The following is a 130690-nucleotide window of genomic DNA, read 5'->3' on the forward strand; positions in this document are numbered from 1 at the left end:
TTTGGTGTTGGTCCCCCCTTTGCTGCTATAACAGCCTCCACTCTTCTGGGAAGGCTTTACTCTAGATGTTGGAACATTGCTGCGGGGACTTGCTTCCCTTCAGCCACAAGAGCATTAGTGAGGTCAGGGCACTGATGTTGGGTGATTAGGCCTGGCTCGCAGTCGGCATTCCAAATCATCCCAAAGGTGTTCGATGGGGTTGAGGTCAGGGCTCTGTGCAGGCCAGTCAAGTTCTTTCACACCGATCTCAACAAACCCTTGCTCTATGGACCTCGCTTTGTGCAGGGCCGTTGTCATGCTGAAACTGGAAAGGGCTTTCCCCAAACTGTTGCCACAAAGTTGGAAGCACAGAATCATCTAGAATGTCATTGTATTGCTGTAGCATACAATGTTTGGGCCTAGCCCGAACCATGGACAAACAGCCCCAGACTATTATTCCACCTCCACCAAACTGTACATTTGGCATCCACCAAACCCAGATTAATCCGTCGGACTGCCAGATGGTGAAGCGTGAGGCGCACAATACTACATCGAGCCATGACTACATGGAGCTCTATTCCACATCAAGTAACTCAGGCTAGCAGTAAAATTAGATTTAAAAAACAGATAAAAGTACACCTTATGGAACAGCGGGGACTGTGAAGCAACACAAACATAGACACAGACACATGCATACAAACACACGATAACATACGCACTATACACACACGTACACATTGATTTTGTGGTGTGGATATGTGGTAGTAGGGTAGGGGCCTGAGGGCACACACTTAATATGTCGTGAATGTATTGTAATCTTTAAAAAAAATTATAACTGCCTTAATTGTGCTGGACCCCAGGAAGAGTGGGTATCCATAATTAATACAAATACTCCAGAGAGTGCGTATCCACTGCTCCAATGGCGGTGAGCTTTACACCAGTCCAGCCGGCGCTTGGCATTGCGCATGGTGATCTTAGGCTTATGTGCGGCTGTTCGGCCATGCAAACCCATTTCATGAAACTCCCGATGTTGCATCCAAGGACCGACGATTTTTACGTGCTACACACTTCAGCACTCGACAGTCCCGTTCTATGAGCTTGTGTGGCCTACCACTTCGCGGCTGAGCCGTTGTTGCTCCTAGACGTTTCCACTTCACAATAAGAGCACTTACAGTTGACTAGGGCAGCTCTAGCAGGGCAGAAAATTGACAAACTGACTTGTTGGAAAGGTGGCATCCTATGACGGTGCCATGTTGAAAGTCACTGAGCTCTTCAGTAAGGCCATTCTACTTCCAATGATTGTCTATGGAGATCCATGGCTGTGTGCTCGATTTTATACACCTGTCAGGAACAGGTATGGCTGAAATAGCCGAATCCACTCATTTGAATGGGTTTCCACATACTTTTGTACAGTACCACTCAAAAGTTTGGACACACCTACTGATTCAAGCTTTTTTTATTTTGACTATTTTCTACATTGTAGAGGAATAGCTAAGACATCAAAACTATATGGAATCATGTAGTAAACTAAAAAAGTGTTAAACAAATCAAAATGTATTTTAAATTCTTCAAAGTAGCCACTCTTTGCCCTGATGACAGATTTGTACACTCTTGGCATTCTCTCAACCAGCTTCACCTGGAATGCTTTCCAACACTCTAGAAGAAGTTCCCACATATGCTGAGCACTTGTTGGCTGTTTTTCCTTCACTCTGTGGTCCAACTCATCCCAAACCATCTCAATTGGGTTGAGGTTGGTTGATTGTGGAGGCCAGGTCATCTGATGCAGCACTCCATCACTCTCCTTCTTGGTCAAATAGCCCTTACACAGCCTGGAGGTGTGTTGGGTCATTGTTCTGTTGAAAAACTAAGCGCAAACCAGATGGGCTGACGTATCGCTGCAGAATGCTGTTGTAGCCCAGCTGGTTAAGTGTGCCTTGAATTCTAAATAAATCACAGACAGTGTCACCAGTAAAGCACCATCACACCTCCTCCTCCATGCTTCATGGTGGGAACCACACATACGGAGATCATCCGTTCACCTACTCGGCGTCTCACAAAGACACAGCGGATGGAACAAAAAATCTCAAATTTGGACTCACCTGACCAAATGACAGATTTCCACTGATCCAAAGTCCATTTATCGTGTTTCTTGGCCCATGCCAATCTCTTCTTCTTATTGGTGTCCTTTGGTAGTGGTTTCTTTGCAGCATTTCGACCATGAAGGCCTGATTCACGCAGTCACCTCTGAACAGTTGATGTTGATGTGTCTGTTACTTGAACTCTGTGAAACATTTATTTGGGCTGCAATTTCTGATGCTGGTAAGTCTAATGAACGTATCCTCTGCAGCAGAGGTAACTATGGGTCTTCCTTTCCTGTGGCGGTCCTCATGAGAGCCAGTTTCGTCCAACCGCTTGATGGTTTTTGCGACTGCACTTGAAGAAACTTCCAAAGTTCTTGACATTTTCCATATTGACTGACCTTCATGTCTTGAAGTAATTATAGACTGTCCTTTCTCTTTGCTTATTTGAGCTGTTCTTTCCACAATATCAATCAAATGTATTTATAAAGCCCTTCTTACATCAGCTGATGTCACAAAGTGCTGTACAGAAACCCAGCCCAAAACCCCAAACAGCAAGCAATGCAGGTGTAGAAGCAGGGTGGCTAGGAAAAACTCCCTAGAAAGGCCAGAACCTAGGAAGAAACCTAGAGAGGAGCCAGGCTAGGAGGGGTGGCCAGTCCTCTTCTGGCTGTGCCGGGTGGAGATCCTGAGACAATGCTGAGTATAGCCCACGAAGATCTCCCCCATGGCACAAACCCAAGGACAGGAAGATCACGTCAGTGACTCAACCCACTCAAGTGACGCACCACTCCTAGGGACGGCATGGAAGAGCACCAGTCAGCCAATGACTCAGCCCATGTAATAGGGTTAGAGGCAGAGAATCCCAGTGGAGAGAGGGGAACTGGCCAGGCAGAGACAGCAAGGGCGGTTCGTTGCTCCAGTGCCTTGCCGTTCACCTTCACACTCCTGGGCCAGACTACACTCAGTCATAGGACCTAATGAAGAGATGGGTCTTCAATAAAGCCTTAAAGGTCAAGACAAAGTCTGCGTCTCTCACATGGATAGGCAGACCATTCCATATGAATGGAGCTTTATAGGAGAAAGCCCTGCCTCCAGCTGTTTGCTTAGAAATTCTAGGGACAGTAAGGAGGCCTGCGTCTTGTGACTGTAGCGTAGGTGTAGGTATGTACGGCAGGACCAAATCGGAAAGATAGGTAGGAGCAAGTCCATGTAATGCTTTGTAGATTAGCAGTAAAACCTTCAAATCAGCCCTTGCCTTAACAGGAAGCCAGTGTAGAGAGGCTAACACTGGAGTAATATGATCAAATGTTTGGGTTCTAGTCAAGATTCTAGCAGCCGTGTTTAGCACTAACTGAAGTTTATTTAGTGCTTTATCCAGGTATCTGGAAATTAGAGCATTGTTGTAGTCTAACCTAGAAGTGACAAAAGCATGGATACATTTTTCTGCATAATTTTTGGACAGAAAGTTTCAGATTTTTGCAATGTTACATACAGTAGATAGAAAAAAGCTGTCCTTGAAACAGTCTTGATATGTTTGTCAAAAGAGAGATCAGGGTCCAGAGTAACGCAGAGGTCCTTCACAGTTTTATTTGAGACGACTGTACAACCATCAAGATTCATTGTCAGATTCAACAGAAGATCTCTTTGTTTCTTGGGACCTAGAACAAGCATCTCTGTTTTGTCCGAGTTTAAAAGTAGAACATTTGCCGCCGTCCACTTCCTTATGTCTGAAACACATGTTCCCAGGGAGGGCAATTTTGGGGCTTCACCATCGAAATGTACAGCTGTGTGACGTCCGTATAGCAGGGAAAGTTTACATTATTCTTCCAAATGACATCACCAAGAGGTAAAATATATAGTGAAAACAATAGTGGTCCTAAAACAGAGCCTTGAGGAACACCGACATTTACAGTTGATTTGTCATTGGACAAACCCTCCACAGAGACAACCTGATATCTTTCCGACAGATAAGATCTTAACCAGGTTAGAACTTGTATGTGTAGACCAATTTGGGTTTCCAATCTCTCCAAAAGGATGTGGTGATCGATGGTATCAACAGCAGCACTAAGATCTAGGAGCACGAGGACAGATGCAGAGCCTCGGTCTGACGCCATTAAAAGGTAATTTACCACCTTCACTAGTGCAGTCTCAGTGCTATGATGGGGTCTAAAACCAGACTGAAGCGTTTCGTATACATTGTTTGTCTTCAGGAAGGCAGTGAGTTGCCTTGCAACAGCTTTTCTACAATTTTTGAGCGGAATGGGAGATGTGATATAGGCCGATAGTTTTTAAAATATTTTCTGGGTCAAGGTTTGGTTTTTCCAAGAGAGGCTTTATTACTGCCACTTTTAGTGAGTTTGGTACACATCTGGGGGATAGAGAGACATTCATTGATGGATTTGGTCTTTTACCAAATAGGGCTATCTTCTGTATACCAACCCTACCTTGTCATAATGCATTAAGAAGGAAAGAAATTCCACAACTTAACTTTTAACAAGGCACACCTGTTAATTGAAATGCACTCCAGGTGACTACCTCATGAAGCTGGTTGAGAGAATGCCAAGAGTATGCAAAGCTGTCATCAAGGCAAAGGGTGGCTACTTTGAAGAATGTCAAATATATTTTGATTTGTTTAACACCTTTTTGGTTACTACATGATTCCATATGTGTTATTTCATAGTTTTGAAGTCTTCACTATTATTCTACAATGTAGAAAATAGCAAACATACAGAAAAACCCTTGAATGAGTAGGTGTGTCTAAACTTTTGACTGGTACTGTATATATAGTGTATATACTTTGTCATGAGGTTACAAACGGATGGATGTGTTCTAGACCAGAATGCCTATACCATCTATTGGTTGATTTGGCGATCTGGAGTGCAAGTAATTGTTCATAAAAAGCATTATGAAATATGATAATGTGTTATCCCCTTTCTCCAGTGACAGAAATGATGTAGCTAGGATGTGTTCCAACATGATTTCCTGATTTTGAGACGGACCACTTAGAAGTTCAATCATGGGCAAATGTTTTGTTTTACCCACTGTTCTATAAGCTTTCACCAAATTGACAAGACTTTCATAAAACAAATTCTGAAGGTGGATTATCCCTTTAAAGATTTACTTTGAAGAAATCGATCAGCCATTTCCTGGTTGCAAAAATTCAAATAGTTTGTGCAATTTCAGTTTATGTGTCAAAACAAGCAAGTATATTGTAGAGAATCATTGTACCATCTAAACCGCTGTGAAATATATTTTCCACCACCAAGTCAGCTTGTGTAACTGATGATTTGAGACCGTGTCTTGGCCAAGTAGGTTTTTCTTCAGCTCAGTAAAACTATAATTTTACATAACGAGAACTCCGCTCTCATTTCACCCATTGAGAACTGAGCCGGATATCGCTAACAGATTTTTTCATTTTTTTTTCTCACAATTCCAGTGGGTCAGAAGTTTACATACACTAAGTTGACTGTGCCTTTAAACAGCTTGGAAAATTCAAGAAAATTATGTCATGGCTATAGAAGCTTCTGATAGGCTAATTGACATAATTTGAGTCAATTAGAGGTGTACCTGTGGATGTATTTCAAGGCCTACCTTCAAACTCAGTGCCTCTTTGCTTGACATCATGGGAAAATTAAAAGAAATCAGCCAAGACCTCAGAAAAAAAATTGTAGACCTCCACAAGTCTGGTTCATCCTTAAGAACAATTTCCAAATGCCTAAAGTATAAACACCATGGAACCACACAGCCGTCATACTGCTCAGGAAGGAGACGCGTTCTGTCTCCTAGAGGTGAACGTACTTTGGTACGAAAAGTGCAAATCAATCCCAGAACAACAGCAAAGGACCTTGTGAAGTTGCTGGAGGAAACAGGTACAAAAGTGTCTATATCCACAGTAGAACGAGTCCTATATTGACATAACCTGAAAGGCCGCTCAGCAAGGAAGAAGCCACTGCTCCAAAACCGGCATAAAAAAGCCAGACTACGGTTTGCAACTGCACATGGGGACAAAGATTGTACCTTTTGGATAAATGTCCTCTGGTCTGATGAAACAAAAATAGAACTGTTTGGCCATAATGACCATCGTTGTGTTTGGAGGAAAAAGGGGGAAGCTTACAAGCTGAAGAACACCATCCCAATCGTGAAGCACGGAGGTGGCAGCATCATGTTGTGGGGGTGCTTTGCTGCAGGAGGGACAGGTGCACTTCACAAAATAGATGGCATCATGAGGTAGGAAAATTATGTGGATATATTGAAGCAACATCTCAAGACATCAGTCAGGAAGTTAAAGCTTGGTCGTAAATGGGTCTTCCAAATGGACAATGACCCCAAGCATACTTCCAAAGTTGTGGCAAAATGGCTTAACGACAACAAAGTCAAGGTATTGGAGTGGCCATCACAAAGCCCTGACCTCAATCCTATAGAAAATCTGTGGGCAGAACTGAAAAAGTGTGTGTGAGCAAGGAGGCCTACAAACCTGACTCACTTACACCAGCTCTGTCAGGAGGAATGGGCCAAAAATCGCCCAACTTATTGTGGGAAGCTTGTGGAAGTCTACCTGAAACGTTTGACCCAAGTTAAACAATTTAAAGGCAATGCTACCAAATGCTAATTGAGTGTATGTAAACTTCTGACCCACTGGGAACGTGATGAAAGAAATAAAAGCTTAAATAAATCATTCTCTCTACTATTATTCTGGCATTTCACATTCTTAAAATAAAGTGGTGATCCTAACTGACCTAAGACAGGGAATTTTTACTAGGATTAAATGTCAGGAATTGTGAAAAACAGAGTTTAAATGTATTTGGCTAAGGTGTATGTTAACTTCCGACTTCAACTGTATTTGCATATTTCCGTTAGGGAAATACTTTGTGAAGTTCGCAAGAGCAATAACTCAATTTGCACTCCTAAACAATGCATTTTTTAAAAACTTTGGCGAAGGGTAAAGTCTACGAACTTAGTCCACTTTTGGGATCCGAAAACTGTATGGAGATCAAATGTTTCATCGTTGAGAAAATTTGCAGAATGCCGGACCAGTTTCATCTCGATCCATACTCTCCCACTGCCAGCCACTGTGCTTCCTCTCCTCACCATATTCCAATCGGATGCTTCAAATTTCTACATCCGATGAAACATCTATCTGTGGCAGTACTGTATGTTGCTATGGTTACTCGGCCAGGTCTTCGTCTCCCACTCTTGGCATTCCACAGCCTCAGAGGTCACAAGAAGAGGTATAAAAGGTCAACTTGTCTCCTGATGCAGGTCGGAGGGACCGATGAAAAAGTCTTGAATGGTGTAACCTTTTTCCTAAGTGGCTCACTTTCATCCAGCGGCTCATGACGGATAGATGTGGTATGATAGGTGGGAAGACAATTCATTGTATTGTGGAGGGAAGCGACACCGTTTGACAGAGTGCATTACCTGGTGACGCCTGGAGACTCAAAACACACGTTATCCTGTTGAGCATGATCTATAGGAGCCTACATGAGTCTCAAGTAATTCACCAAAAGAGAAATAGAGATCATGTTTGTACTGTAATTCTATGATGCAATAACACTTCTGAGAACCACTTCAGTTCTATTGAACAATGACTGGTAATTTCATACATACACATGTTCAAGAACCCACTGTGAGTGCCCTGTGTTGACGCAGTGGGACTGGCATGGGGATTAACATGCTGTCTGTGTGATGATGACCGTGGGACTGGCATGGGGATTAACATGCTGTCTGTGTGATGATGATGACCGTGGGACTGGCATGGGGATTAACATGCTGTCTGTGATGATGATGACCGTGGGACTGGCATGGGGATTAACATGCTGTCTGTGATGATGATGACCGTGGGACTGGCATGGAGATTAACATGCTGTCTGTGTGATGATGACCGTGGGACTGGCATGGGGATTAACATGCTGTCTGTGTGATGATGATGACCGTGGGACTGGCATGGGGATTAACATGCTGTCTGTGATGATGATGACCGTGGGACTGGCATGGGGATTAACATGCTGTCTGTGATGATGATGACCGTGGGACTGGCATGGGGATTAACATGCTGTCTGTGTGATGATGATGACCGTGGGACTGGCATGGGGATTAACATGCTGTCTGTGATGATGATGACCGTGGGACTGGCATGGGGATTAACATGCTGTCTGTGTGATGATGACCGTGGGACTGGCATGGGGATTAACATGCTGTCTGTGTGATGATGACCGTGGGACTGGCATGGGGATTAACATGCTGTCTGTGATGATGATGACCGTGGGACTGGCATGGGGATTAACATGCTGTCTGTGATGATGACCGTGGGACTGGCATGGGGATTAACATGCTGTCTGTGTGATGATGACCGTGGGACTGGCATGGGGATTAACATGCTGTCTGTGTGATGATGACCGTGGGACTGGCATGGGGATTAACATGCTGTCTGTGATGATGATGACCGTGGGACTGGCATGGGGATTAACATGCTGTCTGTGTGATGATGACTGTGGGACTGGCATGGGGATTAACATGCTGTCTGTGATGATGATGACCGTGGGACTGGCATGGAGATTAACATGCTGTCTGTGATGATGATGACCGTGGGACTGGCATGGGGATTAACATGCTGTCTGTATGATGATGACCGTGGGACTGGCATGGGGATTAACATGCTGTCTGTGATGATGATGACCGTGGGACTGGCATGGGGATTAACATGCTGTCTGTGTGATGATGACCGTGGGACTGGCATGGGGATTAACATGCTGTCTGTGTGATGATGATGACCGTGGGACTGGCATGGGGATTAACATGCTGTCTGTGATGATGATGACCGTGGGACTGGCATGGAGATTAACATGCTGTCTGTGTGATGATGACCGTGGGACTGGCATGGGGATTAACATGCTGTCTGTGTGATGATGATGACCGTGGGACTGGCATGGGGATTAACATGCTGTCTGTGATGATGATGACCGTGGGACTGGCATGGGGATTAACATGCTGTCTGTGATGATGATGACCGTGGGACTGGCATGGGGATTAACATGCTGTCTGTGTAATGATGATGACCGTGGGACTGGCATGGGGATTAACATGCTGTCTGTGATGATGATGACCGTGGGACTGGCATGGGGATTAACATGCTGTCTGTGTGATGATGACCGTGGGACTGGCATGGGGATTAACATGCTGTCTGTGTGATGATGACCGTGGGACTGGCATGGGGATTAACATGCTGTCTGTGATGATGATGACCGTGGGACTGGCATGGAGATTAACATGCTGTCTGTGTGATGATGACCGTGGGACTGGCATGGGGATTAACATGCTGTCTGTGTGATGATGATGACCGTGGGACTGGCATGGGGATTAACATGCTGTCTGTGATGATGATGACCGTGGGACTGGCATGGGGATTAACATGCTGTCTGTGATGATGATGACCGTGGGACTGGCATGGGGATTAACATGCTGTCTGTGTGATGATGATGACCGTGGGACTGGCATGGGGATTAACATGCTGTCTGTGATGATGATGACCGTGGGACTGGCATGGGGATTAACATGCTGTCTGTGTGATGATGACCGTGGGACTGGCATGGGGATTAACATGCTGTCTGTGATGATGATGACCGTGGGACTGGCATGGGGATTAACATGCTGTCTGTGATGATGACCGTGGGACTGGCATGGGGATTAACATGCTGTCTGGCACCATGCAGCAGAGTCCCGCCACACCGGTAATAATCTGGCGGCTTCTTTCACGGTTGACCGGAGGTCTCTGAGAGTGACGTCTATTTCACGACGACACAGAGAACACCGATAAAATACAATTTTCAAAACACACTTGACTCTCAGATGTCCTGTGGATTATGTTAGGGGAGTTTGGAGCTGAAGTCACTAGGGGTCCTAAAATTGTACTGGAGCATAAGGTTTCACTGTTTTGTTTGGGGACTTACAGTATTTGATGGGAAGTGCAGAGTCTGATAAGGATGGTGTTAGTGTAATTTAAGCCTACTATTCCTTGGTTGAGGAGACTGAAAGTGTAATCTACTGTCTGCATACATAATGCCTTTGGGGATATGTAGCTGGTGTCTAAAACATCTGTAGCCTGCTGCTGAAACATGTAAGGTCAAATTGCCTTCAGTGGTGATAACTACCAAGAGATTTACTCTAACAAGAAAAATACTTAAAGGTCCAGTGCATTCAAAGATTTTTGTGGTTGTTGTGTGTTTTATATACACTGAGTGTACAAAACATTAGGAACACATTCCTAATATTGAGCAGCACACCATTTGCCATCAGAACAGTCTTAATTAGTCGGCGCATGGACTCTACAAGGTGTCGAAAGCGTTACACAGTGTTGCTGGCCCATGTTGACTCCAATGCTTCCCACAGTTGTGTCAAGTTGACCTCATGTCCTTTGGGTGGTGGACCATTCATGATACACACAGGAAACTGTCAAGCGTGAAAACCACAGCAGCGTTGTAGTTCATGACACATTCAAATCGGTGCGCCTGGCACCTACTACTGTCATGACGTTGGCCTCTTTTGGTACAGGGAGGACAGTTGACCCCTCCCTTTTGCACCCAATCGACCCTGTGTGTAAAGGGTCGTAAAAACTCTAAAATTCCAGGAGAGTCTCTGGCCACATGGCCCATAAAGAGACACAGGAAATTCTTCCAACTCATAGAATTGGAGAGCCAAGCGACATTTTGTGTTCTGGAGAAGGTATGGAAGATTGGTGAAGAATCCAGCTACGAACTGATCCGCTTGGTACAATTTTGTGATACTCAGAAGAGACAATATAGCCATATTACCATAAAACTGTTTATATAATAGACTCAGCTTAAGACTTGCATCATATGGGTGTATGGAATGTATTAATAAGGATAAAGCTTTTGTAAGACATTGAGATGCTATTGTACTGATGTAATGTGATAGAATTGTATTTCTGTAACCAAATCTAACTCAGTCATAGGCACGCCCCCAGGGACCCATACAGGACCAGGCGTCATTTGACAAGCTGTTCTATGGGCACTATAAAACACCCCCTGATTTAAATTTCCCCAGACCAGGCCTACACTCCATGGCCTATAGGTTAACATCCAATTCCTCTACTGAAAGTGAACCATACCACGTGGTTAACTTTTAGACTATTGATACCGACAGAATAAGAATAAGTCTTTGATATTAATTATTAGTCTGCAGCTAAGTAAATTATATCATTGAACGCGAAGACCAACGAAACAACCATTCGATGACTACATTAATGAATGTCGCTCTGAAAGATCCATTCTAACCGAGAGAGAGAGAGAGAGAGAGAACGCGGACAAAACTTCCCAACAGAACCAAACTCTCCAACAAAGAACGACGACACACTGAGCGTAAATATATATTGATTGCAATTGTTCCCGAATGAGTGAGCCTTCAATTGTCAATTGTTAATATTAATGAACTCTGTGTAACTTCTGAGCCTGACCGTTTATGATCCATTGTTCAACAGGCCGACCTGCCTGTTTAGCCCACAAGGGCACATTCCGATACCAATCCTTTGTGACGATAATTACTGTTTGTATGTTTTTCTGTTAATTACTTAGTGTAGTAAATAAATGATTTTAAGACAATTGATGTATGGATGATTTTAGTAAACACTGGGTTCGTGCAGATACAACAATTTACGACGTTTGGGATGAGACTGGACTAGAGGTAAATACACCATTGAAACTAGAAGATAATCGGCCTATACTGTAATAGAATATAATATTATAGTTATATTAGGAAAATTATAGCTTTGTAATCTGAATATTCTCCTTGGTGCCCCGATCTCCTAGTTAATTACTATTAAACGATTAATCAGTTTAATCGCGTGATAATAATTACAGGGAGCTAATTGATAAACATATCTTCCGTTTAATGGTACCCCCAAAGACACGACACTACCATACCCTGTTCAAAGGCACTTACACCTTTTGTCTTGCCCATTTAACCTCTGAATGGCGCACACACACAATCCATGTCTCAATTGTCTTGGCTTAAAAATCCTTCTTTAACCTGTCTCCTCCCCTTAACAGGAGACATCAAAAAGGGATCATAGCTTTCACCTGGATTCACCTGGTCAGTCTATGTCATGGAAAGAGCAGGTGTTCCTAATGTTTTGTATAGTCAGTGTATATTTCCACACTATGAGGTTGGAATAATACTGTGAAAATGATGATAATGGCCTTTAAAAAGACCGGCTGAAATATCAGCCTGTTTTGGTGGGATGGAGTTTTGGGCTGCCTTGTGACATCACCAGCTGGTAAATTAGTTAATAGACCAATAAGAGTTACAAACCTCTTCCAATAACAGCTAGTTTTGAGTTTCTCACTCAGACCAGTCCAAGCAAAATTCTTGCTTAAGAAATTGCTCTTTGCTAAGAAGTGATAAAAAAACAAAAATGTAAAAATTTTAATACATTTTTAAAATGATCCCAGTAAAGTACAAGGTACTTAATTGTTTCCCAGAAATGATTTGATATTGAGAGAAAAACGTCTGCATTGGATCTTTAAAGACATCCTCTAGGGATATGAGCCCAGGTTGGGGCGAAGAGAGGGACGGAACCTACACTGTTACATTGGTGGCGTGGTTCGAGCCCAGGTTGGGGCGAAGAGAGGGACGGAACCTACACTGTTACATAAAGGTAAAAAAAGATGTTTTGAGCAAAATATTTTTTTATTTTTTACACAACTGCCAACTTCAAGAAGCATTGCATTCAAGGAGTTGGTCTGTTGGGAAGCCGTGATGTCATCGGCCTCCCCCTTTCTTGAGGAATAATAGAGAACATTTTTGACGTGTTTTTCTGGATTTTTTGTTGTTATTCTGTCTCTCACTGTTCAAATAAACCTACCATTAAAATTATAGACTGATCATTTATTTGTCAGTGGGCAAACGTACAAAATCAGCAGGGGATCAAATACTCTTTTCCCTCACTGTATGTACAGGTGCAGTGATCTGTGAGCTGCTCTGACAGCTGGTGCTTAAAGCTAGTGAGGGAGATAAGACTCCAGCTTCAGTGATTTTTACAGTTCGTTCCAGTCATTGGCAGCAGAGAACTGGAAGGAAAGGCATGGCCATTCATAGAAAAATGCTTTTTGAAATTCTCAATTATAGTGGATTTATTGGTGGTGACAATGTTTCCTAGCCTCAGTGCAGTGGGCAGCTGGGAGGAGGTGCTCTTATTCTCCATGGACTTTACAGTGTCCCAGAACTTTTTTGAGTTAGTACTACAGGATGCACATTTCTGTTTGAAAAAGCTAGCCTTAGCTTTTCTAACTGCCTGTGTATATTGATTCCTAACTTCCCTGAAAAGTTGCATATCACGGCGTCTATTCGATGCTAATGCAGTACGCCACAGGATGTTTTTGTGCTGGTCAAGGGCAGTCAGGTGTGGGGATGGAAGGATGAGGTTGGGTGGAGGAGTGAAGCGCTGTGGGGATGGAAGGATGTGGTTGGGTGGAGGAGAGAAGCGGTGTGGGGATGGAAGGATGGGGTTGGGTGGAGGAGAGAAGCGGTGTGGGGATGGAAGGATGGGGTTGGGTGGGGGAGATAAGCGGTGTGGGGATGGAAGGATGGGTTTGGGTGGAGGAGAGAAGCGGTGTGGGGATGGAAGGATGGGGTTGGGTGGAGGAGAGAAGCGGTGTGGGGATGGAAGGATGGAAGGATGGGGGTGGGTGGGGGAGATAAGCGGTGTGGGGATGGAAGGATGGGGGTGGGTGGAGGAGAGAAGCGGTGTGGGGATGGAAGGATGGGGTTGGGTGGAGGAGAGAAGCGGTGTGGGGATGGAAGGATGGAAGGATGGGGTTGGGTGGGGGAGAGAAGCGGTGTGGGGATGGAAGGATGGAAGGATGGAAGGATGGAAGGATGGGGTTGGGTGGAGGAGAGAAGCGGTGTGGGGATGGAAGGATGGAAGGATGGAAGGATGGGGTTGGGTGGGGGAGAAGCGGTGTGAGGATAGAAGGATGGAAGGATGGGTGGAGGAGAGAAGCGGTGTGCAGATGGAAGGATGGAAGGATGGGTGGAGGAGAGAAGCGGTGTGGGGATGGAAGGATGGAAGGATGGGGTTGGGTGGAGGAGAGAAGCGGTGTGGGGATGGAAGGATGGAAGGATGGAAGGATGGGGTTGGGTGGAGGAGAGAAGCGGTGTGGGGATGGAAGGATGGAAGGATGGGGTTGGGTGGAGGAGAGAAGCGGTGTGGGGATGGAAGGATGGAAGGATGGAAGGATGGGGTTGGGTGGAGGAGAGAAGCGGTGTGGGGATGGAAGGATGGAAGGATGGGGTTGGGTGGGGGAGAAGCGGTGTGAGGATGGAAGGATGGGGTTGGGTGGAGGAGAGAAGCGGTGTGGGGATGGAAGGATGGAAGGATGGGGGTGGGTGGGGGAGATAAGCGGTGTGGGGATGGAAGGATGGGGGTGGGTGGAGGAGAGAAGCGGTGTGGGGATGGAAGGATGGGGTTGGGTGGAGGAGAGAAGCGGTGTGGGGATGGAAGGATGGAAGGATGGGGTTGGGTGGGGGAGAGAAGCGGTGTGGGGATGACAGGATGGAAGGATGGAAGGATGGGGTTGGGTGGAGGAGAGAAGCGGTGTGGGGATGGAAGGATGGAAGGATGGAAGGATGGAAGGATGGGGTTGGGTGGGGGAGAAGCGGTGTGAGGATAGAAGGATGGAAGGATGGGTGGAGGAGAGAAGCGGTGTGCAGATGGAAGGATGGAAGGATGGGTGGAGGAGAGAAGCGGTGTGGGGATGGAAGGATGGAAGGATGGGGTTGGGTGGAGGAGAGAAGCGGTGTGGGGATGGAAGGATGGAAGGATGGAAGGATGGGGTTGGGTGGAGGAGAGAAGCGGTGTGGGGATGGAAGGATGGAAGGATGGGGTTGGGTGGAGGAGAGAAGCGGTGTGGGGATGGAAGGATGGAAGGATGGAAGGATGGGGTTGGGTGGAGGAGAGAAGCGGTGTGGGGATGGAAGGATGGAAGGATGGAAGGATGGGGTTGGGTGGAGGAGAGAAGCGGTGTGGGGATGGAAGGATGGAAGGATGGAAGGATGGGGTTGGGTGGAGGAGAGAAGCGGTGTGGGGATGGAAGGATGGGGTTGGGTGGAGGAGAGAAGCGGTGTGGGGATGGAAGGATGGAAGGATGGGGTTGGGTGGGGGAGAAGCGGTGTGAGGATGGAAGGATGGGGTTGGGTGGAGGAGAGAAGCGGTGTGGGGATGGAAGGATGGAAGGATGGGGTTGGGTGGAGGAGAGAAGCGGTGTGGGGATGGAAGGATGGAAGGATGGGGTTGGGTGGGGGAGAGAAGCGGTGTGGGGATGACAGGATGGAAGGATGGAAGGATGGGGTTGGGTGGAGGAGAGAAGCGGTGTGGGGATGGAAGGATGGAAGGATGGAAGGATGGGGTTGGGTGGGGGAGAAGCGGTGTGAGGATAGAAGGATGGAAGGATGGGTGGAGGAGAGAAGTGGTGTGCAGATGGAAGGATGGAAGGATGGGTGGAGGAGGGAAGCGGTGTGGGGATGGAAGGATGGAAGGATGGGGTTGGGTGGAGGAGAGAAGCGGTGTGGGGATGGAAGGATGGAAGGATGGAAGGATGGGGTTGGGTGGAGGAGAGAAGCGGTGTGGGGATGGAAGGATGGAAGGATGGGGTTGGGTGGAGGAGAGAAGCGGTGTGGGGATGGAAGGATGGAAGGATGGAAGGATGGGGTTGGGTGGAGGAGAGAAGCGGTGTGGGGATGGAAGGATGGAAGGATGGGGTTGGGTGGAGGAGAGAAGCGGTGTGGGGATGGAAGGATGGAAGGATGGAAGGATGGGGTTGGGTGGAGGAGAGAAGCGGTGTGGGGATGGAAGGATGGGGTTGGGTGGAGGAGAGAAGCGGTGTGGGGATGGAAGGATGGGGTTGGGTGGGGGAGAAGCGGTGTGAGGATGGAAGGATGGGGTTGGGTGGAGGAGAGAAGTGGTGTGGGGATGGAAGGATGGAAGGATGGGGTTGGGTGGAGGAGAGAAGCGGTGTGGGGATGGAAGGATGGAAGGATGGGGTTGGGTGGAGGAGAGAAGCGGTGTGGGGATGGAAGGATGGGGTTGGGTGGAGGAGAGAAGCGGTGTGGGGATGGAAGGATGGAAGGATGGGGTTGGGTGGAGGAGAGAAGCGGTGTGGGGATGGAAGGATGGGGTTGGGTGGGGGAGAAGCGGTGTGGGGATGGAAGGATGGGGATGGGTGGAGGAGAGAAGCGGTGTGGGGATGGAAGGATGGAAGGATGGAAGGATGGGGTTGGGTGGAGGAGAGAAGCGGTGTGGGGATGGAAGGATGGGGTTGGGTGGGGGAGATAATCCAGTAGATTGCCACTGTATGGAATTCTCTAGCCTAGAGTTATTTTGAGGGATTATTCAAGGATCTGGATTTAAGCCCCATATCGCTGCTCCATGATGGGCGGTGAGTTTCCATTCTGCCTGTTAATAAGGACTGAAGGGGGGCAGAAATCATTCAGACAGGATTAGGGCTTGGCCAGGGGTTTAGGGGAGATCAAACACTGAGATTGTTGGTCCTCCTTTTAGCGTGTTCACTGCTGTGTTGGACCGGGAAGGGATGTAGTCACATCGCTGATCTATTAGGGACATGGGACACAGTGGGTTCATATACTATAAAGTGGCTTCTGTGTTCCTGTTCTACTATTCAAATGCATCCCAAGCAAATCGGCAGAGACAAACTGGGGATTTGCCATTATATCCTTTTGATCAGATAAAGGTGTCAAGGAAAATAAATTACCATCACATTTTTGGGATGCACCCAACCTTGCATGCATAAATAGTTTCCAAGGCAAAGGGGATAATGGACTCGTTTTGCCCTCAGAATGAATTAAAGGTCTAAGATTTAGCCAGCTGCAGTTGACTTTAATAGTGAGTTAGTGGCCTGTGATTATGGTCTCATTTCTCAGCTCATTGGCTGAGCCCTCAGAGTGAATAATGTCAGCCAGAGAAAGTGATGTACAGTCCAGCTTGGAGAACGGCACAGAGACACCACTCCATGCCTCTGTTGATTAAACTGCTGTCTGATGGACACACACAGGTGCGTAAGCACACACACACAAATCTCCACTGCCCGCTGATTCAACACCCTACAGGACATCAAACAGAGTGATGAGGACAGCTGCCTGATTACCCCGTGTGTGTTTATGCGTGTGAGTACGCCACTGTGTGTATTTGAGGATTATGTCTGTGTTTCTCTGTTCTTTTTTTCTTGAGTGTCAACTGTTTATGTTTGTGCTCCTCTCTCATGCTTGAAGCCAAATGTGCAGGGATGGGGTCACAGACAGACAGACAGACAGAGAGACAGAGAGACAGAGAGACAGACAGACAGACAGACAGACAGACAGACAGACAGACAGACAGACAGACAGACAGACAGACAGACAGACAGACAGACAGACAGACAGACAGAGAGACAGACAGACAGACAGACAGACAGACAGACAGACAGACAGACCTGGAAGGGCAAAGAGACAGCTGGGAGAACTGGGTTCTTGCCTGCAGCTGAGACTAAGTACCCCTGAGCATCGCATACTGGACTCCCTCTGTTTATCCAATATACACTGTGTGTGTGTTCCACATGTGTGGCATGTGTGCATGCATGGAGAAAGAGGGAGAGAGTGTGTGCGTGCATTGGCATACCAATTTGCATCATCCCAGCAGTGACTATATACGTCAACGGTCTACCAGTATTCTCAGCCCTTTCTGTTGCCTTGACTGTAAAACTAGCATAGCCACTTCCTGCTCCAGTGCTGAGGAGCCAGCCTCAGATTATACAGGGTCCTACATCCATCAGAAGACCATTATACCTCCTCCCTATAGGCTGTCTCGTCGTTGTCGTGATCAGGCCTACCACTGTTGTGTCATCTGCAAACTTAATTATGGTTTTGGAGTCATGTGTGGTCGTGCAGTCATGAGTGAACAGGGAGGACAGGAGGGGACTGAGCACGCACCCCTGAGGGGCCCCTATGTTGAGGATCAGCGTGGCGGATGTGTTGTTACCTACCCTTACCACCTGGGGGCGGCCCGTCAGGTAGTCCAGGATCCAGTTGCAGAGGGAGGTGTTTAGTCCCACGGTGACTTGAATGATGCAATTAGTGTTCCACTTTTAAATAATAAAACAAGCATTCAATTCAAATGAACAACAAGATATAAACAGCTAAATGTTTAATTTTGGAGGTATTTCCTCTGTTATATGTCAAGCCTCGACATCAGACATAAACAAATACAGGTGGCACATACTACAATTAGGCACGCCTCTCCATTCTTTTGTATCAAATTGTGCAAACTCGAAACATATTGCGGTGCACGTCGGGATAGCACTTCGCTCTGAAGCCTGCAACCTTGCTGGCTTGGCCGAAGTCGCTATCGGAGGGTCTAATTAGCCCCTACACCCTCTAATTTTCACTCCCTCAGCTTTGGGACACTTGTGCATATGGTGGAGGTATGCGTGAATGCGCAAATGGAGGGGGAAGGGAGTGGTTTCGGATTCAGCCAGAGAGAGACAGAAAGACGGGGGAGGAAAATAGTGCAAGAGATGGTGAGAGCAAGATAATTAATATGTAAGGCTGCCACTCGCCATCACAACCCTGTAATTATAGTGCACTGGATGGGGCAAGGAGGACTGGGGGCTAGAGAGGAAGGGGGCTGGGGGCTGGGATTGGGGGGCAGGGAAGGGGGGGGACGATTTATAAAGAGAGAGGGTCTTCTGGGTGGGGAGCGACCCAGGGGAGTGACTCTGTGTGGGTCCTGCTTTTTTTTTCATCCATGGGCTTATCAACACTAAAAATAACAATTACATTTTAGAAAAACAATGGCAGCACTAGCTATTCTCTCATGGAATTTGAAAGGCCTTAATATTCCTATCAAGCATTCCAGCTGTCTTGATATCCTAGCAAGAAACCATATTGATATAGCAGTGCTCCAAAAGGTCACCCGTATACTGAACAAAAATATACACGCAACATGCAACAATTGCAAAGATTTTACTGCGTTACAGTTCATAGAAGGGAATCAGTCAATTGAAATAAATAAATGATGCCCTAATCTATGGATTTCCCATGACTAGGCAGGGGCGTAGGTCCACCCACTTGGGAGACAGGCCCACCCACTGGGGAGCAAGACCCAGCCAATCGGAATGAGTTTTTCCCCACAAAAGGGCTTTGTTACAGACAGAAATACCCCTCAACACCCCCTCCTCAAGACGATCCTGCAGGTGAAGAAGCCGGATGTGGAGGTCCTGGGCTGGCTTGGTTACACGTGGCCTGTGTAACAGTGTAGGTTCCGTCCCTCTCTTCGCCCCAACCTGGGCTCGAACCAGGGACCCTTGCACACATCAACAACTGACACCCACGAAGCATCGTTACCCATCGCGCCACAAAAGCCATGGCCCTTGCAACACAAGGGGAAACCCTACTTCAAGTCTCAGAGCGAGTGACGTCACTGATTGAAATGCTCTTAGCGCGCACCACCGCTAACTAACTAGCCATTTCACATCGGTTACACCTGCAGTTGTGAGGCTGGTTGGATGTGCTGCCAAATTCTTTAAACTGACGTTGGAGGCGGCTTATGGTAGAGAAATTAACATTCAATTCTCTGGCAGCATCTCTGGTGGACATTCCTGCAGTCACCATGCCAATTGCACGCTCCCTCAAAATTTGAGACATCTGTGGCATTGTGTTGTGTGACAAAACTGCACATTTTAGAGTGGCCTTTTATTGTCCCCAGTACAAGTTGCACCTGTGTAATGATCATGGTGTTTAACTAGCTTCTTGATATGCCACACCTGTCAGGTGGATGTATTATCTTGGCAAAGGAGAAATGGTTACTAACAGGGATGTAAATACATTTGTGCACAAAATTTACGAGAAATATGATTTTTGTGCGTATGGAAAATTACTGGGATCTTTTATTTCAGCTTATGAAACATGGGACCAACACTTTACATGTTGCATTTATATTTTTGTTCAGTATAGAATAGAGAACCATTAGTACTGCTTTTTCATCAGCCTCAAACAAAACTAAAGGTGTAATCATAATGATACATAAGAAACTCAAACTCACCATCCTTGGTAAAGGCAAAGACCAAGAAGGCACAATCACTTTCCTTAAATGTATCCATAATGATAAGAAAATTCCCTTTATTATTTTGTCATTTAGCAGATGCTCCAGAGTTACAGTAGTGAGTGCATACATTTTCATATTTGTCTGTACTTGTCCCCCGGGAATCAAACCCACAACCCTGGCGTTGCAAGTCAAACCAATCAAATTTATTTATAAAGCCCTTCTTACATCAGCTGATGTCACAAAGTGCTGTACAGAAACCCAGCCTAAAACCCCAGACAGCAAGCAATGCAGGTGTAGAAGCACGGTGGCTAGGGGAAAGCACGGTGTCTAGAGCGTTGGACTTGTAACCGAAAGGTTGCAAATTTGAATCCCCGAGCTGACAAGGTACAAATCTGTTCTTCTGCCCCTGAACAAGGCAGTTAACCCACTGTTTCTAGGCCGTCATTGAAAATAAGAATTTGTTTTAACCAACTTGCCTAGTTAAATAAAGGTAAAAATTACCAGGCAAATCCTTTTTTCTATATTTACAACTTAGGTCAGCTATGCTGGCTATGGAGTCCCTTGGAAACCCAACTACCGAACCATCCAATGATGAGATGTATAAATAAATTATCTGGGCTTCCAAAAGGACTGATTTCTATAATATATAAACAGCTTTTGGAAAGTTCATATCCTGAGCTAGCCATTAAAAAAGTATGGTCCACAGTAGTGGTGCGCAGGTCAACTGTTTGTTCATTCGCACCTGCTAATAAACCCATCCGCAACCACCCAACTATATGTGAAAATCTGAGGCTGGCACCCAACTATAACCCGCTAATATAGAAAATGCGCTGTAGGCTACAATGGAACAATTTTTTGACTAGTGCAGGATTTGTTTTACCTGATTTAGATATGTTTCTGCTTAAGTGCCTTTCTCAAGGACCACTTACAGATTTTTCACCTAGTCGGCTTGGGGAGTCAAACAAGCGATCTTACGGTTACTGGCTCAATGCTCTTAACTGATAGGCTACTTGGGGAGTGTGGGGGGGGGGGCAACCCTAATTGTTATGGGGGGTGGGAAACATGGCTTCCGGGAGTTTGGGGTGGATGGAAACATGCTGGGAGAGTGGATGAGAGGTTGGGGGTGGATGGAAACATGTTGGAAGAGTGGATGAGAGGTTGGGGGTGGATGGAAACATGCTGGGAGAGTGGCTGAGAGGTTGGGGTGGATGGAAACATGTTGGGAGAGTGGATGAGAGGTTGGGGGTGGATGGAAACATGCTGGGAGAGTGGATGATGTTGGGGGTGGATGGAAACATGTTGGGAGAGTGGATGAGAGGTTGGGGTGGATGGAAACATGTTGGGAAAGTGGATGAGAGGTTGGGGGTGAATGGAAACATGTTGGGAGAGTGGATGAGAGGTTGGGGGTGGATGGAAACATGTTGGGAGAGTGGATGAGAGGTTGGGGGTGGATGGAAACATGTTGGGAGAGTGGATGAGACGTTGGGGTGGATGGAAACATGTTGGGAGAGTGGATGAGGTTGGGGGTGGATGGAAACATGTCGGGAGAGTGGATGAGGTTGGGGGTGGATGGAAACATGTTGGGAGAGTGGATGAGAGGTTGGGGGTGGATGGAAACATGTTGGGAGAGTGGATGAGAGGTTGGGGGTGGATGGAAACATGTTGGGAGAGTGGATGAGAGGTTGGGGGTGGATGGAAACATGCTGGTAGAGTGGATGAGGTTGGGGGTGGATGGAAACATGTTGGGAGAGTGGATGAGAGGTTGGGGGTGGATGGAAACATGCTGGGAGAGTGGATGAGGTTGGGGGTGGATGGAAACATGTTGGGAGAGTGGATGAGAGGTTGGGGGTGGATGGAAACATGTTGGGAGAGTGGATGAGGTTGGGGGTGGATGGAAACATGTTGGGAGAGTGGATGAGGTTGGGGGTGGATGGAAACATGTTGGGAGAGTGGATGAGGTTGGGGGTGGATGGAAACATGTTGGGAGAGTGGATGAGAGGTTGGGGGTGGATGGAAACATGTTGGGAGAGTGGATGAGAGGTTGGGGGTGGATGGAAACATGTTGGGAGAGTGGATGAGGTTGGGGGTGGATGGAAACATGTTGGGAGAGTGGATGAGAGGTTGGGGGTGGATGGAAACATGTTGGGAGTGTGGATGAGAGGTTGGGGGTGGATGGAAACATGTTGGGAGAGTGGATGAGACGTTGGGGTGGATGGAAACATGTTGGGAGAGTGGATGAGGTTGGGGGTGGATGGAAACATGTTGGGAGAGTGGATGAGAGGTTGGGGGTGGATGGAAACATGTCGGGAGAGTGGATGAGAGGTTGGGGGTGGATGGAAACATGTTGGGAGAGTGGATGAGAGGTTGGGGGTGGATGGAAACATGTTGGGAGAGTGGATGAGAGGTTGGGGGTGGATGGAAACATGTTGGGAGAGTGGATGAGAGGTTGGGGGTGGATGGAAACATGCTGGGAGAGTGGATGAGGTTGGGGGTGGATGGAAACATGTTGGGAGAGTGGATGAGAGGTTGGGGGTGGATGGAAACATGCTGGGAGAGTGGATGAGGTTGGGGTGGATGGAAACATGTTGGGAGAGTGGATGAGAGGTTGGGGGTGGATGGAAACATGTTGGGAGAGTGGATGAGGTTGGGGGTGGATGGAAACATGTTGGGAGAGGGGATGAGGTTGGGGGTGGATGGAAACATGTTGGGAGAGTGGATGAGGTTGGGGGTGGATGGAAACATGTTGGGAGAGTGGATGAGAGGTTGGGGGTGGATGGAAACATGTTGGGAGAGTGGATGAGAGGTTGGGGGTGGATGGAAACATGTTGGGAGAGTGGATGAGGTTGGGGGTGGATGGAAACATGTTGGGAGAGTGGATGAGAGGTTGGGGGTGGATGGAAACATGTTGGGAGAGTGGATGAGGTTGGGGGTGGATGGAAACATGTTGGGAGAGTGGATGAGAGGTTGGGGTGGATGGAAACATGTTGGCAGAGTGGATGAGGTTGGGGGTGGATGGAAACATGTTGGGAGAGTGGATGAGAGGTTGGGGTGGATGGAAACATGTTGGGAGAGTGGATGAGAGGTTGGGGTGGATGGAAACATGTTGGGAGAGTGGATGAGGTTGGGGTGGATGGAAACATGTTGGGAGAGTGGATGAGAGGTTGGGGGTGGATGGAAACATGTTGGGAGAGTGGATGAGGTTGGGGGTGGATGGAAACATGTTGGGAGAGTGGATGAGAGGTTGGGGTGGATGGAAACATGTTGGGAGAGTGGATGAGAGGTTGGGGTGGATGGAAACATGTTGGGAGAGTGGATGAGGTTGGGGTGGATGGAAACATGTTGGGAGAGTGGATGAGAGGTTAGGGTGGATGGAAACATGTTGGGAGAGTGGATGAGAGGTTGGGGGTGGATGGAAACATGTTGGGAGAGTGGATGAGGTTGGGGTGGATGGAAACATGTTGGGAGAGTGGATGAGAGGTTGGGGGTGGATGGAAACATGCTGGTAGAGTGGATGAGGTTGGGGGTGGATGGAAACATGTTGGGAGAGTGGATGAGAGGTTGGGGGTGGATGGAAACATGCTGGGAGAGTGGATGAGGTTGGGGGTGGATGGAAACATGTTGGGAGAGTGGATGAGAGGTTGGGGGTGGATGGAAACATGTTGGGAGAGTGGATGAGGTTGGGGGTGGATGGAAACATGTTGGGAGAGTGGATGAGGTTGGGGGTGGATGGAAACATGTTGGGAGAGTGGATGAGGTTGGGGGTGGATGGAAACATGTTGGGAGAGTGGATGAGAGGTTGGGGGTGGATGGAAACATGTTGGGAGAGTGGATGAGAGGTTGGGGGTGGATGGAAACATGTTGGGAGAGTGGATGAGGTTGGGGGTGGATGGAAACATGTTGGGAGAGTGGATGAGAGGTTGGGGGTGGATGGAAACATGTTGGGAGAGTGGATGAGAGGTTGGGGGTGGATGGAAACATGTTGGGAGAGTGGATGAGAGGTTGGGGGTGGATGGAAACATGTTGGGAGAGTGGATGAGGTTGGGGGTGGATGGAAACATGTTGGGAGAGTGGATGAGAGGTTGGGTTGGATGGAAACATGTTGGGAGAGTGGATGAGGTTGGGGGTGGATGGAAACATGTTGGGAGAGTGGATGAGAGGTTGGGGTGGATGGAAACATGTTGGGAGAGTGGATGAGAGGTTGGGGTGGATGGAAACATGTTGGGAGAGTGGATGAGGTTGGGGTGGATGGAAACATGTTGGGAGAGTGGATGAGAGGTTGGGGGTGGATGGAAACATGTTGGGAGAGTGGATGAGGTTGGGGGTGGATGGAAACATGTTGGGAGAGTGGATGAGAGGTTGGGGTGGATGGAAACATGTTGGGAGAGTGGATGAGAGGTTGGGGTGGATGGAAACATGTTGGGAGAGTGGATGAGGTTGGGGTGGATGGAAACATGTTGGGAGAGTGGATGAGAGGTTAGGGTGGATGGAAACATGTTGGGAGAGTGGATGAGAGGTTGGGGTGGATGGAAACATGTTGGGAGAGTGGATGAGGTTGGGGTGGATGGAAACATGTTGGGAGAGTGGATGAGAGGTTGGGGTGGATGGAAACATGTTGGGAGAGTGGATGAGGTTGGGGGTGGATGGAAACATGTTGGGAGAGTGGATGAGAGGTTGGGGGTGGATGGAAACATGTTGGGAGAGTGGATGAGGTTGGGGGTGGATGGAAACATGTTGGGAGAGTGGATGAGAGGTTGGGGTGGATGGAAACATGTTGGGAGAGTGGATGAGAGGTTGGGGTGGATGGAAACATGTTGGGAGAGTGGATGAGGTTGGGGTGGATGGAAACATGTTGGGAGAGTGGATGAGAGGTTAGGGTGGATGGAAACATGTTGGGAGAGTGGATGAGGTTGGGGGTGGATGGAAACATGTTGGGAGAGTGGATGAGAGGTTGGGGTGGATGGAAACATGTTGGGAGAGTGGATGAGGTTGGGGGTGGATGGAAACATGTTGGGAGAGTGGATGAGAGGTTGGGGGTGGATGGAAACATGTTGGGAGAGTGGATGAGGTTGGGGGTGGATGGAAACATGTTGGGAGAGTGGATGAGAGGTTGGGGTGGATGGAAACATGTTGGGAGAGTGGATGAGAGGTTGGGGTGGATGGAAACATGTTGGGAGAGTGGATGAGGTTGGGGTGGATGGAAACATGTTGGGAGAGTGGATGAGAGGTTAGGGTGGATGGAAACATGTTGGGAGAGTGGATGAGGTTGGGGGTGGATGGAAACATGTTGGGAGAGTGGATGAGAGGTTGGGGTGGATGGAAACATGTTGGGAGAGTGGATGAGGTTGGGGGTGGATGGAAACATGTTGGGAGAGTGGATGAGAGGTTGGGGTGGATGGAAACATGTTGGGAGAGTGGATGAGGTTGGGGGTGGATGGAAACATGTTGGGAGAGTGGATGAGAGGTTGGGGGTGGATGGAAACATGTTGGGAGAGTGGATGAGGTTGGGGGTGGATGGAAACATGTTGGGAGAGTGGATGAGAGGTTGGGGTTGATGGAAACATGTTGGGAGAGTGGATGAGAGGTTGGGGTGGATGGAAACATGTTGGGAGAGTGGATGAGGTTGGGGTGGATGGAAACATGTTGGGAGAGTGGATGAGAGGTTAGGGTGGATGGAAACATGTTGGGAGAGTGGATGAGGTTGGGGGTGGATGGAAACATGTTGGGAGAGTGGATGAGAGGTTGGGGTGGATGGAAACATGTTGGGAGAGTGGATGAGGTTGGGGGTGGATGGAAACATGTTGGGAGAGTGGATGAGAGGTTGGGGTGGATGGAAACATGTTGGGAGAGTGGATGAGGTTGGGGGTGGAGGCCCACTTTTTTTTTTTTTTTTTCCTTTTTATACTGAATTTATTGTCACTTAAACTCTTAAACTCTGTATGTATTGCTTACTGTTTTTCTTTTCTACAACTTAAACATATAATATGAATGGAAAATGTGCCCCCCCAACAAAAAAATACAAAAGAAATAAAAATGTGGTTAAAAAAAAGACTAAAAAGAGAAGACAGAGAGAGAGTTAAAGAGTGCATGAGAGATTAGTAGCAACAACGAGAGTGATTCTGAGACTGGGAGACTGAGAAAAACAGACTGAAAGCCAGGGAGAGAAAGTGTTGAGTGTGCACTGTGTGTGTAAGTGTGAATGAAGAGGGTGTGCTTGTGATTGTGTGTGCATTCATGCTCATGTCCCAATTGACGTTGCATTGTGCTGAAATTGAGGGAGGGAATCAAAGCTATTTATTTGTGTTCATCCATTAAACATTGTTTCCCTTGTGGGTCTCTGAATCTACAGATTTAAATAACGAGTTTCACACGGGTAACAGTGGCCTGCAGCTGGAATGAACAGAGAGGAGGAGGGACACAGAGAGATGGAGACAGGAGATGGAGAGAAAGGATTAAATGAAAGAAAGAGCTATGAGGGAGGGAAAAGAAGGGTGGAATTATATCATGTTTTAAGGGAAAAGGAATAGAGAACTGTGTGATAGAGAAAATAGGAGGAGGAGGTTGAGCAAAAAGGGGATGATAGATCAAAGAGAGAGAGGGAGAGAGAGAAAGAGAGCAAAGGGTAAAGAGAGAGAGAGAACAAAAGGCAAGAAAGGAGAGAGAGCTAAAGGGCAAGAAAAGAGAGAGAGAGTAAAGGGTAAGGAAAGAGAGAGAGAGAGAGAGAGAGGATCCGTATCGTCCAGCAGCATGTCTTCAAGTCATTTCTAAACTTATTGTGACCTGTCACGCAATATATTTACTCAGGGGTGCAACGGTTGGTGCCGTTTGTATTACATTCCAATGTTAAAACTGGGGGGGACAAAAATGCAATTTCAGAATGTGGGGGGGACATGTTCCCCCCGTCCCCAGTGAAAGTTGTTGCCCCTGTACATACTATTGGAAGATCTCACTCTCATTTTTACATGCAGAAGACATACAGCCAGTGTCCCTCACAGTGACACAACTGTCAATACCAGGCACACCCAAACACGTTTGTTTTATTATCCTTGTGAGGACCAAACAATTTATTTACATTAAAAATCCTATTTTCCTTAACCCCTAAACCTAACACTTAACCTAACCTTCACCCCAAACCCTAACCATAATTCCTAAACCTAAAATAGCCTTTTTCCTTGAGGGGACCGGCGAAATGTCCCAACTAGTCTGAGTTGTCCTTGTTTTACTATCCTTGTGAGGACTTCTGGTCCCCACAACAATAGAAAAAACAAAAATCACACACACACACAATCACTCACTGACTCTTCATGTCACATTCATGCATTATCACGGAGCGATCAATACATACATGACATGCAATCACTGTGCTCAGAGTGAGGAGCATGTGTGCACGCGCGCACACAAACATAATTACAAAGTTGAATGGGGCACACATGGAATGGTGTTAGATGATTGAATCGAGAGAGAGAGAGAGAGAGAAAGAACAAGAGAGAGAGAGACAGAGAGAGACAGAGAGAGATGCAGCTAAGGCTGCTAGGGCTGCTCTACTCTACAGTGAATGGTGTGTAGATGTGATAAAACTGAAGTTGAAAACTTGGGCACAGAGGGAGAGAGAGTTGCTGAATCAGAGCCCAGCCTGACGTCCGAAAATATTGATGAACAGAACAAACGGAGGATGGCTGGAAAGAGGTTTTTATTGTCTATGGGGGCTATCGTGTTTACTCTGTATCTGATTTGTGGAGAAGAAACCTAGCCGGCCTATATCAAATGGAAATGATGATTAATGTGAAAATGAAGTGTGAAATTAACAAACTATTATGATGGTTTGGGTCCAATTACACTGTAATTATATTGGGTTCTGAATTCATCAGATCCCCTGTGTGTGGCATGTACACAGAGAACCAACTCCACTCTCTTTCTCTTCTGCTGGTATTCAGTAACACCCTCAAATGCGTCTCTGGACCTTCAAGCCAGTTCCACTTCATTTTTTTGTTGTTTCCCTCTAATCAGGGACCTATTTACCTGGGACACCAGGTGTGTGCAATTAATGATCAGGCAGAACAGAAAACCAGCAGGCTCCCCTGTTAGCACATACAGTGCCTTCAGAAAGTATTCACACCCCTTGACTTTTCCACATTTTGTTGTGTTACAGCCTGAATATAAAATTGATTAAATTGACACTTTGTGTCATGGATCTACACACACTATCCCATAATGTTTTTAGAAATGTTTACAAATTAATAAAAAATGAAAAGCTGAAATGTCTTGAGTCAATAAGCATTCAACCCTTTTGTTATGGCAAGCATAAATACATTTGTGTTACAAAGTGGGATTAAAACTGATTTAATTGTAATTTTTTTGTCAACGGTGTACAAAAAATAAAAAAATAAAAAAGGAAAATAAACCCCTGATTTATCTTGATTAGATAAGTATTCAACTCCCTGAGTCAATACGTGTTAGAATCACATTTGGCAGTGATTACAGCTGTGATTCTTTCTGGGTAAATCTTTAAGAGTCAAGTTGGTTGTTGATCATTGCTAGACAGCCATTTTCAAGTCTTGACATAGATTTTCAAGATGATTTAAGTCAGAACTGGAACTAGGCAACTCAGAAACATTCAATATTGTCTTGTTAAGAAACTCCAGTGTATATTTGGCCTTGTGTTTTAGGTTATTGTCCTGCTGAAAGGTGAATTTGTCTCCTAGTGTCTGTTGGAAAGCAGACTGAACCAAGTTTTCCTCTAGGATTTTGCCTGTGCTTAGCCCTATTCCATTTCCTTTTATCCTAAAAACCTCCCTAGTCCTTGTTGATGACAAGCACACCCATAATATGATGCAGCCACCACCATACTTGAAAATATGAACGCAGTGATGGTGTTGGATTTTCCCCAAACATAACACTATGTATTCAGGACAAAAGTTAATTTCTTTACCACATTTTTGGCAGTATTATTTTAGTGCCTTGTTGTAAACAGGGTGTGTCATGACGTGGCCCTTTCTGGGTATAGATCATGGCTTCCCCCTCTCTCACTCTCTCCTACACCCAGGTTCTGTTATCTCAGGTCCTAAATTCCTGGTGGAGACTCTCTCCCCCTGGCCATGTGGAAAGAGATACCACAGAGTGAACAAAGGATTTCACGTGGTCGAACTCCTAAATCTCCAAAATGGGAGAATGAAGCAATATGTCCACTTGTGGGAATGGTCCGTGGACACTTAAGGGACAGTTATGTTGAGTGTGTTTCATTTGGTGACCTCATGAAGGACAGGAAACACACATAACTATATCTCTCAATGTGTACATTTCTCAATTATAGTGTTTGCATCTAATTCTCGTATAAAATGAATGTGTAAAGATGAAACTATTTATGAAATGATGTATTGTGATGTTAACCTTTAATTTTGAGAGAATTGTTTTTCCTGTAAAGTTTAACTAGTCACCTGCCACGCCCTCGTGAGCAAAGACATGATCTGGCGTCATGGAACCGCCCTTTTCTATTGTTATGAATAAAAACCCCTCCTGCGGAAATCCTCTTAAGACTAAGCAAACCCACAGCGTGAGCTGTGATTGCAAATTGTTGAGTACCAAGACTAGAAAACCATACCATGTGGAGCATTGGCTACAAGGCTGGAAGTGGTTCAACTCTGAGACTATCGATCCCTACAGAATAAGAGCAAATCTTAGATACTAATTACTAGTCTGCAGCTAGAAATTATGTAAACCTGGGATGCGAATCCTGACAACCGCCGAAACATCTATTCTGAGGACAATGGACACCTGACGTATCCATTACAACAGATACTATCAGGAGCCGCCGATAGAGCAACCACCAGAAGTAACCAGAGACTCTCTGATGAACTGTCTACGGACCGACGATTCCAACAGAGAAGATCATAACGACATATGGGCGGAAATATACTGCTCAAAAAAATAAAGGGAACACTTAAACAACACATCCTAGATCTGAATGAAAGAAATAATCTTATTAAATACTTTTTTCTTTACATAGTTGAATGTGCTGACAACAAAATCACACAAAAATAATCAATGGAAATCCAATTTATCAACCCATGGAGGTCTGGATTTGGAGTCACACTCAAAATTAAAGTGGAAAACCACACTACAGGCTGATCCAACTTTGATGTAATGTCCTTAAAACAAGTCAAAATGAGGCTCAGTAGTGTGTGTGGCCTCCACGTGCCTGTATGACCTCCCTACAACGCCTGGGCATGCTCCTGATGAGGTGGCGGATGGTCTCCTGAGGGATCTCCTCCCAGACCTGGACTAAACCATCCGCCAACTCCTGGACAGTCTGTGGTGCAACATGGCGTTGGTGGATGGAGCGAGACATGATGTCCCAGATGTGCTCAATTGGATTCAGGTCTGGGGAACGGGCGGGCCAGTCCATAGCATCAATGCCTTCCTCTTGCAGGAACTGCTGACACACTCCAGCCACATGAGGTCTAGCATTGTCTTGCATTAGGAGGAACCCAGGGCCAACCGCACCAGCATATGGTGTCACAAGGGGTCTGAGGATCTCATCTCAGTACCTAATGGCAGTCAGGCTACCTCTGGCAAGTACATGGAGGGCTGTGCGGCCCCCCAAAGAAATGCCACCCCACACCATCACTGACCCACCGCCAAACCAGTCATGCTGGAGGATGTTGCAGGCAGCAGAACGTTCTCCACGGCGTCTCCAGACTCTGTCACGTCTGTCACGTGCTCAGTGTGAACCTGCTTTCATCTGTAAAGAGCACAGGGCGCCAGTGGCGAATTTGCCAATCTTGGGGTTCTCTGGCAAATGCCAAACGTCCTGCACGGTGTTGGCCTGTAAGCACAACCCCCACCTGTGGACGTCGGGCCCTCATACCACCCTCATGGAGTCTGTTTCTGACCGTTTGAGCAGACACATGCACATTTGTGGCCTGCTGGAGGTCATTTTGCAGGGCTCTGGCAGTGCTTCTCCTGCTCCTCCTTGCACAAAGGCCGGAGGTAGCGGTCGTGCTGCTGGGTTGTTGCCCTCCTACGGCCTCCTCCACGTCTCCTGATGTACTGGCCTGTCTCCTGGTAGCGCCTCCATGCTCTGGACACTACGCTGACAGACACAGCAAACCTTCTTGCCACAGCTCGCATTGATGTGCCATCCTGGATGAGCTGCACTACCTGAGCCACTTGTCTGGGTTGTAGACTCCGTCTCATGCTACCACTAGAGTGAAAGCACCGCCAGCATTCAAAAGTGACCAAAACATCAGCCAGGAAGCATTGGAACTGAAAAGTGGTCTGTGGTCCCCACCTGCAGAACCACTCCTTTATTGGGGGTGTCTTGCTAATTGCCTATAATTTCCACCTGTTGTCTATTCCATTTGCACAACAGCATGTGAAATGTATTGTCAATCAGTGTTGCTTCCTAAGTGGACAGTTTGATTTCACAGAAGTGTGATTGACTTGGAGTTACATTGTGTTGTTTAAGTGTTCCCTTTATTTTTTTGAGCAGTGTATATTGATTGCAATTATTCCCGAATGAGTGAGCGTTCATGTGCAAAGGATTAGCATTTCAATTAATATAATTATCAACTGTGTGTAGTGATGCATTTAGTCTTTTCCGCTCCTTTATTGGTCTACACCCCTTTTCTTTGTATACCAAGCCATCATATCGGTTTAGCCACTTGGAGATATTCCCTATCATTGTTAGTCACCAATATCTACTGTTTGTTTGATATGCATTTCTGTGATTATTTAGTTAGTTAGTAAATAAATGATTAAGCCAATTGGTGTATGGATGATTCAAAGTTTAGGCTGGGTTCGTGCAGATAACCAAGAATTCTACGACGTTTGAAATGAGACTGACATAAGTTAAAGAATAATTCATTAATGGAAGACTAATTGATCAGATATTAAAATATTTTTGTAGTGACTGGGTGTATTGATACACCATCTAAAGTGTTATTAATAACTTCACCATGTTTAAAGGGATATTAAATGTCTGCTTCTTTTTTATCCATCTATCAATAGGTGCCCTTCTTTGCAAACCATTTAGAAAACCTCCCTGGTCTTTGTGGTTGAATCTGTGTTTTAAATTCACTGCTTGGCTGAGGTACCTTACAGATAATGGTATGTGTGGGGGAACAGAGATGGGTAGTCATTCAAAAATCATGTTAAACACTATTATTGCACACAGAGTTTGTCCATATGCAATTTAAGCACATCTTTACTCCTAAACTTATTTAGGCTTGCCATAACAAAGGGGTTGAATGCTTATTGACTCAAGACAGCTTTTCAGTTTTAATTAATTAACCCATTTTAAATTCGTAAAACACAAATTAAATCAATTTTAAATTCAGGCTGTAACACAACAAAATGTGGAAAAAGTCAAGGGGTGTGAATACTTTCTGAAAGCATTGTACACATGCACTCCACACACATATACACAAACACTCAATATACCACACCTCTGTCATAATTAACAACCCCACACAACAACCCTAAAGGTCTTTACCTATCACATCCATAAAACAGTCAACATATTAATTATAACCTCTTATCATTCTGAACAGTCGTAACCTTCTTGGATCTGCAAAAACCCCAGCCTTACTTTTGATTCAGTACTACACAAATTTGTTTAATTATTTATTTACTAGCTAACTAAATAATATCACAGAATAAACATACACACTTATTACATGACAAAAAAGTCCCTAGTGGACTGACACAATATGGTGGCTTTTTACGCAATGACATGGAGAGAGAGAGAAAAAAGAAAGAGAGACACTTATCGTTGATACATTTTAGAAACTATTCTCACAGTAATCATATACTTTGCACATGAACTGCCGCCCGTTTGAAGTAAGAAATCATAAATGTATTTATGTGTGAATGCCTTTGTTCGCCGTTTATCTCTGTCGGAACCAGCTCTCCTTAGGAAGATTGTTGGCCTTTCAGTGGCACGCTTGTATGGCTCTGATTGTCCGAAAGGGGTCTCCCCTTTCCCGTCTTCTTCTGTTGTTCACTCTGGAAGATGCTCCTTGGAAGATAGGTTAGCCAGCCAAGTCTACGGTTCCCGTTGGGTGATGAGAGTAGAGTACTAGAATGATTTGAGAAGAATAGTACAGTGGTACCACTTAAATTTGCTTTTCTAGATATTTGACTACCAGGGATTGTCTGAGAGGGGAGTTTTCTTCTGCAAATCGTGTTGGTATTCAGGGTTCACAACTCTGGACGCGAGCTGCAGCTCTACACGCCTCTCTGGTCTGGGAGGTGAGTTTATTTTCTTCACCTCGTGTTGAGGTTCAACGTTCCAACCATTTCAAACATTTAGCTACCGCTTCATCTTTTTCTGGTCTAATGTGAATTTATTTACCAATACTTATATGCACTCTCTCGAAAAGGGCGGTTCCGTCAGGCTGACACGCTCTCTGACCTCACTTGGGGTGTGGCTACTTACTGTGCACAGTTCATAGAAGACAAATTCTCTTATGGCTCCTAAAATCACATCCCTATCTTAACAAACATACTTGCATCATTTTTCCTGTACAACATTAAGGATGGAAACTTGACAGATAAATGGGATATACTTTCCAAGTTACAGTATTTCCTTTATAAACTTTTTAATGACATCACAAAATAAAACCAATATGACATTCATTTTCTATAGATCATCTCTGACCATTCCCACGGTCTTATGTTAGAAATATTGTTCCAGTATTCACTTTAGGACGTGTTAGAGTTTCGGTGGGAAGACTGTCTTTGTAGACAAAGCACATTCCTTTGTGGATTTTGGAGGGAGATCTCTCTGGATCTCCTCTCCTTTAATTTACGACAGGGTGTGAGCTGTTAACCCCAACCAGCTCCCTCCTCCCCTTTTCTGTGGGTGAGAGAGGTCTGGTTACTGTCATCTGTTGCCAAGCTAATATGTCCCAATCGGATCCTCACAGGACAGTCATGACAATGACTTTGAAAATGCTATATAGGCCATAGTATCATTGATGATATTTCATTTACTCTATTAAACCTACCATTTGGAATGAATTTATAGCAACAGTGAATATATTTCATTATTAAGAGATCTCTCAATAATCATTCTCATGATAACACGTTGGTTGTAGTCAGTGACAAATATCAAAGCTAAACAGGGCTGGGCTTGGTTAAAAACCTGGATGGGAGAATAGCTGTAGATGGATCAACTCTCCAGTAGGAGGTGCTGCCCAGTTTATAGTTTTTTTCTGATAGTGGATATAACGTTGAAGATTTGACGTTGTTTCAAAGGTACAAATTCAACCTATTTCATATAGGGGTTGTCTATGTTGAAATTTGTTTACATTGATGATATAATCCTGTGGTTGAAATTTCCCCCTCAAAACAACAGTTTTTGTACTTTTTAAAAATCCAATGCAATTTCCATGAAGATTCCACATCACTATACGTTGACATATTACATTGAAACGTTGATTCAACCAGTTTGTACCCAGTGGGAAGGCTGATTTGCCCTTACCTTTCTCTCACACATTTTGGGATAAATTGTTGGATTTTTCTTAATCAATCACTCCATTAACTCCCCCTCTCTCTCCCTCTGTTCCTCCTGACGTTGAGTGTGCAGTGGCAGGCAGCTTCCTGGCTGTGACCTGGGCCTACAGATGATAATCACAAGGTTCTATTCTGCTGTAATTCTCTGGGTCCTCTAATCTCTACTAGAGGTGGATATACAGCAGCATGAAACAGTACTGTATGGCTGGTTAGCTACTTTAAAGGCCCAGTGCAGTCAAATGTGATTTTCCTGTGTTTTGGAATAATACTGGTTTGAATAATACTGTGAAATTGTGAAAAGTATGATAATGCCCTTTTAGTGTTAGAGCTGTTTGAAAAAACTACCTGAAATTTCAGCCTGTTTTGATGGGATGGAGTTTGGGCCTGCCTGGTGACATCACCATGCAACAAATTAGTTAATAGACCAATAAGAAAGATAGTTCCAAACCTTTCTGCAATTAACAGCTAATTTTCCATTTTCCCCTCCTCACTCAGACCACTCCCAGACAGTCCTAGTAAAATTATTGCTTAAGAAATTGCCCTCAGCTAAGAAGCTATTTTTGTTTGTTTTCAATTAAAATGGTAAAAAATAATCACAGTAAGTTACTTAATTGTTACCCAGAAATGATTTGATATTGAGAGAAAAGCGTCTGCATTGGATCTTTAAAGACATCCTCTAGTGATATGAACTTTTAATGTTGAAAAGCGATATTAGTATAAATACAGTAGTATAAATACAGTAAACTACACTAAAGGGAGATGGAGGGGGGGAGAGATGGAGGAGGGGGAATGCATTTCATGGGTTAATGGGCGAAGAGGGTGTATAGGCATTCCACAGTGATAGAGCATGTCTTGATGTACATAGCTAGAGGGCTCCCAGCAGGATAGCACTGACTGCCACTGTAGATAACCCTAGTCTAGTCACGGCTACACTACTGCTGCACAACAGCACCATGATCACAGCACAGCGCCACGGCAACTGCGCTATGGTTACCATGCCATGGTTACGAACATGGAGCAGCTCCAGCATACTGATTTGTTGTAATTTTTTTTTAAGTTCTGCTTTTTTATTGAAGTTCCACCAAGTTCTACTTTGTAGAGTGCAGTGACTATGTACACTGAATGTATATGTGGAGCTGAGTAGTTACTGTTACTGTAAATATAGCTGTGTGAGAGAACTTAGAAGAACATTTACTATATTCAAAGCCGTATATAGGCATGCAATGGTTCCCAGTCCACTGCTCTGTTTCTATTCACAACTGTTACAATCATTAAAGAGGAAATCTCTGGGACCGTAATCCTCATCTCACACCATTATGCCAGAAATCTGCACATACTTTATATGCAGACACAATTTACGTTAACTGTGTGACTGTTTTTGTGAGAATGTGTCTGTGTGTGTATGTATGAAGAACACAGAGTATGGGTGTGTGTGTGACTGCATGTGTGACTGCTCTGTGACAGTGGTGGGAGGAAACAGTGAGTGCTAGTGGGTGGAGAGAGGGACACAGTGAAATGCAAAGGAATAAAAGTTATCCCACACCTGCATTCCTTTTATCACCATTAGAGGTGCCATAACTGTCCTTCAGCTCTATTTATTTGCCCAAGGTTGGATGCTAACACCACACACACACACACACACACACACACACACACACACACACACACACACACACACACACACACACACACACACACACACAGTTTGTCAAGGCTCTGAGTTTTTGTTGGATGATAGAGAGCATGTGAAGAAGAAAGAAGAGAAGCGAGAGCAGAGGGAGGGAAACAGAAGAGGAAAGGGAAAGAGAGAGGTGGAATGGGAAGGAGAGAGAGAGAGGCGGAGGGGAAGGGGTGTGTGTGAGTGTCTACATAGCTGGCCCAGTCTAGATAGCTTTAGCCTCAGTCTACACAGCGTGGAACATGAGACACTTCACACAGTAAAGTTAGAACTACAGGAGAACATCAGACCACCCAGGAGTCTGAACAAACACTCAGTCAGTAGAAACACTCAGTAAGTAGAAACACTCAGTCAGTAGATACACTCAGTAAGTAGAAACACTCAGTCAGTAGAAACACTCAGTAAGTAGAAACAGTAAGTAGAAACACTCAGTAAGTAGAAACACTCAGTCAGTAGAAACACTCAGTCAGTAGAAACACTTAGTAAGTAGAAACAGTAAGTAGAAACACTCAGTCAGTAGAAACACTCAGTCAGTAGAAACACTCAGTCAGTAGAAACACTTAGTAAGTAGAAACAGTAAGTAGAAACACTCAGTCAGTAGAAACACTCAGTCAGTAGAAACACTCAGTCAGTAGAAACACTTAGTAAGTAGAAACAGTAAGTAGAAACACTCAGTCAGTAGAAACAGTAAGTAGAAACACAGTAAGTAGAAACAGTAAGTAGAAACACTCAGTCAGTAGAAACACTCAGTAAGTAGAAACACTCAGTCAGCAGAAACACTCAGTTAGTAGAAATGTAGAGAGAAACACACACACACACACACACACACACACACACACACACACACACACACACACACACAATTTCTAGCAGACGCACCATATTTTCCACACATTATGGCAGCACATGTTGCAGAATGTAGATATCAATATTCAGATATCAACATGCAGATATCAAAATCAAATTTGATTTGTCACACGTGCTGAATACATCAGCTGTAGACCTTACTGTACTGTGAAATGTTTACAATCCAGTTTTAAGAAAATTGAGTTAAATAATAAAATTGAGTTACCAAATAAACAAAAGTAGAAAAAAAGTGACACAATAAAAGAACAATAACGAGGCTATATACAGGGGATTCCAGTACTGAGTCAATGTGCGGGGTGCAAGTTAGGGGGGGTCACTGCAAATAGTCTGGGTGGCCATTTGATTATTTGTTCAGCAGTCTTATGGCTTTGGGGTAGGAGCTGTTAAGGAGCCTTTTGGACCTAGACTTGGTGCTCCGGTACTGCTTTCCATGCAGTAGCAGAGAGAACAGTCTATGACTAGGGTGACTGGAGTTTTTGACAATTTTTTGGGCCTTCCTCTGACACCGCCTAGTATAAAGGTCCTGGATGGTAGGAAGCTTGGCCCCAGTGATGTACTGGGCCGTACGCACTACCCTCTGTAGCGCCTTACAGTCGGGTGCCAAGTACATTTACATTTACGTCATTTAGCAGACGCTCTTATCCAGAGCGACTTACAAATTGAGTAGTTGCCATACCAGGCGGTGATGCAACCAGTCAGGATGCTCTCAATGGTGCAGCAGTAGGAACTTTTTGTGGATCTGGGGACCCATGCCAAATCTTTTCAGTCTCCCGAGGGGGAAAAGGCATTGTCGTGCCCTCTTCATGACTATCTTGGTGTGTTTGGACTGTGATAGTTTGTTGGTGATGTGGACACCAAGGAACTTTAGATTCTTGACCCGCTCCACTACAGCCCTGTTGTTGTGAATGGGGGCCATGTTCAGCCCTCCTTTTCCTGTAGTCCACGATCAGCTCCTTTGTCTTGCTCACGTTGAGGGAGAGGTTGTTGTCCTGGCACCACACGGCCAGGTCTCTGACCTCCTCCCTATAGGCTGTCTTATCATTGTGATCAGTTGTGTCATCAGCAAGCTTAATGATGATGTTGGAGTCATGCTTGGCCACGCAGATGTGGGTGAACAGAGAGTACAGGAGGGAACTAATCCTGCACCCCTGAGTGGCCCCCATGTTGAGGATCAGCGTGGCAGATGTGTGGTTGGGATATGCACGTATGGTCACTGTGGTGACGACGTCGTCGATGTATTTATTGATGAAGCCTTTGACTGATGTGGTGTATTCCTCAATACCATTGGATGAATCCCGGAACATATTCCAGTCTGTGCTAGCAAAACAGTCCTGTAGCATAGCATCCGCGTCATCTGATCATTTCCGTATTGAGATGAGTCACTGGTACTTCCTGCTTTACTTTTTGCTTGTAAGCAGGAATCAGGAGGATATAATTATGGTCAGATTGGTCAAATGGAGGGCGAGGGAGAGCTTTGTATGCGTCTCTGTGTGTGGAGTAAAGGTGGTCTAGAATTTGTTTTCCTCTGGTTGCACATGTGACATGCTGGTAGAAACGGATTTAAGTTTGCCTGCATTAAAGTCCCTGGTCACTAGGAGCGCCGCTTCTGGATGAGCATTTTCTTGTTTACTTATGGCCTTATACAGCTTGTTGAGTGTTTTCTTGGTGTCAGCATCGGTTTGTGGTGATAAATAGACAGCTACAAAAAATATAGATGAAAACTCTTGGGAGATAGTGTAGTCTACAGCTTATCATGAGGTACTCTACCTCAGGCGAGTAATACCTCGAGAATTCTTTAATATTAGACATCGCTGTCACGACTGTCTAGGACCAGTGGAGAGGTGGAATCAGGAGCAGGAGACAGAGGGCCGGAGCAACGGTGTTTTAATAATATGATTTACACGCAATAGCCGTAGGGCACCAGGCGCGTGGCGAAGTCTGCCAGGGGAAAAACACCTTCCCAAAATACGCGCACTGGAAACGAAAAGCGCACGGGGCGCAGCCCGGCAATAATAATCTATACTAACAATTTATAAACACAACTGTCCTGAGTGGACAATAAACAATCCCGCACGAGAACCCCAACTGAAAATACACACTAAATAACCCCCCACTAATGACAAACACAAAACAGGTGCGAGATAGACAGACAGACAAAACCAAAAGACACAGAAACAACGATCGGTGGCAGCTAATAGGCCGGCGACGACGACCGCCGAGCGCCGCCCGACCGAGGAGGGGCGCCACCTTCGTTAGATACTGTGACAATCGCACACCAGCTGTTATTGACAAATAGACACACACCACCACCCTTCATCTTATCGGACGTAGCTGTTCTGTCCTGCTGATGCATGGAAAACCCAGTCAACTGTATATTATCAGTGAAACACAAGATATTACAGTTTCTAATGTCCCGTTGGTAGGATAGTCTCGAACGGAGCTCATCCAGTTTATTCTCCAGTGATTGCACGTTGCCCGATAGAACGGATGGCAGACGCGGGTTACCCACTCGCCTACAAATTCTCACAAGGCACCTAGATCTGCCCCCCCCCCCCCCCCCCGTATCTCCGTCTTTTCTTCATGGGAATGTCGGCAATTTGGGCCTGGTCCGGGAGAAACAGTATATCCTTTGCGTCAGACTCATTAAATAAAACACCTTTGTCCAGTTTGAGATGAGTAGTCGATGTTCTGATATCCAGAACCTCTTTTCAGTCATAAGATTAGGTAGTAGCAACATTATGTACAAAAGAAGTTACCTATGCGAAAAAACACAGAAAATAGCACACTTGGTTAGGAGCCTGTAAAACGGCAGCCATCCCCTCCGACGCCATTCTGTTCACCATGCAGAGGTAGATATCAATATGCAGATATCAGTATACAGATAACATGCAGATATCAATATGCAGATATCCATATGCAAATATCAATATGCATATGTATACACACAAACACATATGGTCTCATCCTCTCTATTACATCAATATGCTTTATGCTCTCTCTCTCCCTCTCTCTCTCTCTCGGACGCACACATGCACGCACAAACACACAGACGTACACAATTAGTCTGAGGTGTGAGGTGATGTGTGGGTTGTGGTAGGGGAACAGGTGCAGATCTCTCTAAGTGGAGCGAGTGTCACTGGTGTTCTTTCCACTGAGACACACCTGACTGACTGGCTCCACTCTCCATCTATCCCCTGCTAGCCTCTCTCTCTCGTTCTCTTTCTTTCTTTCTCTCTCCTTCCTTTTGTCTTTGTCTTTCTCTTTGTAAAAATATTTAGCTCTGTTCATATTTCCTCTCCTTTTGTATCTTCAGCCCTCCATCCATCTTCTCATTTTTTTCTATATCTCTACATGTTTCTGTGGTTCTCGCAGGGCTCAGCTGGGGTACAGCTGTGATACTGCCCCAGATCCCAATCTGCCTCTCCCTACTAGACATACCGCTCATGATCTCTCTCCACACACACATCAAATCTAATTTTATTCTTCACATAATTCATAAACAACAGTTGTAGACTAACAGTGAAATGCTTACTTCCCAACAATACAGAGAGAAATAATAGAAAAGTAATAACACGTAATAATAAATACACAATGAGTAACAATAACTTGGCTCTGAGTGGATGTGCAGGGATACGAGGTCATTGAGGTAGATATGTACATATAACTAGGAATAAAGTGACAGATAGTTAACACTAGCAGTAGAGTATGTGATGAGTCAAAAAGAGTTAGTGCAAAAAGGGTTAATGCAGATAGTTAAATAGTTAACCAAATAGCTACCCAGACTAACTATTTAGCAGTCTTATGGCTTGGGGGTAGAAGCTGTTCAGGGTCCTGTTTGTTCCAGACTTGGTGCATCGGTACCGCTTGCCGTGCGGTAGCAGAGAGAACAGTCTGACTGAGTCTTTGACCATTTTTAGGGCCTTCCTCTGACACTGCCTGGTATAGAGGTTCTGGATGGCAGGGAGCTCGGCCCAAGTGATGTACTGGGCCGTACGCACTACCCTCTGTTGTGGTCAGATGCCAAGCAGTTGCCATACTAAGAGGTGATGTAGCCAGTCAAGATGCTCTCAATGATGTAGCTGTAGAATTTTTTGAGGATTTGAGGGCCCATGCCAAATCTTTTCAGCGATCCAAACATCTCTGTGTGTGTGGTGTGTGTGTGTGTGTGTGTGTGTGTGTGTGTGTGTGTGTGTGTGTGTGTGTGTGTGTGTGTGTGTGTGTGTACAGATGACAAGCAGCCCATGAGAAGTGCTTCATTTAGCTTTTATTTACCACAACACAGAGAAGCTTTTCCTATCCGTTACAGCCCCGCCCACTTCGCCATTCACACCCGTGTCCGATTCGCTGGCACCACAAAGCCCCGCCCCCTAAGGACGCCACAATTAAAGGAACTTTCCAGGTCGCTATTAATCACTGAAATGAAAGCTAGACAGTTAGGGAGCATGGATAGAGGACTAAGTTTAAACGATGGATAGAGGACTATGTTTTGCCAATTTTGAGGGCAAGGAAATATAACCAAATAACCAAATATAGCCCTCCGGACCTCGTTGAAGACTGAATGCGGCCCCCAGGGCAAAATGAGTTTGACACCTCTATTCTGAAGTCTTGTCAATTTCTTTTACAGTGGCACCATTTCAAAATGCATCCTCTGTGATCCATAAGTGTTCACATCGATTTAAACGACTCCAACAGCAATCCAAACATCTCCCACATCCACAGATATAAAATGTGTTCATAGTGATTCAGATGGACGGAGCCTTTAAGCGACTGAAATATAAAACAGCCTGATAACGCTGACAAGCATGCAGGGGCGGGTGACTGTTGGAAGAGGGGTGGACGATGTCACTAGTAACAGTAAATACTGCTGCTCTGAATATATAATGGCCCAATAACCTCAGTGACCATTTGAACAAATGACAGTGAAGTCATGACCCTTGCTACAGTAATAGCTGTGAGTCATCAACTGGAGTAGTGTGTAAGAAATAGAACAGGGTCTGTGTCTCAAATGGCACCCTAAGTCTGGTCAAAAGTACTGCACTATAAAGGGAAGAGGGGGCCATTTGGGAGGCATGCTGTATCTGTGATTGCGTTAGGAGTTGTAGACTCATATCCACTGAGGCAAAACCCTGTGGTGTTGATTGACACATGACGTCGGCATAAGTGGCCTCTGGTGGCCAGTATAGATGATTGGTCATTACACTGTTCCAGCATCATCAAACGGAGGATTGTGACTCTGGTCTGATCTGTGTAGCTGAGTATTAGTGAAGGTCTTTCTTCATATGTCACCAGTTAACCTGTCTGGGCTAGGGGGCAGTATTTTCACGGCCAGATGAAAAACGTACCCAATTTAAACAGGTTACTACTCTGGCCCAGAAACTAGAATATGCATATAATTAGTAGATTTGGATAGAAAACACTCTGAAGTTTCTAAAACTGTTTGAATGGTGTCTGAGTATAACAGAACTCATATGGCAGGCAAAAACCTGAGAAAATTCCAAGCAGGAAGTGGAAAGTCTGAGAATTGTAGTTCTTCTTTTGATTCTCTATCGAAGCTACAGTGTCTGTGGGGGACGTTGCACTTCCTAAGGCTTCCATTGGCTGTCTAAAACCTTCAGAAAGTGGTTTGAGCATTTTCCTGTCACTGGGCAGATAATAGGAGCTCAGTTACTGAGTGGTCTGCCTGGGAACAAAGGGATTGGATATGTGCGGTCACGAGAGCACGCTGTTCCTTCTTTTTCTTCTTGAATGAATATGCTATTTTCCGGTTGGAATATTATCGCAATTTTACGTAAAAAATACCACAAAGATTGATTTTAAACAGCGTTTGACATGCTTCTAAGTACGGTAATGGAACATTTTGACTTTTCGTCTCTCGTTCCGCGCTCGCGCGTTATGCCTTTGGATAAGTGATCTGTACGCACGAACAAAACGGAGGTATTTGTACATAAATATGGATTATTTCGAACAAAAACAACATTTCTTGTGGAAGTAGCAGTCCTGGGAGTGCATTCTGACGAAGATCAGCAAAGGTAAGAGAATATTTCTAATACTAATTCTGAGTTTAGGTTGCCCCGAACTTGGCGGGTGTCTGAATAGCTCACCGTGATGGCTGAGCTATGTACTCAGAATATTGAAAAATGTGCTTTCTCCGTAAAGCTATTTTAAAATCTGACACAGCGGTTGCATCCAGGGGTAGTCCATCTATAATTCTTTAAATAATTGTTATATATTTTGTCAACGTTTATGATGAGTATTTCTGTAAATTGATGTGCACATTCACCGGGCATTTTGGTGGGAATACATTTTCTGAACATCACGCGCCAAAGTAAAATGCTGTTTTTGGATATAAATATGAACTTTATCGAACAAAACATACATGTATTGTGTAACATAATGTCCTAGGAGTGTCATCTGATGAAGATCGTCAAAGGTTAGTTCTTCATTTAGCTGTGTTTTGGGTTTTATTGACACATGTCCTTGCTTGGAAAATGGCTGTGTGATTATTTTTGTCTATGTTCTCTCCTAACATAATCTAATGTTTTGCTTTCGCTGTAAAGCCTTTTTGAAATCGGACAATGTGGTTACATCAAGTAGAAGTGTATATTTAAAATGGTGTAAAATAGTTGTATGTTTGAAAGTTGAATTATGACATTTTGTTGTTTTTGAATTTGCCGCCCTGATATTTCACTGGCTGTGTCCCGCAGGTGGGACTAGCGCAGGTGGGACTAGCGTCTATGGGCTAGCGTCCCACCTAGCCCATAGAAGTTAAACTAGCGTTATATTTGATCCAACAAATGTCTAAAACACCAAACCCAGGACAGAGTATAATCCCTTGTTTCTTGAAACAAAGATCGCATTAGGCAAGAACAAACCGTAAGAGGACATTCAGGTTCTTTTTGATGGCTGTACATTGTGTCCAGCTCCTGTGCCATATAGATGTGCAGAACACTTATTTTTATTTCCTTTTCATCATTTGTCCAAATTTAAAAAGTATTTTTTCCATCTCTGAATCATCAGTATTGTAGCGTCATTTTTATGGTTTGAATTTCGCTCCCATCCCCTCCCTTCATGTCTCCTGCCCCCTGTGTGCAGTATAACACAGGTGAAGGAGGTCCTTTCCCAGCCAACTGGAAGCCAAGCCAGATGTAGTACTTGTAGTTCAGCTCAGGTGTGCTGGGCCTGAGGTACCGTCAGGAGGCAGCCAGAGAGTCCTTGCTCAGATGTGCTCCCGTGTGTTGAGAGGTCCAGTGTGCTGAGAGGTCCAGTGTTCTGAGAGGACCAGTGTGCTGGGAGGTCCAGTGTGCTGGGAGGACCAGTGTGCTGGGAGGACCAGTGTGCTGGGAGGACCAGTGTGCTGAGAGGTCCAGAGTGCTGAGAGGTCCAGAGTGCTGAGAGGACCAGTGTGCTGAGAGGACCAGTGTGCTGAGAGGACCAGTGTGCTGAGAGGACCAGTGTGCTGGGAGGTCCAGTGTGCTGGGAGGTCCAGTGTGCTGAGAGGTCCAGTGGAAGAGAATGGTCAGACATGGTCATTATGGACCTATCCTCTCGGCAGGAGATGGTTTCAATGAAGACGAGTCATTGACCCTGAAGATGGACGGTCATGGCTCATGTATCCATGCTCAGGTGTGGCTGGCCTGAGGTCCAGTACAGCTCAGAACCCTGGCCTGACAATGATCTCGATAAAGGACAGTCATTGCCCTGATAATTGGTACTCAGGCTGAGGCCATGGCTCATGTATCTTATCCATACTCAGGTATGCCGGGCCCAAGGTCCAGTCCAGTACAGGTCAGGAGCATGGCTATGACCCGGTCATGGTGGACCATGGTGTTCTCAACAGCTGAGGATCTTGATGAAGGCGCGTCTGAATTCGATGTTGAAGGTGGTGTATATGACGGGGTTGAGGGCACTGTTGACGTAGCCCAGCCAGGTGAAGGCGCTGTAGAGCTCCGGGGGAATACGACACGTCCTGCAGTGGGTGTTCAGGATGTGGGTCACGAAGAACGGCAGCCAGCAGATCAGGAACACCGCTGGAAGATGGAACGAGAAAAGGATGGAGAGAGAGGGGGAGACAGAACAAGAGATCAAGTGTGACAGAGGGAGAGAGAGAGGGAGCATGATGGAGGGAGAGAGAGGGGGAGACAGAACAAGAGATCAAGTGTGACAGAGGGAGAGAGAGAGAGGGAGCATGATGGAGGGAGAGAGAGGGGGAGACAGAACAAGAGATCAAGTGTGACAGAGGGAGAGAGAGAGAGGGAGCATGATGGAGGGAGAGAGAGGGGGAGACAGAACAAGAGATCAAGCGTGACAGGGAGAGAGAGAGAGAGAGGGAGCATGACGGCAGGAGAGAGAGGGGGAGACAGAACAAGAGATCAAGCTTGACAGAGGGAGAGAAAGAGCATGGCAGAGGGAGTGAAAGAGTAAAAGTAAAAGAGAGAGGGAGTACATTAGTAACATTAATAATAATAATAATAATAATAATATGTTTTAACACACATCAACTTCAACACCCTAGCAGAATTCCAAGTAGATCAATACCCCTATAGATGTGTTATGTTGTAGGATCTTAATTTGACCAGTTTTGTCACAGGAGTAAAATAATCCTGCAGCAGGAGGATTTTAATATTCTCATAAAATTGATCATATAAAATGGGAAATTTGTTTTGATAGGCAACACTAGGCTATATTTTAGTTGTAGCATGAGGCTGCATTTCGGATACACTTGTATGTCGTAATGGAGATCAATATCTATCTTGTGTTATTAAGTTATATGAAAGGACAGTTGTTGATGTGTATGGCTGCATTTCAGATTTTAAAAAAATACATTTGAATGTCGCAGTAGTAGAACCTACAGTAGCAGGACATGTATTCTACTTGGTGCTTCAGCATTTGAGCGAGAGAGAAAGAGAACTGCAGGTTTTCAATGAATTTATGTAAATCACTTGGCTCATTAGAATTTTCTGCTGCGCAGGAAGATTCTTAGCAACAACAGAGTGATCAAATTAAGATATGATATCTGTAGATTTTGAAGAATCAGATAGATTTAAGCAGTGTAGTACTTGGCTCGCTTACACCTTCTCATAGTTTCAGATCCACAGGAGTTCTTAGAGTGTAGAGTGTTGGGGGGGGGGAGTTCTTAGATGGTAGAGGCAAAGATTTGGATAAGTAAACCAAGATAGACCACAGCCTGTCGTTTCCAATGGGAACAAATGAGTCATAGTGGGCAAAATAAGCAAGGAGGTGGGCAGAGCCAAACACGAGCTAGCGAGATCCTATTGGCCCGTTCTAACACACGTGTATATTTCCGTTAGAGAACGCCTACTTTGTGAAGTGCACATGTGCAATAACTGAATTCGCCTTGGCACTCCTTCTAAACAACGCTAAACAAGTCTACAAAACTTAGTCCACTCTGTTCATAGCATATTCTAGTTTTGGGAGCAGAAAACTGTATTGAGATCAAATGTTTTATCGATGAGAACATTTGCAGAATGTCGGACATCTCCTTCCATCTTCTCCCACTGCCGGCCACTGGCCTTCCTCTCACTGCCATATATGGTAGTGAGTGGAAATGCCAAGCGGATGCTTCACATTTATACATACGGTGAAATATCTGTCTCATTGTTCTAGCTGTGGTAGAGGGGTGGGAGGAGGGTGTGCTTAGAGGGTAGAGGGGTGGGAGGAGGGTGTGCTTAGAGGGTAGAGGGGTGGGAGGAGGGTGTTCTTAGAGGGTAGAGGGGTGGGTGGAGGGTGTGCTTAGAGGGTAGAGGGTTGGGAGGAGGGTGTGCTTAGAGGGTAGAGGGTTGGGTGGAGGGTGTGCTTAGAGGGTAGAGGGTTGGGTGGAGGGTGTGCTTAGAGGGTAGAGGGTTGGGAGGGAGGGTGTGCTTAGAGGGTAGAGGGTTGGGTGGAGGGTGTGCTTAGAGGGTAGAGGGTTGGGTGGAGGGTGTGCTTAGAGGGTAGAGGGTTGGGAGGAGGGTGTTCTTAGAGGGTAGAGGGTTGGGAGGAGGGTGTTCTTAGAGGGTAGAGGGTTGGGAGGAGGGTGTGCTTAGAGGGTAGAGGGTTGGGTGGAGGGTGTGCTTAGAGGGTAGAGGGTTGGGAGGAGGGTGTGCTTAGAGGGTAGAGGGGTGGGAGGAGGGTGTGCTTAGAGGGTAGAGGGGTGGGAGGAGGGTGTGCTTAGAGGGTAGAGGGTTGGGAGGAGGGTGTGCTTAGAGGGTAGAGGGGTGGGAGGAGGGTGTGCTTAGAGGGTAGAGGGGTGGGAGGAGGGTGTTCTTAGAGGATAGAGGGTTGGGAGGAGGGTGTGCTTAGAGGATAGAGGGTTGGGAGGAGGGTGTGCTTAGAGGGTAGAGGGTTGGGAGGAGGGTGTGCTTAGAGGGTAGATGGGTGGAGGGGGTGGTTAGAGGCTAGAGGGGGTAGAGGGTTGGGGGGAGGGTGTGCTTAGAGGGTAGAGTGTGCTTAGAGGGTAGATGGGTGGAGGGGGTGGTTAGAGGGTAGAGGGGGTAGAGGGTTGGGGGGATGGAGTGCTTAGAGGGTAGAGGGGTGGGGGGGTGCTTAGAGCAGGGATGTCAAACTGTCAGCGCACAGGCCATATTGAAAAAAAGAATGAATTTACGGGCCAGATATAGCTTATTATGTTTGTTTTTACAAACAAGGTGCATACAACTGGCCCAAACTGGCTGTTGTTTTGTTTGGACAAATATGTCCCTTTATAATGTCCACTGATGTATATAGGATGCTGTATATAGCATTGTAACATATTAATAGAGAGAAATCATTTGTCCAGCCTTTGCTGCTATGCTTGTGACAACAATTTTGGACCCCCTTGTGGCCCCCCTAAATGTGGAGTATGACGTTATTAGACAGTGGCAACGATGATGATTATGAACATGGTCTTTTGCCTGCTAATGCCTGCAATGCAGTGAAAAAAACAATATGACAACAATAACGTCTAATGTAACTGGCCCCTCTAACAGTACAACTGGCCCCAGCTTGGCCCCCCCAGTTGAAATGGTCTAGAACCGCCACTGGCTTGCAGATGTGCATAATATGCTTCAACCCTAATCAAAAAGTTGAATGAAAAAAAAAACGTACAGTAACTTTTAAATGTAAAACCTGTTTTTTTACGTTGTCGCACTGCATGGATCACGGGTGCAGTTGAGTGCAGCATTACTACGTGGGCCACTCAACATGTATAGTAGTTGAGGAGCCAGCCTAGGCTATTGCTTAAATGTTGCTGTAATAGGCCTACATGTTTCCCATTTGTATTGTGTCTTGTTGCAGGTTTAGTTTTTGGGTTATTCATTGTCAAGCTTTAAAAACTGAAGGCAGACTGCAACATTTTAGTAGCCTTGTTACGACTGGCATGTGTCTGAACACTTTCCCTCTGCTGCGCGCTGTAAACCGGACACGAACTGCGCAATTGACGCTGAATTCAGCAAAGTGAGCGCATCAGGTTGTAATTTCATAAAGTAGATGACTCAACTGTTGACTTATTTATACTGGCAGTCGCTTGTGTGCCCTATTCTCCTTTAGTAGTAACTTATGCTCGCATGTGAATAATCCTTGATCTTATAACTTTTTGACTACCAATATGACATTTTCTGTAGGCAACAGCAATGACCCGTTGGAACCGAAACTTGGCACGGACATTTAGCCTACAACACGTTTTAACTTTCGGTTCGGTAGAAGATTCGGCCAGTGCTATTAGTGATGATATGATACAGCGCACTGACTGGCTCTTGTGTGTGTGGGTCTGGGAGGAGGGGTGTGTGTGTGTGTGTGTGTGGCGATGCACTGCCATTTGGCGTGCAGTACGTTGGCAGTGCTTGCTGTGACTTGTAGTGCAGCGCAACGCGTGCGGTGGGCATGGAAGCGGGCCGAGCTGAATTGACAACACAAATCATTGTGCAGACTGGATAGAAATAGAAATGTATCACCGGCCAGATCCGGCTTGGGGGCCATGTGTTTAGGGCTGGGGGGGTTCTTAGAGGGTTGGGGGGAGTTCTTAGGGTAGTGGGCTGGGGGGGTGTTGGAAGGGAGTGAGTGCTTAGAGGGTAGAGGGCTGGGATGAGGCTAAGGGTCGATGTGGAATTTAGAAAGTGTCTCCCCCACAGTTCAAAGACCAATCCAATTCTCTCATGGCCAGAGAAGCTAGGGAGTGTGTGAGGCCGAGGACATCTGCTCTGTGTGTGTGTGTGTGTGTGTGTGTGTGTGTGTGTGTGTGTGATTCCTCTGTCTAATTAAGTAGACACCTCTGATTAGCTTCAGTGTCACTCAGTAGGGCCTGAACTCACCAACATGTCAGCTGTCACAGTGAACAGCCTGGACCAATGGCCGTCAACACCACCGCTAATCATTACTGTGTGTGTGTGTGTGTGTGTGTGTGTGTGTGTGTGTGTGTGTGTGTGTGTGTGGTGTGTGTGTGTGTGTGTGTGAAAAAGAGATGTTTGGTAGCAGGTGTTTGGTCTCATAGAGTGGATATCTATCTTTGGATCCACCCATCCATTTTACATTTGAGCTTGCCAATGGTTTGTTCTGATTGACTAAAGACTCACTAAAGCTGCAGACTAGCAGTGAAGAGAATGAATTGTAACTGATATCTCACATAGGCAATATATTGGCTTTGTAGTGCACTGCAGACATTGCTCTATTGTGCTGTAGAGTATAATGGTGTTATAATGGCGGTAATAGATCTGCGAGGGAAAGTGATTCTGTCCTCTGATTCCCATGGCCGTAACCTCAGTATTGTACAACAGTGTTCACAGTCTATCATCCCCCACACTGTTGAAATAGAAAGACTCAAAACACCATCGTTGTGTCGTAAAACCATGAAAAGTAGTGCATCTAAACCGACATCTGGTGTTATGATACAATGAATGTACTTCAAAACAGAATGGAAGTACTCTGAAACACCCAAAATGGCTCTTCAATCTGAGTCATTGTGTTTTTTAGAGAGTGTTGTGAAAACCCTTTCTGGTGTTTCAGTGCATGTAAAAGGCAGCACAAAAACACTAAAATAAACGTCTCTCATACAATCCAATGCTTTTAAATTACATATGATTTATAGCATAAATATTGAATGATTGTAAATATGGAATGTTCTGTCAATATTTTCATTATGATTGTAAAGAAGACACTGCGATGTATGCTTTTCCTAAGGTAGACTTTGGCACTAATTATAGGCTACAGTTTCCAGGCAACTTTGCGAGATTATAAATCATGTTACAATCAAAATGTTTAGGGCTATGGAAGTTATAGCAGAGGTAACATTTATAAAGTGGGCCTTCATCACTGCTATTCTTGTGAGAAGGTGGATGTGAACCCGGTTATCCTGCTTGTCAAAACCCTGCCTTAGTCCACTCAGCCAGTCTTCCGGGTTCCACACAACTAAACTGGTGTGCTGAACCACACTTGTTACACTGAGCACATGGGGCTTCATTCAGACTTGGCATAAGTAGACTTAACATGGACTGAATAAATGTTTTACTAAAGTCCATTTTTATTTATTTATTCATTCCACGTTAAATCAACTCATCTCAAGTCTGAAAAGGGCCTAGGGAGAATTTTCATTTGTGAAATTCCCCCTTTATTTTTTCAGACCTTCATATCAGAAGAAAAATGTATAGATTAAAGGCAAAATGTGAACTTCAGACATTGTGCTTCTGTAGTGTTCAGAATTCCCCCAGTCTGAGGCATGGAGGAAGATGGAGGGCATTCACGGCAGGTTTGCCCTCTAGCATGGTCAAGTACAAAAACAAGTTTGCAGGCACCTCCCCTGTATTTAGGTCCTTCACCAACTCAGACAGGTGAGAGCACACCAAATGCTCAGCTGAAACAACCCAAGAAAGCATGGGTCAATGAAAACGTGAGCACAAAATGTTATCACATTGAAGAACGAAACAGAAAAGGAATTCAGTCAAATAAAAACATTAGGTTTGTGTAACATTTCGGCCATGGGCCTCCCGGGTGGCGCAGTGGTCTAATGTGATAACATTTTGTGCTCACGTTTTCATTGACCCATGCTTTCTTGGGTTGTTTCAGCTGAGCATTTGGTGTGCTCTCACCTGTGCCACCAGAGATTCTGGGTTCAAGCCCAGGCTCTGCCGCAGCTGGCCGCGACCAGGAGGCCCATGGTGCGACGCACAATTGGCCCAGCATCGTCCGGGTTAGGGAGGGTTTGGCCGGCAGGGATATCCTTGTCTCATCGCGCACTAGTGACTCCTGTGGCGGGCCGGGTGCAGTGCACTCTGACCAAGTCGCCAGGTGTACGGTGTTTCCTCCGACACATTGGTGCGGCTGGCTTCCGGGTTGGATGTGCGTTGTGTCAAGAAGCAGTGTGGCTGGTTGGGTTGTGTTTCGGGGGACGCATGGCTCTTAACCTTCGCCTCTCCCTAGTCCGTACAGGAGTTGCAGCGATGAGATAAGACAGTAACTACCAATTGGATACCACGAAATTGGGAAGAAAAAGGGGTAAAATGATTTTTTAAAAATAAAATAAAAAATAAACATTTTCGGCCACAAATGCTAATAGTCCAAGTAAAACAGCTACATTGATCTTGATGCTACATGTACTGTAGTTAACTGACACGTAATGTATTTGCACCTTTCGTGCACTTTTTTTTTAATGCAAACTGTCACGTCCTGGCCAGTATAAGGTTAATTGTTTTTGTAGTTTGGTCAGGACGTGGCAGAGGGTATTTGTTTTATGTGGTTCGGGGTGGTGTGTTTGTGTAAAGGGTGTTTGATTTAGTATTTCCGGGTTTTTGGTTGATGGTCTATGTGTTTGTATTCTATGGTTAGTCTGGTGTGTGTGTTTCTATGTTTGGTTAATTGGGGTTGGGACTCTCAGTTGAAGGCAGATGTTGTCTATCTGCCTTTGATTGAGAGTCCCATATATTAGGGTGTGTTTGTGTGTGTGATTTGTGGGTGATTGTTCTGTGTTGAGCTTTGCTTTGCCAGACTGTTTGTTAGTTGTTCGTTTTTCGGTTTTGTATGTTCATTTTTGAAGATAATTAAAAATCAAGATGAGCATTCACGTACCTGCTGCGTTTTGGTCCTCATTCACCGACGACAACTGTGACAGCAAACGAAGGCCTGCTTTTTAGTTAATACTAGCTTCGTGAGTTGTATCTACTGTTTTGATGTATACCCCACATGCTATATGCTAAACTAATTAGCCACTGCCATTTTAGCCTGCTCTGGCTTTGGCCTACAGCATCCTACTTGACATTCATATTAGTATCTTGATGCTATATTTGCATAGCTTAATCACATATTATTTTTACATTGTTATTTATATTTAACTGTATTAATATTATAGCATTTGATATCCTAATTATGCATTCATGTACATTCATTATTGCTTGTCATTATTATTAGCCATCTCTTTCCCTGCAGAAAAACACTGTCTGGCCAATCCTAACCACAGCCAGGATCACAGACTAATGCCAACTCAACTGTCAATCATATCCTCTAACTCAACTGTACTGTGATTCAATTCATCTGTACAACCTTCCATGTACCATCACCTTAATATAAAGACTCAGGTCTGGACATTATCATAATGGATGACTGGTGGATTGCATTGAGACGGGGCTGAAGTTTTGTATGACTGCTCCTGCTAACATTAGCAGTCATTGTCTGTATTTTTTAATTCCATGAATGTGAAATATAATGTCACATTTCTGTTGATTTTGGAAGAATATGATAAATACCTTACAGATCAATGTAAAAATGAGACCTGTTAATGTTTTGTTGTCATTTGATCATTTGCTAATAAGAAAGCATTTGAAGCTTCAATCTCGTCTTGAAAAACACATTTTGTACTCATTATTATCCTGGACAAACTTATTAACAAAACTGTATTTTCTCGTGTCCTTTGTTTGAGCATAATACTGTCCATTTGACCTTTTGGAATTACTGATGAGGCGTTTATCAGCACACCATATAAGAGCAGGGACTCCCATTCACAGTATTTGGAAACACCAGAAGAAGGGATCTAATTCTGCACTAGACAGGACTCAAAACACCAGAAGAAGGGGTCTAATTCTGCACTAGACAGGACTCAAAACACCAGAAGAAGGGATCTAATTTTGCACTAGACAGGACTCAAAACACCAGAAGAAGGGGTCTAATTCTGCACAAGACAGGACTCGAAACACCAGAAGAAGGGGTCTAATTCTGCACTAGACAGGACTCGAAACACCAGAAGGGGTCTAATTCTGCACTAGACAGGGCTCGAAACGCCAGTGTTTTCAACCTTTTGTGCGTTAGTGTTCCCAGTCCCTGGCAAGGTGTTGCGCAACTCTTAATTAAGTGGTGTTACAACACACCATGTCATGTTTCAGAAAGCCTCAGGATGAACGTTTCAGTACACCTTAAATCTGTCCCAATACCCTCAGAACCATGTGTTTCAATACTCCAGAAAAGTCAAGGTTTCGTTTCTAAGGTGGTGGCAGCTCAGTTGCCAATAGTTTTTGTGTTATAGAGCACTACATTTTAACAGTGCACTACCATTTGACCTTTTTGTTAAAAAAAATACATAATCACTCACTAGATCCCTAAAGTGCATTCCATCAATGCACATCACAAGAGGTTGGTGGCACCTTAATTGGGGAGGACGGGCTCTAGGTAATTACTGCCCAGGAATGGTATCAAACATATGGTTTCCATGCCATTTCCTTTGCTCCATTCCGGCCATTATTATGAGCCGTTCTCCCCTCAGCAGCCTCACTGATACACATGTAATGTCCTTTAGCAATAGCTTAACAATTTTTTTTCTATGTTCTACTAATTACTGGTCCATTCTCATGGTCAACGTGTTCTCAGTCAAATCACATGGTAGAGTTAATAGAGCTAAGTACATTATACAGATGGTGATAGGCCTAATACAAACAGTAGTGCTACTCACCAAGCACAATGGCCAGCATCTGCGTAGCCTTCTTCTCCCTGTTCTGCATGCTCCTGACTCGATGTTGTTGTTGGCTGGTCAGGGACTGGGAGTGGGGGGCGGGACGGAGTACCGTGTGAATGCGTCCATTGGACAGCTCCTTGACCTCGCAGCTCCTCTGCACAGGAATAGTCTCTTTCTCTTTGGCCACCTCTTCCTCGGCGCAGTCGTGCTCAGTGTGGCAGCAGGAGGCGTGGCTGATGCTGCAGTAGTCCTGGATGTCCACCGGGGGCAGCAGAGTGTTCTCCACAGGGGCCATCCGGGGACGCTTACGCCGCAGACACCCTGACAGGAGGTGAGCTTTAGGGGGCCCTGCCGGCTCTATACACTCCTGAAAGGAACACAGTCAGTCACATCTGAAGGTGCTGAGCAATGACCTTACTGTTGATCCGGTCCATAGGCAAAAATACTGTTGATCTGGTCCATAGACAACCTTACGGTTGATCAAATCAAATTTTATTTGTCACATGCGCCGAATACAACAGGTGTAGACTTTACAGTGAAATGCTTACTTACAAGCCCTTAACCAACAATGCAGTTTTAAGAAAATACCCCCAAAAAAGTAAGAGCTAAGAATAATAAATAATTAAAGAGCAGCAGTAAAATAACAATAGCGAAGCTATATACAGGAGGTACCGGTACAGAGTCAATGTGCGGGGGCACCGGTGTCGAGGTAATATGTACATGTAGATAGAGTTATTAAAATGACTATGCAGCGTAGAAGGGCGGGGGGGGGGGGGGCAATGCAAATAGTCTGGGTAGCCATTTGATTAGATGTTCAGGAGTCTTATGGCTTGGGGGTAGAAGCTGTTTAGAAGCCTCTTGGACCTAGACTTGGCCCTCCGGTACCGCTTGCCGTGTGGTAGCAGAGAGAACAGTCTATGACTAGGGTAGCTGGAGTCTTTGACAATTTTTAGGGCCTTCCTCTGACACCGCCTGGTATAGAGGTCCTGGATGGCAGGAAGCTTGGCGTACGCACTACCCTCTGCAGTGTCTTACGGTTGGAGGCCGAGTAGTTGCCATACCAGGCAGTGATGCAACCCATCAGGATGCTCTCGATGGTGCAGCTGTAAAACCTTTTGAGGATCTGAGGACCCATGCCAAATCTTTTCAGTCTCCTGAGGGGGAATAGGTTTTGTCGTGCCCTCTTCACGACTGTCTTGGTGTGCTTGGACCATGTTAGTTTGTTGGTGATGTGGACACCAAGGAACTTGAAGCTCTCAACCTGCTCCACTACAGCCCTGTGGATGAAAATGGGGGCGTGCTCGGTCCTCCTTTTCCTGTAGTCCACAATCAACTCCTTTGTCTTGATCACATTGAGGGAGAGGTTGTTGTCCTTGCACCACACGGTCAGGTCTCTGACCGCCTCCCTATAGGCTGTCTCATCGTTGTCGGTGACCCACTGTTGTGTCATCGGCAAACTTAATGATGGTGTTGGAGTTGTGCCTGGCCATGCAGTCATGAGTGAACAGGGAGTACAGGAGGGAACTGAGCATACACCTTTGAGGGGGCTCCAGTGTTGAGGATCAGCGTGGCAGATGTGTTGTTACCTACCCTCACCACCTGGGGGCGGCCCATCAGGAAGTCCAGGATCCAGTTGCAGAGGGAGGTGTTTAGTCCCAGGGTGCTTATCTTAGTGATGAGCTTTGAGGGCACTACGGTGTTGAATGCTGAGCTGTAGTCAATAAATAGCATTCTCACATAGGTGTTCCTTTTGTCCAGGTGGGAAAGGGCAGTGCGGAGTGCAATAGAGATTGCATAATCTGTGGATCTGTTGGGGCGGTATGCAAATTGGAGTGGGTCTAGGGTTTCTGGGATAAGGGTGTTGATGTGAGCCATGACCAGCCTTTCAAAGCACTTCATGGCTACAGACGTGAGTTATAGTCAATGAACTAATCACTGATCATAATCTTGATGTGACTGGCCTGACTGAAACATGGCTTAAGCCTGATCCCGTGCATCCCCCGTGCATCCCGCAAAGGCGGAGGTGTTGCTAACATTTACGATAGAAAATTTAAATTTACAAAAAAAAACTACGACGTTTTCGTCTTATGAGCTTCTAGTCATGAAATCTATGCAGCCTACTCAATCACTTTTTATAGCTACTGTTTACAGGCCTCCTGGGCCATATACAGCGTTCCTCACGGAGTTCCCTGAATTCCTATCGGACATTGTAATCATAGCAGAGAGTATTCTAATTTTTGGTGACTTTAACATTCACATGGAAAAGTCCACAGACCCACTCCAAAAGGCTTTCGGAGCCATCATCGACTCAGTGGGTTTTGTCCAACATGTCTCTGGACCTACTCACTGCCACAGTCATACTCTGGACCTAGTTTTGTCCCGTGGAATAAATGTTGTGGATCTTAATGTTTTTCCTCATAATCCTGGACTATCGGACCACCATTTTATTACGTTTGCAATCGCAACAAATAATCTGCTCAGACCCCAACCAAGGAGCATCAAAAGTCATGCTATAAATTCTCAGACAACCCAAAGATTCCTTGATGCCCTTCCAGACTCACTCTGCCTACCCAAGGACATCAGAGGACAAAAATCAGTTAACCTGTCACGTCCTGACCAGCAGAGGGCGTATTGCTTAGTCTAGGTCAGGATGTGGCAGGGGGTTTGTGTTTGTTAAATGTTGGGTTGATGATTGGGACTTCCAATTGAAGGCAGGTGTGTATAGTTGCCTTTGATTGGAAGTCCTATATAGGTGTGTGTGTTTGTCTTTGGGGTTGTGGGGAATTGTTCTGTGTTGAGCCTATGCTTTGCCAGACTGTTGGTTGTTCGTGCATTCTCGTGAGTTCGTTTTGTTGTTTTGATGTTCATTTAGTCTGTAAATAAATACACACGATGACCATACACATACCTGCTGCGTTTTGGTCCTCTTCTCTCCAGTACGACATTTTTAAGGATGAGTACGACTTATTCTATGACAGAATTCCCCACCAACAAAGGACCAAGCAGCGGAAGAAGGCTGGCGAGGACTGGGAGACACAACGGGTAAGGGAGACCGAGAGGCACCCCCAATAATTTTTTAGGGGGGGCACAAGGGCTGTTTGACGGGGCAAGAGCTGCCCGCCAGTCAACAGTCGCCGTCAGAGCTGCCCGCCAGTCAACAGTCGTCGTCAGAGCTGCCCGCCAGTCAACAGACGTCGTCAGAGCTGCCCGCCAGTCAACGGTGGTCGTCAGAGCTGCCCGCCAGTCAACGGTGGTCGTCAGAGCTGCCCGCCAGTCAACGGTCGTCGTCAGAGCTGCCCGCCAGTCAACGGTCGTCGTCAGAGCTGCCCGCCAGTCAACGGTCGTCGTCAGAGCTGCCCGCCAGTCAACGGTCGTCGTCAGAGCTGCCCGCCAGTCAACGGTCGTCGTCAGAGCTGCCCGCCAGTCAACAGTCGTCGTCAGAGCTGCCTGCCAGTCAACAGTCGCCAGAGAGGCCAGACTGCGCTGAACTGCCGGAGTGGCCAGACTGCGCTGAACTGCCGGAGTGGCCAGACTGCGCTGAACTGCCGGAGTGGCCAGACTGCGCTGAACTGCCGGAGTGGCCAGACTGCGCTGAACTGCCGGAGTGGCCAGACTGCGCTGAACTGCCGGAGTGGCCAGACTGCGCTGAACAGCCGGAGTGGCCAGACTGTCCCCAGTTGCCAGACTGCCCAGACTGTCCCCAGTTGCCAGACTGCCCAGACTGTCCCCAGTTGCCAGACTGCCCAGACTGTCCCCAGTTGCCAGACTGTCCCCAGTTGCCAGACTGTCCCCAGTTGCCAGACTGTCCCCAGTTGCCAGACTGTCCCCAGTTGCCAGACTGCCCAGACTGTCCCCAGTTGCCAGACTGCCCAGACTGTCCCCAGTTGCCAGACTGCCCAGACTGTCCCCAGTTGCCAGACTGCCCAGACTGTCCCCAGTTGCCAGACTGCCCAGACTGTCCCCAGTTGCCAGACTGCCCAGACTGTCCCCAGTTGCCAGACTGCCTGGAACGGCCTGCACCTGAGCCACCTCCAGGATAGGTGGGTTGGGGAGGGAGGGTGTAGCACAGTGCCGTCGTTGACGGCAGCCACCCTCCCTTCCCTCCCTTATGGTTTAGGGGTTATTGTTTATTGGGTTTTTGTTGGGGTATTGGGGACTTTCTTGTTTTTCTTTTTTAGGTGCATCCTGGAGTCTGCACCTTGAGGGGGGGGGTACAGTCACGTGCTGACCAGCAGAGGGCGTATTGCTTAGTCTAGGTCAGGATGTGGCAGGGGGTTTGTGTTTGTTAAATGTTGGGTTGATGATTGGGACTTCCAATTGAAGGCAGGTGTGTATAGTTGCCTTTGATTGGAAGTCCTATATAGGTGTGTGTGTTTGTCTTTGGGGTTGTGGGGAATTGTTCTGTGTTGAGCCTATGCTTTGCCAGACTGTTGGTTGTTCGTGCATTCTCGTGAGTTCGTTTTGATGTTCATTTAGTCTGTAAATAAATACACACGATGAGCATACACATACCTGCTGCGTTTTGGTCCTCTTCTCTCCAGTACGACATTTTTAAGGATGAGTACGACTTATTCTATGACATAACCACCTAACTGAGGAACTCAATTTAGCCTTATGCAATACCCTAGATGCAGTTGCACCCCTAAAAACTAAAAACATTTGTCATAAGAAACTAGCTCCCTGGTATACAGAAAATACACGAGCTCCGAAGCAAGCTTCCAGAAAATTGGAACGCAAATGGCGCCACACCAAACTGGAAGTCTTCCGACTAGCTTGGAAAGACAGAACCGTGCAGTATCCCTAGGAGGGGTGCGTCACTTGAGTGGGTTGAGTCACTGACGTGGTCTTCCTGTCTGGGTTGGCGCCCCCTCTTGAGTTGTGCCGTGGGGGAGATCTTTGTGGGCTATACTCAGCCTTGTCTTAGGATGGTAAGTTGGTGGTTGAAGGTATCCCTCTAATCATCCAGCGATCATACACTGTTTACCAGGGGGCAGGGCTACCGACGTTAAGGCTAATCTAAAGACGGTGCTGGCTAAAGCTAAAACTGGCGAGTGTAGAGAGTATAGAGATATTGTTATCCACGTCGGCACCAACGATGTTAGGATGAAACAGTCATAGGTCACCAAGCGCAACATAGCTTCAGCGTGTAAATCAGCTAGAAAGATGTGTCGGCATCGATTAATTGTTTCTGGCCCCCTCCCAGTTAGGGGGAGTGATGAGCTCTACAGCAGAGTCTCACAACGCAATCGCTGGTTGAAAACTGTTTTCTGCCCCTCCCAAAAGATAGAATTTGTAGATAATTGGCCCTCTTTCTGGGACTCACCCACAAACAGGACCAAGCCTGGCCTGTTGAGGAGTGACGGACTCCATCCTAGCTGGAGGGGTGCTCTCATCTTATCTACGAACATAGACAGGGCTCTAACTCCTCTAGCTCCACAATGAAATAGGGTGCAGGCCAGGCAGCAGGCTGTTAGCCAGCCTGCCAGCTTAGTGGAGTCTGCCACTAGCACAGTCAGCGTAGTCAGCTCAGCTTTCCCCATTGAGACCGTGTCTGTGCCTCGATCTAGGTTGGGCAAAATTAAAAATGGCGGTGTTCGCTTTAGCAATCTCACTAGTATAAAGACCTCCTCCATTCCTGCCATTATTGAAAGAGATTGTGATACCTCACATCTCAAAATTGGGTTACTTAATGTTAGATCCCTCACTTCCAAGGCAGTTATAGTCAATGAACTAATCACTGATAATAATCTTGATGTGATTGGCCTGACTGAAACATGGCTTAAGCCTGATGAATTTACTGTGTTAAATGAGGCCTCACCCCCTGGTTACACTAGTGACCATACCCCCCGTGCATCCGGCAAAGGCGGAGGTGTTGCTAACATTTACGATAGCAAATTTCAATTTACAAAAATAAAAACAATGACGTTTTCGTCTTTTGAGCTTCTAGTCATGAAATCTATGCAGCCTACTCACTCACTTTTTATAGCTACTGTTTACAGGCCTCCTGGGCCATATGCAGTGTTCCTCACTGAGTTCCCTGAATTCTTATCGGATCTTGTAGTCATAGCAGATAATATTCTAATTTTTGGTGACTTTAACATTCACATGGAAAAGTCCACAGACCCACTACAAAAGGCTTTCGGAGCCATCATCGACTCAGTGGGTTTTGTCCAACATGTCTCTGGACCTACTCACTGCCACAGTCATACTCTGGACCTAGTTTTGTCCCATGGAATAAATGTTGTGGATCTAAATGTTTTTCCTCATAATCCTGGACTATCGGACCACCATTTTATTACGTTTGCAATTGCAACAAATAATCTGCTCAGACCCCAACCAAGGAGCATTAAAAGTCGTGCTATAAATTCTCAGACAACCCAAAGATTCCTTGATGCCCTTCCAGACTGCCTCTGCCTACCCAAGGATGTCAGAGGACAAAAATCAGTTAACCACCTAACCGAGGAACTCAATTTAACCTTGTGCAATACCCTAGATGCAGTTGCACCCCTAAAAACTAAAAACATCTGTCATAAGAAACTAGCTCCCTGGTATACAGAAAATACACAAGCTCTGAAGCAAGCTTCCAGAAAATTGGAACGGAAATGGCGCCACACCAAACTGGAAGTCTTCCGACTAGCTTGGAAAGACAGTACCGTGCAGTATCGAAGAGCCCTTACTGCTGCTCGATCATCCTATTTTTCCAACTTAATTGAGGAAAATAAGAACAATCCGAAATTTATTTTTGATACTGTCGCAAAGCTAACTAAAAAGCAGCCTTCGCAAATGGAGGATGGCTTTCACTTCAGCAGTAATAAATTTATGAACTTCTTTGAGGAAAAGATCATGATCATTAGAAAGCAAATTACAGACTCCTCTTTAAATCTGGGTATTCCTCCAAAGCTCCATTGTCCTGAGTCTACACAACTCTGCCAGGACCTAGGATCAAGGGAGATACTAAAGTGTTTTAGTACTATATCTCTTGACGCAATGATGAAAATAATCATGGCCTCCAAACCCTCAAGCTGCATACTGGACCCTATTCCAACTAAACTACTGAAAGAGCTGCTTCCTGTGCTTGGCCCTCCTATGTTGAACATAATAAACGGCTCTCTATCCACCGGATGTGTACCAAGCTCACTAAAAGTGGCAGTAATAAAGCCTCTCTTGAAAAAGCCGAATCTTGATCCAGAAATTATAAAAAACTATCGGCCTATATCGAATCTTCCATTCCTCTCAAAAATTTTAGAAAAAGCTGTTGCACAGCAACTCACTGCCTTCCTGAAGACAAACAATGTATAAGAAACGCTTCAGTCTGGTTTTAGACCCCATCATAGCACTGAGACTGCACTTGTGAAGGTGGTAAATGACCTTTTAATGACGTCAGACCGAGGCTCTGCATCTGTCCTCGTCCTCCTAGATCTTAGTGCCGCTTTTGATACCATCGATCACCACATTCTTTTGGAGAGATTGGAAACCCAAATTGGTCTACATGGACAAGTTCTGGCCTGGTTTAGATCTTATCTGTCGGAAAGATAACAGTTTGTCTCTGTGAATGGTTTGTCTTCTGACAAATCAATTGTAAATTTCGGTGTTCCTCAAGGTTCCGTTTTAGGACCACTATTGTTTTCACTATATATTTTACCTCTTGGGGATGTCATTCGAAAACATAATGTTAAATTTCACTGCTATGCGGACGACACACAGCTGTACATTTCAATGAAACATGGTGAAGCCCAAAAATTGCCCTCGCTAGAAGCCTGTGTTTCAGACATAAAGAAGTGGATGGCTGCAAACTTTCTACTTTTAAACTCGGACAAAACAGAGATGCTTGTTCTAGGTCCCAAGAAACAAAGAGATCTTCTGTTGAATCTGACAATTAATCTGGATGGTTGTACAGTCGTCTCAAATAAAACTGTGAAGGACCTCGGCGTTACTCTGGACCCTGATCTCTCTTTTGAAGAACATATCAAGACTGTTTCAAGGACAGCTTTTTTCCATCTACGTAACATTGCAAAAATCAGAAATTTTCTGTCCAAAAATGACGCAGAAAAATTTATCCATGCTTTTGTTACTTCTAGGCTGGACTACTGGAATGCTCTACTTTCCGGCTACCCGGATAAAGCACTAAATAAACTTCAGTTAGTGCTAAATACGGCTGCTAGAATCCTGACTAGAACCAAAACATTTGATCATATTACTCCAGTGCTAGCCTCCCTACACTGGCTTCCTGTTAAGGCAAGGGCTGATTTCAAGGTTTTACTGCTAACCTACAAAGCATTACATGGGCTTGCTCCTACCTATCTTTCCGATTTGGTCCTGCCGTACATACCTACACGTACGCTACGGTCACAAGACGCAGGCCTCCTAATTGTCCCTAGAATTTCTAAGCAAACGGCTGGAGGTAGGGCTTTCTCCTATAGAGCTCCATTTTTATGGAATGGTCTGCCTACCAATGTGAGAGACGCAGACTCAGTCTCAACCTTTAAGTCTTTACTGAAGACTTATCTCTTCAGTAGGTCCTATGATTAAGTATAGTCTGGCCCAGGAGTGTGAAGGTGAACGGAAAGGCTGGAGCAACGAACCGCCCTTGCTGTCTCTGCCTTGCCGGTTCCCCTCTTTCCACTGGGATTCTCTGCCTCTAACCCTTTTACAGGGGCTGAGTCACTGGCCTACTGGTGTTCTTCCATGCCGTCCATGGGAGGGGTGCGTCACTTGAGTGGGTTGAGTCACTGACGTGGTCTTCCTGTCTGGGTTGGCGCCCCCCCCTTGGGTTGTGCCATGGCGGAGATCGTTGTGGGCTATACTTGGCCTTGTCTTAGGACAGTAAGTTGGTGGTTGGAGACATCCCTCTAGTGGTGTGGGGGCTGTGCTTTGGCAAAGTGGGTGGGGTTATATCCTGCCTGTTTGGCCCTGTCCGGGGGTATCATCGGATGGGGCCACAGTGTCTTCTGATCCCTCCTGTCTCAGCCTCCAGTATTTATGCTGCAGTAGTTTATGTGTCGGGGGGCTAGGGTCAGTCTGTTACATCTGGAGTATTTCTCTTGTCTTATCCGGTGTCCTGTGTGTATTTAAATATGCTCTCTCTAATTCTCTCTTTCTGTCTTTCTCTCGGAGGACCTGAGCCCTAGGACCATGCCTCAGGACTACCTGGTATGATGACTCCTTGCTGTCCCCAGTCCACGTGGCCGTGCTGCTGCTCCAGTTTCAACTGTTCTGCCTGCGGCTATGGAACCCTGACCTGTTCACCGGACGTGCTTGTTGCACCCTCGACAACTACTATGATTATTATTATTTGACCATGCTGGTCATTTATGAACATTTTAACATTTTAACATCTTGACTATGTTCTGTTATAATATCCACCCTGCACAGCCAGAAGAGGACTGGCCACCCCTCATAGCCTGGTTCCTCTCTACGTTTCTTCCTAGGTTTTTGGCCTTTCTAGGGAGTTTTTCCTAGGGAGTTTTTCCTAGCCACCGTGCTTCTTTCACATGCTTTGCTTGCTGTTTGGGGTTTTAGGCTGGGTTTCTGTACAGCACTTTGAGAATATCAGCTGATGTACGAAGGGCTATATAAAAATAAATTTGATTTGATTTTGATTTGTGTGGGGTCTGTGCTTTGGCAAAGTGGGTGGGGTTATATTATGCCTGTTTGGCCCTGTCCGGGGGTATCATCGGATGGGGCTACAGTGTCTCCTGACCCCTCCTGTCTCAGCCTCCAGTATTTATGCTGCAGTAGTTTATATGTTGGGGGCTAGGGTCAGTCTGTTATATCTGGAGTATTTCTCCTGTCTTATCCGGTGTCCTGTGTGAATTTAAGTATGCTCGCTCTAATTCTCTCTTTCTTTCTCTTTCTTTCTTTCTCTCTCTCAGAGGACCTGAGCCCTAGGACCATGCCTCAGGACTACCTGGCATGATGACTCCTTGCTGTCCCCAGTCCACCTGGCCGTACTGCTGCTCCAGTTTCAACTGTTCTGCCTGCGGCTATGGAACCCTGACCTGTTCACCGGACGTGCTACCTGTCCCAGACCTGCAGTTTTCAACTCTCTAGAGACAGCAGGAGCGGTAGAGATACTCTGACTGATCGGCTATGAAAAGCCAACTGACATTTACTCTTGAGGTGCTGACTTGTTGCACCCTTGACAACTACTGTGATTATTATTATTATTTGACCAGGCTGGTCATTTATGAACATTTGAACATCTTGGCCATGTCCTGTTATAATCTCCACCCGGCACAGCCAGAAGAGGACTGGCCACCCCTCATAGCCTGGTTCCTCTCTAGGTTTCTTCCTAGGTTTTGGCCTTTCTAGGGAGTTTTTCCTAGCCACCGTGCTTCTACACCTGCATTGCTTGCTGTTTGGGGTTTTAGGCTGGGTTTCTGTACAGCACTTTGAGATATCAGCTGATGTAAGAAGGGCTATATAAATAAATTTGATTTGATACCTTAGTGTTATTTGGCACAGGGACTATGGTGGTCTGCTTGAAACATGTTAGTATTAAAGACTCAGACAGGGAGAGGTTGAAAATGTCAGTGACGACACTTGCCAGTTGGTCAGCGCATGCTCGGAGTACACGTCCTGGTAATCTGTCTGCCCCAGCGGCCTTGTGAATGTTGACCTGTTTAAAGGTCTTACTCACATTGGCTGCGGAGAACGTGATCACACAGTTGTCCGGAACAGCTGATGCTCTCATGCATGTTTTAGTGTTACTTGCCTCGAAGCGAGCATAGAAATTATTTAGCTCGTCTGGTAGGCTTGTGGCACTGGGCATCTCTCAGCTGTGCTTCCCTTTGTAGTGTGTAATAGTTTGCAAGCCCTGCCACATCAGGATGAGCGTCAGAGCCGGTGTAGTATGATTCAATCTTAGTCCTGTATTGAAGCTTTGCCTGTTTGATGGTTTGTCGGAGGGCATAGCGGGATTTCTTATATGCTTCCGGGTTAGAGTCCTGCTCATTGAAAGCGGCAGCTCTACCCTTTAGCTCAGTGTGAATGTTGCCTGTAATCCATGGCTTCTGGTTGGGGTATGTACGTACAGTCACTGTGGGAACGACGTCATCGATGCACTTATTGATGAAGCCAGTGACTGGGGTGGTGTACTCCTCAATGCCATCGGAAGAAGTCCGGAACATATTCCCGTCTGTGCTCGCAAAATAGTCCTGTAGTTTAGCATCTGCTTCATTTGACCACTTTTTTATTGACCGAGTGACCGGTGCTTCCTGCTTTAATTTGAGCTTGTAAGCAGGAATCAGGAGGATAGAATTATGGTCAGATTTGCCAAATGGAGGGTGAGGGAGAGCTTTGTACACGTGTCTGTGTGTGGAGTAAAGGTGGTCTAGAGTTTTTTTCCCCTCTGGTTGCACATTTAACATACTGATAGAAATTCTATAAAACTGATTTAAGTTTCCCTGCATTAAAGTCCCTGGCCACTAGAAGCACCGCCTCTGGATGAGCATTTTCCTGTTTGCTTATGGCGGTATACAGCTCATTGAGTGTGGTTTTAGTGCCAGCATCGGTCTGTGGTGGTAGGTAGACAGCTACGAAAAATACAGCTAATCATGAGATACTCTACCTCCAGCGAGCAAAACCTCGAGACTTCGTAGATATTGTGCACCAGCTGTTGTTTACAAATATACATAGGCCGCTGCCCATAGGCCCTGATCCTCACAAAGCACCCCAATCTCTTTCAGCAAAATCTAAATTTCTTTCTCCAGCAAATGACGGGGATGAGGGCCTGTTCGGGTTTTTGGAGTATATGCTTCCCTAGTCATTAAAGAAAAAGCCTTCGTCCAATTATTGGTGAGTAATCGCTGTTCTGATGTACAGAAGCTCTTTTCATAAGAGACAGTAGCAGAAACATTACGTACAAAATAAGTTACAAACAATGCGAATAAAAAGTTACAAGTTAGCATGGTTAAGAGCCGATAAAACGGCAGTCATCCTCTCCGGCGACATCTTCGCCATGATCTGGTCCATAGACAACCATACTGTTGATCAGGGCCCGGTTTTCCAAAAGCATCTTAAAGCTAACTTCATTTTATAGGTTCTAAGATTAACTTAGCCTTAAGATGCTTTTGGGAAACCGGCCCTGGTCCAAAGACAACCCTTTGCCTGATATTTAGATGTAGCTGTTCGCTTTCATATTTCCCCTATAATCAGGGATTGATTCAGACCTGGGACACCAGCTGACCTGACTCTCTGACATTTAGTCATGATTCCACATGTCTCTGTCCTGATCTCCTCCCCACCCTGTCAGGGACCCTGCCCCTTCCTGGTTCACCGCTTCTTCCTTCCTGTTCCTCATGTTTCCGCCTGTCAGTCTAAACTCGCGTATAACAGCCGAGCCTCGCAGCCCTGTTTACAGGGGGGAATTAAAGCTTGTCATTTGCTTCATCTTTGAAGTCATTTGTGGATTGGTGTGACAAATAAAGCGGGACACCCTGAGCCTGGCAGTGAGGCGAGGAGAGGAGCCCGGTATCAGAATTCAGATTTTCAGCTCCCTCACAGCCCGGGGGCAAGCACAGAGTAATGACATGGACACACGCAGGCACACACACACACACACACACACACACACACACACACACACACACACACACACACACACACACACACACACACACACACACACACACACACACACACCTCTTACCACTTTGATCCTGATGGGGGACAGGTCTCTGTTCTCCTTGGGGGACTCCTCCTGCAGACACTTCTCCTGGGAGAGAGAGATGAAGGGAGAGATAGAGGGATTGAGAGAGAGATACAAATGATGACTGACTCATCCTTCAACAGGTAAACACACGAGGCGAGAGGGAGAGAAAGATGGGGAGAGGAGGTAGAGAGGGGTGGCAGAGAGGAAATATCACACCTAACTCACCCTTCAAAGGGTAAACAACTTTTTTCCAGCAGTCAGCACCCTCCCATCCGACCACCCATCCATCATCTACCCAACCGTCCATCTACCCATCCAATCACCCACCCACCCACCCACCCATCCAGCCATCCACCCACGCACCCACCCACCCACCCATCCATCCATCCATCTACCCATCCATCCACCCACCCATCCATCTATCCATCCACTCACTCACTCACTCACCCATCCATCCATCCATCCATCCATCTACCCACCCACCCACCCACCCACCCACCCATCCATCCATCCATCCATCCACCCATCCATCCACCCACCCACCCATCCATCCATCTATCCATCCACTCACTCATCCATCTACCCACCCACCCACCCACCCACCCACCCATCCAGCCATCCACCCACGCACCCACCCATCCATCATCCATCTACCCATCCATCCACTCACTCACTCACTCACTCACCCATCCATCCATCCATCTACCCACCCACCCACCCACCCATCCATCCATCCATCCATCCACCCATCCATCCACCCACCCATCCATCTATCCATCCACTCACTCACTCACCCATCCATCCATCCATCTACCCACCCACCCACCCACCCACCCACCCACCCACCCACCCATCTAGTAGCTGTTAACTAAACCGCCTGTGTCACAGGGCCCTCCAATAACTTAAACCGGATTCTCAATATCTTTGCCTGCTGTGTTGCTGATGATCTTGAGGTAAACTCTGCTTGAGGTGAGAAAAAACGACATTCTTTAATACAAAAATAAACAGGGGCTCTTGTCTCCATATCAAATGTTGCTCCAGTTAGCTGGAACTAAACCCCGTTGTAACATTCCCAAACAGCACTCTACTCCGTTAGTTCCCTCATCCCAGATGTCTCCTGGGATGTGACCTGACTACACAACCATCGCATAATGAATATGATCCAAACCTGGGCTTAAAGACTGGAAATGATCCCACAATCCGCCACTCAAATGAAGGATTTGATTTCATAACCAGCATGTCAGTAATACAATCCTAGTTATTTGACTTCCTTCCAGATGGTGTTGCTTGGTTACTAAGACAATTATCTGGTAACAATTGGCACTTTTTGTAACTAAAAATAATTTAATGGCCTATTTTACTGAAACCCAATTAAACAAAATAGTAATTTGTTTATAATTATCATGTAATTACCATTTGTTTGACAATGTGATTTCTAAGTAAATTGAACAAAAATATAAATGCAACATAAAGTGTTGGTCCCATGTTTCATGAGCACAGAGTAATGACATGAACGCACGCAGGCCCGCCCGCCCGCAGGTGCACCTTGTGCTGGGGACAATAAAAGGCCACTTTAAATTTAGCAGGTTTGTCACACAACACAATGCGACAGATGTCTCAGGTTTTGAGGGAGCTGACTGCAGGAATGTCCACCAGAGCTGTTGCCAGATAAGTGAATGTTAATTTCTCTACCATAAGCTGCCTCCAACGTCGTTTTAGAGATTTTGGCAGTACGTCCAACCGGCCTCACAACCGCAGACCATGCCAGCCCAGGAACGCCACATGCGTTTTCTCAAGCCCTTTTGTGGGAGAAAACTCATTCTGATTGGCTGGGCCTGGCTCCTCAGTGGGTGGGCCTGGCTCCCAAGTGGGTGGGCCTATGCCCTCCAAGGCCCACCATTGGCTGCACTCCTGCTCAGTCATGTGAAATCCATATACTAGTGCCTAATGAATTCATTTCAATTGACAGATTTTCTGATATGAACTATACCTCAGTAAAATCTTGAAATTGTTGTATGTTGCGATTATATTTTTGTAAAGTATAAGTCAAAAATGGACTGTAACATAGTGTGTCCTACAATCTTTCCACCTGCTACCGTCACATCATGGATATGACCTTAGTCACCTCTAGTGTAACGTAAATGACCCTGAAACCTCTAGTGTAACGTAAATGACCCTGAAACCTCTAGTCTAGTGTAACATAAATGACCCTGAAACCTCGAGTGTAACATAAATGACCCTGAAACCTCTAGTGTAACGTAAATGACCCTGAAACCTCGAGTGTAACGCAAATGACCCTGAAACCTCGAGTGTAACGCAAATGACCCTGAAACCTCCAGTGTAACGGAAATGACCCTGAAACCTCGAGTGTAACGTAAATGACCCTGAAACCTCGAGTGTAACGTAAATGACCCTGAAACCTCGAGTGTAACGTAAATGACCCTGAAACCTCGAGTGTAACGTAAATGACCCAGAAACCTCGAGTGTAACGTAAATGACCCTGAAACCTCGAGTGTAACGTAAATGACCCTGAAACCTCGAGTGTAACGCAAATGACCCTGAAACCTCGAGTGTAACGTAAATGACCCTGAAACCTCTAGTGTAACATAAATGACCCTGAAACCTCTAGTCTAGTGTAACATAAATGACCCTGAAACCTCGAGTGTAACATAAATGACCCTGAAACCTCTAGTGTAACGTAAATGACCCTGAAACCTCGAGTGTAACGCAAATGACCCTGAAACCTCCAGTGTAACGCAAATGACCCTGAAACCTCCAGTGTAACGGAAATGACCCTGAAACCTTGAGTGTAACGTAAATGACCCTGAAACCTCCAGTGTAACGTAAATGACCCTGAAACCTCGAGTGTAACGTAAATGACCCAGAAACCTCGAGTGTAACGTAAATGACCCTGAAACCTCGAGTGTAACGTAAATGACCCTGAAACCTCGAGTGTAACGCAAATGACCCTGAAACCTCGAGTGTAACGTAAATGACCCTGAAACCTCGAGTGTAACGTAAATGACCCTGAAACCTCGAGTGTAACGTAAATGACCCAGAAACCTTGAGTGTAACGTAAATGACCCTGAAACCTCGAGTGTAACGTAAATGACCCTGAAACCTCGAGTGTAACGTAAATGACCCTGAAACCTCGAGTGTAACGTAAATGACCCTGAAACCTCGAGTGTAACGGAAATGACCCTGAAACCTCGAGTGTAACGGAAATGACCCTGAAACTGACTGATCGTGACTGCAATGATCAAAGAAACTCCCCAAGCCTACGGCTCCTCAGATCCCACATTATCATATAACCTGAACTGACAGGTGAATAGAACTGAGCCTGTTCAACTCTCACATCACAGATACATTCCCCTATCTACATCACATGGAGCCAGGTCACCTAGACAGCAGAGCGGAGCTCACAGCAGCTCCTTGGAGAGGTTTTATCATTGTCACAACTGTAACGACGCCAACCTAATATCTGGATAATCGCCTCTCTCCATTTCCATGACAATTGTGCACGTTTTATACAATGGTGGTGGACATTGACATCCCCATGACAGATGCCACTTGTGACATTGGCTATTCATGAGTGAAATGTTGATGTGAGCGTGCAGGGTTTATTATTTATTTTTCAATGTCACATTGAGCTTGCTATCCCTTCTATAAGGAAATCCTTACATTTTACCAGACGCTCTTATCCAGAACGACTTACAGCAGCAATTAGGGTTAAGTGCCTTGCTCAAGGGCACATTGGCAGATTTTTCACCTAGTTGGCTTGGGGATTCGAACCGGCAACCTTTCGGTTACAGGCCCAACACTCTTAACCGCTAGGCTGATGCATGCATATGTGTTTGTGTGTTTTATGAGATTGAATGCACTCACTTCCATGTTCATTTGCACAGTCACTGTGGGACCATATGGCTGTGTTCTCACCGCGGAGGGCTGGGCCGAACCTGGCTGGACCTTCCCGCTGCTGGCCTGGCGGAAGGCGATCCTCTTCCTCCTCTTCCTGAGGAAGACGTAGATGCGGATGTACACCAGCAGGGTGACGATGAAGGGCAAGTAGAAGGACACCACCGACGAGTAGATGACAAAGTCAGGGTTGGAGATGGAGCACACCGTCGGGTCGTCTGAGAGAGGAAGAAGAGAACCACAGTGAGGAGAAAACCACTATGTTCAAATTACTAAACAATACACATCAACAACACGTCTCTTTTCAGCACCGCTCGTACGGCCTTCTAGCAAGATAACTCATCTGTTATTGACACACTTCATTTAAAAATGTTTGATACACATTGGTAAAATGCTACCTGCTCAAACCATGTAGCATTGACACATTTAGTTAAATCTCCACTTAAATTCATGGGTTGAGAAGCCTTCCATATTCTGAAAAATGGCCCATGTCGATTAGTGACATTGACCCCTTGTTGTGGAGTATGCAAATTGCATGTTAGCTCTGTTCATTTGGACGTGATTGAACACTGTTTGCTCCGGATCAATAGTGCATGCTTCACCACACAAGGACCCTAGGAGGGAGATTGACTGACTGAGACTGGAGCTCCTCTCCTTCCCAGCCTAGTACTACTACCAAACCCTGACTGGAGCACCTCTCCTTCCCAGCCTAGTACTACTACCAAACCCTGACTGGAGCTCCTCTCCTTCCCAGCCTAGTACTACTACCAAACCCTGACTGGACCTCCTCTCCTTCCCAGCCTAGTACTACTACCAAACCCTGACTGGAGCTCCTCTCCTTCCCAGCCTAGTACTACTACCAAACCCTGACTGGAGCTCCTCTCCTTCCCAGCCTAGTACTTCTACCAAACCCTGACTGGACCTCCTCTCCTTCCCAGCCTAGTACTTCTACCAAACCCTGACTGGATCTCCTCTCCTTCCCAGCCTAGTACTACTAGTAAACCCTGACTGGACCTCCTCTCCGTCCCAGCCTAGTACTACTACCAAACCCTGACTGGACCTCCTCTCCTTCCCAGCGCAGTACTACTACCAAACCCTGACTGGAGCTCAGCAAGTCCCCTGTTCTGGTGTAGTTCACCTGTGGGGTCTAATATCTCACCTGTTCTTAACCTGTTATGGCTAGGGGGCAGTATTTTCACGGCTGGATAAAAAACGTACCCGATTTAATCTGGTTACTACTCCTGCCCAGTAACTAGAATATGCATATACTTATTGGCTTTGGATAGAAAACACTCCAAAGTTTCTAAAACTGTTTGAATGGTGTCTGTGAGTATAACAGAACTAAAATGGCAGGTCAAAACCTGAGAGATTCCTTTACAGGAAGTGGCCTGTCTGACCATTTCTTGAACTTCTTTGCCATCTCTATCTTTTACAAAGGATCTCTGCTCTAACGTGACACTTCCTACGTCTTCCATGGGCGCTCAGAGCCCGGGAAAAAACAGAATGTCCTCATCCCAGCCCCAGGCTGAAACACATTATCGCCTTTCTCAAGTGGCCGATCAAGGGACTGTGGGCTTAGGCGCGTGCCCTGGCTGCCCCCGTCTTTGTGATTTTTCCTCTGTTTGCCGAAAAGGAGATTCCCGGTCGGAATATTATCGCTTTTTTACGAGATAAATTGCATAAAAATTGATTTTAAACAGCGGTTGACATGCTTCGAAGTACGGTAATGGAATATTTAGAAATGTTTTGTCACGAATTGCGCCATGCGCGCGACCCTTCTTTACCATTCGGATAGTGTCTGGGACGCACGAACAAAACGCCGCTATTCGGATATAACGATGGATTATTTTGGACCAAACCAACATTTGTTATTGAAGTAGCAGTCCTGGGAGTGCATTCTGACGAAGACAACAAAAGGTAATCAAACTTTTATAATAGTAAATCTGATATTGGTGAGTGCTAAACTTGCCGGGTGTCTAAATAGCTAGCCCGTGATGGCTGGGCTATGTACTTAGAATATTGCAAAATGTGCTTTCACCAAAAAGCTATTTTAAAATCGGACATATCAAGTGCATAGAGGAGTTCTGTATCTATAATTCTTAAAATAATTGTTATGCTTTTTGTGAACGTTTATCGTGAGTCATTTAGTAAATTGTTAGCAAATTCCCCGGAAGTTTGCAGGGGGTATGCTAGTTCTGAACGTCACATGCTAATGTAAAAAGCTGTTTTTTGATATAAATATGAACTTGATTGAACAAAACATGCTTGTATTGTATAACATAATGTCCTAGGTGTGTCATCTGATGAAGATCATCAAAGGTTAGTGCTGCATTTAGCTGTCTTCTGGGTTTTTGTGACATTATATGCTAGCTTGAAAAATGGGTGTCTGATTATTTCTGGCTTGGTACTCTGCTGACATAATCTAATGTTTTGCTTTCGCTGTAAAGCCTTTTTGAAATCGGACAGTGTGGTTAGATAAAGGAGAGTCTTGTCTTTAAGATGCTGTGAAATAGTCATATGTTTTTGTATTTTTGAGGAATTTGTAATTTGCGCCACGCCTATCATTGGATATTGGAGCAGGTGTTCCGCTAGCGGAACGTCTAGATGTAAGAGGTTAACCTGTGAAGTCTAATATCTCACCTGTTCTGTGGTGTCTTTATAGCAGTATCGAACAGAATTCTACTTCCATGACCTAATCTTTAAGGTGTGTCTCATCTGTTCCGTTGACTGTTGCCTGTTCCAAAATCAGTCTCAATAGCCACAACGGCCTTGACATGTCCTGTAGATGTCTAAAAGGACTGGATGGGCGAAAGCAATGTGATGATAACACTCCCAAGCCAACCAGAGGATTTGGTGGTGCAGCTACCATATTATACCCACACGATCCTTCCAGATCTATGAGGAAGTAGCACAGGCTTATAGGGCCTTGCTGGCTAGGGGTTCATTTCAAACTGGGTATCCATCTCATCAACACTGGCATGTTTGACATGCGTAAGGGGGTGTGGGCGCGTCTCACCTGTACTCACGTGTCTCACCTGATGTGTTGAATCCGAACAGAAGGGGGCAGGAGACAGCGAAGGCCAGGATCCACACTGTCGCGATCATGGCCGAGACCCGCTTCCTGGAGCTGTGTGTGGTGTTGTAGAGGACAGGCATCACCACCGCTGTGTACCTGGAGATGGATCACACAGACAATTTGTAAGAGGGAGTAGCCAAAGAAGTTGAAAAGTTAGAGGAAGAAACAAAAGGGAGAGGAAAAAAGTTTGTAAAAGACAGACGCCAAAAAAGTTAGATAAATTAGAAGTTAACAGAAAGAGAAGGAAGCACTAAGACTGTGATGTCAAGACCCACAATGGAACAGCAAACGAAGAGCTTTTATATTGAAACTGTTTCGCAATTACTCAATTTGACTATTCAGCAATATGACCAGTAAAGCTTTGATTAAAACCTGTATCAACCTTGTGTTATATGCCAATAATGCGTAACGAACATGTGCAAACAGAGAGAGTAGAGGCGGCGACGGAGAGGGAACAGTAATTAGGGGGCAAACCGATTCAGACACTGATGAGACAACACGTTTCATTACAACCAGCTTACTGCCATCACCATTGTTTAACCACATCAACGTAATTATTCATTTTCTTCTCACGCCGAAAGTAAAGGGGTGAGGAGGAAAGGGAAATGGAAAGGGGGACACCTAGTCAGTTGTACAACTGAATGCATTCAACTAAAATGTGTCTTCCACATTTAACCCAACCCCTCTGAATCAGAGAGGTGCGGAGAGCTGCCTTAATCGACATCCACGTCTTCGGCGCCCGGGGGACATTGGGTTAACTGCCTTGCTCAGGAGCAGAACGACAGATTTTTACCTTGTCAGCTCAGGGATTCGATCCAGCAACCTTTCGAGGTAGGGTAACATAGCACAAAAACACGAGAGAAACAATCAGAGACTAAAAATAATACTATCCCATTTTCTCTCTCTTACTCTCTCTCTCCCTCTCTTTTTGCTCATTTTCAAGCTGATCCTAGGACAGGTCAAAAAATGATGTGTGGAAAACAATTTAAAATAACTACATGTCAACAGTGAAGAAGCATTGGGCAAGAGGAATTGGAGCACTTCAGAACACTTCAGGGTTGATCCATGTTGAACTCTGACCCCTGGGCATGCACCATCACATTATCAATCAGGTTGTATTAATTTTTATATCTTCATACTCTTGGTTTCTCTTAATATCTTTTATTACTAAACACCATAAACTATGTGACATTATGAATGTCCTGCATTTACTACAAATGCATTGCAATACCACTGTATTTTTGTGCTTTGAATGGCACTCTATCAAATGCCCAAAACATACAGTACGAGTCAAAAGTTTGGACACACCTACTCATTCAAAGGTTTTTCTTTATTTGTACTATTATCTACATTGTAGAATAATAGTGAAGACATCAAAACTATGAAATAACACACATGAAATGTAGATTCTTCAAAGTAGCCACCCTTTGCCTTGATGACAGCTTTGCACACTCTTGGCATTCTCTCAACCAGCTTCATGAGGTAGTCACCTTGAATACATTTCAATTAACAGGTGTGCCTTGTTTAAAGTTAATTTGTGGAATTTCTTTCCTTCTTAATGAGTTTGAGCCAATCAGTTGTGTTGTGCCAAGGTAGGGGTGGTATACAGAAGATAGCCCTATTTGGTAAAAGACCAACTCCATATTATGGCAAGAACAGCTCAAATAAGCAAAGAGAAACGACAGTCCATCATTACTTTAAGACATGAAGGTCAGTCAATCCGGAAAATGTCAAGAACTTTTAAAGTTTCTTCAAGTGCAGTCGCAAAAACCATCAAGCGTTTTGATGAAACTGGCTCTCATGAGGACCATCACAGGAAAGGATGACCCAGAGTTACCTCTGCTGCAGAGGGTAAGTTCATTAGAGTTACCAGCATCAGAAATTGGAGCCCAAATAAATGCATCACAGAGTTCAAATAACAGACACATCTCAACATCAACTGTTCAGAGGAGACTGCGTGAATCAGGCCTTCATGGTCGAATTGCTGCAAAGAAACCACTACTAAAGGACACCAATAAGAAGAAGAGACTTGCTTGCGCCAAGAAACACGAGCAATGGACATTAGACCGGTGGAAATCTGTCCTTTGGTCTGGAGTCCAAATTTGACCACCATGTCTTTGTGAGACGCAGAGTAGGTGAACGGATGATCTCTGCATGTGTGGTTCTGTTGGAAGACTGTTGGAAAAGCATTACAGGTGAAGCTGGTTGAGAGAATGCCAAGAGTGTGCGTAGCTGTCATCAAGGCAAAGGGTGGCTACTTTGAACAATCTCAAATATAAAATATATTTTGATTTGTTTAACACATAATTGGTTACTACATGATTCCATATGTGTCATATCATAGTTTTGATGTCTTCACTATTATTCTACAATGTAGAAAATAGTAAAAATAAAGAAAAACACTTGAATGAGTAGGTGTGTCCAAACTTTTGACTGGTACTGTATATGCCCCCAGTTGCAAAGTCTATTCTCTCTGGATAAAAAATACATGATAATAATAAAGTTGCAATGTTTCCTGGGAGAGCAATGATAAATCATTGGGACCGCCGCTGTACTGCATCATTACAATACATACAGTGTACACATGATGCACACTGGACATTTAAACAGACTCTCTCTCTCTCTCTCACTCTCACTCACTCACAAACACAAACCACACACACACAAACCAATGTTCAAACGCCCACACACACGCACGGCCGCATGCATACAAACATCCTTCCCACCGAGGTGTAAATGATTCACCTGTCAGGACTAAGCTGCTAATCAGTGATTCTCAGTACAAAGGCACACACCTACAGAGAATAACCATACGCCTTCACTCTAAACAAACAAAAACACACACACACAATGTATTCTGGCCCCTGTTTTCCTATTTATTTGATGATTAAGAGCATGTTGTGCCCAATGGTCGTGTGGGTTCAGCCCCCATAGAGTTGTTAAATATGAACCATAACGTGAGCTGGAAAACTAAGCAAATAAATAATGTACTTACCCAATGCACATCCACAGTAAACACGATTAAGTTATTTACAATATCATACTGCACGCTAACCTAGAGGGTACAGGCACCTCCATACAGCACGCTAACCTAGAGGGTACTGGCACCTCCATACAGCACGCTAACCTAGAGGGTACAGGCACCTCCATACAGCACGCTAACCTAGAGGGTACAGGCACCTCCATACAGCACGCTAACCTAGAGGGTACTGGCACCTCCATACAGCACGCTAACCTAGAGGGTACTGGCACCTCCATACAGCACGCTAACCTAGAGGGTACTGGCACCTCCATACAGCACGCTAACCTAGAGGGTACTGGCACCTCCATACAGCACGCTAACCTAGAGGGTACAGGCACCTCCATACAGCACGCTAACCTAGAGGGTACTGGCACCTCCATACAGCACGCTAACCTAGAGGGTACAGGCACCCATACAGCACGCTAACCTAGAGGGTACTGGCACCTCCATACAGCACGCTAACCTAGAGGGTACAGGCACCTCCATACAGCACGCTAACCTAGAGGGTACAGGCACCTCCAAACAGCACGCTAACCTAGAGGGTACTGGCACCTCCATACAGCACGCTAACCTAGAGGGTACTGGCACCTCCATACAGCACGCTAACCTAGAGGGTACTGGCACCCATACAGCACGCTAACCTAGAGGGTACTGGCACCTCCATACAGCACGCTAACCTAGAGGGTACTGGCACCTCCATACAGCACGCTAACCTAGAGGGTACTGGCACCTCCATACAGCACGCTAACCTAGAGGGTACAGGCACCCATACAGCACGCTAACCTAGAGGGTACAGGCACCTCCATACAGCACGCTAACCTAGAGGGTACAGGCACCTCCATACAGCACGCTAACCTAGAGGGTACAGGCACCTCCATACAGCACGCTAACCTAGAGGGTACTGGCACCTCCATACAGCACGCTAACCTAGAGGGTACTGGCACCCATACAGCACGCTAACCTAGAGGGTACAGGCACCTCCATACAGCACGCTAACCTAGAGGGTACAGGCACCTCCATACAGCACGCTAACCTAGAGGGTACTGGCACCTCCATACAGCACGCTAACCTAGAGGGTACTGGCACCTCCATACAGCACGCTAACCTAGAGGGTACAGGCACCTCCATACAGCACGCTAACCTAGAGGGTACTGGCACCTCCATACAGCACGCTAACCTAGAGGGTACAGGCACCCATACAGCACGCTAACCTAGAGGGTACAGGCACCTCCATACAGCACGCTAACCTAGAGGGTACTGGCACCTCCATACAGCACGCTAACCTAGAGGGTACAGGCACCTCCATACAGCACGCTAACCTAGAGGGTACAGGCACCCATACAGCACGCTAACCTAGAGGGTACAGGCACCTCCATACAGCACGCTAACCTAGAGGGTACTGGCACCTCCATACAGCACGCTAACCTAGAGGGTACTGGCACCTCCATACAGCACGCTAACCTAGAGGGTACAGGCACCCATACAGCACGCTAACCTAGAGGGTACAGGCACCTCCATACAGCACGCTAACCTAGAGGGTACAGGCACCTCCATACAGCACGCTAACCTAGAGGGTACAGGCACCTCCATACAGCACGCTAACCTAGAGGGTACAGGCACCCATACAGCACGCTAACCTAGAGGGTACTGGCACCTCCATACAGCACGCTAACCTAGAGGGTACAGGCACCTCCATACAGCACGCTAACCTAGAGGGTACTGGCACCTCCATACAGCACGCTAACCTAGAGGGTACAGGCACCTCCATACAGCACGCTAACCTAGAGGGTACAGGCACCTCCATACAGCACGCTAACCTAGAGGGTACTGGCACCTCCATACAGCACGCTAACCTAGAGGGTACAGGCACCCATACAGCACGCTAACCTAGAGGGTACTGGCACCTCCATACAGCACGCTAACCTAGAGGGTACAGGCACCTCCATACAGCACGCTAACCTAGAGGGTACTGGCACCTCCATACAGCACGCTAACCTAGAGGGTACAGGCACCTCCATACAGCACGCTAACCTAGAGGGTACAGGCACCTCCATACAGCACGCTAACCTAGAGGGTACAGGCACCTCCATACAGCACGCTAACCTAGAGGGTACTGGCACCTCCATACAGCACGCTAACCTAGAGGGTACAGGCACCCATACAGCACGCTAACCTAGAGGGTACTGGCACCTCCATACAGCACGCTAACCTAGAGGGTACAGGCACCTCCATACAGCACGCTAACCTAGAGGGTACTGGCACCTCCATACAGCACGCTAACCTAGAGGGTACAGGCACCTCCATACAGCACGCTAACCTAGAGGGTACAGGCACCTCCATACAGCACGCTAACCTAGAGGGTACAGGCACCTCCATACAGCACGCTAACCTAGAGGGTACAGGCACCTCCATACAGCACGCTAACCTAGAGGGTACAGGCACCTCCATACAGCACGCTAACCTAGAGGGTACAGGCACCCATACAGCACGCTAACCTAGAGGGTACTGGCACCTCCATACAGCACGCTAAGCTAGAGGGTACAGGCACCTCCATACAGCACGCTAACCTAGAGGGTACTGGCACCTCCATACAGCACGCTAACCTAGAGGGTACAGGCACCTCCATACAGCACGCTAACCTAGAGGGTACAGGCACCCATACAGCACGCTAACCTAGAGGGTACAGGCACCCATACAGCACGCTAACCTAGAGGGTACAGGCACCTCCATACAGCACGCTAACCTAGAGGGTACAGGCACCCATACAGCACGCTAACCTAGAGGGTACAGGCACCCATACAGCACGCTAACCTAGAGGGTACTGGCACCTCCATACAGCACGCTAACCTAGAGGGTACTGGCACCTCCATACAGCACGCTAACCTAGAGGGTACTGGCACCTCCATACAGCACGCTAACCTAGAGGGTACAGGCACCTCCATACAGCACGCTAACCTAGAGGGTACAGGCACCTCCATACAGCACGCTAACCTAGAGGGTACAGGCACCTCCATACAGCACGCTAACCTAGAGGGTACAGGCACCTCCATACAGCACGCTAACCTAGAGGGTACTGGCACCTCCATACAGCACGCTAACCTAGAGGGTACAGGCACCTCCATACAGCACGCTAACCTAGAGGGTACAGGCACCTCCATACAGCACGCTAACCTAGAGGGTACAGGCACCCATACAGCACGCTAACCTAGAGGGTACAGGCACCCATACAGCACGCTAACCTAGAGAGTACAGGCACCTCCATACAGCACGCTAACCTAGAGGGTACAGGCACCTCCATACAGCACGCTAACCTAGAGGGTACAGGCACCTCCATACAGCACGCTAACCTAGAGGGTACTGGCACCTCCATACAGCACGCTAACCTAGATGGTACAGGCACCCATACAGCACGCTAACCTAGAGGGTACTGGCACCTCCATACAGCACGCTAACCTAGAGGGTACAGGCACCTCCATACAGCACGCTAACCTAGAGGGTACTGGCACCTCCATACAGCACGCTAACCTAGAGGGTACAGGCACCTCCATACAGCACGCTAACCTAGAGGGTACAGGCACCTCCATACAGCACGCTAACCTAGAGGGTACAGGCACCTCCATACAGCACGCTAACCTAGAGGGTACTGGCACCTCCATACAGCACGCTAACCTAGAGGGTACAGGCACCCCATACAGCACGCTAACCTAGAGGGTACTGGCACCTCCATACAGCACGCTAACCTAGAGGGTACAGGCACCTCCATACAGCACGCTAACCTAGAGGGTACTGGCACCTCCATACAGCACGCTAACCTAGAGGGTACAGGCACCTCCATACAGCACGCTAACCTAGAGGGTACAGGCACCTCCATACAGCACGCTAACCTAGAGGGTACAGGCACCTCCATACAGCACGCTAACCTAGAGGGTACAGGCACCTCCATACAGCACGCTAACCTAGAGGGTACAGGCACCTCCATACAGCACGCTAACCTAGAGGGTACAGGCACCCATACAGCACGCTAACCTAGAGGGTACTGGCACCTCCATACAGCACGCTAACCTAGAGGGTACTGGCACCTCCATACAGCACGCTAACCTAGAGGGTACAGGCACCTCCATACAGCACGCTAACCTAGAGGGTACAGGCACCTCCATACAGCACGCTAACCTAGAGGGTACAGGCACCCATACAGCACGCTAACCTAGAGGGTACAGGCACCTCCATACAGCACGCTAACCTAGAGGGTACAGGCACCTCCATACAGCACGCTAACCTAGAGGGTACAGGCACCTCCATACAGCACGCTAACCTAGAGGGTACTGGCACCTCCATACAGCACGCTAACCTAGAGGGTACTGGCACCTCCATACAGCACGCTAACCTAGAGGGTACTGGCACCTCCATACAGCACGCTAACCTAGAGGGTACAGGCACCTCCATACAGCACGCTAACCTAGAGGGTACAGGCACCTCCATACAGCACGCTAACCTAGAGGGTACAGGCACCTCCATACAGCACGCTAACCTAGAGGGTACAGGCACCTCCATACAGCACGCTAACCTAGAGGGTACTGGCACCTCCATACAGCACGCTAACCTAGAGGGTACAGGCACCTCCATACAGCACGCTAACCTAGAGGGTACAGGCACCTCCATACAGCACGCTAACCTAGAGGGTACAGGCACCCCATACAGCACGCTAACCTAGAGGGTACAGGCACCCATACAGCACGCTAACCTAGAGGGTACAGGCACCTCCATACAGCACGCTAACCTAGAGGGTACAGGCACCTCCATACAGCACGCTAACCTAGAGGGTACAGGCACCTCCATACAGCACGCTAACCTAGAGGGTACAGGCACCCATACAGCACGCTAACCTAGAGGGTACTGGCACCTCCATACAGCACGCTAACCTAGAGGGTACAGGCACCTCCATACAGCACGCTAACCTAGAGGGTACAGGCACCTCCATACAGCACGCTAACCTAGAGGGTACAGGCACCTCCATACAGCACGCTAACCTAGAGGGTACAGGCACCCATACAGCACGCTAACCTAGAGGGTACTGGCACCTCCATACAGCACGCTAACCTAGAGGGTACAGGCACCTCCATACAGCACGCTAACCTAGAGGGTACAGGCACCTCCATACAGCACGCTAACCTAGAGGGTACAGGCACCTCCATACAGCACGCTAACCTAGAGGGTACAGGCACCCCATACAGCACGCTAACCTAGAGGGTACTGGCACCTCCATACAGCACGCTAACCTAGAGGGTACTGGCACCTCCATACAGCACGCTAACCTAGAGGGTACAGGCACCTCCATACAGCACGCTAACCTAGAGGGTACGGCACCTCCATACAGCACGCTAACCTAGAGGGTACAGGCACCTCCATACAGCACGCTAACCTAGAGGGTACTGGCACCTCCATACAGCACGCTAACCTAGAGGGTACAGGCACCTCCATACAGCACGCTAACCTAGAGGGTACAGGCACCTCCATACAGCACGCTAACCTAGAGGGTACAGGCACCTCCATACAGCACGCTAACCTAGAGGGTACAGGCACCTCCATACAGCACGCTAACCTAGAGGGTACAGGCACCTCCATACAGCACGCTAACCTAGAGGGTACAGGCACCCCATACAGCACGCTAACCTAGAGGGTACAGGCACCTCCATACAGCACGCTAACCTAGAGGGTACAGGCACCTCCATACAGCACGCTAACCTAGAGGGTACAGGCACCTCCATACAGCACGCTAACCTAGAGGGTACTACCTCCATACAGCACGCTAACCTAGAGGGTACAGGCACCTCCATACAGCACGCTAACCTAGAGGGTACTGGCCCCTCCATACAGCACGCTAACCTAGAGGGTACAGGCACCTCCATACAGCACGCTAACCTAGAGGGTACAGGCACCTCCATACAGCACGCTAACCTAGAGGGTACAGGCACCTCCATACAGCACGCTAACCTAGAGGGTACTGGCACCTCCATACAGCACGCTAACCTAGAGGGTACAGGCACCCATACAGCACGCTAACCTAGAGGGTACTGGCACCTCCATACAGCACGCTAACCTAGAGGGTACAGGCACCTCCATACAGCACGCTAACCTAGAGGGTACTGGCACCTCCATACAGCACGCTAACCTAGAGGGTACAGGCACCTCCATACAGCACGCTAACCTAGAGGGTACAGGCACCTCCATACAGCACGCTAACCTAGAGGGTACAGGCACCTCCATACAGCACGCTAACCTAGAGGGTACAGGCACCTCCATACAGCACGCTAACCTAGAGGGTACAGGCACCTCCATACAGCACGCTAACCTAGAGGGTACAGGCACCCATACAGCACGCTAACCTAGAGGGTACTGGCACCTCCATACAGCACGCTAACCTAGAGGGTACTGGCACCTCCATACAGCACGCTAACCTAGAGGGTACAGGCACCTCCATACAGCACGCTAACCTAGAGGGTACAGGCACCCATACAGCACGCTAACCTAGAGGGTACAGGCACCCATACAGCACGCTAACCTAGAGGGTACAGGCACCTCCATACAGCACGCTAACCTAGAGGGTACAGGCACCCATACAGCACGCTAACCTAGAGGGTACAGGCACCCATACAGCACGCTAACCTAGAGGGTACTGGCACCTCCATACAGCACGCTAACCTAGAGGGTACTGGCACCTCCATACAGCACGCTAACCTAGAGGGTACTGGCACCTCCATACAGCACGCTAACCTAGAGGGTACAGGCACCTCCATACAGCACGCTAACCTAGAGGGTACAGGCACCTCCATACAGCACGCTAACCTAGAGGGTACAGGCACCTCCATACAGCACGCTAACCTAGAGGGTACAGGCACCTCCATACAGCACGCTAACCTAGAGGGTACTGGCACCTCCATACAGCACGCTAACCTAGAGGGTACAGGCACCTCCATACAGCACGCTAACCTAGAGGGTACAGGCACCTCCATACAGCACGCTAACCTAGAGGGTACAGGCACCCATACAGCACGCTAACCTAGAGGGTACAGGCACCCATACAGCACGCTAACCTAGAGAGTACAGGCACCTCCATACAGCACGCTAACCTAGAGGGTACAGGCACCTCCATACAGCACGCTAACCTAGAGGGTACAGGCACCTCCATACAGCACGCTAACCTAGAGGGTACAGGCACCCATACAGCACGCTAACCTAGAGGGTACTGGCACCTCCATACAGCACGCTAACCTAGAGGGTACTGGCACCTCCATACAGCACGCTAACCTAGAGGGTACTGGCACCTCCATACAGCACGCTAACCTAGAGGGTACAGGCACCTCCATACAGCACGCTAACCTAGAGGGTACAGGCACCCATACAGCACGCTAACCTAGAGGGTACTGGCACCTCCATACAGCACGCTAACCTAGAGGGTACAGGCACCTCCATACAGCACGCTAACCTAGAGGGTACAGGCACCTCCATACAGCACGCTAACCTAGAGGGTACAGGCACCTCCATACAGCACGCTAACCTAGAGGGTACTGGCACCTCCATACAGCACGCTAACCTAGAGGGTACTGGCACCTCCATACAGCACGCTAACCTAGAGGGTACTGGCACCTCCATACAGCACGCTAACCTAGAGGGTACAGGCACCTCCATACAGCACGCTAACCTAGAGGGTACAGGCACCCATACAGCACGCTAACCTAGAGGGTACAGGCACCCATACAGCACGCTAACCTAGAGGGTACAGGCACCTCCATACAGCACGCTAACCTAGAGGGTACTGGCACCTCCATACAGCACGCTAACCTAGAGGGTACTGGCACCTCCATACAGCACGCTAACCTAGAGGGTACTGGCACCTCCATACAGCACGCTAACCTAGAGGGTACTGGCACCTCCATACAGCACGCTAACCTAGAGGGTACTGGCACCTCCATACAGCACGCTAACCTAGAGGGTACAGGCACCTCCATACAGCACGCTAACCTAGAGGGTACTGGCACCTCCATACAGCATGCTAACCTAGAGGGTACTGGCACCTCCATACTGCACGCTAACCTAGAGGGTACAGGCACCTCCATACAGCACGCTAACCTAGAGGGTACAGGCACCTCCATACAGCACGCTAACCTAGAGGGTACAGGCACCTCCATACAGCACGCTAACCTAGAGGGTACAGGCACCCATACAGCACGCTAACCTAGAGGGTACAGGCACCCATACAGCACGCTAACCTAGAGGGTACAGGCACCTCCATACAGCACGCTAACCTAGAGGGTACAGGCACCTCCATACAGCACGCTAACCTAGAGGGTACAGGCACCCATACAGCACGCTAACCTAGAGGGTACTGGCACCTCCATACAGCACGCTAACCTAGAGGGTACAGGCACCTCCATACAGCACGCTAACCTAGAGGGTACTGGCACCTCCATACAGCACGCTAACCTAGAGGGTACAGGCACCTCCATACAGCACGCTAACCTAGAGGGTACAGGCACCTCCATACAGCACGCTAACCTAGAGGGTACAGGCACCCATACAGCACGCTAACCTAGAGGGTACAGGCACCCATACAGCACGCTAACCTAGAGGGTACTGGCACTCCATACAGCACGCTAACCTAGAGGGTACAGGCACCTCCATACAGCACGCTAACCTAGAGGGTACAGGCACCTCCATACAGCACGCTAACCTAGAGGGTACAGGCACCTCCATACAGCACGCTAACCTAGAGGGTACAGGCACCTCCATACAGCACGCTAACCTAGAGGGTACAGGCACCTCCATACAGCACGCTAACCTAGAGGGTACAGGCACCTCCATACAGCACGCTAACCTAGAGGGTACAGGCACCCATACAGCACGCTAACCTAGAGGGTACTGGCACCTCCATACAGCACGCTAACCTAGAGGGTACAGGCACCTCCATACAGCACGCTAACCTAGAGGGTACAGGCACCTCCATACAGCACGCTAACCTAGAGGGTACAGGCACCTCCATACAGCACGCTAACCTAGAGGGTACTGGCACCTCCATACAGCACGCTAACCTAGAGGGTACTGGCACCTCCATACAGCACGCTAACCTAGAGGGTACTGGCACCTCCATACAGCACGCTAACCTAGAGGGTACAGGCACCTCCATACAGCACGCTAACCTAGAGGGTACAGGCACCCATACAGCACGCTAACCTAGAGGGTACAGGCACCCATACAGCACGCTAACCTAGAGGGTACAGGCACCTCCATACAGCACGCTAACCTAGAGGGTACTGGCACCTCCATACAGCACGCTAACCTAGAGGGTACTGGCACCTCCATACAGCACGCTAACCTAGAGGGTACTGGCACCTCCATACAGCACGCTAACCTAGAGGGTACTGGCACCTCCATACAGCACGCTAACCTAGAGGGTACAGGCACCCATACAGCACGCTAACCTAGAGGGTACAGGCACCCATACAGCACGCTAACCTAGAGGGTACTGGCACCTCCATACAGCACGCTAACCTAGAGGGTACAGGCACCTCCATACAGCACGCTAACCTAGAGGGTACAGGCACCTCCATACAGCACGCTAACCTAGAGGGTACAGGCACCCATACAGCACGCTAACCTAGAGGGTACAGGCACCTCCATACAGCACGCTAACCTAGAGGGTACAGGCACCTCCATACAGCACGCTAACCTAGAGGGTACAGGCACCTCCATACAGCACGCTAACCTAGAGGGTACAGGCACCCATACAGCACGCTAACCTAGAGGGTACTGGCACCTCCATACAGCACGCTAACCTAGAGGGTACTGGCACCTCCATACAGCACGCTAACCTAGAGGGTACTGGCACCTCCATACAGCACGCTAACCTAGAGGGTACTGGCACCTCCATACAGCACGCTAACCTAGAGGGTACAGGCACCTCCATACAGCACGCTAACCTAGAGGGTACAGGCACCTCCATACAGCACGCTAACCTAGAGGGTACAGGCACCTCCATACAGCACGCTAACCTAGAGGGTACAGGCACCCATACAGCACGCTAACCTAGAGGGTACAGGCACCCATACAGCACGCTAACCTAGAGGGTACTGGCACCTCCATACAGCACGCTAACCTAGAGGGTACAGGCACCTCCATACAGCACGCTAACCTAGAGGGTACAGGCACCTCCATACAGCACGCTAACCTAGAGGGTACAGGCACCCATACAGCACGCTAACCTAGAGGGTACAGGCACCTCCATACAGCACGCTAACCTAGAGGGTACAGGCACCTCCATACAGCACGCTAACCTAGAGGGTACAGGCACCTCCATACAGCACGCTAACCTAGAGGGTACAGGCACCTCCATACAGCACGCTAACCTAGAGGGTACAGGCACCCATACAGCACGCTAACCTAGAGGGTACTGGCACCTCCATACAGCACGCTAACCTAGAGGGTACTGGCACCTCCATACAGCACGCTAACCTAGAGGGTACTGGCACCTCCATACAGCACGCTAACCTAGAGGGTACAGGCACCTCCATACAGCACGCTAACCTAGAGGGTACAGGCACCCATACAGCACGCTAACCTAGAGGGTACTGGCACCTCCATACAGCACGCTAACCTAGAGGGTACAGGCACCTCCATACAGCACGCTAACCTAGAGGGTACAGGCACCTCCATACAGCACGCTAACCTAGAGGGTACAGGCACCTCCATACAGCACGCTAACCTAGAGGGTACTGGCACCTCCATACAGCACGCTAACCTAGAGGGTACTGGCACCTCCATACAGCACGCTAACCTAGAGGGTACTGGCACCTCCATACAGCACGCTAACCTAGAGGGTACAGGCACCTCCATACAGCACGCTAACCTAGAGGGTACAGGCACCTCCATACAGCACGCTAACCTAGAGGGTACAGGCACCTCCATACAGCACGCTAACCTAGAGGGTACAGGCACCTCCATACAGCACGCTAACCTAGAGGGTACTGGCACCTCCATACAGCACGCTAACCTAGAGGGTACTGGCACCTCCATACAGCACGCTAACCTAGAGGGTACAGGCACCTCCATACAGCACGCTAACCTAGAGGGTACAGGCACCTCCATACAGCACGCTAACCTAGAGGGTACAGGCACCTCCATACAGCACGCTAACCTAGAGGGTACAGGCACCCATACAGCACGCTAACCTAGAGGGTACAGGCACCTCCATACAGCACGCTAACCTAGAGGGTACAGGCACCTCCATACAGCACGCTAACCTAGAGGGTACAGGCACCTCCATACAGCACGCTAACCTAGAGGGTACAGGCACCCATACAGCACGCTAACCTAGAGGGTACAGGCACCTCCATACAGCACGCTAACCTAGAGGGTACAGGCACCTCCATACAGCACGCTAACCTAGAGGGTACAGGCACCTCCATACAGCACGCTAACCTAGAGGGTACAGGCACCTCCATACAGCACGCTAACCTAGAGGGTACTGGCACCTCCATACAGCACGCTAACCTAGAGGGTACTGGCACCTCCATACAGCACGCTAACCTAGAGGGTACTGGCACCTCCATACAGCACGCTAACCTAGAGGGTACAGGCACCTCCATACAGCACGCTAACCTAGAGGGTACAGGCACCCATACAGCACGCTAACCTAGAGGGTACTGGCACCTCCATACAGCACGCTAACCTAGAGGGTACAGGCACCTCCATACAGCACGCTAACCTAGAGGGTACAGGCACCTCCATACAGCACGCTAACCTAGAGGGTACAGGCACCTCCATACAGCACGCTAACCTAGAGGGTACTGGCACCTCCATACAGCACGCTAACCTAGAGGGTACTGGCACCTCCATACAGCACGCTAACCTAGAGGGTACTGGCACCTCCATACAGCACGCGGCACCTCCATACAGCACGCTAACCTAGAGGGTACTGGCACCTCCATACAGCACGCTAACCTAGAGGGTACTGGCACCTCCATACAGCACGCTAACCTAGAGGGTACTGGCACCTCCATACAGCACGCTAACCTAGAGGGTACTGGCACCTCCATACAGCACGCTAACCTAGAGGGTACTGGCACCTCCATACAGCACGCTAACCTAGAGGGTACAGGCACCTCCATACAGCACGCTAACCTAGAGGGTACAGGCACCTCCATACAGCACGCTAACCTAGAGGGTACAGGCACCTCCATACAGCACGCTAACCTAGAGGGTACAGGCACCTCCATACAGCACGCTAACCTAGAGGGTACAGGCACCTCCATACAGCACGCTAACCTAGAGGGTACAGGCACCTCCATACAGCACGCTAACCTAGAGGGTACAGGCACCCATACAGCACGCTAACCTAGAGGGTACAGGCACCCCATACAGCACGCTAACCTAGAGGGTACAGGCACCCATACAGCACGCTAACCTAGAGGGTACTGGCACCTCCATACAGCACGCTAACCTAGAGGGTACAGGCACCTCCATACAGCACGCTAACCTAGAGGGTACTGGCACCTCCATACAGCACGCTAACCTAGAGGGTACAGGCACCTCCATACAGCACGCTAACCTAGAGGGTACAGGCACCTCCATACAGCACGCTAACCTAGAGGGTACTGGCACCTCCATACAGCAAGCTAACCTAGAGGGTACAGGCACCCATACAGCACGCTAACCTAGAGGGTACTGGCACCTCCATACAGCACGCTAACCTAGAGGGTACAGGCACCTCCATACAGCACGCTAACCTAGAGGGTACTGGCACCTCCATACAGCACGCTAACCTAGAGGGTACAGGCACCTCCATACAGCACGCTAACCTAGAGGGTACAGGCACCTCCATACAGCACGCTAACCTAGAGGGTACAGGCACCTCCATACAGCACGCTAACCTAGAGGGTACTGGCACCTCCATACAGCACGCTAACCTAGAGGGTACTGGCACCTCCATACAGCACGCTAACCTAGAGGGTACAGGCACCTCCATACAGCACGCTAACCTAGAGGGTACAGGCACCCATACAGCACGCTAACCTAGAGGGTACTGGCACCTCCATACAGCACGCTAACCTAGAGGGTACAGGCACCTCCATACAGCACGCTAACCTAGAGGGTACAGGCACCTCCATACAGCACGCTAACCTAGAGGGTACAGGCACCTCCATACAGCACGCTAACCTAGAGGGTACAGGCACCCATACAGCACGCTAACCTAGAGGGTACAGGCACCCATACAGCACGCTAACCTAGAGGGTACAGGCACCTCCATACAGCACGCTAACCTAGAGGGTACAGGCACCCATACAGCACGCTAACCTAGAGGGTACAGGCACCCATACAGCACGCTAACCTAGAGGGTACTGGCACCTCCATACAGCACGCTAACCTAGAGGGTACTGGCACCTCCATACAGCACGCTAACCTAGAGGGTACTGGCACCTCCATACAGCACGCTAACCTAGAGGGTACAGGCACCTCCATACAGCACGCTAACCTAGAGGGTACAGGCACCTCCATACAGCACGCTAACCTAGAGGGTACTGGCACCTCCATACAGCACGCTAACCTAGAGGGTACAGGCACCCATACAGCACGCTAACCTAGAGGGTACAGGCACCCATACAGCACGCTAACCTAGAGGGTACAGGCACCTCCATACAGCACGCTAACCTAGAGGGTACAGGCACCTCCATACAGCACGCTAACCTAGAGGGTACAGGCACCTCCATACAGCACGCTAACCTAGAGGGTACAGGCACCCATACAGCACGCTAACCTAGAGGGTACTGGCACCTCCATACAGCACGCTAACCTAGAGGGTACTGGCACCTCCATACAGCACGCTAACCTAGAGGGTACTGGCACCTCCATACAGCACGCTAACCTAGAGGGTACAGGCACCTCCATACAGCACGCTAACCTAGAGGGTACAGGCACCCATACAGCACGCTAACCTAGAGGGTACTGGCACCTCCATACAGCACGCTAACCTAGAGGGTACAGGCACCTCCATACAGCACGCTAACCTAGAGGGTACAGGCACCTCCATACAGCACGCTAACCTAGAGGGTACAGGCACCTCCATACAGCACGCTAACCTAGAGGGTACTGGCACCTCCATACAGCACGCTAACCTAGAGGGTACTGGCACCTCCATACAGCACGCTAACCTAGAGGGTACAGGCACCCATACAGCACGCTAACCTAGAGGGTACAGGCACCTCCATACAGCACGCTAACCTAGAGGGTACTGGCACCTCCATACAGCACGCTAACCTAGAGGGTACAGGCACCCATACAGCACGCTAACCTAGAGGGTACTGGCACCTCCATACAGCACGCTAACCTAGAGGGTACAGGCACCTCCATACAGCACGCTAACCTAGAGGGTACAGGCACCCATACAGCACGCTAACCTAGAGGGTACAGGCACCCATACAGCACGCTAACCTAGAGGGTACAGGCACCTCCATACAGCACGCTAACCTAGAGGGTACAGGCACCTCCATACAGCACGCTAACCTAGAGGGTACAGGCACCTCCATACAGCACGCTAACCTAGAGGGTACTGGCACCTCCATACAGCACGCTAACCTAGAGGGTACTGGCACCTCCATACAGCACGCTAACCTAGAGGGTACTGGCACCTCCATACAGCACGCTAACCTAGAGGGTACTGGCACCTCCATACAGCACGCTAACCTAGAGGGTACTGGCACCTCCATACAGCACGCTAACCTACAGGGTACTGGCACCTCCATACAGCACGCTAACCTAGAGGGTACTGGCACCTCCATACAGCACGCTAACCTAGAGGGTACAGGCACCTCCATACAGCACGCTAACCTAGAGGGTACAGGCACCTCCATACAGCACGCTAACCTAGAGGGTACTGGCACCTCCATACAGCACGCTAACCTAGAGGGTACAGGCACCTCCATACAGCACGCTAACCTAGAGGGTACAGGCACCTCCATACAGCACGCTAACCTAGAGGGTACAGGCACCCATACAGCACGCTAACCTAGAGGGTACAGGCACCTCCATACAGCACGCTAACCTAGAGGGTACAGGCACCCATACAGCACGCTAACCTAGAGGGTACTGGCACCTCCATACTGCACGCTAACCTAGAGGGTACAGGACCCTCCATACAGCACGCTAACCTAGAGGGTACAGGCACCTCCATACAGCACGCTAACCTAGAGGGTACAGGCACCTCCATACAGCACGCTAACCTAGAGGGTACTGGCACCTCCATACAGCACGCTAACCTAGAGGGTACTGGCACCTCCATACAGCACGCTAACCTAGAGGGTACAGGCACCCATACAGCACGCTAACCTAGAGGGTACAGGCACCTCCATACAGCACGCTAACCTAGAGGGTACTGGCACCTCCATACAGCACGCTAACCTAGAGGGTACAGGCACCCATACAGCACGCTAACCTAGAGGGTACTGGCACCTCCATACAGCACGCTAACCTAGAGGGTACAGGCACCTCCATACAGCACGCTAACCTAGAGGGTACAGGCACCCATACAGCACGCTAACCTAGAGGGTACAGGCACCCATACAGCACGCTAACCTAGAGGGTACAGGCACCTCCATACAGCACGCTAACCTAGAGGGTACAGGCACCTCCATACAGCACGCTAACCTAGAGGGTACAGGCACCTCCATACAGCACGCTAACCTAGAGGGTACTGGCACCTCCATACAGCACGCTAACCTAGAGGGTACTGGCACCTCCATACAGCACGCTAACCTAGAGGGTACTGGCACCTCCATACAGCACGCTAACCTAGAGGGTACTGGCACCTCCATACAGCACGCTAACCTAGAGGGTACTGGCACCTCCATACAGCACGCTAACCTACAGGGTACTGGCACCTCCATACAGCACGCTAACCTAGAGGGTACTGGCACCTCCATACAGCACGCTAACCTAGAGGGTACAGGCACCTCCATACAGCACGCTAACCTAGAGGGTACAGGCACCTCCATACAGCACGCTAACCTAGAGGGTACTGGCACCTCCATACAGCACGCTAACCTAGAGGGTACAGGCACCTCCATACAGCACGCTAACCTAGAGGGTACAGGCACCTCCATACAGCACGCTAACCTAGAGGGTACAGGCACCCATACAGCACGCTAACCTAGAGGGTACAGGCACCTCCATACAGCACGCTAACCTAGAGGGTACAGGCACCCATACAGCACGCTAACCTAGAGGGTACTGGCACCTCCATACTGCACGCTAACCTAGAGGGTACTGGCACCTCCATACAGCACGCTAACCTAGAGGGTACTGGCACCTCCATACAGCACGCTAACCTAGAGGGTACAGGCACCCATACAGCACGCTAACCTAGAGGGTACTGGCACCTCCATACAGCACGCTAACCTAGAGGGTACAGGCACCCATACAGCACGCTAACCTAGAGGGTACAGGCACCTCCATACAGCACGCTAACCTAGAGGGTACAGGCACCTCCATACAGCACGCTAACCTAGAGGGTACTGGCACCTCCATACAGCACGCTAACCTAGAGGGTACTGGCACCTCCATACAGCACGCTAACCTAGAGGGTACTGGCACCTCCATACAGCACGCTAACCTAGAGGGTACAGGCACCTCCATACAGCACGCTAACCTAGAGGGTACTGGCACCTCCATACAGCACGCTAACCTAGAGGGTACTGGCACCCATACAGCACGCTAACCTAGAGGGTACAGGCACCTCCATACAGCACGCTAACCTAGAGGGTACTGGCACCTCCATACAGCACGCTAACCTAGAGGGTACTGGCACCTCCATACAGCACGCTAACCTAGAGGGTACAGGCACCTCCATACAGCACGCTAACCTAGAGGGTACAGGCACCCATACAGCACGCTAACCTAGAGGGTACAGGCACCTCCATACAGCACGCTAACCTAGAGGGTACTGGCACCTCCATACAGCACGCTAACCTAGAGGGTACAGGCACCTCCATACAGCACGCTAACCTAGAGGGTACTGGCACCTCCATACAGCACGCTAACCTAGAGGGTACAGGCACCTCCATACAGCACGCTAACCTAGAGGGTACTGGCACCTCCATACAGCACGCTAACCTAGAGGGTACAGGCACCTCCATACAGCACGCTAACCTAGAGGGTACTGGCACCTCCATACAGCACGCTAACCTAGAGGGTACTGGCACCTCCATACAGCACGCTAACCTAGAGGGTACTGGCACCCATACAGCACGCTAACCTAGAGGGTACAGGCACCTCCATACAGCACGCTAACCTAGAGGGTACTGGCACCTCCATACAGCACGCTAACCTAGAGGGTACTGGCACCTCCATACAGCACGCTAACCTAGAGGGTACAGGCACCTCCATACAGCACGCTAACCTAGAGGGTACTGGCACCTCCATACAGCACGCTAACCTAGAGGGTACTGGCACCTCCATACAGCACGCTAACCTAGAGGGTACTGGCACCTCCATACAGCACGCTAACCTAGAGGGTACTGGCACCTCCATACAGCACGCTAACCTAGAGGGTACTGGCACCTCCATACAGCACGCTAACCTAGAGGGTACTGGCACCCATACAGCACGCTAACCTAGAGGGTACAGGCACCTCCATACAGCACGCTAACCTAGAGGGTACTGGCACCTCCATACAGCACGCTAACCTAGAGGGTACTGGCACCTCCATACAGCACGCTAACCTAGAGGGTACAGGCACCTCCATACAGCACGCTAACCTAGAGGGTACTGGCACCTCCATACAGCACGCTAACCTAGAGGGTACTGGCACCTCCATACAGCACGCTAACCTAGAGGGTACAGGCACCCATACAGCACGCTAACCTAGAGGGTACTGGCACCTCCATACAGCACGCTAACCTAGAGGGTACAGGCACCCATACAGCACGCTAACCTAGAGGGTACAGGCACCTCCATACAGCACGCTAACCTAGAGGGTACTGGCACCTCCATACAGCAAACGCACATAACAAGGTGATCAGAGCCAGCAAAGTTTTATGAATGCAATGTTTCTCGTGAGAGAGTTTATAATCAAATATTTAAGGCACACACACCTCACTCCTACTGTATATGTCCATTTCAACACACTTTCAAAACAACAAAAAATAACTCAAAACATGCACACACACTCTCTTACACACACACTCACAAACAAACACACAGACACACAACTAGCCCCTTACCTGTCGATACTGATGGCACACAGGTTGAGAATGCTGGCGGTACACATCATCACGTCCAGGGTGACAAAGACGTTACAGTACATCCTGCTGAAGAGCCACGCCCCTCCGACCACCTGGACAGGAAACACAGGGTCACATGACACACATTCACACAGCTTCATCATCAATATCAATCATCATCATTCATAAACACACACAACATCAAATATATGATTCTCTCTCTCTGTCTCTCTCCCCTCCACAATACAACATGACCGACAAAAAAACTCACACACAGTTCAATTATGCCCTCACATTCACACCCTCCACAAGGACAATTACACACCCCCAGTTCCAGCCCGCATCAGCCAGATCAGCAGATAGTGCAGCTCAGACAGGCCTTCCCTTAGGCCCTATAATACGTGGTAACAACTGTCTGACAGAGATGTGTTCTGAGCTGCATCGCCTGACTGCTGGATCTCCTGGTCTTAGATGGGAACACACACAATCACACCCATCCACATGCACCCTTCCTCTCCTTATGGGGTCCAGTCAAACACCCTATGTGACGCTCAGCTCCCTCCCTCCCTCCCCCAACCAACCCAGGTGGACCCTCACCTCCAGGTAGACAGCCCAGGGCATGACCAGCGAGGCCACCAGCAGGTCAGCTACAGCCAGGCTCACCACCAGGTAGTTGGTGGTGGTCTGGAGGGACCTCTCCCGCACCACAGCCAGACACACCAGCACGTTGCCAAACACGATGGCCAGGATGAGTAGGGAGTACAGCATGGCGTAGTAGTTATGCTCCGTATCCACCTCCCAACCACCAGAGGAATTCCCATGGAGGAGGTCTTCCCGAAGCCCTTCCGAGTCATTCCAGAAGAATTGTTCAGAGACGCTAAACATCGCCATGGAGACGTCTCGGTGACATGGGAGAGGGGCTGGGTGAGAGACCTGTATAGGAGAGAGGGACAGGGATGGAGCTGATCCCATTACAACCACTAAGAGAAAGATCCATACACGTCATATGAGATGTACTCCCCATAGGGAAGCCCTGAGTCACATCACCATCTAATCTGATACATCGACATGATCAAGATCTACCCTCAGTGGCCAGTTTATTAGGTACACCACCCCGTTCACGAAAAGGGTTGTTCCTACAGACGTAGCCGTGGCTTGCTATATAAAGCAGGCAGACAGGCATCAAGGAATTCAGTTACTGTTTGACTGAACGTTAGAATGGGCAAAACAGGTGACCTAAGCGACTTTGAGCATGGTATGATCGTCGGTGCCAGGCGCGCCAGATCCAGTATCTGAGAAACTGCGGCCCTCCTGGGCTTTTCACGCACAACAGTGTCTAGGGTTTCCTGAGAATGGTGCGACAAACAAAAAACATCCAGCCAGTAGCAGTCCTGTGGGCTCGTTGATGAGAGAGGTTGAAGGAGAATGGAATGAATCGGACAAGCTAACAGGCGGGCCACAAACAGACAAATAATGGCGCAGAACGGCATCTCAGAACACACAACTCATCAGTCCTACTGCAGCAGACGACCACACCGGGTTCCACTACTATCAGCTAAAAACTAAAAGAAGTGTCTCCAGTGAGCACACGATCACCAACACTGGACAATTGAGGAGTGTAAAAACATCCCCTGGTCCAACGAATCCTAGTTCCTGTTGCATCATGCTGAGTCAGGATTTGGTGCAAGCAGCATGAGTCCTTGGCCCCATCTTACCTGGTGTCAACAGTACAGGCTGGTGGCGAAGTGTAATGGTGTGGGGAATGTTTTCCTGGCACACATTAGTTCCCTTGATACCAACTGAGCAACGTTTCCATGCCCTGAACAATTCAGGCTGTTCTGGAGGCAAAGGAGTGGACCTGATAAAGTGGCCACTGAGTGTATATACAATATTGAATACACATAAGGTTGACGTTTGTTGTCATAAGTCTTGTCCTGGAGGCAGAACTGAGCGATTTCCACTAAATGGGCCAGCTGCAAAGCCAAAATTGGCTAGATCTTAAAAATGTGCTTAATTTAAGGTTAGGCATTAGGGTTAGCAGTGTGATTAGGGTTTGGTTTAAAATGAGATTTTATGACTTTGTGGCTGTGCCAGCTAGTGCTCACTCTGCAGAGCTGCCTCCATCTCAAAAAATGCCACCCTGCACAAATATATGGCAACCATTCCCCATTCAGAACACACTATCCCTCTCACATCTGATATAAAGCCATCACATATGATAGTGTCACCTACACAATGAGGCCATCGCAGCAAACACAAAACACAATATCCTCCAGAGACTGACAGGCCATGGTCAGAGGGCTGGAGACGGAGGGACGTAATCTCAGACTCCCAGCACAAATTTTACCGTCTTAATGACAAAATAAATGAGTTCTCAGTCTTTACAATAAAACGTTACTGTCGTTATTCACTTTATATTTCCGGCAGTATCACAGCTTAATGTCAAAGATGTGTATTTAATGAAGGCTGGTAGAGGTTAAGAGGTTAAGTTATTGTTTTCTGCTGGACCACTGCAGCAGACATAGTCGGTTGGCACCATCATCAATCTCATCTTATTGAAACTATTCACTTTTTAATTAAAAAAATGACGATTTCCCACTCATCTCAAACAGTCATGTCTTATTGCCTTTGGCCTGTTACGGTAAATCCTCGCCATCAGAGAGAGCTAATCACTCCCTAGATTGCGTTGTCTCTCTCTCTCTCTCTCTCGCTCTCTCTCTCTCAGCAAAATGGTAATGCCTACACCCGTGCAGTCCAAATCCACACTCCAAGCATGAAGTACCTTTGTTGTACCTGGCCCTGTGGTAGGTAGATTAAGTTAACCTATAAAAACCTTTCGGCTATATTCATTTAACCTATCCAGACCTTTCAGATCAGCAGGGGGTGTGCACAAGGGCAAAAGGAAGGGAGTGGATTGGAAGTTGGAAACTTACAACTTGTCTCCTTCCTGGTGATGCCTCTTCACCCCTCCTCTCCCCTCATATTCCTTCCTCCTTTCCCCTCGTATTCCTCCCTCCTCTCCCCTCGGATTCTTATCTCCCCTCCTCTCCCCTCCCTCAGATTCTTATCTCCCCTCCTCTCCCCTCCCGCGGATTCTTATCTCCCCTCCTCTCCCCTCCCGCGGATTCTTATCTCCCCTCCTCTCCCCTCCCGCGGATTCTTATCTCCCCTCCTCTCCCCTCCCTCAGATTCTTATCTCCCCTCCTCTCCCCTCCCTCAGATTCTTATCTCCCCTCCTCTCCCCTCCCGCGGATTCTTATCTCCCCTCCTCTTCCCTCCCCTCGTATTCTTTCCTCCCCTCCCCTCGTATTCTTTCCTCCCCTCCCCTCGTATTCTTTCCTCCCCTCCCCTCGTATTATTTCCTCCTCCCCTCTTCTCCCCTCCTTTCACCTCCCCTCCTCTTCCCTTCTCTCCCTTCCCTCTTCTCCTCAAGTTTTGTAGTCCCACAGAGCTCCCACTACTCCCCATCCCCACCAAACTAGCCTTGCTGTTCTAGACTCATATTTGCGTATGCTACTCTCTACAGCTGTATTAAGCACCCTCGAAGCCGGTGTTTAGAGGATATTTTGGCACGTTTTGCCGGCCCTCGATGAACAACACCCATGCCAATATATCCTCCAAACACCGGCTTCTCTGGCATTATCACTTAATTATGTCTATGGTCTAGTCCCTGATCATGTACTGAGATATAACAGACCCAACCAGTCTACCGGGAGGGAGATCTTCCATCAGCATGTAGACATGGTGACTCAGAGTGCTCATGGTGACTGGGGCTGCACACTTCCTGTTCTCTGATAATAAACACCTCTATCATGGGAAATGTGGAACGACAATACAGCAATGCAGCGTGGGTCTGCGTGTGTTCGAGACAGAGAAAAAGAAAGACATATTTTGGCAGAGTGTATGTGTCTCTTTCACACACATGCACACACACCCCTGGATTCACGCACGCACACACACACGCTTGGGAACAGAGCAGTGCATGTTTGTCCTGTTGTTGGCTCAGGTTGTGCTTATGGTGCCAATGTACTTGGACGTGTAGCAATAACACCGACCTCCATCAGACAGCCCACACACACTGCAAACACACTTTACATAAAGGGTTTGACCTGAGAAAAATAACTGGACTTACAGAGCAGTAGGAATCAAAATCATTTATCCAAGAATACATTGCTAATAGACATATGTAATCTGGTCATCAAAAATAAAGGTGTTACAAGTTATTCTAATAGCCTATATCACAATGATTGACTCCTAATCAGTCAGTATCACTGAAAATGTGCAATTATCAAATCAGTTTGACTGTACAAATTTGGGGATGCTATCTCTCACCTGCAGTTCTGGAAGTAATGTGTGTTTATCTGAACAATTTTCCCTGTTGTTAAGACATCCTCATGCCTGTTAGAAATATGCACAATTCGGAGAAATTCATTCTAACATATTAAAGTTAATATACATATTATGCCAATTGAAATGTTGTCACGCTGCCTTTCCTTCAACTTTTGTGAATGAGAAAATCCGTTCCATTTTGCGCGAAAGGTAGACGACACCTTCGATACGCCTCCTTCGATACGCCTCTCGTGAACCACTGGGCACACACTGGTTGAATCAACGTTGTTTTCACGTAATTTCAAGGAATTACGTTGAACCAACGTGGAATAGACGTTGAATAGGGGTCAGTCCCTGATACCTAAACCACAATCACGTGTGCGGAGTATATCAAGCCAACATGCATGCCCAAATGATATACCCAAATGGAACACATATAATGAAAATTGGTAATAGTCGGCATAAAGTAAAAAAAATCATTGGAAGTCATGCATCAAGTAGGCTGGGCTAGAATAAACAAACACCAAAATAAATCCTTGATGTAAAACGTTTAAACGCATCAGAACGAGACTTGGCAGGTGACCATAACAGTCCCAACATGAATCTAAACCTGTATTATGTGTGCGCCAAAAACAGACAGTCCTACCTGTTAGGCTTTTCCAACGCAGAATGCACGAGGTGCCATCGCGGAATCTGTCGGTTGTAAGGTAAAAGTTGTCCGGTCTGTTTTTATGCACTCCAACCGTACCCAGAGCTGTGAGGCGCCCATTCTCCGCGCGCTTTGAGTCAGAGAGCCCAGAGACGGAGCCTCATTAATGCACAAGACTATAAATACTCACCCACTCCGATTTACTATTTGTCCCTTGAGTTATTCTAGCAAAGCCACTGGTTCACGTGTCCCCTTTGATCTGATCTATTGAGTTGCGCACGAGACTGCATCTCGGAACGTGATGTAGCCAACTAGGCTCCATGAAAATGAGCTTAAAGTGTGATTAGTAGACTAATGGTGGTGGTTGTTCATCTACCTGGTCATACAAGTCATGTTAAAGCAAATGTACTATTTAGGCCTATATACGTTTTCTTAATGTAATACAGTTATATTGGTGACGCTAATTAGGCTATTGGGATTGAAGAAAACAAATCATAAAATGAACAGTGCCCTATGGGGGCCTAAAGTACATTCATAAACATTAGTCAAACGCCCGTGTAGTAGTCGATGGAAAAATGCATGACAGCTTAGTTTACATCAGCTTGCAGGTCGAAACATCCAATTATTGACAACCGGTTTTTTTTTTTGGGGGGGGGGGGGGGGGGGCATTTATTGCGCCCGTGACTGTTGGTGCGGGTGCCATTAAAGAGCAAATGTCCGGTAGGGCTCACTTGGTAGAGCATGGCGCTTGCAAAGCGGGAGTTTTTCCCCTAGTTTACATTTGCTCTTCTGCTCATATTTTCCCAATAAACAATGGCTTGGCTTACTTTTGATATATCCTAAAAAAAAGTTAAGAAGCATTTGTGAAGGTTTGGTATGGCTATTATTAAGCTTTGGCTACTGTAGGCCTATGATAAGAAGGCAGTGCACAGTTCAACTGACTGACAGTTGAACTTGAGCTGAGGAAGACTGTTTCAGACCTACCAGAGTTACTCCTATAATCTAACAATAATGGTTATCTTTATACAAAATAGTCAGATGGAAAATTAACCAATTACCCTCCTTCTGTACGTCTTCATCTATATAGCAGACTTAGTAGCCGTCTGACATAAAGAAATGCCTATTGGCATTGTAGCATGCCACCAGCATCTCTCTCTCTCTCTCTGGGGTTAGGCCTAAGCTGCTCTTCCTTTATATAGGATATATATATATATATATATATATATATATATATAAAATCAATATATAACAGGAATATCACACAGTGGACACCAGTGGCGGATGCTGAGAGGAGAACAGCTCATAATAATGTCTGGAACAGAGTGAATGGAATGGCATCAAACCATGTGTTTGATGTATTTGATACCATTCCATCTATTCCACTCCAGCCCTTACCATGAGCCTGTCCTCCCCAATTAAGGTGCCACCAACCTCCTGTGGTGGACACCTAAACCTATAGGCCCTGGCATGTAATGTCCTGATACATTTAGTACTCAAATCACTGACAGCTGAACCGTGAGGTGGACAATTATTGTTTTAGGTAAGTAACCAAAAAATAAAAATAAAAATAGGCTTTAAAGTTTTGCATATATTACACATTGAAACACAAGGAATATTGTTTTTATCATTTGTTATAGGGTCTTTAAGGACACGTAAATGTGGCTCATTTGGCCAACATCCATCTTTTATTAATAAAGCTGGCTGCGCCAGGTTGAATCTGAATGCATATGGATGGCCATAAAATTTCTCAAATGTCTGGTAAATTAAAATCTTCCCTGTCATGTTGTCCGGCACCAACTTTTCCTAAAGTACACTCTGAAATGGCATATTGTTTTTATGAAGATTTTAGAATATCCACATTAAAATCTGTCGCCAATTGGATGGAAACCTAGCTATAGACACACCAAGCAAGTGTGCTAGTCCACTGTCACGTTGATTATGCCTGCTCATCATGGTTAAGGATAAGCTACCAGACAAAAAAGCTTGTAAGAATTATACTTAAACTCCCCCCTCATACTCATCTGGAGGTTGAGCATCTTTTTGTCTCTATCTATGTAATTGTATATGTATTTATGTAAAAGAATAGGGACCACAATGGAAATAAGTCCCAGACTTTATTGTGCAATCTCTGCCACTTAAAAAATATGTATTTTTTTTTTACTGACAAATAAAATCAATCAATCAATCAATCCAAACTGTGCAGCGGCCAATTGATGAATGGAAAGAGACATCTGTAACAAAACACCAAAAAGTTGAATGACATTGAGAGATTGTCAAGCCAAGCCTTCTATACTGGGTAAGCCTACAAGGTAGGGAGGGATGTATTTTCTGTTAGTCCAGATTGACAGACGACTTATTGTGCTGTTGAAAACACAAACCATGATATTGAAGTGCCCGAAGTTGGTATGCTTTGTTTATTGGTTTTGTGGTACATTGGCTCAGAAATCTGTTGGTGGAAAATTTGTTGCATATATTTTACACAATTATAAATATGGCATCAAAAATGTTGAAAATCTGATTTCCCCCTAGCTGATCATTGTCTGCAACCGGCTCTGATCGTAGTGTAATAAACCTGCAGTGAGAGTGAGCTCTTTGGTGGTGGTCGGCAAACCCTCAACCTTCTGGCCCGTAGCCCTGCGTGGCATTGGCTGTGCCACAAAAGCATGCTGAAGAGAGAAAGAAGATATACACATTTATAAACACAGGGTCGCTACAGTTATTATTTGTGGTCGTAAACATTATTTTTGGTTAATTCTATTTACATTTAAGTCATTTAGCAGACGCTCTTATCCAGAGCATACATTTTTTCTCCGTACTGGTCCCCGTGGGAATCGAACCCACAACCCTGGTGTTGCAAACACCATGCTCTACCAGCTGAGCCACACGGGACCACCATGAGGGGGGAGGGTGTTCAATTTGGGGAGGGGGCGGTTCATTTTTTAAATGACACCTTGAGTTGTACCAGCCTCCCCAGTACATTTTGATCTGTCCCTAAAGGGGAGGAGTGGGAATCCTATTCATAAGAGGATGAAGCTTTAGCTGACTAGTAACCTCAACTCCCAACAAACGACAAGTTGATGAGTTTATTTACAGTAGAACGTCACATTGACACTTGTGCATTAATTAAGCGCAATGCGTCCTTGAGGATTGACATCAATTTGTTCCTGTGCATCGCTACTAAGGTGCATCCACATCAGTCTTCCATACAGGCATGAAAAACATGAGTGGATTATTGGGTTAGCCTAATTGTTAGAACTGACTGAAACAAAAGTTACCAGAACCTTCTAGCAAAATGTTCTGTCTGTGTGAGGTGTGTGTTCTGTTAGAAACACAAGAGAGAAGTAGCCAACCTGAAAAGCTCAAGGTCTTTTCAGGACATGCAGAACAGGGTATGCAGCGTCAGTATAACTCTAGAGCAAATAGTTGATCATTTTTTGTCCGCTAATTCAAGACTGATAAAGGCCTAGTGCATTGCTTGTGATTTATTTTTCTTCTAAAAAAAATAATTTAAATGTTTATTTGAATTTTTCTGCACCCTCAGCACCCTACTTCCTGCAGCCTCATGCAGTAAATGATGAATCTTTTTCCCCCCCCTTATTACACACCATCACTATGTATTAGAGGAAATGAGCAGGCTTCAACCCTAAATGAATGGGTATGAGAAAGATTGACAGCATCTAATTATATTTTCAGAGGCCTTTTGTCCTGATGATGAATTATGCTGTATTCCGCACACCAGTGGTCTATGAGTGGGAGGTGAGACGAGAAAGACAGGAGCCAAGGAAAGAGAAAAGAGAATTGGAAAATACATTTTAGCGTCTAGAGCCAGATCCACACTTGATACATGTACTGTAGACTATCAGCCCCCAAAGCAGCGAGAGAGAGGTAGAGAGAAAGAATCTTCTCCAACATGGTTTTCAAATCAAATTTGATTGTCACACACATATTTAGCAGATGTTATTGTGGGTGTAGCGAAATGCTTGTGTTCCTAGCTCCAACAGTGCAGTAATATCTAACAATTCACAATAATACACACACACAAAAGTAAAATAATGGAATTAAGAAATATATAAATATATTAGGACAAGCAATGTCAGAGTGGCAATGACTAAAATACGGTAGAATGGGACACAGTATATACATATGAAATGAGTAAAGTAGTACGTAAACATTATTAAAGTGACCAGTGATTCCATGTCTATAGGGTAGCAGCCTCTAAGGTGCAGGGTTGAGTAACCGGGTGGTAGCCGGCTAGTAATGGCTATTTAACAGTCTGATGGCCTTGAGATAGAAGCTATTTTTCAGTCTCTCGGTCCCGGCTTTGATGCACCTGTACTGACCTCGCCTTCTGGATGATAGCGTGGATAGGGTTTTGCTCCCTCTGCTTTATAGAATCTCTGCAGAACTGTGGACTATCGCAGCTGCTCAGTGTCAGCCAGCATTAGAGCAGACTAGCAGGAGACTGTGGGAATGAAAGGCTCAATCAACAGTAAGTCGGAGCGGAGGGAGAACAACTTCATGTCACCAAGGCCAGCATCTATCCTGACTCCCTTCCAGCTGGGAGAGACTACTATCACGTCCTTCAAATGGTGGGATTATGTCCCCCCTATACGCCATGTTCCTCCCCACAGTAAAAATCTGCAGTGTAGTTTGTAATGTTTACTATGTCCTGATACATTTAATGATCAAATCGCTGACAGCTGAACCGGGAGGCGGACAATTATTGTTTTAGTTAAGTAGTATATGTATTTATGTTCCTCCCCCCAGTAAAAATCAGCAGTGGTTAGTAAACATTACAAGAGGGAGGGGGATCACACTGTCTACTGTACTGACATTGACCGGCAGACACATAATGAGATGAGGGAGAGAAAGAAAAACAGCGAGAGAAAAGAAAGAGAGAAAAGAGAAATGACAGAGAGAGAAGAAAAAAAAGGGAGAGAGACAGAGCTGGGAGCAGCTTTCCTACTGAATGGGTGATGCAGAGACCATGAGCTGACCCTGTGTTTGACAGCTGTTGAGAAGTCTGGCTGTTATTCACAAGCTGCATCCCTGTCAGCATAATGCAGGTTTGAACAGCATCAATGGCCGTGAACGCTCAGGGGACCATCATAAACAACAATATAATTGACTAAGAAGAGCATGGTTATCAGTGGAGATGTTAAAGCTATGGGGTACATAACACTGCTGCCATCTTATGGCTGAACAGTTGAATTGTAAACTTTCACTATTGTTTTGATAACAGAGGTGCACACCTACTGTACCAGTCAAAAGTTTGAACACAGCTAGCTACTCATTCAAGGGTTCTTTATTTTTACTATTTCCTACATTGTAGAATAATAGTGAAAACATCAAAACTATGAAACACATATGGAATCATGTAGTAACCCAAAAAAAGGTGTTAAAACAAAATATTAAATATTTGAGATTTTTCAAAAAGTAGCCACCTTTTGCCTTGATGACAGCTTTGCACTCTCTTGGCATTCTCTCAACCAGATTCTTGAGGTACTCACCTGGAATGCATTTCAATTAACAGGTGTGCCTTGTTTAAAGTTAAGTTGTGGAATTTCTTTCCTTCTTAATGCGTTTGAGCCAATCAGTTGTGTTGTGCCAAGGTAGGGGTGGTATACAGAAGATATCCCTATTTGGTAAAAGACCAACTCCATATTATGGCAAGAACAGCTCAAATAAGCAAAGAGAAACGACAGTCCATCATTACTTTAAGACATGAAGATCACTCAATACGGAAAATGTCAACTTTTCAAGTTTCTTCAAGTGCAGTCGCAAAAACTCTCAAGCGCTGATGAAGAAACGGTCTCTCATGAGGACCATCACAGGAAAGGATGACCCAGAGTTACCTCTGCTGCAGAGGATACGTTCATTAGAGCTACCAGCCTCAGAAATTGCAGCCCAAATAAATGCTTCACAGAGTTCAAGTAACAGACACATCTCAACATCAACTGTTCAGAGGAGACTGCGTGAATCAGGCCTTCATGGTCGAATTGCTGCAAAGAAACCACTACTAAAAGGACACCAATAAGAAGAAGAGACTTGCTTTTGCGCCAAGAAACACGAGCAATGGACATTAGACCGGTGGAAATCTGTCCTTTGGTCTGATGAGTCCAAATTTGAGATTTTTGGTTCCAACCGATGTCTTTGTGAGCTGTAGAGAAGGTGAACGGATGATCTCCGCATGTGTGGTTCCCACCGTGAAGCATGGAGGAGGTTTGATGGTGTGGGGGTGCTTTGCTGGTGACACTGTCAGTGATTTATTTAGAATTCAAGGCAAACCACAGCATTCTGCAGCGATACGCCATCCCATCTGGTTTGTGTTTAGTGGGACTATCATTTGTTTTTCAACAGAACAATGATCCAACACACCTCCAGGCTGTGTAAGGGCTATTTTACCAAGAAGGAGAGTGACGGAGTGCTGCATCAGATGACCTGGCCGCCACAATCCCCCAACCTCAACCCAATTGAGATGGTTTGGGATGAGTATGACTGTAGAGTGAAGGAAAAGCAGCCAACAAGTGCTCAGCATGTGTGGGAACTCCTTCAAGACTGTTGGAAAAGCATTCCAGGTGAAGCTGTTTGAGAGAATGCCAAGAGTGTGCAAAGCTGTCATCAAGGCAAAGGGTGGCTACTTTGAAGAATCTAAAATATATTTTGATGTGTTTAACACTTCTTGGTTACTACATGATTCCATATGTGTCATTTCATAGTTTTGATGTCTTCACTATTATTCTACAATGTAGAAAATAGTAAAAAATTAAGAAAAACCCTTGAATGAGTAGTTGTGCCCAAACTTTTGACTGGTAGTGTACGTCATTGTTTATTGTTAATTTGTCAAGTGTAAAAATTCTGCATAAAATAAACATTAATACAACCATATAAATCCTAAATATTGACTTTATTGATGAAGTCTCTCAGTTTATGATCTTGCCTTTTACATTTCACATCAGTCTTTCAGCCAAATGAGGTAGGAAATAAGGATGCAGAACAACCCATTCCAAGTTAGTTAGTTGTCATAGATAACTGAGGTCAATCAGTCAGGAACAGTAACTGAAAACTTGAGTCCTCTAAATACAATTCCTGTGTAGACGTGTGTTTCGATGTGGGTCTTGGGTCTTTTCTGGTGCAGTACTCAGACTAGAGGAGTTATAGGGCTGGATTAGAACTCCGATACAGGCTTCATGTTATGGATGTAAAGTGACTCACTTTCCCTCATGCGCGGCCCAATCACTGTACCCCCCCTGGTAGTGCCGAGCCCTAGGAGAGAGAAGGGGAGGAGAGAGAGGGGGGGAGGAGCGAGAGATCTTTCAGGTGTCTTCCAGTATGTGTATATGAGAATACTGTATGTCCACACTAATGTACCCTAATAAGGTATCCCAGGTGAGTTAAAGTGTGTTATACCTGTTGAAGCCCAGTTGTCGGGCGATGGCTAGAGCTTCGGCGCTCCTCCGGCCCTTCTGGCAGTGGAACACAATGTTGTCATCATCTTTCCCAGGAGCCTTCACCTCGAACTGCAGCTGGAAGTGCTCTGGTGACAGCTTTAGAGATTCCTCTAGCTGGCCCACTGACAGACACACACATACACGCTGAACATTAGTAGAGAGATTGCGCGCATGCACAGATACAGATACAGTACACATAAAAACACACACTTTTGATAGGTTAATATACACCATGATTTGTGTAGTCTACTCACATGGGATGTTTACAGAGTCCGGGATGCGTCCAGCCATGAACTCATCTTGGTTGCGGACATCAAACAGCTGGACGTTGTGAGTGGACAACATGTTCTTCAGCTGCTTGTAGCTCACCACCGAATCTGAGGCGAGCCACACACACACACACACACACACCACTATAATGGGTTCACTGCCATTCCATAATCATATCCCCTGTCCCATCAATATACATTGTTGTCTGTTGTTAAAACCTTGATAAACCTGGACTCACCATCCATTGCTTGAAAGAAAGAGTCGTAAACCAGGAACAATTTCAGCCAAAAGGATCCTACTGATGGAATTCAGTGAAACTAAACTGTTCAGGACAGAGGTTTACTAATAGGGGATGAGAGGCAGGCTGTGATACACTGGTTGACTATAGTGCTGGACCCCCAAACACAGTCTATAGTTGAAAAGTATGAATAAGCCTATGAATGAATCACTTGAACCAGGCCCAATCACAAACTGCATGGCAGCAGATCCATTCACACACACACACACACACACACACACTTTACAGGAAAGTGCTGATTACCTTTTTTTCCCAGTTAGTTCTAACATCTGGGCTAACCAACCAATCCACTCATCAGACTTTCTAATTATGTTTTGTTACTCTAGGTGAGCATTTGAAAACAAGAGCATGTTATGGAGCATGTTATGGAACCAGTCACCAATGTGGCTACAGCAGAAATGCTGCAATTAAATAACCTTTAACTAGTTTCCTTAAAAGGGGAAATCTGCCGTTCAAATGATCACAAAGCAGATACCCCGCCACTGTATTGGTAAAAAGCTGAGGGATGTGGCTGGATAAATGTTTCCACTCTCAAATTCATAGACAGAGTTATGGATGCTAGCACTGACCAACCATGAGATGAAAGTGATAATTGTAAACGGACACTGTTAAAACTACATTACAAACAATGGAGTAAAACAAGCTTATATTTGGGGTTCTGATGGGGCATGACAGTTGTATGGTGTATGACTAAGTTCATGAGGCATTTATAAGTTATATTCTTCAACAATCAATGGGCAGTGCTTAAATTTGTAAATCAGGAGGTGCCGGAACAAAAAGTGAGCGCGAGAGGGGAGTTCTGGTGGTAAAGGAACCAAAAAAATTCCCTTCATAGTAAAGCAATGCATGTCATCGCTTTTGCGTAGTGGCATAGAGCACTCAATGACCAGACATGAGAGCACAGAGCATGGCTGCTTTTCGTCACTCTAAACTCCAACAAAACATTTTCTGTGAAATAATCTCTCCGGTTTTATATTTGACGAGGTTGAAGCCCTTTTGACACCTACGTGTTAAACAAGGTTCAACCCACACACCGCCCACTTCACCTATTTAGAGAGAGGGGAATCTTGGGAGTTGTTGGAATTGACTTAAATGGCCAATTGGGAACATCAGGACATTCAAAGCTAGATATCTAGACTCAGACATTGTTATAAAATACATTTTTTTGTGAATGTGTTTACAATAGACTAGCGAAAACAACAAAACCACTGTATTACGTGGGTAAAAATAGTCCTTTAACCTGTATATGCAGGGGCGAAACTTTCACATGGGACGGAGGGAACATGTCCCCCCCCCCCCCACATTCTGAAATCTCCAGATTAAAAAGTCTTCCCTTTGATCAGCAGGAGCCATTTGCTTTCCAACCTGTGTTTTCCTGCGATTGTATTTGAAATATTGCGAAAGGCCTGTTTTGGCTGTATGCTGTTCACTGAAAGATTTGCAGCGAGTTCCCGACTGTAGGCTACGCCTTGTGATTGGGCTACACACAATCAACAGCTAGGATCCTCTGTGGCGAAGTTATAAGCCTACTCCTGGTGTAGTATTCTGAAGTGTTTCATTTCTTTCTGAACAGACTGCAGTAATTCTATAACTTTGTCAAATTTATTTCAATGTATCATCCATTTTCTATGATGTTACGAATTACAATTCTGCCATCTCTCACCACAACATTGGCCAGTCGGCCATGAGTTGTTCTCAAACATCAAATCAAAATGTTATTTGTCACATGTGCCGAATACACTAGGTGTAGACCTTACAGTGGGGGTTATTTACAAGCCCTTAACCAACAATGCAGTTTTAAGATTTTATCATCTAGACTTGGAGATCCGGTACCGCTTGCCGTGTAGTAGCAGAAAGAAAAGTCTATGACTAGGGTGGCGGGAGTCCTTGGCAATTTTTGGGGCATTCCTCTGACACCACTTGGTATAGAGGTCCTGGATGGCAGGAAGCTTGGCCCCAGTGATGTACTGGGCCATACGCACTACCCTCTGTAGTGCCTTGCAGTCGGAGGCCGAGCAGTTGCCATACCAGGTGGTGATGCAACCAATCAGGATGCTATTGATGGTGCAGCTGTAGAAGCTTTTGAGGATCTGAGGACCCATGTCAAATCTTTTCAGTCTCCTGAATTGTCATGCGCATTTCACGACTGTCTTGGTGTGTTTGGACCATGATAGTTTGTTGGTGATGTGGACACCAAGGAACTTGAAGCTCTCAACCTGCTTTATTACAGCCCCGTCAGTGACAATGGGGGCTTGCTCAGACCTCCTTTTTCCCTTAAGTCCACAATCATCTCCTTTGTCTTGATCACGTTAAGGGAGAGTTTGTTATCCTGGTACCACTCTGCCAGGTCTCTGACCTCCTCCCTATAGGCTGTCTCATCATTGTCAGTGATCAGGCCTACCACTGTTGTGTCATCAGCAATCTTAATAATGGTGTTGGAGTCATGCTTGGCCATGCAGTCATGGGTGAACAGGGGGCACAGGAGGGGACTGAGCACGCGCCCGTGGGGAGCCCCTGTGTTGAGGATCAGTGTGGCGGATGTGTTGTTACCTACCCTCACCACCTGGGGGCAGCCCGTCAGGAAGTCCAGGATCCAGTTGCACAGCGAGGTTTAAGTCCCAGGGTCCTTAGCTTAGTGATGAGCTTTGAGGGCACTATAGTGTTGGACGCTGAGCTGTAGTCAACGAACAGCATTCTCACATAGGTGTTCCTTTTGTCCAGGTGGGAAAGGGCAGTATGGAGTGCAATACAGATTGCATCATCTGTGGATCTGTTAGGGCAGTATGCAAATTGGAGTGGGTCTAGGGTTTCTGGAATAATGGTGTTGATGTGAGCCATAGCCAACCTTTCAAAGCACTTCATGGTTACCTTGGTGTTCTTGGGCACAGGGACTATGGTGGTCTGCTTGAAACATGTTGGTATTAAAGACTCAGTCAGGGACAGGTTGAAAATGTCAGTGAAGACACTTGCCAGTTGGTCAGCGCATGCTCGGAGTACAAGTCCTGGTAATCCGTCTGGCCCTGTGAATGTTGACCTGTTTAAAAGGTCTTACTCACATCGGCTACAGAGAGCGTGATCACACAGTCGTCCGGAATAGCTGATGCTCTCATGCATGTTTCAGTGTTGCTTTCCTCGAAGCGAGCATAGAAGTTATTTAGCTAGTCTGGTAGGCTCGTGTCACTGGGCAGCTTTGCTTCCCTTTGTAGTCCGTAATAGTTTGCAAGCCCTGCCACATCCGACGAGCACCGGAGCTGGTGTAGTATGATTCAATCTTAGTCCTGTATTGATGCTTTGTCTCTTTGATGGTTTGTCGGAGGGCATAGCAGAATTAGTATCTGCGTCCTCTGACCACTTCCTTATTAAGCGAGTCACTGGTACTTCCTGCTTTAGTTTTTGCTTGTAAGCAGGAATCAGGAGGATAGAGTTATGGTCAGATTTGCCAAATGGAGGGCAAGGGAGAGCTTTGTACGCGTCTCTGTGTGTGGAGTAAAGGTGGTATAGAGTTTTTTTCTCTTCTGGTTGCACATTTAACATGCTGATAGAAATTAAGTAAAACCGATTTAAGTTTCCCTGCATTATAGTCTGGCTACTAGGAGCATCGCCTCTGGATGAGCATTTTCCTGTTTGCTTATGGCCCTATACAGCTCGTTGAGTGCCGTCTTAGTGCCAGCATCCGTTTGTGGTGGTAAATAGACCGCTACGAAAAATATAGATGAAAACTCTTGGTAAATAGTGTGGTCTACAGCTTATCATGAGATCCTCTACCTCAGGCGAGCAAAACCTTGAGACTTCCTTAATATTAGATTGTGCACCAGCTGTGATTTACAAATAGACCCAGACCGTCACCACTTGTCTTACCGGAGGCAGCTGTTCCATCTTGCCAATGGACCGAAAACCGCACTAGCTGTATGTTATTCATGTCGTCTTCGTGAGTAATTGCTGTTCTGATGTCCAGAAGTTATTTCCGGTCATAAGTGAAGATAGCAGCAACATTATGTACAAAATAAGTTTACAAAAATAAGTTACAAACAACGCAAAAAAACGAACTAAATAGCACAGTCGGTTAGGAGTACGTAAAAATGGCAGACATCCCCTCCGGCACAATTCTGTTCAAAATGTTCCACAAACCATAAACCCAGGCCTCCCAACCAGAATCAATTCTTAGAATAATCAGGCAGCAGCTGAAAATCTACATATTCACATTACATTTTTTTTTTTAGGGGGCAGGAAATTTTACGAGAAGGCAATTCCAATTAATTCTGATTGCTTTTATCATAACATTTACACTGCATAGAAAATTATTAAATAGGTTCTGGAACGAAACAGTCCAAAACTGAGAGGTGGCTCAAATTAAAGCTGCAATATGTAACTTTTTGGGCTACCTGACCAAATTCACATTGAAAAGTGGAAGCTACTCTAAGAAGCAGTAGATCTGTTCTAAGTGCGCTATTTCTATGCTTCCCGTTCTTAAGTTTAGGTTTTGCGTCTTTTACTTCGGTTTTGTACACCAGCTTCAAGTAGCTTAATATACAGTCGTGGCCAAAAGTTGAGAATGACACAAATATTAATTTTCACAAAGTCTGTTGCCTCAGTTTGTATGATGGCAATTTGCATATACTCCAGAATGTTATGAAGAGTGATCAGATTAAAGTCCCTCTTTGCCATGCAAATGAACTGAATCCCCAAAAAACATTTCCAATGCATTTCAGCCATGCCACAAAAGGACCAGCTGACATCATGTCAGTGATTCTCTCGTTAACACAGGTGTGAGTGTTGACGAGGACAAGGCTGGAGATCACTCTGTCATGCTGATTGAGTTCGAATAACAGACTGGAAGCTTCAAAAGGAGGGTGGTGCTTGGAATCATTGTTCTTCCTCTGTCAGCCATGGTTACCTGCAAGAAAACACGTGCCGTCATCATTTCTTTGCACAAAAAGGACTTCACAGGCAAGGATATTGCTGCCAGTAAGATTGTACCTAAATCAACCATTTATCGGATCATCAAGAACTTCAAGGAGAGTGGTTCAATTGTTGTGAAGAAGGCTTCAGGGTGCCCAAGAAAGTCCAGCAAGCACCAGGACTGTCTCCTAAAGTTGATTCAGCTGCGGGATTGGGGCACCACCAGTACAGAGCTTGCTCAGGAATGGCAGCAGGCAGGTGTGCGTGCATCTGCATGCACAGTGAGGTGAAGACTTTTGGAGGATGGCCTGGTGTCAAGAAGGGCAGCAAAGAAGTCACTTCTCTCCAGGAAAAACAACAGGGACAGACTGATATTCTGCAAAAGGTACAGGAATTGGACTGCTGAGGACTGGGGTAAAGTCATTTTCTCTGATGAATCCCCTTTCCATCTGGAAAAAAGCTTATCCGGAGAAGACAAGGTGAGCGCTACCATCAGTCCTGTGTCATGCCAACAGTAAAGCATCCTGAGACCATTCATGTGTGGGGTTGCTTCTCAGCCAAGGGAGTGGGCTCACTCACAATTTTGCCTAAGAACACAGCCATGAGTAAAGAATGGTACCAACACATCCCCTGATAACAACTTCTCCCAACCATCCAGGAACAGTTTGGTGACGAACAATGCCTTTTCCAGCATGATGGAGCACCTTGCCATGAGGCAAAAGTGATAACTAAGTGGCTCGGGGAACAAAACATCGATATTTTGGGTCCATGGCCAGGAAACTCCCCAGACCTTAATCCCATTGACAATTTGTGGTCAATCCGCAAGAGGCGGGTGGACAAACAAAACCCCACAAATTCTGACAAACTCCAAGCATTGATTATGTAAGAATGGGCTGCCATCAGTCAGGATGTGGCCCAGAAGTTAATTGACAGCATGCCAGGGTGGATTGCAGAGGTCTTGAAAAAGAAGGGTCAACACAGCAAATATTGACTCTTTGCATCAACTTCATGTAATTGTCAATAAAAGCCTTTGACACTTATGAAATGCTTGTAATTATACTTCAGTATTCCATAGTAACACCTGACAAAAATATCTAAAGATACTGAAGCAGAAAACTTTGTGGAAATTAATATTTGTGCCATTCGCAAAACTTTTGGCCACGACTGTACAATAGTTTTGGTTATGGAAAATATATTTCAGAGGTTTAGATCATGCAATGATGCTCTACTATACTTGCTTGTTTTGTCACAAACTGAAATTAGGCAAACTATTAGTATTTTAGCAACCACGAAATAGCGGAGTGATTTCTGCATAGTGCATACATTTTAAGCACTGTCAATGGGTAGGCTATATATAAAGTAATTCAAAAGTCCAAAATTGATGTATCAATGCAGAGTGCCCTTAAAATAATACTCAAAAGGTGCCTTAGGCTATATGATGACATTGGTAACACATAGGCATTTTAGTTATTACACGGTTTTATATAGCGCAGTCACATTCAACAACAACTAGGTCTTTGTTGGATTCAGGTTGAACAACTGATTAACCAAATTGACAGGCCTCAAGAGGACTGGTGACCGTGAAGCATTATAGCCTACCGGGGTTGGGCAAGGAGGACTCGCTGAATCTGGTTGTTGACGTCGTGAAACCAAACCATTGGCCTCTCGTACCGAGCGAAACGCGGCTGCTGACTTCGGCAACGGTCAGAAATATTCTCCGTAACAGCAGACCGGACACCATGTTGACCAAAGACCGGCTTCCCGTTGTAAGCAAAGGAACAAACTACTTTGTATCATAAATGTATTACACAGTGTTTTCTTTCTGCCCTCAGCCGACAAATACGTGTTAACAATGTTTCAAGAGTGCACGTACCATTGTTAAAGTGTTGAGAAATTCGGCCATGCCTATCTCGAGTCATATTATCGAGAAAGATAAGAAAGGGGTTATTGCGTCGATTTATGAGTTCGAGGAATTAGGCCCTTAGGGAATGGGCGCGTTCGAGCAGATCACTTTTGTCAAGTAGGTGACCATCGTTGATCACTGCCTTTCAACATGTGTTGCATTCCGGGAATAAAAATTGCCCGACTTGCGCCTACATGTCGACTGCATGAACTTTACAAAAAAACGTGACGTTTTTTACTGCATGTTTCTGCAGTTCTTCATCAACTTCATCCTGCAGCCATCGCCTGCATTGTGGGAGGCTCTATTGTTATAACTAATAATTAATGTATTTTTGTTTGACCCACATGAACGTGACCAAAGATAAGTGAGACATCTCACTTGGTAATTTTTTTCTGGACAGACGGAGCACGAGAAAGGGAACGGCCAGACGACAAATTCCCATCTGGCGTGGACTAATAAAGTTCATTTTATCTTATCTTACACAGAAAGGAACCTTGACCATTGTTATTGTTTAGCCTATTATACAAGCAATATGTTGGGTTCCAGTGCAGTGCATGGGAATTATTTACAGTGCAGGACAAAACATAAAATGCCAAACTTGGCTTGGGCCCTAAAAAGTTACATCGGCTTACTTCTACATCAGCGGTCTGCCAGTGTGCTGATACTGATGGGTTGTCGGGTCTGATGGTTTGTTTATATAGCAGGTTAGGATAATTAATATGTCAGGTTAGGAGAATTCATGTGTCAGGTTAGGAGAATTCATGAGTCAGGTTAGGATAATTAATGTGACAGGTTAGGATAATTAATGTATCAGGTTTGGATAATTAACGTATCAGTGGCCACCCATCATTCATGGCAGGTGGGGCTGTTTTGAGCCCCACATTTTTAAATAAATACCAAAAATTAAATTCAAAAAATTGTGTGGGGGGGCTTGCCTGTTTTGCATGTTATTTTTCCATTAATATGTGTCACATATGAGTTTGCAGGTCTTTCAGCTTAGCTCAGTGCTTTCTGTGGTGGTGGGGCAAGCCAGTAGAAAATACGCAGCGTTGCGCCATGATTGGCTCAGTGTTCTGTCACTCGTGGGAACACTACATCACCACCAAGTCAAAGGGTAGAGCTAGAGAATTCTAGCTCCTTGGGTGCTGCCATAGAGTTACATTAGAAGTGCCCATCCAAGAAGGCTCAAGGTTATTGGCTACAGAGAAAATTATGTCAAATCACCTTATATGTACAGTAGCTATGATTGGACTGATCATGTCAACATCATACTTTAAAAATCTTAGTTTGTAAGCTAGCAGTCATCATCATGAATCAAGTCGACAATCTACTGGCAAATCCTTTTTAATCCTTGTCATATGAAGATAAATAATAAAGAGAAATGATAGATAAACGTATCAGTGCTCATCGGCTATTGGACATAAACATTACACAACAAGTTGGAAATTGTAAATTCAACAATGAATGGTTTGGAAGGAATCAGTGACAGTGGCTAACTGCAAGCATTGCAAATCAATCACTCACCTGCTATTCAGTGGAGTGGCTGTGTGGTTCCAAATCTGGGATTAAGGGGCTCTTTTCCAAGTTTAAAATGATAAACATTCAACATTGGCCATGCTGTCAATGAAGCAGGATTTGTGCCACATTCAAAATAACTGTTAAATCGGAACTGCGATAACTTGACTTCGGTGAGTTCAAGACAACTGGGAAGTCGGGAATAAACAAGCTCCGACTGAGAAAATACGTTTTGAACGGTCATCCAACTTGGAATTGTAAATCCGGCCCCTTTCTAGAGCTCTGACCTGAAGATCAATGACGTAATCACAATTCGACCTTTTCAGAGTTCCCAGTTGTTGTGAAAGCACCATAAATCCAGAGAATGTCAGACTTTGATAACAAAATTTGCCCACGAAGGACTGCCACGCCACCTTTCTGTTCAAGTGAGTACAGCACAACAAGATGAGTATGCTGTATGCTGCTGCATAAATTATGCAATATGCCAGGGAGATATGTATCCTGTAGCTAAGAAAGTAATACTAAGTGTATGTTGTGTAATAAGATGTTCGTAGCCCATGTGCCTCTCCCTAATAATTTGGTCTTTTTACCCCTCTTAATTTTGCCTACTGTTCTAACTTGGTGGTGCACATGTAGCCTATAACCTGTTTTAGAGAAATGTAATCATTGAATATTGTAAGAGCTTTCATTGTCTGCTTATATGCCCCCTTTATTTATACTGTGGTTCTGACTTGGTGTACAAGGAGAACACTGTGTAAGAACAGCCCATGTTCTGAATTCTGTCGCTGTACATTTCAAAAGTGCTGAACAAATAGTTATATTGACTACGTCTGTCCTAGCTCGCTCATCAATGTCTTAATCGAAATTACGGATTGCCTCTTATCCGCTTGTCGTCCCATTATGCCATAGTTTGTACATCTAAAATGTCATTAGAAATCACACTTGTTTAAGCATGTCAGCCATATCAGCTATGTTATTTTTTTAAAGGGCAGTAAATGAGGCTGAATGAACTGTTTCGCTGCCAGACAAGGCTCCTCTGATAGCCAGATGTAGCAGTGGTAAGATGTTGGGACAGCTTTATGCTGGCGGTTTGTGGGCACCGTTTGTCACTGTTATAGTGCAATTAATGTATTGTTTAGTGTTTTGTTGTGTAGTGGCTTTGCTGCCATGGATCCCACTTTTTTATTTGTTTTTCCCCACCAAGATTTACATGCTAAAATCGCCACTGAGTATCAGTGTAGGAGAATTAACGTAGCAGGTTAGGAGAATGAGTTTTTAAGGTTAGAGAAAAAGGTTAGTGTTAGGCTTAGATAAAATGCTAGTTATCAACAACTGTTATCCCCGACGCGACAACTAGATGGAGCTGAACTAATTCTAGCCATAACGGTAGAAACCGTCAGACCCGACAGACCATCAGTATCATAACACCGGCATGATGTAGGCCTAACTGAGGTGAACATGAATGAAAATTACTTGTGTATGGACCTGTATGTAGGCCTAAACTTGATGCATCTATAGGCTAAGTGAGGGCTCAGCCCTGTGACAATATGTATATTCATTTATGCATTCATAGGTACACACAGATCATGATATATTTTACTTGATTAAAAACTGGATTAGAAAAATAATGTTGACTTGAATTTTGCGCTGTCACACATCTCTCCTATCTTTCAGCTGTCCCTATCACATTCTGTGTGGCTCTGAGTTATCAGTGAATGAGTGGGAGCTTGTGCAGAGGAAAGGGGGGGAGAGAGAGAGAGAAAGAGAAGCCCAAGTCCAGGGGATCCCACCCCCTCTGAGCACCCCCCCTGTCAGCCACCCTGAAAGCCCTCCTGATCCCCCCCTAAACCCACTGAGGACATGCACAAGCCACTGATTGTACTCCTTATGGACTCAAACAAGAAATATATACAATAAAATAAGCTTTTCCCCAAACACACAGTGTCTAAACTCTGGTGTCCAAACTCCCAGCGTGCGCTAGACTGTCTGAGGACCAACTAGGGTCACCCAGCCACATAATAATGCACACAGGCACAAACGACCTAAGAGCACAGCAGGAAACGGTGGCCACAGCACTCAAGGGAGTGATTGAAAAAGCTGCTTCTACTTTCCCCAATGCACAAGTTGTAACATCCACCCTGCTACCACAAAAATACCTGCTACCATACAGCGCGTAAACACAAGTATTTCCCTTGACTGTACCTCAAAACCAAATGTTTGCTTGGCCCAACAAACAAACCAAAACAAAGGCAAAGTCTTCTCATGCTTTGTTTATTTCAAAAAAGCTTTTGACTCAATTTGGCATGAGGGTCTGCTATACAAATTGATGGAAAGTGGTGTTGGGGAAAAAACATGACATTATAAAATCCATGTACACAAACAAGTGTGTGGTTAAAATTGGCAAAAAACACACACATTTCTTTCCACAGGGCCATGGGGTGAGACAGGGATGCAGCTTAAGCCTCACCCTCTTCAACATACAGTATATCTCAAATAATTGACGAGGGCACTAGAACAGTCTGCAGCACCCGGCCTCACCCTACTAGAATCTGAAGTCAAATGTCTACTGTTTGCTGATGATCAGGTGCTTCTGGTCCCAACCAAGGAGGGCCTACAGCAGCACCTAGATCTTCAGAACAGATTCTGTCAGACCTGGGCCCTGAGAGTAAATCTCAGTAAGACAAAAATAATGGTGTTCCAAAAAAGGTCCAGTTGCCAGGACCACATACAAATTTAAATTTGCCCTGGAGCATACAAAAAACGATACATACCTCTGCCTAAACATCAGCGCCAAAGGTAACTTCCACAAAGCTGTGAAAGAGCTGAGAGACAAGGCAAGAAGGGCCTTCTATGCCATCAAAATGAACATAAAATTCGACATACCAATTAGGATCTGGCTAAAAATACCTGAATCAGTTATAGAACCCATTATCTTTATGGTTGTGAGATCTGGAGTCCGCTCACCAAGCAAGAATTCACAAAATGGGACGAACACCAAATTGAGACTCTGCATGCAGAATTCTACAAAAATATCCTCAGTGTACAACGTAAAACACCAAATAATGCATGCAGAGCAGAAGTAGGCCGATACCCACTAATTATTAAAATCCAGAAGAGAGTCGTTAAATTATACAACCATCTAAAAGGAAGCAATTCCCAAACCTTCCATATTAAAGACTTCACCTACAGAGAGATGAACCTGGAGAAGAGTCCCCTAAAGAAAGGTGGTCCTGGGGCTCTGTTCACAAACAGAGCCCCAGGACAGCAACACAATTAGACCCAACCAAATCATGAGGAAACAAAAAGATAATTGACACATTGGATTATTTTTTTTTAAACAGAAAACTAGAATGCTATTTGTCCCTAAATAGAGAGCACACAGTGGCAGAATACCTGACCACTGTCAGGCAGAATACCTGACCACTGTGACTGGCCCGAATTTAAGGACATTTTTGACTACAGTATGTACAGACTCTGAGCATAGCCTTGCTGTCGAGAAAGGCCGCCTTAGGCTATGCGCACACAAAATGAGGTGGAAACTGAGCTGCACTTCCTAACCTCCTGCCAAATGTATAACCAAAATAGAGACACATATTTTCCTCAGATTACACAGATCCACAAGGAATTCGAAAACCCAATTTTGATAAACTCCCATATCTATTGGGTGAAATACCACAGTGTGCCATCACAGCAGCAAGATTTGTGACCTGTTGCCACAAGAAAAGGGTAACCAGTGAAGACAAACACCATTGTAAATACAACCCATATTTATGTATATTTATTTATATTTATCCCTTTTGTATTTTAACTATTTGCACATAATATGACATTAGTAATGCCATTATTCTTTTGAACTTTTGTGAGTGTAATGTTTACAGCAAGATGACGCCAACAGAGAGGGTTGCCTCGCTTCTAGTCATTTGGGAAACTATGCAGTATTTTGTTTTTCTTACATTGTTAGCCCAGAAAATCTTAAGTGTTATTACATTCAGCCGGAAGGAACTATTAGATATCAGAGCGACTTCAACTTACCAGGAATACGACTTTCCCGAAGCGGATCCTTTGTTAAAACCACCCAAGGCATTCGAACTGATTCCAGAGGCTGACCCAAAACAACGTCGCTGCAGAAGAGGTAGACGGAGCGGCCTTCTGGTCAGACTTAGGAGGCGCGCACACCACCCACCGCTTCCGAGTATTTTACTCGCTAATGTTCAGTCTCTAGATAACAAGGTAGACGAAATTAGGGCTAGGGTTGCTTTCCAGAGAGACATCCGGGATTGTAACATACTCTGTTTCACGGAAACATGGCTCTCTGGGGACATGCAGTCGGAGTCGGCACAGCCACCGGGATTCTTTGTGCGTCGTGCCGACAGGAATAAACATCTCTCCGGGAAGAAGAAGGGCGGGGGTTTATGTTTCATGATTAACGACACATGGTGTAATTGTAATAACATACAGGAACTCAAGTCCTTCTGTTCACCTGACCTATAATTCCTCACAATCAAATGTTGTCCGTATTATCTCCCAAGAGAATTCTTGTCGGTTATTGTCGCAGCCGTGTATATCCCCCCTCAAGCCGATACCACGATGGCCCGCAAGGAACTCCACTGGACTCTATGCAAACTGGAAACCATATATCCGGAGGTGTAACGCCCTGGCCATAGAGAGGGGTTTTTTGTTCTTTATTTTGGTTAGGCCAGGGTGTTACATTGGGTGGGCGTTCTATGTTCCTTTTTCTATGTTTTTGTATTTCTTTGTTTTGGGCCGAGTATGGGTTCCTAATCAGAGGCAGCTGTCTATCGTTGTCTCTGATTAGGAATCATACTTAGGCAGCCTGTTTTCCTTTGGGGTTTTGTGGGTAGTTGTTTTCTGTCTTGTGTGTGTTCACCTGGCAGAACTGTTGGCTTTCGTTTTCCCTGTTTGTTTTTGAAGTGTCTCATTAAAAATCATTATGACCACTTACCACGCTGCATCTTGGTCCCCTCTTCCTGACGATTGTTACAGAATCCCCCACCAACAACGGAACAAGCAGCGGAGGAAGGAGAAGCACCAGGAGAGGGGAAATATGGACTCATGGACTTTGGAGGAGATGGAGAGGTGCGTTCAGGATTCCTGGAGATGGGAGGAATTGCTCGACGGAGGTGGACCGTGGGCTCAGGCTGGGGAGTATCGCCGCCCGCAGTGGGAGATCGAGGCGGCGATAGCTGAGAGGCGCTGGTACGAAGCAAGGGAGCGCAACAGGCACAAGAGGCAGCCCCAAAAATCTTTTGGGGGGGGGGCACACGGGGAGTGTGGCAGAGCCAGGAAGGAATTCTGAGCCAACTCCCCGTGCTTACAGGAGGCAGCGCAGTACTGGTCAGGCACCGTGTTATGCGGTAAAGCGCACGGTGTCCCCAGTACGCGTTGATAGCCCGGAGCGCTACATGCCAGCCCCCTGCAAGTGCCATGCGAGAGCAGGCATCGAGCCAGGACGGATTGTGCCAGCTCAGCGTGTTTGGTCTCCAGTGCGCCGTTTCGGTCCAGGCTATCCTGCGCCGGTTCTGCGCACTGTGTCTCCAGGGCGCTGGGAGGGCTCAGTTCGCCCAATGCCTGCGCTCCGCCCGTGCCGGGCAAAAGTGGGCATTAAGCCTGGAGTTTGGGTGGCAAGCCTACGCACCAGAACTCCAGTGCTCCCCCACAGCCCGGTTTATCCTGTGCCTCCTCCTCGGACCAGGCCTCCAGTGGGTCGCTCCAGCCTGGTTTATCCTGTGCCTCCTCCCAGGACCAGGCCTCCTGTGGGTCTCCCCAGCCTGGTGAGTCCAGTGCCTGCGCCCAGAGCCAGGCCTCCTTCATGTCTCCCTAGCCTGGTGAGTCCTGGGCCAGAGCCACCAGAGCCGCCCGCCAGTCCGGAGCCGCCCGAGCCGCCCGCCAATCCGGAGCCGCCAGAGCCGCCCGCCAGTCCGGAGCCGCCAGAGCCGCCCGCCAGCCCGGAGCCGCCAGAGCCGCCTGCCAGCCTGGTGAGTCCTGTGCCTGCGCCCAGGGCCAGGCCTCCTTCATGTCTCCCCAGCCTGGTGAATCCTGGGCCAGAACCGCCAGAGCCGCCAGCCCGGAGCCGCCAGAGCCGCCTGCCAGCCTGGAACCGCCAGAGCCGCCTGCCAGCCCGGAGCCGCCAGGGCCGCCCGCCAGCCCGGAGCCGCCGGAGCCGCCCGCCAGCCCGGAGCCACCAGGGTCACCCGCCAGCCGGGCGCAGCCAGGGTCGTCCGCCAGCCGGGTGCAGCCAGGGTCGCCCACCAGCCGGGCGCAGCCAGAATCACCCGCCAGACAGGCGCAGTCAGGGTCGCCCATCAGTCCTCCGGCGCGGCCAGGGGCGCCACCTAAGTGGGCGACGCCGAGGGTGGAGCGGAGGCCACGTCCCGCACCTGAGCCACCGCCGTAAGAAGGCCCACCCGGACCCTCCCCTTCAGAGTCAGTCCGCACCTTTGGGGGGGGGGGTACTGTAACGCCCTGGCCATAGAGAGGGGTTTTTGTTCTTTATTTTGGTTAGGCCAGGGTGTTACATTGGGTGGGCGTTCTATGTTCATTTTTCTATGTTTTTGTATTTCTTTGTTTTGGCCGTGTGTGGCTCCCAATCAGGCACAGCTGTAGTTCGTTGTTGCTGATTGGGAGTCACACATAAGGAGCCTGTTTTTCCTTTGGGTTTTGTGGGGGATTGTTTCTGTTTAGTGTTGCACCTGACAGGACTGTTTGGCTGTCGGTTTTCTTGTTTTGTGTGTATCGTGTTCGTTCGTAAATTAAAACTAAAGATGAACACTAACTCCGCTGCACCTTGGTCTACTTCCACAGACAGCCGTTACAGGAGGCTGCATTTATTTAACAAAGCAAATTTGAGAACAAGGCTACCTAAATTCTATCAGCATATTTATTGTAGTACCCGGGCTGGCAAAACACTGGATCACTGCTACTCTAACTTCCGCGATGCATACAAGGCCCTCCCCTGCCCTCCGTTAGGCAAATCTGACCACGACTCCATTTTGCTTCTCCCCTCCTATAGGCAGAAACTCAGACAGGATGTACCCGTGACAACGACAATTCAATGCTGGTCTGACCAATCGGAATCCACACTTCAAGATTGTTTTGATCACGTGTTACTGTTTCGGGTAGTCTCAGAGAATAGTAGAGATTTATACGCTGATTCAGTGAGGGAGTTTATAAGGAAGTGAATAGGAGATGTTGTACCTACTGTGACTATTAAAACCTACCATAACCAGAAACCGTGGATAGATGGTGGCATTCGCGCAAAACTGAAAGCACGAACCACCGCATTTAACCATGGAAAGATGATGACCGGGAATATGGCCGAATACAAACATTGTAGTTATTCCCTCCACAAGGCAATCAAACAAGCGAAATGTCTGTATGGGGACAAAGTGGAGTCGCAATTCAACAGCTCAGACACGAGACGTATGTGGAAGGGTCAACAAACAATCACGGACTACAAAAAGAAAATCAGCCACGTCACGGACACTGACGTTTTGCTTCCAGACAAACTAAACACCTTCCTTGCCCGCTTTGATAATAACCCAATGCCACCGACGCAGCCCGTTACCAAGGACTGTGGGCTCTACTTCTCCGTGATGGACATGAGTAAGACATTTAAATGTGTTAACACTTGCAAGGCTGCCGGCCCAGACAGCATCCCTACTGCGTCCTCAGATCAGCTGGCTGGTGTGTTTACGGACATATTCAATCTCTCCCTATCCCAGTCTGCTGTCCACACATGCTTCAAGATGGCCACCATTGTTCCTATACCCAAGAAGGTAAAGGTAACTGAACTGAATGACTATCGCCCCGTAGCACTCACTTCTGTCATCATGAAGTGCTTTGAGAGTCTAGTCAAGGATCATTTCACCTCCACCTTACCTGTCACCCTAGACCCACTGCAATTTGCATACCGCCCCAATAGGTCCACAGATGATGCAATCGCCATCACACTGCACACTGCCCTATCCCATCTGGAGAAGAGGAATACCTATGTAAGAATGCTGTTCATTGACTACAGCTCAGCATTCAACACCGTAGTACCCTCCAAGCTCATCATTAAGCTTGAGGCCCTGGGTCTCAACCCCACCGTGTGCGATTGGGTCCTGGACCTCCTGACGGGCCGCCCCCAGGTGGTGAACGCAGGAAACAACATCTCCACTTCGCTGATCCTCAACACTGGGGCCCCACAAGGGTGCGTTCTCAGCCCCCTCCTGTACTCCCTGTTCACTCATGACTGTGTGGCCATGCACGCCTCCAACTCGATCATCAAGTTTACAGACGACACAACAGTAGTAGGCTTGATCACCAACAACAACGAGACAGCCTCTAGGGAGGAGGTGAGGGCACTCAGAGTGTGGTGTCAGGAAAACAACCTCTCACTCAATGTCAACAAAACAAAGGAGATGATCGTGGACTTCAGGAAACAGCAGAGGGAGCACCGCCCTATCCACATCGACGGGACAGCAGTGGAGAAGGTGGACAGTTTTAAGTTCCTCGGCATACACATCATGGACAAACTGAAATGGTCCACCCACACAGACAGTGTGGTGAAGAAGGCGCAACAGCGCCTCTTCAATCTAAGGAAGCTGAAGAAATTTGACTTGTCACCTGAAACCCTCACAAACTTTTACAGATCCACAATTGAGAGCATCCTGTCGGGCTGTATCACTGCCTGGTACGGCAACTGCACCGCCCACAACCGCAGGGCTCTCCAGAGGGTGGTGCGGTCTGCACAACGCATCACCGGGGGCAAACTACCTGCCCTCCAGGACACCTACAGCACCCGATGTCACAGGAAGGCAAAAATGATCATCAAGGACAACAACCACCTGAGCCGCTGCCTGTTCACCCCCCTACCATCCAGAAGGCGAGGTCAGTACAGGTGCATCAAAGCTGGGACCGAGAGACTAAAAAATAGCTTCTATCTCAAGGTCATCAGCCATCACTAACGCAGAGAGGCTGCTGCCTACATACAGACTTGAAATCATTGGCCACTCTAACAAATGGATCACTAGTCACTTTATTAATGCCACCTTAATAAGGATGTTTACTCATCCCATATGTATATACTGTATTTTATACCATCTATTGCATCTTGCCTATGCCACTCTGTTATTGCTCATCCATATATTTATATGTACATATTCTTAGTTCATCCCTTTACTTAGATTTGTGTGTATAAGGTAGTTGTTGTCTAATTGTTAGATTACTTGTTAGATATTGCTACACTGTCGGAACTAGAAGCATAAGCATTTCGCTACACTCGCAATAACATCTGCTAACCATGGGTATGTGACCAATACAATTTGATTTAATGTTAATTTTTATTGTTTATTTCACTTTGTTTATTATCAAGTTCACTTGCTTTGGCAGTGTTAACATATGTTTCCCATGCCAATAAAGCCCTTTAATTTAAATTGAATTGGGAGAGAGAGAATTAGAGAGCGAGAGTGTGACACCTTGAGTTTGAAAAAAATCTATTTCGGTTATTGAACTAACTATATATATATATATATATATATATATATATATATATATAGAGAGAGAGAGAGAGAGAGAGAGAGAGAGAGAGAGAGAGAGAGAGAGAGAGAGAGAGAGAGAGAGAGAGAGAGAGAGAGAGAGAGAGAGAGAGAGAGAGAGAGAGAGAGAGAGAGAGAGAGAGAGAGAGAGAGAGAGAGAGAGAGAGAGAGGAGAGGCAACCAGAGGAGGGCAGCAGAGGACAACACATAAACACAAATGTAATTTTGTCCTTGAGACATTTTATTGAAATACTGTAAAATTCCATCTATTCCTATGGAGGACTGCTCCTTTTGAGGAGTACAAATATGGCAGCTGGTAGCATCAACACCTCTAATTGGGGTTTATACATTGAACATCCCTGTTAGTGAGCATTTCTCCTTTGCCAAGATAATCCATCCACCTGACAGGTGTGGCATATCAAGAAACTGATTAAACAGCATGATCATTACACAGGTGCACCTGGTGCTGGGGACAATAAACGGCCACTCTAAAATGTGCGGTTTTGTCTCACAACACAATGCCACAGATGTCTCAAGTTTAGAGAGAATGTGCAATTTTGTATTTATTTTATTTCACCTTTATTTAACCAGGTAGGCCAGTTGATAACAAGTTCTAATTTACAACTGCGACCTGGCCAAGATAAAGCAAAGCAGTGCGACAAAATCAAACAACACAGAGTTACACATAAACAAACGTACAGTCAATAACACAATAGAAAAAATGTACAGTGTGTGTAAATGTAGATGAGTAGGGGCGTAGGCAATAAAAAGGCCATAGAGACGAAATAATTACAATTTAGCATTAACACTGGAGTGATGGATGTGTAGATGATGATGTGCAAGTAGAGATACTGGGGTGAAAAAGAGCAATAGGGTAAGTAATAATATGGGGGTGAGGTATTTGGGTGTGCTATTTACAGATTGGCTATGTACAGTCGTGGCCAAAAGTTTTGAGAATGACACAAATATTAATTTCCACAAAGTTTTCTGCTTCAGTGTCTAGATATTTTTGTCAGATGTTACTATGGAATACTGAAGTATAATTACAAGCATTTCACAAGTGTCAAAGGCTTTTATTGACAATTACATGAAGTTGATGCAAAGAGTCAATATTTGCTGTGTTGACCCTTCTTTTTCAAGACCTCTGTAATCCGCCCTGGCATGCTGTCAATTAACTTCTGGGCCACATCCTGACTGATGGCAGCCCATTCTTGCATAATCAATGCTTGGAGTTTGTCAGAATTTGTTTTTTTTTGTTTGTCCACCCGCCTCTTGAGGATTGACCACAAGTTGTCAATGGGATTAAGGTTTGGGGAGTTTCCTGGCCATGGACCCAAAATATTGACGTTTTGTTCCCCGAGCCACTTAGTTATCACTTTTGCCTTATGGCAAGGTGCTCCATCATGCTGGAAAAGGCATTGTTCGTCACCAAACTGTTCCTGGATGGTTGGGAGAAGTTGCTCTCGGAGAATGTGTTGGTACTATTCTTTACTCATGGCTGTGCTCTTAGGCAAAATTGTGAGTGAGCCCACTCCCTTGGCTGAGACACATGAATGGTCTCAGGATGCTTTACTGTTGGCATGACACAGGACTGATGGTAGCGCTCACCTTGAATTCTCCGGACAAGCTTTTTTCCAGATGCCCCAAACAAACCTTTTGCAGAATATCAGTCTGTCCCTGTTATTTTTCCTGGAGAGAAGTGGCTTCTTTGCTGCCCTTGACACCAGGCCATCCTCCAAAAGTCTTCGCCTCACTGTGCGTGCAGATGCACTCACTCCTGCCTGCTGCCATTCCTGAGCAAGCTCTGTACTGCTGGTGCCCCGATCCCGCAGCTGAATCAACTTTAGAAGACGGTCCTGGCACTTGCTGGACTTTCTTGGGCGCCTTGAAGCCTTCTTCACAACAATTGAACCGCTCTCCTTGAAGTTCTTGATGATCCGATAAATGGTTGATTTAGGTGCAATCTTACTGGCAGCAATATCCTTGCCTGTGAAGCCCTCTTTGTGCAAAGTAATGATGACGGCACATGTTTTCTTGCAGGTAACCATGGTTAACAGAGGAAGAACAATGATTCCAAGCACCACCGTCCTTTTGAAGCTTACAGTCTGTTATTCAAACTCAATCAGCATGACAGAGTGATCTCCAGCCTTGTCCTTGTCAACACTCACACCTGTGTTAACGAGAGAATCACTGACATGATGTCAGCTGATCCTTTTGTGGCAGGGGGGGATTCAGTTTATTTGCATGGCAAAGAGGGACTTTGCAATTAATTGCAATTCATCTGATCACTCTTCATACTTTTCTGGAGTATATGCAAACTGCCATCATACAAACTGAGGCAGCAGACTTTGTGAAAATTAATATTTGTGTCATTCTCAAAACTTTTGGCCACGACTGTACAGGTACAGTGATCGGTAAGCTGCTCTGACAGCTGATGGTTAAAGTTAGAGAGGGAGATATAAGACTCCAGCTTCAGTGAATTTTTGCAATTTGTTCCAGTCATTGGCAGCAGAGAACTGGAAGGAAAGGCTTGTGTTGGCTTTGGGGGATGACCAGTGAAATAAACCTGCTGGAGCGCGTGCTACGGGTGGGTGTTGCTATGGTGACCAGTGAGCTGAGATAAGGTGGGGCATTACCTAGCATAGACTTATAGACGACCTGGAGCCAGTAGTTTTGGCGACGAATATGTAGTGAGGGCCAGCCAACGAGAGCATACAGGTTGCAGTGGTGGGTAGTATATGGGGCTTTAGTAACAAAACGGATGGCACTGTGATAGACTACATCCAATTTGCTGAGTAGAGTGTTGGAGGCTATTTTGGTAATGACATCGCCGAAGTCAAGGATCGGTAGGATAGTCAGTTTTACGAGGGTATGTTTGGCAGCATGAGTGAAGGAGGCTTTGTTGCGAAATAGGAAGCCGATTCTAGATTTCATTTTGGATTGGAGATGCTTAATGTGAGTCTGGAAGGAGAGTTTACAGTCTAACCAGACACCTAGGTATTTGTAGTTGTCCACATATTCTAAGTCAGAACCGTCCAGAGTAGTGATGCTAGTCGGGTGGGAGGGTGCGGGCAGCAATCGTTTGAAGAGCATGCACATGGTTTAAAAGCAGTTGGAGGCCTCGGAAGGAGTGTGGTATAGCAAATCAAATCAAAGTTTATTTGTCATGTGCGCCGAATACAACAGGTGTAGACCTTACAGTGAAATGCTTACTTACAGGCTCTAACCAATAGTGCAAAAAAGCTTGCATTGAAGCTCGTTTGGAGGTTTGTTCGCACAGTGTCCAAAGAAGGGCCAGAAGTATACAGAATGGTATCATCTGAGTAGAGGTGGATCAGAGAATCACCAGCAGCAATAGCGACATCATTGATATATACAGAGAAAAGAGTCGGCCCGAGAATTGAACCCTGTGGCATCCCCATAGAGACTGCCAGAGGTCCGGACAACAGGCCCTCCGATTTGACACACTGAACTCTATCTGAGAAGTAGTCGGTGAACCAGGCGAGGCAGTCATTTGAGAAGCCAAGGCTGTTTAGTCTGCCGATAAGATTGCGGTGATGGACAGAGTCGAAAGCCTTGGCCAGGTTGATGAAGACGGCTCACAGTACTGTCTTTTATTGATGGCGGTTATGATATCGTTTAGGACCTTAAGCGTGGCTGAGGTGCACCCATGACCAGCTCTGAAACCAGATAGCGTAGAGGAGAAGGAATGGTGGGATTCGAAATGGTCGGTGATCTGTTTGTTAATTTGACTTTCGAAGATTTTAGAAAGGCAGGGCAGGATGGATATAGGTCTATAACAGTTTGGGTCTAGAGTGTCTCCCCCTTTGAAGAGGGGGATGACCGCGGCAGCTTTCCAATCTTTGGGGATCTCAGACGATATGAAAGAGAGATTGAACAGGCTAGTAATAGGGGTTGCAACAATTTTGGCAGATAATTTTAGAAAGAGAGGGTCCAGATTGTCTAGTCCAGCTGATTTGTAGGGATCCAGATTTTGTTTAGCTCTTTCAGGACATTAGCTGTCTGGATTTGGGTGAAGGGGGGGGGGGGCTTGGGAAAGTTGCTACAGGCGGTGCTGAGATGTTGGCCGGGGTAGGGGTAGCTTTGTGGAAAACATGGCCATACATAGAAAATTGCTTATTGAAATGATCAATTATCATAGATTTATTGGTGGTGACAATGTTTCCTATCCTCAGTGCAGTGGGCAGCTGGGAGGAGGTTCTCTTATTCTCCATGGACTTTACAGTGTCCCAAAACGTTTTGGAATTAGGGCTACAGGATGCAAATTTCTGTTTGAAAAAGTTAGCCTTAGCTTTCCTAACTGACTAAGTATATTTGTTCCTGACTTCCCTGAAAAGTTACATATCGTCCACCAGAGCTGCTGCCAGAGAATTGAATGTTCATTCCTCTACCATAAGTCGCCTCCAACATCATTTTAGAGAATTTGGCAGTACGTCCAACCGTCCTAACAACCGCAGACCACGTGTAACCACGCCAGCCCAGGACCTCCAAATGCGGCTTCACCTGCAGGATCATCTGAGACCAGCCACAAGGACAGCTGATGAAACTGTGGGTTTGCACAACCAAATAATTTCTGCACAAACTGTCAAAAACTGTCTCAGGGAAGCTCATCTGTGTGCTCGTCATCCTCACCAGGGTTTTGACCTGACTGCAGTTTGGCGTCGTAACTGACTTCATTGGGCAAACGCTCACCTTCGATGGCCACTGGCATGCTGGAGAAGTGTGAACTTCATGGATGAATCCCGGTTTCAACTGTACTG

At 46.7% G+C, this 130690-nt stretch overlaps 2 protein-coding genes across 5 annotated transcripts; both read right to left on the bottom strand.

Annotated features, from left to right (window-relative positions):
* Positions 1–41467: 41467 nt before the first annotated feature.
* LOC106590468 (D(3) dopamine receptor) lies at positions 41468–100489 on the bottom strand. Its single transcript, XM_082970766.1, has 8 exons — positions 100032–100489; positions 95654–95989; positions 95057–95169; positions 73728–73864; positions 70714–70910; positions 66775–66840; positions 54123–54492; positions 41468–45249 (listed from the first exon to the last, which is right to left on the bottom strand). Exons 2-8 carry the CDS (start codon positions 95945–95947, stop codon positions 45053–45055), a joined length of 1374 nt encoding a protein of 457 aa, XP_082826892.1. The 5' UTR covers positions 95948–95989; positions 100032–100489; the 3' UTR covers positions 41468–45052.
* Positions 100490–102135: 1646 nt separating this feature from the next.
* si:ch211-161h7.8 (thiosulfate sulfurtransferase KAT) lies at positions 102136–114926 on the bottom strand. Of its 4 annotated transcripts, none has more exons than XM_045710496.2 (5): positions 114826–114926; positions 107740–107862; positions 107445–107607; positions 107250–107300; positions 102136–102700 (listed from the first exon to the last, which is right to left on the bottom strand). In XM_045710496.2, exons 1-5 carry the CDS (start codon positions 114869–114871, stop codon positions 102568–102570), a joined length of 516 nt encoding a protein of 171 aa, XP_045566452.2. In that variant the 5' UTR covers positions 114872–114926; the 3' UTR covers positions 102136–102567.
* Between the last annotated feature and the right edge of the window lie 15764 nt (positions 114927–130690).

The sequence above is a fragment of the Salmo salar genome, chromosome 29, assembly GCF_965601325.2.
Source record: "Salmo salar chromosome 29, fSalSal1, whole genome shotgun sequence".
Classification (NCBI taxonomy): domain Eukaryota; kingdom Metazoa; phylum Chordata; class Actinopteri; order Salmoniformes; family Salmonidae; genus Salmo; species Salmo salar.

Excerpts from the sequence above, each read along its gene's own strand:
- LOC106590468 (XM_082970766.1), bottom strand. The coding sequence starts at position 95,947 with ATGGCGATGTTTAGCGTCTCTGAACAATTCTTCTGGAATGACTCGGAA. Across the intron at positions 95,170-95,653 it reads CCTGGGCTGTCTACCTGGAG|GTGGTCGGAGGGGCGTGGCT; the intron begins GTGAGGGTCCAC and ends TTTCCTGTCCAG. Across the intron at positions 54,493-66,774 it reads CCCCCATCAGGATCAAAGTG|GAGTGTATAGAGCCGGCAGG; the intron begins GTAAGAGGTGTG and ends TGTTCCTTTCAG.
- si:ch211-161h7.8 (XM_082970617.1), bottom strand. The coding sequence starts at position 114,693 with ATGGTGTCCGGTCTGCTGTTACGGAGAATATTTCTGACCGTTGCCGAA. Across the intron at positions 107,608-107,739 it reads GGACTCTGTAAACATCCCAT|TGGGCCAGCTAGAGGAATCT; the intron begins GTGAGTAGACTA and ends TGTGTCTGTCAG. Across the intron at positions 102,701-107,249 it reads TGGGCCGCGCATGAGGGAAA|CATGCTTTTGTGGCACAGCC; the intron begins GTGAGTCACTTT and ends TTCTCTCTTCAG.